Source organism: Chamaea fasciata, unplaced genomic scaffold (assembly GCF_029207755.1).
Source record: "Chamaea fasciata isolate MVZ Bird 193981 ecotype frontalis unplaced genomic scaffold, bChaFas1.0.hap1 SCAF_12, whole genome shotgun sequence".
Lineage (NCBI taxonomy): Eukaryota > Metazoa > Chordata > Aves > Passeriformes > Sylviidae > Chamaea > Chamaea fasciata.
This window is the reverse complement of record NW_027094097.1, coordinates 14,770,696-14,901,203: the sequence shown is the minus strand read 5'-3', so window position 1 is coordinate 14,901,203 and position 130,508 is coordinate 14,770,696. Positions and strand designations below refer to the sequence as shown.

Sequence of the window (130,508 nt, the reverse complement as noted above, 5' to 3'; positions counted from 1 at the left end):
TCCCTTCATCGCAAACATCCCAGGATTCTCTGAACACTGGGTGAAATAAGTGTTCATTTCTCTGCCTCACAGCTGAGCCGCCCTTGGAGTCCAGCTGTCACACAGGTTTTGTTTAGCTGGATTAGTGCAAAGAAATTTCTTTTGATAGGAAAAACAGAGGTTCCATTCCTGGTTAAGGAATCCCCCTAAAATAATTGTAGGTAATATTTCTAGAAGGTTCCCCAACTGTGCTGGTGGGTGGGCAGCCCATTTTCTTCTGGAGAAAGAAAATCTCTGCCCTGGGTTAGGAGTGAGGCCAGCTCTGCTCTTGTGACCATTTAATGGTTCTAGAAGCTGCCACCACTTCCATTTAGCCAGGGAAAGCAGCTTTGAGCTCTTTTATCAGCACAGCTGAGGTGTTTGCTGAAGAAACGGAGGATTTGCTGCCAGCAAGGGTGCCTGGATCAAGGCAGCTTTTCCAAAGACCTGGTTCAAAACATCTCCTCGCAAATGGTCCATTTGCTCCTGCTCCTGCTCATTGTTTGTCCTCCTGACAAATCATTCCTTCCCTCCTCCTTTTTGATGTGCCAAGCTCTGAGTGTTAGCACATGGAGAGCTGATTGGATAATCAAATAGTCTTCAAAGATCCTGCGGAATAACTTGGGGGCCTGAGGAGAGCTAATGCTTGTGGCCCGGCTGATAACAACACTCGGCATTTGCCAAGTGCTTTGAAGATATGGAGCGCTCTGGGAACACGCCCCAATGCCAGGCCGCTGTTTTCTCAGGAATACAAATGGAAAAACAGTTGCAGAATGAACTCCCATGGGTTAATTTGCACGAGAGTCAGGCTTGGAACAGGGCAGTTCAGTGGCTGCTGCTCCAGGGCCTCTGGAGCCTGGGATTTCCAGGTTCTCAGCAGGAAGAAATTCCCTTTTGGAAGAATTAGAACAGGATAACTCTGTTCCGTTCTTGTGAGAGCTCATGGAAAAGTCTGTGGGTTTATATCAGGTGTCAAATGCCCGTGGTGGGTTCTTGGGGCCAGGAATTGAACCTGATTCCTGTGGGTCCCTTCCAGCTCAGGAAATCCTGGTTCTAGGTCATGAGGAACTTGGCCTGGAGCACTGGAGAAGTAAATCCCTCGATAAATGATTTTATTAGCCCCCAAATATATAACTGAGTTTGAATACTCATCTGAAAACACCTGAAGTGAATACTTAATTTCAGTCCCAATCCTGTCTGCTGGGTCCTGATGTAGCAAGGCTGACCCAGGGATAATCCCAGATGTTGTAACTATCTGGTTCTTTTCCTGATTTCGTGGTCCTGGGATGAATCATGAAATGCAGTAACAAAAATGGCCTCTAATGGTGAATTAGTAAAGTAAAGAACAAACAAAAAAAAAAGGCTTTTGGGGTTACAGAAAACCTGCGATAAATGTTTTGTTGTTTATTTTTAATTAATTGCCAGAGTCTTTTCTGTCCCTTCAGGATCCCATTTCTCCTTGAAAACTGGAGGAACGTGCTTCATTAGTGCCAAGGTAATTTCTGTCTTTGCTCTCTTCCAGAGTTGGGATGTTTACCTAAAGTCAGCAGCAGATTTCTGAGCCCCCGAGCAGCCACTAGATGTCAGGTTTGGATTAGTGCTCCAAGGATTGCGCAGGTTGGGATTCTGGAATGGCTGGAAATGGTGGTGATGGAAATGAAATGTAACTGGAATTACTGTGTCCTTTCCCCCCAGAACGTCGATCTCACGTTTCCCTGGAGTTCTCTCGGAGAAAACCTTGCAGCCCACCTCGTGCCTGTGTGATCCGTGCCCAGAGGCTGCCGCAGGAGGATGAACCAGCCGTGGGCTTTGGAGCTTTGTACACCGCTCCTCGTGTGGCAGCGCTGGCTCCTCACAGGTAGAATTCCTCAGAGGGAATGTTTGCAATCAGAGCTTCCAGGCTGGAGCCTCTGAGCTCCTCTCCTCCCACCATGGCAAGAGGGAATCTGATTTTGCTGAAGGATTGGCTCCTCGGGCATTATTGTAGTATCCAAATGGATGTGAGGCAGGCGTTGCCTTTTTTGCCTGCACGACTGCCAGATGGGTGAATTATTTCATATTTTCGTCTTGCAAACAGCATTTTCAGTGACTTTGCCATCTGTAAGAATTGAGATTGGTGAATCATTTCTGTTTCAGCCAAGGCTTCTTGGCCATTTAGGCGCCTGACGGGAGGGGCCGATTCCCGCAGCGCCCCTGCAGAGGTGCAGGTGATGCAGCGCCGGGGCCTCGCCCTGCGCTTGTGAATCGGGATGGGAAAACACGGCCGGGTGGGGCTGGGGGGAACTGGGAGAGGCGGCTTTGGCCGTACCCAGGGATCCGTTCTCCTTTACAGGAACACACAGAACACAGCGCCCACGCAGGGAGGAGAAGGGCTGCGAACGCCCAGCTGAGCCGGGGCAGAGCTGGCGGGTGGCACTCGGCTCCTTCTGTCCCGTTTTGGGGCTCGGGCACAGCTGGAGGTGCCCGAGCACAGAGCGTTGTGAGGCCCAAGGCTGCGGCATCCCCCTCTACCGCTCCCCTCCTTCTCTTACTCCTCCTCTCCCGGAACGTAGCCCGGCCCACCGCCACCGGAACAAAACGCGGCCGAAGGTGGCGTGGCCGCGGCGCTGCTCCCGCCGCTCCCGTCACCATGTCTGCCAGCGGCGGCAGCTCCCCCCGCAACACGCTGAAAAAGCGGAGCCCGGCCGCCTCGGCCGCCTCGCTGGCGCAGGAGGATGAGAAGCAGGCGATGGAGAAGATGCTGGAAGGAGCGCAGGAGAACGGCTGTGCCCGCTCGCCGTCTCCCTGCGGCTCGGCGGAGGGGGTGACCCTGCAGCGGAACATCACCCTGCTGAACGGCGTGGCCATCATCGTGGGCACCATCATCGGCTCCGGCATCTTCGTCACCCCCACGGGCGTGCTGCGGGAGGCCGGCTCGCCGGGGCTGTCGCTCGTGGTCTGGGCCGTGTGCGGAGCCTTCTCCATCGTGGGCGCGCTTTGCTACGCCGAGCTCGGCACCACCATCACCAAGTCCGGCGGGGACTACGCCTACATGCTGGAGGTGTACGGCTCCCTGCCCGCCTTCCTCAAGCTCTGGATAGAGCTGCTCATCATCCGACCCTCCTCGCAGTACATCGTGGCTCTGGTGTTCGCCACTTACCTGCTGAAGCCCATCTTCCCCACCTGCCCCGTGCCCGACGAGGCTGCCAAGCTGGTGGCCTGTCTGTGTGTCCGTAAGTAGCGGCCGGTGGCTTGCAGCTGACACACGGGAGGGTTAGGCGGGATTTGGGGAAGGTTTCCTCTCTGGGAAGGTGGGGAGGCCCTGGCAGAGGGTGCTCGGAGAAGCTGTGACTGCCCCTGGATCCCTGGGAGTATCCAGGTTGGAGCATCCTGGTCTAGCGGAGCAGGGACGGGATGAGATTTAAATTCCCTTCCTACCCAAGTCATTCCATGACTCCATGACCCTCTGCAGGTCCCCGCTGTCCTGCTCCACGTGGTTCCTTACTCACCATCACCTTCCTCAAAATACCTGCACCATCTCTCCTGTGCTACGCTGGCTGCATCATGGTGGATTTCTTTTTGGCTACTGTGTATAGCCACAGCAGAAAATGTGCCCCCAGCCGTAAGAAATTGAGCACAAAATTCCCCAAACGCCAGCTGTGGGCTAGTGAACCTCTCTGATTCCCGAGCAGCCTGCAAGAAATGCAGCGTGCATTTTTCCTGGGAGCTGGAATAGGATTTCTTGTGCTCTCCCACAGGCTGTGCCCGGGCAGGGTAAAATCCCCTTGTCCCCAAGCTCTACCGGGCACGGATGGACGCTGATGTGCGGGTTCTGGTGAAGATGAGAATTATCTGTCACCAGAACCTGGTGCTGAACACGCCCCTGAGCTGCTTTCAGCACCAGATGTGAGAGGAGATATTTCCCGGCCCTGTGTGCACTGTCACCGCGCTCAAAACCTGGTTTTGTGGGGTTTCTTTTTGGCAGCAAACATTCTGTCCATGGGGCGGTGCCTTGCACAGAAGTTCAGTCCCGGTGGGATGAATTTGGGGCCGGTGATGCCGACCTGGGCACACAGATCCCCCCGATGCACTTTTTATCACCTCTCTGCTATTCTGGGGGCTGCAGTTTTGCCGCTCAAATCCTATTTTCTATTCCTCTGGTGACTGCAAAGTCACCCCATCCAAATCCCCAATCCTTTAAACCCAGGACTGTGTCCTGCCTCTTCCCTCCTCATTTCCCATTCGATCAGTTCTGCTCCACTGCAATTTAATGCCTTCATAAAGACGTTTATTGGGAGAAGATACAATTTTTGTGAGGGCTTTATAAATCATTTCTCCACTATACAAACCCACAGCCAGGTGATCTCTGTAGTTTTGCGTTTTGGGTGATGAGGAGGAAGCTGCTCGTTGGTGCTGCCTTTTCCCAGGGGATTGTTTGGGATTCCTTCCCCCCCCCCAAGGATCTCAGGCATCCCAAAGCTGCAGCACATGGTCGTTGTGGGAAGATATATAGTCTGGAAATGTCTCCTGGCCAACCTGACCCGGGCTTTGGGAGGTAAATTATAGGGCTAATTATAGGATTGATAACAGGCAGGGTGGTGGGTTGTGCTTTCATCAGGCAACACTGAAACTTCTCAGTCCCTGGCTGAAATTTTAGGAATATAAAGGTAACTAGGCAGGCACGTGGGTTTCCATCCAAGTTTCTTACAGCTCACAGGGCGTTTATGAGGGAAATTTAATCATTTAACTTAGAAAGCTGTAAAGTGGTCAGGGAATAGCCCTGCTGATGGGTGTCTTGCCTTTTGGAGATCTGATTTTCGAGCTTTGCTGCCAGTCTGCACTGTGGTTTCCTCAGGGACACACAGGAGAGGGGCGTGGGTGCGTGTGGCATTTGTGTTCTTCGCTGAAAACACAAGGAATGAGGGCACAATTTAAGGTTTTATCGCTGCCTTTAAGGCAAAGTTTTGCTGTGCAAGCACAGACTGGAGCTGGCAAAGCCTTTGAGAACGTGTTTCTAACCAAAAGTGACTTTTCATCCTCAGGATCATTCCCAAAAATGAGTCTCTGTTCCCATTTTATTGATCCAAGCCCAGTGCAGGGTTAAATAGCCCTGCCCATGTTGGGATCTGTTCATGAAACTCCTTGAAGCCAGCTCTCCTTCTCCCCTCCAAGAAAAGTCTCCAGCCTTCCTTTGGTAGCAATTAGGATTTCCCTGAGGCAGAATTTGTTCTTGAACCTTTGTCCTGAAACGCCAAGGGAAGGGTTTGGAGCTCTCCAAATCTGCATCATCCCCCATGTGTTTCTCCTTTAAAAACTCTGCTCCCCCTTGCTCTGCTGGCTCTTGGTTTGTTTATGCTTTGGGTTAAATGTGGGGTTGCCTCCTTTGCTCCAAGAGCTTTGTTCAGCAAGGCAGCTTTCGGGAACTTTGATTTCTGGAACTTTGATTTTTGGAATCAGCTTTTCATTCCCCCCCCCCCCCTCCCGCCCAGTGCCAAAACCACACCGTGACCCAGGAACAATAAATGAAGTAAATCTGCTCCAAAGGGCACAGGGAGCCACACAACAGTTGTGGGGACTCACAAACAGCTTTGTTCAAACACAAACTGCCCACAGAGAGACTTTTTATTCTTTTCAAAAGCTCTAGAGTAGAAAAAATGACCTATTTGTGCATAGACTGTAGCACATACATGAATGAGTTACCTCAAAATGGGGGAGAGAGCAGCTTGGGAAGCAGCAGAGGAATTTGGGACCTGGGGCTGGAGTGCAGTAGCCAAAACCCAGCCTTGCAGAACAGTCCCAGCTCTATTCCTTGCAAAGCTTGTATCTCCACTCAAAATGCTCTTGGCTGCACAGTTGGTGTTAAGAGGAGGAATAACTGAAGTTGTTTCCACTTTGCTGCTGTTGAACAGTTGAATAAATCGTGTGTTGTTGAGTATTTGCCACCATGAGCTTCAGAGAGTGAATTAATGCATTAAGAGAGTCTACATCATGGGGTTGAGTGAAAGGGAAAAAATGGTTGGAAGAAGGAATTTTGTTCCCGTGGAAGGTGCTGAGGAGAACACAGTGGGTGGTAAGGAGAATTTACCTGCTAATGTGCATTTTGTGCCTTGAAGATTGTGATCTACACACAGTTGGTATGCAGGGCTTCTTTCATGGCCTGTGGTGTTTGCCAAATCAAAGCTGGGGATCCACTCCAGGGAAGTGTTCCTGGAGCAGGAGGGGTCAGGCTGTTCATCCTTAGCCTGGCTCCTTTCATGTTCCCCAAAAATTTGGCTGAAGACTTTGCAGGCTGTAGGTTACTGCAGATTCAGAAACTTGAGCATCACTTTTATCTGCGAGATTGGATGGTTGATGCTTTCAAACTGATAACACAAAATCCATCCGAGTGTTTGGTACCCAAAAATTGGAAGGTCAGGAAACAGAGTTTGTGCATTTGTGTGAAAACCCAGGAATAATTTGAATTCTCTGCCTTCTGAGCTCATCTAAACCAGTTTTACCCCGTCTGTAGTGGGTGGAGGGACAGTTGTTAAGTCCTGAATTTACATATTTGATGATCCACATTACAGTGTCAATACTGGACATGGCAAAGAATTCAACCTTGGATCCTGTGCTCTGTCTCAGGTTTTCTTTCCATCCTGCTGCCACTTGTGTGATCATTTCTTCAATCCAAACTGATACATCCTGACAAAAACCACTAAAAATCACCAGTGCACCCCCTGCGGGCTCAGGGATGGGAAGTGTAAATTGATTTATTAAAGCTGCCCTGGATATTCCTCATTTCCTACTGTTAATTTGCAGATTTCCTGCTTGCACAGAGGCACCTTCCCAGGTTTGGGTTGTGGTGCAGTAAATGAGTTCCCTGTGGATCAGGGAGACCAGGAATGAAGCTGCTCCCAGCCCTGAGCTGGTTCTTGATGTTCCACAAGTGCCTGAGCTGTTCATCCCACACATCCTCACACCCTGAGTGCCACACACAGCTTCTTCTAGAATTCCCTCATTTCCTGACAACTAAAACCTGCTGCACAGTGGAAAACAGGGATTGGATTGGATAATCCTTGTGGATCCTTTCCAGCTCAGGATATTCTGCTGTTAGAATTTTGTTCTTGCTCTTCAGTGTCAGATCAGCAGGGTGACAGTTTGCTTCTGAATTCATGTCTCGCTTGTTAATTAGATATGCAAATCAGGCACTAATCACCCCAGCACAGCAATATCAAAGCCAGGGAATTTTAATCTTCCTCAACATTCATCTAAACTTCCTTCACCGCTCCTGAACTCTGCTGTTGGGTGCTCCTTCTGCAGGGGTGGAGTTCCAGGGAATGCTGATGAATTCCCCATCTGTCTCCTTTGTTGAGAGCAGCCAGAGAGGGAAAGGATGAGCAGAAGCTGAGGCAGGAGTGAGAGAATTTGTCCTGTGGAGGAGCCTGACACTCCTGAGAGGAACCTGGGAGCCAGGGCAGGAGGAGGAATCCAAGGGGGGCTGGAAGGGAATATCCAGTGTCAGCATTCCACCCGGAAATCACAGCTTCTGTGGGGAAGCAGGGATGTCTTTATTTGACATCAAGGTTTTGCTTCCAACCTGTCAAACTCAGCTCTTTTTCCAGGTGTGTGGATTTTCACCTCAGCAGCTATTAACTGGTGAAAAGCAAACACGAAACACACCCAAGGCCCGTCTGCCTGCCGTGGGTTCATTGCTGCTTTTAATTAATCAGCCACGACAAGCTGGGTGTGAAGCTTTGAAGATTTATTTTTTTTTACTCCTCCAGAAAGGTGGATTAAGGCACTAAAGCTCCATCAGCAAATTGCCCTTGGTGGAGTGGAGTGGAAGGAAGGGGTCTGTGGAATCCCTGCTGCAAGGCTGAGGTTGCTTTTTTAATCTGTGTTTAATTAGAGCAGCATTAATGAAAACAGGCTCTGACACTTGCAGGACTATCCAGAAGTCAATGAGAGCTTGGAGGGCTCTTGAAGCACACAGGGAGCAGCCAGTGCCATTCCAGCACCCCTCTCCTGGCTTTCCCAACAATTATCCCATTAAATGTTCCTGTGTTTGGATGATTTATGTTATCACCAAGATCATGCAGAGTCTTTCTCCCCCAGCATGAACAAACTGGGAAGGTTTTTGTGGAAAAGCCCTGCAGGGTGAGCCTCACTGAAAGCAGCATCACTCGTTTGGAGTATTCCGAGAGTTTCATAGTCCCAGGGTTAGATGTGGCCAATCCAAGGGATGGGAAATTCAGTTTTTCCAGCCAGGACACAGAGCTGAATTCTGTGCACATTAAATACCAGCAAGTGCTGCTCCCTATTGGGAAGATGCTTCTGTGAGGTGAACATGGAGTTAGTTTGGGATGGTTTATCTGCTGGGAATAGGAGAAATAGGGAGAAAGAGCTTTTCCATGTATTTTCTCTCTGTATTTTGTCCTCCTGTGGTAAAACTGTTGTGTCATGTCCTCTGGAAACCTTGGCAGTAAATCACAACCTTCTTCCTAAGGAGCCAAAATAGCAACTCCTGTCTCCAGGTAGGAGCCACCTCTCCTAACACTGTGGAATTCTTTGGAGTTTTCCTGTGTCAGTGTGTCCCACTGTTGTTATGGGATGTTGGCACCACAGGGATAGGGGTGCTGACCTGTTCAGGGTGTCTGGGGTTGTTTGTTGGGACATCCAGAGCTCCTGGCCTCAGGGTAGATTTGGAGATGATCCCTTTTTTAGGGATCATATTTTAGGGCAAGTTTGCCTTCTCCTTTGTTGATGCACCCATTCCATGATTGCTGTTTTGGGAAGTGGAATAAAAAGGGAATTGGGAAGCCTTGCCAGGGATGTTGATTATTATAAGTAGATTTTAATATAGACACGTTTGCTCTGGGGCCAAGAGCTTCCCAACAGCCTCGTGTGCGCCCAGGCCTTTCCCTTTCCTGGACTCATTGCCCTGGGTGTTAAATTTCTCTAGGGATTTTTTCCTTACAGAAATATCTGCAAAGTTTTTCCCCTCTGCTTTTTCCCTTCCCCACCTTGCAGGGCACAAAAGTCTTCAGTCAATACTTGTGAAGTTGAAATATCCCAAACCTTACCTGTGTCATGTTGGAATGATGCAGTTTGAAACAGTCACCACAGATTTTTGGGGGGCACTGTGGCATCCCAGCCATGGAAATATAAAATTGGTGGGGTGGTTTTGCCTTGGTGAATTGATTTTCCCATGAGTTTAATCCAGTCTAGCCAGTATAACTTGATTTTTTGATTTGTCCTGTGTGGATTAACTCTGTGTTCCAGCTTTTGGTGGGCTCAGGCAGCAATTCCCTAAAGGCCATGGAGTGTTCTGTGCCTGTTCCCTGTGCTCTGCCATCCCTGGGATTTGTCCCTTGGTCCCACAGGCTCAACTTGTCCTGTCTCTGCCCGAAACCTCCTTTCACCAGGGCTGGAAGGAGAGAAAACTGCTGTAGTGTCACCTGCACTTCTTGGGGAGGGAAAGGAGCAGCCTTTGCTGTGGGATGGAGAAGGGAAAGGAGCTGAAGCTGTTCTGGGACTAACTGTGAGGGGAAATCAGCATCACCCAGTGGCAGATGGTAAATGGGAGCATCATCTTACAGTGGCAAGGGCCAGGCACTTTGGGTACGTGAGTTACAGAGTCAGGCATGGCAGAACAGCTCACAGGCCTTGTTTTCCTGGCAGTGAGGCTGCTGCAGGGGATTGCCCTTCATTTTCCCTTTATTTTCCACAACTTCCCAACCACTGGGTCCTGTGATACCACAGACAGGAATCCTGTGGGAATTAAGAGCAAGGTAATGAGTTTAGTCCCTTAAAGGCAGCAACTTCCACACATCTATCCGTGTTCAAGAGGTGTACATGGAGTCACACTGGCAGCGCCACAGGGCAGGCCCAGGGAATGCTACAGCAGGTGAAATCAGGGACAAAAGGGACATTGTGCAATGTCCCTGTAACCCCACAAGCAGCACGAATGCAGCTGTGCCAGTACCTCAGGAATTCATTCCAGAAATTTCACCTGCAAGCTCCTGTGACCCCCCCAGCCAGTTCCTTGTGGGGCTGGAATTGGCTCTTTCCCCATCTCCCATCTCCACTCCGTTATCCTGGGAAAGCTGCAGCCCTGCATTCCCTGCCAGGAATGCTGCCAAGGCTGTTGCATCAGAAGTGGCGGGCCCAGGTGTAGCTGTGTTTGCTCTGGGCACAGCCTCAGCTCTCCCCCATCCTGCCTTTTCCCCAGGCACCCAGCAGCTGTTGTTCCATGCATTTATCCTGGATGTGTCCTAGGTGGGATTGATCCATCTGTCTGCTTGGCAGGCTTTTTTTCCCGTTGTCCTCTAGGAATTGTGTCTGAAGGAGCTTGGGAGGCGACTTCAAAGGGATACAGCTGTGAAGTGAGAATTGTGGGGGTAAAGTCCTGGGTCTGGTGTTGGCCTAATCAGTTTGTCCTTGTTCCTGTCGGGACTGGGGAATCCCCTGGCTGTGCAGGTGAGTGCCAGTGGAGCAGGTTCAGTGAGATGCCTGAAGCCAGCAGGGACTGCAGGACGGAGGAAATATTGAAGCCAGACCTGCTGGTGTGTTTAGAAACTCCAGTTTCCCTTTGTGGTTTGAGTTGCCTGGGAATGAGGCTGGGCTGGAGCAGTCCCTGGAGGGGTGGAGGGATGAGCAACACCTGGAGAGCAAAAACCAGGATCTCTCCTGCCAGAGTGATGAGTAAAAAATAACTGGAGCTAGATTAGATGTAGGGAAAACTTTTGTTATTGTGAGGGTGGGGAGGCCCTAGCACAGGTTCCTGGAGAAGCTGTGGCTGCCCCTCGATCCCTGGAAGTGTCCAAGGCCAGGCTGGAATAGACTTGGAGCAACCTGAGCGGGTGGAAGGTGCCCCTGCCCCTGGGATTGGAACGAGATGAGCTTTAATGTTCCTTCCCACCCAAACCAGTCTGGGATTCTATGAAAAGTCACTGCCTGTCCATGTGCCATCCCTTCAGCTTTCTAACACTTATTATCCCAATTATGTAAAGCTTTGGAGAGGGGCTGCTGGCTCAGCCAGGCCGTGGCACGTCAGGTCAGGCTGAAATCCTTGTTCCTCGAATGATTCCCGGGCCCAGATGGGTCACTCCAAAGCTCTGCCTGGCTGCTGTCTGCCAGGGCCTGGAGCCTTAGGAAAACACTGCAGGAATGAGGGCAGCACAGCCTGATCTCTGTATCAGTGCCCTGATTTATGGTGGAACTGTGCAGCTTTGCCCTGTTTTTCCTGGAGCCATCCAGCCGAGGTGAAGGGAGCGCTGCCAGGAGGATCCCACAGCCCCCGCCTGGCAGGGCAGCATCCGGGATCAAAGCACTCAAACTTGCTGCCCTAAGAGATCCCAGCCTCCTGAGAAGCTCAGCAGCCACTGGAATTTGTCCTGAAGTTTTATGGAAAAGCTTTCATCCTGTTTGTTGTCTGTGGGATTCTTCCTGATGGGCGAGACTGGGGGATTCTTGGCCATTCGTGTGTTGGAGGTATTGAAGTGGAGTAACTGCACTGTGCTCCTTTAGGAAAGACAAATATTATTGTAAAGTGGGAAAAGCAAAGGCAATGTGACTGGAAGGGCTCTGACTGGTGGCCACGGCAGAAACTTCCTGCCCTCTTTACTCTCTTATTCCAAAGAATATTCTCATTTTTAGGGAGTCTGTTTATCTGGCACTGATGGGGGTTTTGGGCTGAACGCGGACACTTCGACTGTGTTGGAAACTTTTGCCTTTTATTTTCACCACCACCCTCCAGGGGACTCTGTACAGAACCAGAGCAGGGAAAACAGCCCCTAAAAATCCATGTTGAAGTGGGAGCGAAGCAGTTATTGACACAGACACAGAATGCCTAAATGGGGCAGGGAATGTCACTGCCACACCTCTCAGGGCTGTCCTCACTGCAGCAGCAGCAGCGTGGTTTTAGGTGGCTGAGCTCATCCTTTAAATATCCCTCTGTAAACAAGGGCAGATTTATTTTTAGCATAATCACTGGTCAAAGGGAATCCTGGCCCTAGAGCTCACTGCCCGTGAGGATTCACTGGAGGTGCTTGCAGTGTGGCTGAGTTTTGTTGGGTGACATTCCTTGTCCCCTGTAACGTCACTTGGTTAAGTGTTTCCTCCTCGCTGCTGTCTGACCGTGTCCCTTTGCCCTGTCCCCAGCCGTGTCCCAGGGTCCCTCTGTGGGGCAGAGCTGTGGCCCCACAGGCACAGGGCTGCTCCAGGGGCTGGGAGCCCTCCAGGCCTGTCCCTGTATCTCCTGGAGGGGCCTGGCACAGGGACAGTGCTGTGGCACATCTGTCACCACCATCCCTCAGCCCTGCCCCTGGCCAGAGCCCAGCTCGTGCTGTCCTGTGACCCCAGCACGACTCTGCTTCCCCAAAACCAGCTCAGGATCATTTCAGTCTCACCCACACTCCCAAGGTGCTCCAAGGGCACCACACAACATCCATCTCCAATCCTTGTTTACTGCCGGCTGAGTGACAGCTGACTGTGGGATGGGCTGGATCATGTGCTTTCCTTCCTGGCACATCCAGCTCTCACTTCTCCACGCTTTGAGCTCTCCTGTGTTGGACTGGCAGCAGATCCTGGAGATGGGAGGGTGGGGAAGGAGCCAATGATCCTGAGAGCCATCAGATCCTGGGGCACTGGCACAGGCTGCCCCTGGATCCCTGGCAGTGCCCAAGGCCAGGCTGGACGGCGCTTGGAGGACTCAGGGACACTGGAAGGTGTCCCTGCTCGTGGCAGGGGTGGGATTGGATCTGTCACATCCTCCCAACCCCAGCCACTCTGGGATCAGACACTCTAAACTCCAGCTCACAGCCTCAGGAGAGGCACTGAGATGTTTTGGGGAGCAGCTGTTTGGCTCTGACCAGCAGCTCCTGTGAAAAGGAGCTGCAGGCTCTGGGAAAGAGCCTTTGCATCAGGGCTGGGAGAACTGGGAAAGGATCCTGCAGGGCAAAACCTCCAGCTCCATGAGGAGATTTGGGATCCGCTCCTCCCTGAGCTGCTGGTGAGGGGACAGTGAGGGGTCACTGGGCTGGAGGGAGGGCATCCAGCACATGTCACCCTCAGGGGGACATTTGCCTGTGTCCATAACAAGCAGCAGGCTCTGGGGAGGGAGCAAGGCACCAAAATAGTCACTGATTTGTGAGGGCAGCAGAGCTTGGCCGTTATTTGCTCTGCAGCAGGTGAAGCTCAGCCAGGAGCAGAGGCTTTAATCAAGGCCTGGTTCAGGCTGTGCCTGGCAGGAAAGTCACACTGGCAGGAGCAGGATACAGAGGAGAAGGGGGGAGGAATGTGGCAAAAAAAAAAAAAAAATCAGGAATTAGGCCCCAGTAGTTGCATTAAGCACAGGGCAACTTGTGGGCAGCAGGAGCTTCTCAGCAAAGATATCCTGCAGGGGAGGCAGTGCCTTGCTGGGAGATCAGAGCCTTTGGGGGGCTGTGGTTATAAAACCACCACAGATCAGTCCTGGAGGCTCAGCCTGACATCCCTGAAGGGTTTCCACACAACAGCAGTGCTAAGTTGGGTTGATGGGACGGGGACTGTGGCCAGGCACTTTGGTGCTGAGGGGTGCAGTCAGTCCTTTCCAGCCCTCAGGAGTGTTTTCCAATGGAGCAGTGCCATTCCATGTCCCAAGGACCACAGGCATGATTCAAACATGATTCAAACCACTTACTGCCAGAATGAAGGGTGGAATTGAGAAGTGTCAGGCTGCAGAGCTGTCAGGGAGTTTCTCTTCTGGGAACAGGCTCTGGTTGGTTGTTTTAGCCAAATGGAATCACAGGATGGTTTGGGTCGGGAGGGACCTTGGAGAACATCTCAATCCATCCTCTGCCATGGGCAGGGACATCTCCCACTATCCCAGGGTGCTCCAAATCCCATCCAGCCTGGCCTTGGACACTTCCAGGGATCCACAGCTTCTCTGGGCACCCAGGGCCTGCCCACCCTCCCAGGGAGGAATTCCTTCCCTATATCCCACCTAAAGATTCCTTGTGATTTTTGGTGCGTTTGGTGTGTCTCCCTGGGTGCTGACGTTGTCCCTGTGTGTCCCCTCAGTGCTGCTCACAGCTGTCAACTGCTACAGTGTCAAGGCTGCCACCCGTGTGCAGGACGCCTTTGCTGCGGCCAAGCTGCTGGCCCTGGCTCTCATCATCATCCTGGGCTTCGTGCAGCTGGCAAAAGGTGAGTCCTGTTCTTTTTTTTTCTCCTTTTGGGGCTGTGCAGATACAGCAGGATGAGAGACAAGCCCTGGAGTCCAACCCCAGGTGTTCCAGAGCTTTACAAACCTCCCAGTTCTCTGAGGTGCTTGGGGGGATGTTTCCAGCTTTGCTGAAATTTTGGTTTTTATTTGTGGGGTTTTATATTTTATATCACTGCCAGGCTTGATTCCGTGCTCCTGAAACCACTTCAAGTCTTTCCCACTTACACAGAGACTGTGGCTTCTCCCTTTGGGATTGCAGGGAGTGAAAATGCTGGTGCTGCTGTACTGGGAAATCTCTTTGTAACCCGTGGCCTTTTGCTCACAGAGAATTATCTGCATGTGCAAACCACTCTCAGTCATCTTAATCCTTCCACAAACTCCCCCTGCACAGTTCCCTTCATCCTGTTCCAGGTGTGGAGTGGCTCAGGCCAGCTCTGGGTCACCCAGGGACACAGAGCCTGTGAGGAGCAGAGAGATTGGAGCTCTCAGCTGGCACTGGCACCTGGAAAAGGAGATAAAAATGGGAAGATAAAGCAAATTTTCTGGTGGTTCTGCTGGTTTGCTTCATGCACCCATAAAATCCTCTCAGAGCAGGGACATTGGTTTGTCCCAAACCCATCTGAGTTTGTTCCAAACCTGATTAACTCACAGTTGAACCAAAGTGGTTTTTTTGTGCAAGTTTTGTGGGAATAAATGTTTCTTGGGGAACAGTCCCGTCCTTATTTGCTGAAAGGGGATAAAATCTCCAGGGAATACTGTCTGTGTGTGCTCGTGGGTCTCTAATTCCTGTCCCAGCTCTGGGAGCCAGTGCTGTCTTTGCAGAATTTCTTGCTTTGTCAGAGGTTTTATTTTCTTCCAGCTCAGTGCAGACACTCAACAGAGACATTGTTTGAGGCTTATCACAAAATACACCTCCTCCCTCTGCCCAGCTCCCCAGCCTGCTCTGCTGGACTCTTTGGTTCTCTCCCAGGAGGAAAAGGAGCAGTCAGGATAAATCTCTTTTAGCTGGTTCACATTTTACCGTGAAGATCTTTACAGCTGGGCTTTGTTTGCAGATACAATCTTCATTTGCATCTTCTGAATGTGCTGTTGTTTTGGCCTTTTTGGGGGAGGCTGAGCCACTTTCTGCCCTCCTTCCTCAGGTGGAAAGCCATGAGATTTCCCTTGACTTCTGCCTGTAACCCAGAAGGGATTTCTGCCTTGTTACAGTAACCTTCCCCTCCTGTGTCCCAGGAGTTGTTTTACTTCCTCTGAAGTTTGTTGCAGTTTCAGGTGTTTGTGGCCGTGCAGACCTTGCAGGGCAGAGAATTCCATGTGATTTATTTTCCTGCTGATCCACCTGGCAGGGAGATCAAAAGCAATTCCTGGACAGTGACACCTGTAAGCAAAGACTTACCTCCCTGCCTGAGCACCCAACACTCAAACCAGCCTGGATCAGAGTGGGATCCTTGGGATCCACAGCAGATCCTGGATCACAGTTTGTCCCAAATCACACATTCCTGCTTGTCCAGAATCCCACAGCTGGGATTCTGCCTGGGCTCCAACATGGATTTTATTAATCTCCTTAGGGAAGTTCCAAGCTCTCTGCTAAGTCCTTAAGGACATGCAAGCTCCTTTCCTGTCCCTTCCTCAGCTCCCACCTGCTGTTTGCACCTTGCTCCATTTTTCCTTTCAAACATTCCAGGTGACTCCGTGCCTTTAGCAGGGATACAGCAAGAAATTGCTTTTTTTCTTCATTTTTTTATTCAAGGAAAGCACAAAAGTTCTCGTTTGCATTGACAGTGGGAAAACACTGCCCTGTCCTCCAGCTTTGTCCCACACAGAGCCACATTTCCACACCCTGTGCCCATTCCAGTGCTGGTTTTTTTTTGGAGCAAGAGGACTCTTCCCACCAATGGTCTTGGTGACCCCATCTAAGCTGGCAGCTGTTTTGGGGTGGGATGTGCACCCAGCTGGTTTGTCTGGGGCTGCTGTCTCAGGGGGAATGGGGTTGTGTATTCTTCCCAGGGTGCTCTGGACTGTGAACTGGTTTTACTGGTTCCTGTCCCACTGCTGGTTTGTGTTCCCAGTATCCATAAACACACCAGAGGAGCGACACCACATTTTTTTGCTCAAACGTGGAAATTTCTGTGATTTTGCAGAAATCCCTCTGCATTGACCTCCAGCTTTTGGCTTTTTCTCTTTTCATCCTCTTTTTGGCTCTTTTCCTGATTTTTAAAAGAGTAGGAGTCTCTCAAGGACAAAAACTCTGTGGCAATTTTGCCCCAGAGGAAAGAACATTTCCCTGTCAGCAGCTGTTTCCCATCACTCCTTCCCTGCCCTTTCCAGAGGAGGAGGAGGATGGAAGTTGGTTTCTTCCTCAGCCTTTCAAGTGCTTGGAGGTTGACTCAGTGGAACTGAGCTGCTTGGGATGAAATTACTTTATTAATCCAAAAAAATGAAACTTTTCAAAGCCTTCATGGTGCTGGAGATGTGTGGTTTGAAAAGTCCTGGATTTGGGTGTTGGTGTGTAAAACTTTGTGGATGGCCCCCAGATTACAGCCTGGAAATAACAGAAATAAATTAATTAAACTAAAATAAATAAGTAATAACTTATTTAAATAACTTACTTATAGAATTAACTCATTAAATAATAGAAACAACTTAAAACATAGAGACAATCAGATTTTTTTTTTCATTCCAGTATTGTGGGAACTAGATTTATTTTGGTTCTCTTATTTCATCAGCTCTCTCTTAATTTGCTTTCTGTCCAACTGGGTGGGGTTTTTTTTTGCCATATTCCTCAGCTGGGGAGTGGGATATCTGGGACTGGATCATGGAGAAGGTTTGCACAGCAGGTTTGAGGGATATTTTTGCCCTGCATGTGACACAGAGATCTGTGGTTATGTCCTCTCCAGACCTTAAAACCTCTTAAAAACTGACTGAGGTGTGCAGTGGTCAAAAAATCCGGTTATTTCTTAAGGACACCCTCATGCTTTTTACAGGTGAGGAAGTTCAGGAAAGGTTTTGATGTCAAAAAACCCTAGAAAAAAACATGTCACAGACATTTTCCATCTATTTTTTCCTATGGATGAGGCCTCAGGGTTTCTGGAATGTTTCTCTGCCCTCAGGCAGCTGGAGCAGGGGTGCACCTCCAGCCCTTGCTGTGATCTCTCAGCAGCAGTTCTGCCTTAAAAACCTGGAATTGGGCCTTTGGGACTTTGAGAGATAGAATTTAACACTGATTTTATTGAATTGCTTTTATTGGATTTATTGTCCCTTTATTTATTGTCCCTTTTCTTTCTCCTGGCTGTAAAATTCCTGCTCTGTGGTGCCTCCAGGAGCTGTTTGGTGGCAGCAGCATTTTTCTCCCTGCCTCCTTTTCCTTGGGCTGTCAGGGCTGCAGAGCTGCATCTGCCAGAGCAGCACGGGGTCACTTAAGGACAGAGCAGGCAGGTTTAACTCCAGTGCAGAGCTTAGCCTGGGCAGGAGGTTTGGGTTTAATTTGGCCTTTTTATTTTTTTTTTTTTAATTTGTTTGTAGAATCATGGAATAGTTTGGGTGGCAAGGGACCTCAAGGCTCCTCCAGTCTCACCCTGCCATAGGCAGGGACACCTTCCCCTGTCTCAGGGTGCTCCAAGCCTGGGAGGAAAGGAAGAGAAAGTCACTTTTCCTTCCCTCTCTCTCAGTCACAGGATTCTTCACCAAAAATAAAAAAAAAGGCAGGGGAAAAAAAAAGAAGTGAACTCGAAACTACTCAAATAACCCCCAGGGAGAAAGCCAGAGGCCAAAGGGGTGTTTCCTAGCAAAAGTGATTTGATAAATGAGAGCAGCACCCAGATGTCTCAAGCCCACAGTGCCAGACGTTTTCTTGCACCTGTAGCACTAAAAATGGCATTTGAAGAGCCAAACTCTGCTCACTGAAGGTCTGAATCTTCTTCTGGTACTTTCAGAACCCTCCCAGCAGAGTTCAGGATTTCCAGCCACGAGATCACTTTTAAACAGCTTTTCACGAGCAGTATTGGGGTAGGGATGGCAGAGCTGGCTGGATCGTGCCCTGGGGCAGGCCCTGGGTGTCCAGGGAAGCTGTGGCTGCCCCTGGATCCCTGGAAGTGTCCCAGGCCAGCTTGGATGTGGCTTGGAGCAACCTGGGACAGTGGAAGGTGTCCCTGCCCATGGCAGGGGTGGGATGAGATGAACTTTGAGGTCCCTTCCCACCCAAACCATTCCAGGATTCCATGGTCAGTCCTGGCCACAGCCTGGGACTCGAGGCTGGAGCCCGGAGCAGGGGGATGTTCCCCACCCATCCCGCCCCTGACTCCCACCGAGGATCCTTCCCTGGCACGTGGAGCCAAATCCCTGGATAGGGAACATCCCTCCTGAGGGCACAGCAGGATTGCAGGGACAGCATTCCTGCTGCTGCCTGTCCCTCTGGCATCCCAAATGCCACCACCTGCGGTGCTTTTCCCACAGGGACCTTTGCAGGGAGGCTCCTTCCTTCCTCATCCTCCCGTTCCCGAAGCGTGGCAGCAGGAAAAGGACAGGGAAGCAGGGACAGCTGCCACACCCTGCCCTCTGAATCACAGCAGCCTCCTGCTGCAGATTATTCAGGTGCCAAACACTTCTTTTCCTGCCTCAGTCCCCTGAATTCCCGCTGTCTTTCCCAGGAAATGCCTCAGCAGCCGAGCGCATCTCCTCCTTTGGGGCTCTGGCTACGGACAGCCCGTGCCCAGGGCCCCTTCTCCCCATGGCCGCCTTCCCTCTCCTCGCTGTCGGGGCAAGTTGAAAAGATTTAATTACCCCGCGATGCTTTGTGCGGGGGAGAAGATTGCTGCGCTATTAAAACCAGACTAGACACGACTGGGGAGCAAATGAACGTTTCTGAGGGAAGGGCCCCGGCTGACCCGGCACAATTACCGCAGCCTTGGCAGCTGCAGGAGCAGCAAATGGGCTTTGTGTCACAGCTCGTTACCTTAATTTGGTTAATTGTAGAGCAGAGTGCGGGTGGAACAGGCGGCTCAAACCAGGCTGGGGCTCTCCGGGGTGCCGGGCATGGGCAGGGCAGTGCCCGGAGCCCGGGAGGAGCTGGGGATGAGCTCAGGATGCCCCAAGGCCGTGCTTGGCAGCCTCAGCTGCACATTCGGAACTCCTGATTCCATCCAAAGGCTGCGGATCCAAAAGCCCTGGGGGCTGCAATTGTCGAGGCTTGAAGGATGGAGTGTCTGGGAGGTTTTGTACGTGGTCCAGCACAGGCACTCTCCTCCCTCAGCACACCCCGCGTTGGTTGACAGGGTGGGGTTGGATCAAAGGTCCAAATTAGGATCAAACCGAAATAATTCCGGGGGTTTTTAGCAGGGCTTGTTGAGGGGTGAATGGTTTTAAACTGGAAGGGTTTAGATTAGGTTTAATTAGATACAAGGAAGAATTTCTTTTTATGCTGAGATATGGGCACTCCTCTGGATATTCAATTGTGTCCTGACATGTTGGTAAATCCGTTTTACCCTGGGGCACAGAAATGGGAAATTTAACAACTCACTGGGAGGTTTTGGGGAGCTCCAACTCTCCCAAAGGTGAGGTGTTGGCTGCCTCAGGAGAAGCAACATTTGGCCTGAGAGGGTTTTGCCTGTGACAGACAGAAGGAGGATTTTGGAAGAGCTGGTGGACAAGAAATGGAGTGGTGCTTGTGCTGCTCCCACCTGGGAGCATCCTCCTGGCTACTGAAGGTGATGATCCACGGATCAGGGTGGGAGCATGGAGAGCCTGACGCCTTTGAGAAGAGATACCCTGAGGGGTGTTTGAAATGCTGGAGAGCCTCCTGCTCTCCCAGTCCATCCATGTGCTGTTGCAGTAGCTAAGTAAGGTCACTGTGAACAAAATGTGTCTCTTATTCCCAAAACAAAAGGCCTGGAAAGGACCAGACTGGTAATTATTCAGGAAGGGCAGAAAACTGAGGTGGGGAGAGCCGAGCCCGAGGGATGCAGTGGAATGTGATCTCCTGCTCAGCCCTTTGATTCACCTGGGCTAAATTGGGATTCTGTGCAGAACCTGCAAGGCAGGAACTGAGCTTACACTCAGCCTTTTATCAGTCCCTGCATTTCCTGGCTCTCCTGTTGCACTCAGATGTGTTTTTAGAAAGGATTTTTTTTTGCTGCATTTTGCTGAGGAGGATCACAGGCTCCAGGGCATCAAATACATTCAGCACATCCCAAGGGAGATGCAGGCAAGACCTTCCTGGTGCAAGGAGCTATGAGGGGACTGCAGCCAGGGAAAGACAGAGGGATGCCGGTTCCCTGGGCAACCTGGGGAGCAGAGAGCATTTCCCATGCTGTAGTAGGGAATATCCCTCTGCCCTGGTCAGGATTCAGCGGGAGCAGGAAGGAGAAAGGAGAAGGAGCAATGCCCAGGGTGGAAAGGATCAGGATAGAGCTGGAGGGTGAGGGAGGGAGGAGGAAAGAGGAGCTGGAGCTCTCTGCCCACACAGGGCAGCTCCAGGTCACTGGCAGAGGTTTGGAGCAGCCCCATGAGTGGCAGATGCTCCAGGATGGTGCTGCCAGGAAGGATCCTTTCTTTCCCAGCACTGGGGGTATGAGTGGGAGCTGTTCCAGGGCTGGTACACTCACGTTTGTCACCCAGCCTCTGCAGCAGTGGCACAGGGGAGGGGAATTCCCAGAGTGAGGCAAGAAGTGAGGCCATCCAGAGGGAAAATTCCTGCCGTTGGAGCATCCCTGAGCTTTTCCAGCAGCACCTCCTGGGTGCCCTGTGCCGAGGGCTGAAGGGTTAAGCTGCAGGCCCTGCTGACTGCCTTGTGATGCAGTTGCTGGGGTGATTAGGAGAGCTCTGTGCCCTAAGAGGAATCACATGGGCTCCCCCAGGGCTCCCTGGGTGCAGAGGTGCCCCTCTGGATCCCACCACATTCCCTGCGCTCCGTCTGGGAGCGTGGCTCTGCCATCCCTGTCCCACAGCCAGCCCCTGCATCAAAGACAGGGAACAAAACAACTGCAGAGCATTTGAAAGCAAAATAAATAAACCTGGGGGCTGCTCGGGGAGAGCTGGGACCAGAGGCACAATCAAATCTTCTATTTCTGGCGCTTTTCTTTCAAAAGCAGATCCACAACAGGAACTTTTGATCATTAGGCCCTAAAGAAGGTGACTTGTGATATCCAAAGCCCCAGAACCTGACTTCCCTCAATCAAAGGGATTGCCACAGGCCTCTGCTTTATCAGGTGGCTGGTGGGACCGGAGGAAATCCTGGGTTTCTGGGGGTTTGGGTGGCTGGTGGAAGTGCAGGAAATCCTGGGGCTTTATCAAAGGCCAGCAGTCTTGAGTTGAGAGGACAACGTTAACAATCTCTGTTTGCAAAAGCATCTTGCAGCAGGAAGGTCCCCAGGATGTCTCTGGGACATCACCTTGGTGACAGCACGTCGCAGCGTGAGAAGGTTTGGAGGAGTCAGGCTGTGCCTGAGATGAGCTTTTGGGGTCATCATTTGGGGATGAACTCAGCTGGATTGATCCCTGGAAAACTGGAGGGAAAACGTGTCCGTGCTCAGCACAACCCAAAAAGCAGCAGGGTGATAATTAAGATGGTTTAATGCTGAGAGCAGCTCTTGCCTCCAGGTTTCTCTGCAGGCCTCGGTGGTTCAGAGGCCGTGGTGCTGAGTGGGGTTTGTGTCCTGCAGGTGATGTGGAGAGCCTGACCCCTGAGAAATCCTTCGAGGGCACCCACCTGGGCGTGGGGAACATCGTGCTGGCTCTGTACAGCGGCCTCTTTGCCTATGGAGGATGGTAAGGCACAGCCCCCTCTTCCTTCCACAGTGACCTTATTCCAGTTCCAAACTGAAGCTCCTGCTGGGCTCCTTTGTCAGTCCTGTGAGCAGTAAATTGCTGTTCAATTTGTTGTGAGAACAGGCCACTTGTAGCCATCCTCATTGTGGAATGGTTTGGGTTGGGAGGGACCTTCGAGATGATCCAATGGGCAGGGACAGCTGCCACTATCCCAGCTTGCTCCAAGCCCTGTCCAGCCTGGCCCTGGACATCAGCCATCCTAAGTTTTCCCACAGGATCAGTGCCTGTGCCCCTCCTGGAGTGCCTGTGCAGATGAGTTAAACTGGAGGGTTTCATTTATGCCATGGACTAACAAGAATTAACCCCTGTCCTTTTGAAATTACAGGAATTACTTGAATTTTGTGACAGAAGAGATGATAAATCCCTACAGGTAGGTGTGTGAGTCCTGGCATGACTTCCATGGGGGAAAAGCTGCTGTTTTGGGGAAGCCCCTTGTGTGTTTAACAGAGGAGGGAAGCCAAGGTCTTTATCCTAAAGAAGAGAAAACAAAATGAATTAATGACCTTCTACCTGGAATCAAGGAAAGGGAACAGTAATCCCTGCAGGAGCAGGACTGTTGTTTCCCCTGCTCTCCCGTGCCATGTTATCAGCACTGGGAGAAATCTGCTTCCTCCTCCTGACACCTCTGTGAGTTATGGGCCAGGAAAGAGCACTCAGGGCTTTATTGCTGCCTTGGTTCAACTCCCACTGAGCATTTGTGCTGCTGTCCATGTGTTTGTGCTGCTGTCCATGTGTTTGTCCTGTGCTCTTCCCATCCTGTTGAGCAAGAGCTGCTTCCTGCTCTGCCCGTGCCTCTCGGGGTCATTTGGGGCTTTCAGCAGAGCAGGACAGTGCTGAGAAATCCCTTCTGCTCCTGGGAAGGTGCCTGGGAGCTGCTGGGAGCTGAGGCTTGGGGGCTTGTGCAAGAGCCCATCCTGGCTGACCCTGGGAAGCACAGGGCTGGATCCACCCCTTCCCAGAGAGACAGCGAAAGGGGGGCTGCATTTTGCAATTATTTTCACGTCTGCTGGATGCAGTCATGGTATTTGACTCTGCTCCTGTGGCTTGGAGCAATTAGAGTGGCACCAAGCAGGGTTTCGTTCTGCACTTTCCCTTCACAAATGAAGTTAAACTGTTGGGAAAGGCGGATTTGTACCGACACAGGCTGTTCACAGACCCACTTTGGCTGTGCCTGACCTCCTTTTCTTTGAGCTCCCTCAGGCCAGACAGTTGAGTTTAGGTAGAGCCTAAAACTGCCCAATGCATCCCAGAGATTCCCTTCTCCCCCAGGAATCCCCCCAGCACAAGGGAGCTCCTCTGCCCAGAGAGAATCCCTGTGCTGGTGCCACTGGGTACTTTGAATTAATTGCCTTTGTGGTGATCTTGGATTCCTGCTTGCCCAGGCAGCCAGGGCCTCTCCATGCAAAAAAAAATCCCTTCTACCGTCATCCTTCCCTGTCCATCTGCAGCCTCCAGGCTGCTCAGGGAGCCACGGAAAGGCTGGAAAAGACCTTTAAAACCCTGAAACCAGCACCATGTTCACACTAACCATGGCCTCAAGTGCCACATCCACGTGGGTTTTGAGGGATGGGGACTGCCCCAGTCCTTGGGCAGCCTGTTCATTGTGGATGTGCCCTCTCCTGTGGGAGCAGTGTGTGCCTGGGACACTGGACACAGAAAAGCCAGAGAACGGAGCGGCTCAAACAAAGCAAGCGCGGGAGGGTGGCCATCCCTGGGATCAGCAGCTCCCTCCTCCGAGCTGCTCCAGGACGAAGGATGTTTTTTCTTTCCTAGAAACCTGCCCCTGGCTATCATCATCTCCCTGCCTGTCGTCACTCTGGTGTATGTGCTGACCAACTTGGCTTACTTCACCACGCTGAGCACCGAGCAGATGCTGACGTCCGAGGCCGTGGCCGTGGTAAGATCCCCGCTGCTCCAGCCTGACTCATCCCGGGGCAGGTGAAATCAGCCTTGGAATCGCTGCACTAATGCCCTGCTTTGTTCCAGGCTGCTCAGGGCTGCTTGCAGAAAGCCTGATGGTGAGCAGGAGATAAGGAGCAGCGTGATGGGAGCAGGGAGGAACAGTGTGATCCCCGGGGGATTATCCTCAGTGGCACTCAGTGCTGCTCTTCATTCCCAGCTAGGAAAGGTTGCTGCTGGCCTTGTGACTGCCCATCAGCTACCAGAGCTTGATATTTATGGGGAAAGGTCACTCAGTCAGCACTGAACTGGATTGTTCTCTCTCTCTCTGTCTTCCTTGTTTTAATTAAGAGAGGAAAATAATACTTCTGTTAGTTAAAATGCCAGTGTGGTCAGGAGCCCTGATGGCTTCAGAAGCAAGCAGACCTGGCAGACTGAGCCTGACCAGGATTATTCAGAGCTTCAGGGGGAATCTCCCAGCCCAGGATGAGCTGAGCCCCTCAGGTGACACCGGTCCATCCTTCAGGTTGGGACTGAGGTCCTGCTCCAGCCACGGCCTGTGCTGCAGGAATCCTGGAATGGTTTGGGTGGGAAGGGACCTGAAGGCTCATCCCCTCCCTCCTCCTGTCATAGGCAGGGACACTTTCCGCTCTCCCAGGTTCTCCAAGCCCTGTGCAGCCTGGCCTGGAAGAACAGAGGCTGGGAATCAATCCCGTATTGTTGGTGCAAACCCGCAGTGGAGCAGCACAGGCTGAGCCTGCGACAAAAAGCTGCAAGGCCAGGTCCCTGCTGTCCCCAGGGCTGTGTCCCAGCTCCTGACTCAGCACTTGGCAGGAGCTGCTGTCTGAGTTTCCTCACAGTTTCCGTTTGATCTTGAACTTTCCGATAGCTGGTGGATAAATGTCGTGTCCTGGCCCTGAGGGAAGGGCTGGCTGCTGCTGTGTTTCAGCAATTCCACAATCTGCTTTTTCAGGAAAGGGGAGCAGCACGTGGGAATATGGGAAACTCCGTCACAACTTCAGCACTGAGCTGTGCCATTTGTTGAGATTTCTCCAAATATTCTTTGTCGGCAGCTCTGAGGTTTTTGGGACTTTGTGAGTGTGAAATGTCTCTCGTTGTCCCCCATTTAGGATTTTGGGAACTACCACCTCGGCATCATGTCCTGGATCATCCCTGTCTTTGTGGGGCTCTCGTGCTTTGGGTCTGTCAATGGATCTCTTTTCACTTCTTCCCGGTAGGTTCCTTGCTCAATCCTGTGGCTTTTGTTTACAGGCTGTGCCCAGTTCCTGTTCCTTTGGAGTTCTCCTCCAGAGAGTGGCTGTGGACAGACACAAAGTCTGGAGGGCCTGGAGGCCGTGTGGGGAATGCAGGAAGACAAAGTCAGACTTCAAAACCAGATTAAAGGCAACCTTTCAGTGGGCTCAGTCTGCTGTTCCTCAGGCAAAGTCCTGGTGAGGTCAATAAACCAGAACCAGACACAGGCTCAGGGCTCGGGGCTGCTGAGAAAGTGGCTTTAATGAAAAGCAGAAAGTTGGGAAACTTCAGGGCTGAGAATCCCTCGGGAAGGGGAGAAAGGCTGGGCAGGGGCAAGACTGAGATGGTTCCGGCTCTGACACATCCCTGGGTTGCCTGAGGGGTCACTTAATGGCTGTCCCTGGAGAGCAGGGTATAAATCCATCCTTCCTGCATTCCCTGGCCATGTCCAGTCTCCCTGGTGAGTCAGGGACTGCTGTTCCAGTCCTGGAGTTCCAGTCCTGCCTCAGGGCTGCCAGGGCTGAGCTCAGGCTGGCCCCACTTGTTCTGTGCTGAGCACAGAGCCCTGCAGGGCTGCGACTGCACTGTGTCCCCTCTCTGTGTCCCCTCCCAGGCTGTTCTTCGTGGGATCCCGAGAGGGGCACCTGCCTTCCATCCTGTCCATGATCCACCCCCGGCTGCTCACCCCCGTCCCGTCCCTCGTGTTCACGGTGAGCCTGGGGCTGGGCTGGGGCATGGAGCAGGGCTGGCATCCCTCTGCAGTGGAGCCACAGCCGTTCCTGCATGTGCCCACGGGAGATGGACCCGTCATGTCCTCACTGTCCACTTCTGGCTTGAATTCTTCCCGTCCCTGGGAGTGTCCAAGGCCAGCCTGGACAGGGCTTGGAGGAACCTGGGACAGGGGAAGGTGTTCCTGCCCATGGCAGGAGGTTGGAACTAGAGGTCCTTTAAGCTTTGAGGTCCTTCCAACCTAAACCATTCCATGATCCTATGGAAATGGTTCCAGGCACCAATTGAAAATAGCTTAAATTAATAAAAAATAGTCCATGTGATCCCTTTCCTGGCAGGTGTTTCCCCTAAATACCTCCATTTAGTGTTGTAACGTAGGTGGTTTTGCCTGCTGCCTTTCCCTAATGGCCTTTTCCCTGGATTCAGTGTGTCATGACCCTGCTCTATGCCTTCTCCAACAACATCTTCTCAGTCATCAACTTCTTCAGCTTCTTCAACTGGCTGTGTGTGGCCCTGGCCATCATCGGGATGATGTGGCTGCGCTACAAGAAGCCGGAGCTGGAGAGACCCATCAAGGTGAGGAGGAGGTGGCCACTGCCAGGGGAGCCCTGCCCCGCACCGGGGGAGGCTCAGCTGCTGCTCCTGCATGGAGAAGGGGCTGGCATTGCAGGGAAATTCTTGTGCTGTAGCTAACGGAGGTGTCCCTGCTGCTGAATCCGTGCAGGGGCACTAAGAGCTGCCTTGGGGACAGCGCCGTGAGGGGGCTCTGGGTGACAGGGGTGTGCTGGGATCACTCTCCATGAGTACCAGACAGGCTGTGGCTCAGCGTAACTCTCTGTACTCCCCTGGAATTCCCTTAAAATAGTTCAGTGCTAAAGCAGCCGGCCCCGTGCCGAGCTCTGTCCCCGGTGTCCTTGGCCAGCTTGGCAGCCCCGTGTCCCATCTGGGGGGAGGCCAAGCTCCTGTCAGCCCCCCGAGCCTCGCCCCCAAAGGCTGTTTTTCCCTCATCCCACACTCGGGTCCCTGCCAGGCAGCAGCACCCACAGGGGAACAAATCCACGGGCCTGGACTGGTGCCTTCCCAAAGCGAATCTTTGCTGCCTGTTCCCTTTGGTTTTGGGGTTTTCTTCTCACAGCTGGGCTGCCCTGCTTGGAGTCCCCTGGGAAACAGCCCCAGCTTGTGCTGTGCCTCTGCTGGGTTTGGGGTTTGGTGCTGATGATTTGGATACGGATTTATGGAATCATGGAACTGAGGTCCAAAAAGGTGCTGAGAAAGGCTCTTGGCTGTGGGGGAACAATAATCCTGCCCCTCCTCAGGCTGGATAAGCTCCTGGAAAGCCTCCCCTGGCACATCTCCTAAGCTGTTCCTTGCTCCCTGCCCAGGTGAACATCTGCCTGCCCATCTTCTTCATCCTGGCCTGCCTGTTCCTCATCGCTGTTTCCTTCTGGATGACGCCCGTGGAATGTGGGATTGGCTTTGCCATCATCCTCAGTGGGATCCCCATTTACTACTTCGGGGTCTGGTGGCAAAACAAGCCCAAGTGGATTCTCCAAGCCATCTGTGAGTATCTCCAGGGAGGAGCAGCTTTGGCTCCCAAAAAGTTTCCCAGTGCTGTGCTGCAGCTGGCAGCGCTGGCTCTCCTCCCTCTGGAGGAGCTTCCAAAATCCTGGCTCTGCTCCATTCCTCTTTCATGGGAACAAGATTATCCTGATGATTGCCACATGTGCCAAGCGCCCAAAATGCATCCTGGTTTGCAATAATGGGAGAGTTTGGGACCAAGACCATGTTTTTAGGGGATTTTAATCCTGGCAAAGAGGTTGTTAGCAACAGAGCAGAATTCCCTGCTCCTGGAAAAATCCAGGGTCACACCTTTGCTCAGCAAAGAATCCCTTCCCTGTGGTGTAGGAAGGACTGAGCACAGCCGGCCTCAGTTTGCTTAAAACCCACAGTTAGTCCCAATCCATGGCTTAGGCAGTGCTAACATTTGGGATCCAGGCAAAGCTTTCCTTGGCATCCCCCCTGGCAGCAGAGCAGAGGGAAGGGAAGCTCCCCTGGATGTTTTTCTCTCAGGTTCATTTTTAAGGTGCTGCTCCAAGGTTTACCAGCAGCTGTCCCAGAGCCAGGGTGTGTGTGGAGGGATGGAGAGGCTGTGCTTGGCACACAGAACCTCCGCCTCAGCAGCTGAGCCCAGAAAGGCAATCCCTGCTGGCCCAGTAACTGAGCTCAGCAGCTCTCCTGCAAGGGGCTGACCCAGAAAAGCAGGCAAGGAGAAGTGCCCAGCCTTAGCTGGGTGTTTCATGAGGAAGAAAAAAAGCTTTCAGCAGCACTCGGCACTCGTTATTCTTCCTTTCCCCCGTCTCTCTGTCCCACACTCACTTTTTTTTATCCTGGGTATTAGGCTCAGTTCCTGGAAAAGCCATTTTTGCAATGCCTGGGTGGCAAATTACCATATTCATTGTTTGCCTCCACCAAAGGATTGGAAGGAGAATATTGAAAATATTCTGGGAACAGACAGTGACGATCCTGCAAATGTCCAGTGAGAAGGACAGAAAGTTAAAATGTGATTTATTGATGCCCTGCAGATAATCTGATCACCTCCAGCTGATCTGAGCCTCACTTGGCTGTGCTTTGAATTAGTTTTGCCATGCAGGAATATTTTGTGATGTCCAAGCACAGAGTGGAGCAGCAGGGGGCAGAGGAGTGTTTGGATGGGTGGGATGATAAAATTACCTCAGTTTAGCACCTTTTCCTGGGAAATCTGCCCCTGGAATGGACATTCCATGCCCATTCCTGGGTCAGTTCTGGCTGCAATTAGCACAGTTAGCAGGCAGGGAGAAGCTGTGTCCAGGAGCCCTGGAGCAGGGCAGGGTCCTGGCTGCAGGAGCAGAGCTCCTGGTGTGAGGTTTGAATTCTGGGAATGGAGATGGGAGCATCTGTGGGATGGAGATGGGAGCATCCGTGGGATGGAGCAGGGAGCATCCATGGGATATTTCAAGCCTTCATTTGGACCAGGGTGGGGAACAGAGGGCTCAGCCCTTCCCTGGTGGACCCAGGTTTCTGCTGGGGGTGATCCCTGACCTGTCCTTTGCTCTCTCCACAGTCTCTGCCACCGTGCTGTGCCAGAAGCTGATGGAAGTGGTTCCTCAGGAATCGTAGGCAGGAAGAGCAGGGACACTGAGCTCGAGGAAACGCACAAGGTTATTTTGAGATGACACAAGGATCCGACCCCTCACTCCTGAATTCCGGGCACTGGAGCTGCCTCCTGGTGCCACCACAGCCCCAAGACTCTGCTCAGCTCCCTCAGCCCCTCCAGCCCCTCCCAGCCCCACAGACCAGCCAGAAGAAGTCCTTGGTACGAGCCAGGAGGAGGAATTCCAAAGGGCAATTCCAGAGGGGTGCTGCCTGTGCCCTGTGTGTGTGTGTGAGGGCTGTGCTCGGCTCTGGGGGGCTCCTTTGCCTTGGCTCTGGGATCTGCTGGAGCCTGGTTTGAGTGTTCAGAGTGCCTGGGGGGGAACTGGGGCTGCCACAGAGCCCTGGGGGGGTCCTGAGCTGCCTTACCTGGCCCAGGTGGGGGGTGGGAGGCAGAGGTTGGCTGCTGTTGGCTCAGTGCCCCAAACTCACAGCCCCCCTGGCAGTGGGACAAGGCAGAGCAGGATCAGTGACGTGGGGGGGCCTCATCTGAGTGTCACTGTGTCACTCAGGGCCCTGCCAGCCTTTGGGTTTGGATCACCACTCTCAGATCTGAGCCAGCCCTCCAGGATGCTCTTCCCCACACTGCCCACCCCTGGGAATGAGCCCTGAGGGGGCAGTTCCTGCTGAGGAGCCCAGGAGCTGCACTCAGCACAAGGCCAAGTCCTTGGCTTGCTCATTCCATGCTTTCCTGTGCCAGCCTTTCATCCAGCATGGCATGAGCAGCTCCGTGCTCTCTCCTCATGGCCCTGCTCAGGGAGCCGTGTTTGCCCCTAAACCATCTGCAGAGAGAAGCCAAGGCTGGGGATTGCCCTGGCACATTCCCTGGGCTCTCTCCTGGCACTGCTCCCTCTGTCCTGCTGTGTTTCCTCTGGGATGTGCCACAGAAATGGGACCACCTGGCTCTGGGCTGTGGGCAAGGGCAGATGTCCTGGCTGGCTGGAGATCATGGAATGGTATGGGTGGGAAGGGACCTCAAAGTTCATCCAGTGCCACCCCTGCCATGGCAGGGACACCTTCCACTGTCCCAGGCTGCTCCAAGCCCTGTCCAACCTGGCCTTGGACACTCCAGGGATCCAGGGGCAGCCACAGCTTCTCTGAGCATGTGTGCCCACCCCTGAGTAATGAAAGTGGTTCTGCTCTGAGGAGCAGGGCCCGGCCCTGACCCTCCTTTGTGCACCAGGTCTGCCTTGGTGAGATGCCAGCACCACCCTCCTGTTCCAGGAGCGATCCCTGAGCACAGTCCATGATCTGCACGTGAAATCCTGATCTCCAGACGTGGGTGGTACCATCCCAGCCCTGAGCACACCCAGAATTCCTGTAGTTCCCAAGTAGTCAGCACTGTCCCCCTAGGGACATGTTGCTTTCTTTGGTCCCAAGTGTCACCTTTTGGAAAGCTGCCGTTCCCGAACCGTTTGCTCATTGTGCCTCTGCTCCCTGACATCTCTTGGAACTCTGATCTTTTCCTCACTGGAGCTGCTTTGCTGTCTGTGTTGCCGATCTTTGTGCTCGTGCTTTGTGCAGGTGGCTTGGTGAACTATTTCCCAATTTTTGGTGTGAACTTGGCAGTTGGGAAGCCGGGCTGCTCCGGGACCTGTGACTTCCCACTGGATTCATTCTCCTTGTAGCAGAGTTCGTTGGGATGAAGGGGCATTAAGGACACCGTGGTACTCACTTTGTCCTGGGAAGTTGTGCAGCGCTCCAGGTTGTCCTGGGGCAGGCACAGCTCCTGCCCAGCTCTGTGACCGTGTCCAGGTGCAGCCCCACACTCCCACACTGCCAGCCCCGTGTCCTGCTCCGAGGCAGGAGCAGGGGAGACAATCAGCTCTTCATTCCATGGCAGCTGGTGTGGAGATTCCTAAATCAGCTCAGTGACAGTGTGGAGATTCCCAGTCCAGCTCAGTGACAGTGTGGAGATTCCCAGTCCAGCTCTCTGGGAGCTGAGTTAATCCATGAGGATTTGCAGCTGCTTTGGGAATATCCAGAGGGCAGAACCCAGGGGTTTTGGCCAGTGCAATGAGTTGGAGCATCTTGGATCTGATGCCTGTGGAGAGGCTTTGGCATAAATCGGGTCATGAATCACAAAACCCGAACTCGAGTTTTGGCTTCTTCCAGCCGGAGGCTGAGATGGTTTTGAGCAGTGATGGGAAATGACAGCCCCTGTTCCATGGAGAGGGGACCTCAGTCTGTCACCTGCCCCTCCAGCTGCAGGTTTTTCTGGCTGTGAGGTCTCAGGGCAGCTCCTGCAGGGCCTGGGTTCAGCATGGGGGCTCCCAGTGCCAAAACCCACCAGCAGAATTCCTTGGGATGCAAAGCAAAGGCACTGGAATCTCAGCCACTGGACCCAAAATCAGCTGGCACTAAGGGCCCTCCACAGAGAGCTCAGGGCTGGGGCCACACCTCCCAAAGGTTGGCTTGGACACCTTGTCCATCAGGTGATGACCATCACAGTGTCCTCCTGGTGACCCTTTCACGCTGGTTTGAAAGAGGAGCTGTCACGTAAAAATTAATTGTTTAAGCAATTAACGGATTTTAATGAAATCCTCACCTGGCTTGCTTTGCTTCTCGTGGATTTCCGTGATTTTTCACTTGCTGCTGAAGATCTGTCTCTTATACTAACCTGAGCCTCTGGCACTGACCCCACATTCGTGGGGATCTCATCAGCATCTCCTTGGCAATAGAGGTTTAGGAAGAAACTGAACCAGGTACCAGCACAGAGCCGCAGAAGGGCTGAGTTTGGTCAGCCACAGCTCTCATCTCACATCTCAAAGTTTATCTGCCGAAAAGCTGATTTCTTTCACCCTGGAGTCATTGATTCCCCCTCAGCTGCCCTCCACCAGAGCTTGGTGACATGGCTGGAAGAGCTTGGGCTGGTTTTTCCTGGAGGTTTGGGAGATAATGAGAGAAGGGGTAAAACTGATTTTCATTTTAGAAAGAAAAGACAAAAGGTAGTTTCTCCAATCGTGGGAATGGCTGCCACAGCCTCTGCTGTCCAGCCTGGCAGCTTTTCCTTTGGCTCAGCAACGTCTGCCCTCGCCTTGGGCTGCTCTGATGGATTTGGGTGTGGAAAAGGGAGAATTCCTCCCTGGAAAGACCTCCTTGCTGCTTGTTTTCCTCAAACATGGAGTGAGGTGTGTCAGGGAGGGCAGGGAGAGTGACAGAGAGTTCCCAGAGTTTCCCCATCATTCCCAGCAATGGAGGTGGGATTTTTCCTGTTGTTTCTCTGTTGAGCTCTTTGGAGCCTGTGGTCAGTCACGGAGGGAAAGGAACCTTTCCCACGAGGACCCTGCAACCACAGTGACCTAAAGGAGGTTCCACAGGAATCTGTTCCATGGACAGCTCCCTGCAAGTACAGCTGGAGCTGTTTTGTCCATGGAATTGAGGTTGGAAAAGACCTTGAAGGTCAGGGAGCGGCGGCGGCGGCGCCGTGGCTGTGCTGCAGCCGTCCCGTGCTCCCTGAACTCAGCCCAGCTTCCAGTCCTTGCTCCTCTCCAGTTGTTGTTGAGTGCAGGCTCCCAGGCTGGCAGTTGTTTGGGGTGTTCACGGAATAGCATCCTGCAGGGATTGCTAAACACAGCAGGAGCTGCTGGCCAGGCACTTCCGTACCCGTTGGGTTCCTCTTTCTAAAGGAACCCTTCCTCCAGCTGGGAGGGGAACCAGCCCTGCTCAACCCTGCAGAAACCAGGGGGATTTATGTCATCTTGGTGGATTTTAATGACTTTTTTTTTTTTAAAGAAAACAACTTCCTGCAGAATTTGCAGTGTTTTCCATCTCAGACACCGTGTTCTGGTAAACAGGCTTTTGTTTGGAACGGCCCCCTCGGTGGCCACGGAGTTCAAAGGGACTCTGGCACAGTTGAACAAACTTTAAAGGCCCTGGAGCTGGACTGAAACTCCTGGGAAGTGGCTTTGTTGTTGTCCAAGTCCTCTCCCAGTGGGTGGCTCAGGCAAGGGAATAAACTGGGCTCCTCCAGGGGCTGCTCCGTGATGGGTCTGGGCAGGAGCAGTGGGGCTGTGACTTCCCAACCCTGGAGAGAGATTCCCAGTGGCTGAGCCCTGGAATCCCAGGGAATGTTTGCACTCAGTCTGGGAAGGTACCTGTGCCTTCAGCCGAGGCCACGGCGCCCTCGGGCTTTCATAGAAAATAAAACTTCCAAACAAATCCAGGAGGAAACTGCCAAACCAAACGTTGTCCTTGCACAAGGCTCCGGCTGCTCGGGGCTGTTCCCGTGGGATGCCAGCCTTCCCTCCACCCACTGTGCAACCTCCTGACACAGAATTGGGAAAGGCCTGCAACAAAGCAGCTCCTGGAGGTTGGGAAAGGGCAGCCCCAGGGCCAGGCGGCTCCAGGCTGGTGCTGAGCTCTGGCTGTGACCCCAGGGATTGAATCCCAGCCTTGTGCCAGCCCTGGGAGCGTCCCCAGCTCTGGGATGAGCCAGCGCCAGCCACTCTTGGCTGCCGAGCAGGGAGATCCCTGCAGGGATGGGAATCTGCTCCCTCATCCCTGCAGGGATGGGAATCTGCTCCTTTATCCCTCCAGGGATGGGAATCTGCTCCCTCATCCCTCCAGGGATGGGAATCTGCTCCTTCATTCCTGCAGGGATGGGAATCTGCTCCTTCATCCCTGCAGGGATGGGAATCTGCTCCCTCCTCCCTCCAGGGATGGGAATCTGCTCCCTCATCCCTCCAGGGATGGGAATCTGCTCCTTTATCCCTCCAGGGATGGGAAATCTGCTCCTTTATCCCTCCAGGGATGGGAAATCTGCTCCTTCATCCCTGCAGGGATGGGAATCTGCTCCTTTATCCCTGCCAGGACATCCCAGGAGTTACACCCAGGATTGTGCTGGGTTTGCCTGGGCTCGAGTTCTTCCCAGCTGGAACTGGAACTGGAGCTGGGTTGGGAATGTGTGGGGGATGCTGCTGGTGCAGCCAGAAGCTTCCAGTTTGATGATGCCATGATAGGAAACGTGCCTCGGGGTCGGTGATCCCGAAGGATCCCTTATCCAAAGGATTAGTCCATGCTCTCCCCACCCCATTCCTTGCCTGAGAAGGGGTGTTGCTTCCTCCAGCTGTGGAAGTGGTAATGAGTAAAAATAAAAAAAAAGTATTTTTTTAAACACTGAATTAATTTCTAAACTGCCTGAAAGAGACTATAGCTACACCTGAGCTCTCCCCGAGGGCTGACGCTCAGCCTGGCACAGGGATTCTCCCCATCCCAGGGTCAACGTCAGACACAGGGAAAAAAATCCTGATTTGTTCCGAGGACAGGGGGAGGCCCAAGTCCCACCAGAATCCTTGGAGAGGGAGGATTTTGAGTGGTTCCCAGACCTCTCTCCCACCCTCAGAACAAAGGGAGGGTGACCTTCGCTCTTGGTGAAGAATCTGACTTTTTGGAGACTTTGCTTTGTATTTTTGTTGTTGTTTTTTTTAAAAACACAGGAAAAAAAAAAAAGGCTCTTAACACACACAAGAAAACCTAGACCTGATTTACGATTTTGTTATATTTGGTTGCTTTAAAAAAAAAACAAAAAAAACAAAAAAACACCCCCAACCTGTTTTACTAATTTAAATATTGCTGTAGATGGCACTCTATTTATTTGAAAGGGGTAAATATCTTATAGTCTTAATTCTCTTCTCCAGTAAGCGCTGCGTATTCCCAACGTTTGTGCTCCTGGCAGCGCAGCAATTCCACTGACTGAGGGCTGGGCAGCCAGCAGCTCCTGAATCCAATGGCCTTGGACAACAAGATGTCTCCCGCAATGTTTTTTGGTTTTTGTTTTGGTTTGTAGTATTTCTCGATCCTTTTACGTCCGTGGTTTAACAAATCTGTTCAATGTTCGGGTTGTTCTATGTTTTTTGGGTTGTTTTGTTTTGTTTTTTTTTAACAAAGGAAGCTGAATTACAATACTCTTGTTGCTGGTCTTTGCCTCGAAAATTCTTCTTTTTCCGTGATTGTCCCACACACATCAGCACCTGGATTTCCAAATGTTCCTCTTGCAGCTGAATGGCAGCGTCCATGCCTCCATCTCCAGCCTCCTTTTTAAAGTTCTAGCTGATTTTCCTGAGGTTCAAACTAAGGGAATGGGAAAGTGGGAGAGCTTTGGGCAGGAAGAGGGAGCAGAGGAGGATTATCCCAATTCCCAGCGTGTGTCCATGGTTTTGTGCAGCAAAAAGAATGCCCAGCAGTAGGAAAGGACCAAGTTTTTATGGGAAAAGTGCTGCAATTCCTCTTCCCTGTCCATTCCAGCCTGGAGAAGAGGATGTTTCAGTGGGAGCAGGAGAGGACCCGGACACCCAACAAAGGAGGAAGTGTCTGCACCCCCTGGGGCTGGGGCTGCGCTCAGAACACTTTGTGCATTCCATTCAAACAGCACAGATAAAAGGACTGCAGGGACACTGTTCATGCAGGGCAAACCTGGCCTGGGGTCACACCTCCTGCTCCAGCAGCCCCTAAAGATCTCCATTGCTGCTCTCCCCTAAAGATCTCCACTGTTGGTGTCCCCTAAAGATCTCCACTGTTGGTGTCCCCTAAAGATCTCCATTGCTGGTGTCCCCTAAAGATCTCCATTACTGGTGTCCCCTAAAGATCTCCACTGTTGGTGTCCCCTAAAGATCTCCACTGTTGGTGTCCCCTAAAGATCTCCATTGCTGGTGTCCCCTAAAGATCTCCACTGTTGGTGTCCCCTAAAGATCTCCACTGTTGGTGTCCCCTAAAGATCTCCATTGCTGGTGTCCCCTAAAGATCTCCACTGTTGGTGTCCCCTAAAGATCTCCACTGTTGGTGTCCCCTAAAGATCTCCATTGTTGCTTCACCCCAGGTGACCTTTCCTTGGTGCCACTGTGCCCTCACAGGCTCGTGGAATGCTTTGGGTAGGAAATGACCTTAAAGCTCATCCTGTTCCCACTATCCCAGGGTGCTCCAAGCCCCTCCCAAGCTGCCACAGCTTCTCTGGGAAACCTCCAGAGAACGAACGTGGGTTCATCAGTGGTGGCAGAGGAAGCCTCCTGGAGGGCTTTTCCTGGGAAGGACTCCCGGGAGGGGAGCCACGTGTGGCCCCAGCACTGTCCAGACACGTCCCCAGCGTCACTGGGGCTCCTGTGGCTGCTGGGCTTTGTCCCAGGGGCTGGAGGTGATGGGAGAGGGCAGGCGTGGGAGCAAATCCCTCGTGTGCCTGACATTTTCCCACCCTCAGAGCAAAGCCAGGATTATTTTCCTCCCCACAGCCAGGAGCTCCTGTGTGGGAGGGCCGTGGAGAACACAGGGAAGGCCACCAGGGAAGGGGTGAGCCCTTGGAGCAGCAGGTGGGAATGTCCCAGGACTGGAGGGAATTGGAAAAACCATAAAAAGTGTTGTTGCTTTGAAGATTTGTGTGGAAGATGAAAGGGCCTAAATCTGTTTGGGTTGGGAAGAAGCCACTGGAGGTTGGGGTGTGACACGGGCCAGGAACAGCTTCAAGGGTGCACAGATAAATCAGAGCAAGGAGCTGACAGGGAATTGTGGCTGGAACTAATAAAGGGATCCTCGGAGGGAAATAAATTCATACAGAGAAAATGAGCTCCAGGTATGAGGGCAATTGGGGAAAAGGAGAATTGATGTTGACAAACTTCCTTCCAGCAACAAAATTGTTCCTTTAATGTTGAGGCAATGGAACTGCCCGAAGGGGCTTTTTTTAGCCATTTTTTAAAAGAGTTGCTGGTTTTAACCTGCAAAGCCATGAAATAAAGGTGTGTCTCCAGCTGGTTTTGCTGGAGATTTATTTTTATTTAATTAATTTATTTTTTAGGTAGCAGAGCTCAGCAGCACAGGATTTTTGGAAAAATGGGTGGTAGAGGTCTTTAACAAAAAGATGTCTCCAACCCCCTGATTCCAGACCTTCAAACGTAACAGGGATTTTTTTTACAGGTCCCTGTAAGGTTCTTTCCCCCCTGTATAATTCCTGGAGATGCAAATTTCCTGCCTGTCCTGGACTGCAATCCTCCCAGCTGGGAATGGGTGGCACAGGAAACATCGGGGTGGGCAGGAGGGACCTGGAAATCCATGGAAAGCACCGTTGTTCCTGGCCGTGCCTCCGTTTCCCCCGCTGAGAAAAGTCTTGCTTATCTTCCCAGAAGAGACTGAAAGCTCTGTCTCAATCAGCTGGGGCAACAAATGCTGGAAATTCCCCTGCTCTTCCTCCAAGCTGCACAAGGGGAAACATGAATCTACACTTGGATCCCTCCATGGAACTAGAGACCAGGGAAGTGAGAAATGGCAATTCCTGTTGCCTGAGCCTCTTTCCTGGTTTAATTAATGTGGCCTGGGGTGCCCATGCAGGACCCTGTCCCCAAAAACCAGTTTGCAGCCAAGGTTTGCTGGGAAGATATCCCTGTAGCCTTAGGCCTGTGCAATCCATGCCCCGGGGGAGCGGAATCCAATGATCCACGTGTGCACCTGGAGCCGTGGCAGCCAGCGAAGAGCTGGGATGGAGCTGGGAAGGCACCAGGAGTGAGGGACAGTGACACGGGATATGGGAACAGGCAGGGTGACACACGAGCTAGGGAAAATAATTCCTTTTTTTTACTTAAGAGCTCTTTCCAACATCTCCTTCTGGAAGTGATTCCCTGCCTCCCTCTGCAGCCAGGGCAGTAGCTCTGGGATGTCCAGCTGCAGGATCCCACCCCGCTCTTCCAGTTTTTCTGCAGGAGCAGGCATCACTGTGTCCCTCAGAGTGACAGGGACACACACAGGTCACAGAGCCACCGTGGTGGGTGGAGGTGGGTTTGGCCTTGGCTGCCTCATTCCTTTTATCACAGAATCATGGAATGGTTGGGATTAAAGCTCACCCAATTCCATGGGCAGCTCCCACTCCACGTGTCTGCATCGTGCCAGCACCACCAGGGACCTCTCCAGGGACTGTCCCAGCATCAGGTGACAAATCCTGCAGCCTCCAGAGCGGCCCAGAATTATCCCCAAAATGAGTGACAGCCATCAAAGGCACCGAGCCCTGTGCCAGAAGCTAATCCTCGGGACGTTGCAATACTCCAGGAGTGTGGTGTGCTCCACTTTGGAGCCGTTTCCTGGCTGCCTTTTCATCTCCCTGAGCCTGGCTCTGCCTTTCAGGGAGGTCATTTCTGCTCTGACTTGCCCGGGAGAGGCAGGGGCTGCCCCTCTCCTGCATTTGTGTAACCAGTAGGAGCTGCAGGGCGGGAGCCTCGTCCCTTGGGCTCCACACAGCTCCAGAATCACGTCTGGGCACCTCAGGAATTCGGGAGCTTTGTGGGGCAATGAGCTGCTGCTGCTGCACGTCGGATCTGGGAGCAAAAAGGCACCAGCTCAGCTAAAAGCCAAATGAAATGTCTGGAGGGGCCTTGGTGCCTGTGCCAGCAGCAGGGTGGGGGTGGAGCTGCTGGGATTTCAGCCCTGCCAGGCTCTGGGAGGTGGAGAATATTCCAAACACACCTGGGGCCTGTGAGGACCTGAAGGAGATTCCTGCTGGCAGCCAAAAGGCACCAGGGCAAAAAATTACTCTTGCTGGTCACAATTTTTCACTTGAGGAGGAACATTTGGGGATGGAGAAATCCTTTTGCCTCCTTGTTTGTATTTGTTCTCTTCGTGTACCTCTAATATTTCCTAGAAAAACCAGAAGCCTGGTATGACCTAAACCCTGGGATCCTTCTGGGGAAGATGAAGCTGAAGGTTTGGGGGTTATCCCAGCAAGGGTTGGGGAGCTGTGCTGTGGCCAAGGATGTGCCCAGGGCTCAGATTCCATAAATCCTCCATGGCCAGGCCTGGCACAGCTCCCTGCCCAGCCCCTCTGCCAGGCACTGGAATGTGGGCACTCCCAAGTCCCTGGGGTGTGGGCACAGCTGGGCACAGCTGCAGCAAGGAAAAAGCCAGCAGGGACTGAAGCTGCTGGGCACTGCCACCTTTTCCTGCATGTTTGGAGGCAGCTGGGTCTTGAAATGATATTCCTAGTGAACTGCAGGGCTGAGCAGTCTCCTGTCTGTCTGTCCGTCTGTCTGTCCACAGCCCTGCTCCTGCTAAATGGGATTTATCCCTGTGCCAGCACTGGGGTTTTGCATTAGAGGAAAAAAACCCCCATAATCCAACTGACAAAGGTGCCTGAAACAGGCTTTACAAAGAGGCACTGGCTGCCCAGGATGTAAAGAGTTTAAGCTCTCACATGACGGCTCAGGCTGGGCAATTACTGCGGGAATCAGCTCTGGACAGCCCATTCCCAGGGGAGAGCAGGATCCTGGGGAAGCAACTGCATGGAAAGGTCTGGGCTCTTGACTGGGGAGTCCTTCCACAGGTAGAGGAAATTATGGCTTCAAAATGAAAATCACAGCTGGCAGAAGAAGGTCACTTAAAGCCACAATAATCCCAGTGTCTGCCAGACCCTCCGAATAATCAAAAATTACTTTGGCTGCTCATAATTTTTTCTTGATTTGAGGATGAAAAATCCTTTTGTGCCCTTGTTTATGTCTGTTTCCTTTAGGTACCTCTAATATTTTCTAGAAAAAGCAGAAGCCTGGTATTACCTAATTAGAAATCCTGCAAACCTCAAACCATTCTCTCTTTTATCTTCCACGATTAATTAAAATTAACAGAAATTGAAGCAAAATTAGCCTTTCTCCTAGGACCCCATGGAATTTCTGAGCAGGTGCTATCACTGCTGAGCAAAGGTTAAATAGGTTTTTGTCTGTCTTATTCATGAAAGCAAATCTGAGAGAAGCTCCTGTACCCAAGGCAAACAAGATAAGCCCACAAATCCTGCAAAATATTCTCCCTGGGATTTACTTCTCGCTGTGTGGGCCAAATACCATCTGGATTTCTCTCCTGCCCTCCACACAGGGAAAATCAGCCTGAAAAAGCACTTTGACACCCTCCTCATTCTGGCCACGGGCTTGCAGCATCCTCAGGGACTGATGCAAGGTCCTGCCAAGGGCTGTTGCACCAGAGAAAACCAGCAGGAATCAGTTGGCTCTGCCCTGTTTCCCCCCAAAATTGCAGATTCTGCTTCCTTCCTTTTTTAATTTTTTTTTTTTTAATTTTTACTTTTTTATTTTGGAGGAAAGGGACCTCCAGCCGTGAGGGCAGAGGTGTCTGAGGAATGGGAAGCTGTGCTGCAGAAGAAGATTCCCTGAGGACCAGAATTTATGGCAACTCTTGGATTTCTCCAGCTGCCTGCTGTGGCCTGCTCTTCCCTGGGAAAAAGGCTCCAGCCTGGAGCCTTTGGATGCTGCAGCTCTGTTGATTCACGCAGGGGATTAGGCAGGGAAGGATGCTTTCATTTGATTTTCCTTGGCTTCATGAGATGAATTCCAGCTTTTCTGTGGAGCTGCACACGCTGCTTTGTGTGCCACAGCCTCTGAGGCGCCAGGGCTGATCCTGCAAGGATCACTGAGGGCTCGTCTGCTCCATCCTCACTCCCAAAATCCTGCTGGCATGGGGATCCATCCCCCTGATGGATATAGGGGGACACAACAAGGACAAAATGGGTCTCAGGGGTTGGCTCCGGCCAGGTGTGACAGAAACAGGGCTTGGGAAGGGATGTGGAGTTGGAGACAAAGAGGAAAATTGACCTGGATGGAAAAAGGGATTTGATGCTACCAACAGGAGAAGGAAGGTCACGAGGAGATTCCCTCCTGGCTGTGTGGTCTGGTGGTGGGCAGGAGGAAGAAATCCCTGCGCACAGAACCCCAAAGGGGTGATGGGGAGCACTGGGCCACCCCCTTTGGATTGCAGCCCCCCGGGAAGTGGAAGGCTCTGGATAGAGCTGCTCCAAGGCTGACCCAGCCTGCCCGCAGCACCTGGGTGAAGTTCCCATGTTCTCACCTGGGGCCGGTGGGATTTGTGGGGATTCAGGCAGAGCTTTGGCTGCGCCTGACTCACTGCCTCTCCCCAGTAAAGACCCAGCAGCCTGTGCAAACCCCGCTGCCCTCCGGCTGCAGGGGATAAAGGTGAGAGATTTGGGAGGAATGAGCCCAGCACCAGCCCATGCCTGCCTCCAGTTGAGCCCTTCCCCAGGCAAGTCTGTGCCTGGGCAGAGCTGCAGCCTCTCCTCACAGCTGCTCTGCACTTCAGAGCATCAGTGCTTGTGATATTTGCGTGAAACTCATGAATTCCCACTGATTAAACCTTCCTGGAGAGTCTCCAGTGGATGTCCCATGGGAGACATGGAAGGACTCGTTGCCCTGTGTGGGCTGGGCAGCTTCTTGATTTCATTTTTTCCTGAAATATCCAATTTTTTCCTTGGAGTGGCACCCCCCCCAGTGCCACAAGTGAGCAGGAGGTGCCTGTCCACGAAAGCAGAGGGCAGTGGGGCATGGCACAAGCACATTCCCTGTGTCCTCCTCTTCCACAGGCCTGTCCTGGACTTGCAGGGAAATTGCAGGGAAAAGCAATTGTATAAAATCCAGGGTTAGGATTTCAATGATCCCTCTGGATTCCCTCCAGCCCAGGATATTCTGGGACTCTTCCATGGGAGTATAACCCACCGCCCCTGCTGGCTGCAGTGGGGACAGCCTGGGAGAGAGGAATAACTCCTCATGGACACCGTGCAGCCCACCAGCCCCAGGGATTCGGCCACAACCCCAATCCCTCCCAGGCCGCTTGTTCCCAAAATGTGCCAGTTTACCCTGTGGGAAGAGTGAAGCTGTGCCAGGTGCCAGGAGCCACCATGGAAACCCCGTTTGCTCTCCCAGCAATGCCAGGCAGAGCTGCCCGACAGGGAGATGAGCAAATATTGGTTTTCCAAAGGGATGTGATTCCCACCCGCCTCCTCAGCGGGATGGATGGGGTGTGGTGGGTCAGGCTGGTGCTTCACGTGGTCATCACGAATCTCCTGTTTCCCCTGCAGGCAGCACAGAAAACCCCAGCTGTGACCTGACACCTGGGGCTGTTCCTGTGCGACTCTGTCTTTTCTAAGAACAGAAATGACACCTCGGGTCCGGAAACCAAGGCGGTTGTTTTCAGAGAGAACAGGACGGAAACACTTAACTGAGGCTGCACGTTCAAATCAGACCTTTTCTTCAAGAACTGAGTCAGTGATAGGGAGATATGGGACAATCACCTGTTGCATCACGTCTGTAAAAACACCCTGGGACTGTTCAGGAGTGGATGTGATGTCATCTTTCGAAATTTAAATTGCTGGAGTTTGAATCCATCCAGGGAGGCACGCAGGAGCAGTGTTGGGAGGAGGTGAGGGGCTCTGTAGAAGACACTCCATGTTCTGCTGGAAGGAAAAGTTTTATTTACAGTTCACCGTCCCTAAATTGCCACCCGTCCCTAGAGGTTCTGCTGAGACTTTGGGGGTTCACAGGGAAGAGTGATAAAGAGGAAATTCAATATAATTTTAGCCACGGGGAAGAGCTCTCCCATGTTTCCTGCACTGACCCCACCACGGCAGCTCCTCCTCCTGCCTTTGGAGAACATTCCTGCTCGGGAGAGTGGTTAACACACCCACTTGTACCTTTTTAAGCCTCTGAGAATGAACAAATATTTTCTTTCCTTTTGCAAAACCACAAGGAATCTTGCCAGGGTCGTCGTTTCCTGGGGGTAAATGCTGAGCAAGATAAGAGATGTACGGAGTTATCTCTGCTGAGGGGCTCAGGGAACCAGACTGAACCGGAGCAGAACTCACCAAATCCTCCCCAGTGCCTTGACAGCAGCAAGCAGGGCAGGAAATCCATCATCTGATCGCCAAGGCTGTCACAGCAGCACCAGGAAAAGCAATGCCAAGCACTTGTGGAAAAACCGACTCACCTCTCAGGCCAGGGTCAGCGGGTTGTTGTGGAGATAAGCCAGGATTAATGCCATCAACAGCACTGTTGTCAGGGCTGAGGGAGCTAAAAATCAAACACCGAGAGCCAGGACCTGTCCTTTACCTCCTCAGGTGAGAGCTGGGCACAGCGGGACAGGAGGAATGATCCACATCCTCTCTTTCCACAGAGCAGGTTGATTCCCTCCAACCCTCTTTGACAGGGGCTTAGACACAGCTCTGAAAATTCCACACTCAGTCTCTCCTCATGTCTCACTGTGCTGGAGCTCGGTGATTTCTCTGTGATGTTTAAATTAAACCTTTTTGTGGTAATCTATAAGAAATCCTCCTCACCCTCCGTGCCATGAGATCGCTCCCCCTGAACACAGGTGAGCCACAGAGCCCAGGTTCCTAAGGCCCCCTCAGGGAGTGACGGAGGAAAATTGGTGCTGCAGAACACCTGAATGAGGGCAATTTCTCCTGGACTGCAACAAAATCCGGCGGGACACTGAACCCTGCCCTGCCCAGCCCGGCTGTTCTCACTGCTGATTCCATCTGCCCCCGGCACTTCCTTCCCCATCAAAGGGAAACATCTCTAAAATGTTCTCAGCCCTGTGGGGAAGGGTTTGTGCTGGGAACTGAGTGTCGGCTGTGAGATAGCTGGACGTCAATGCAGCACTTCAGGTTATTTTTAAGTGAATTTGTATCTGCTTTCTGAGGGCAAACAGTGCTGAGAACTGTTGCCAGTCCTCTGCAGCACCCATGGCAGGCTCTGCCCTCTGGTGTATCCCAGAAAACAACCCTGGGCTCTCTGGAGCTTCTGTATCCCAAAAAACAACCCTGGGCTCTCTGGAGATGATACTGTATCCCAAAAAACAACCCTGGGCTCTCTGGTGTATCCCAAAAATCAACCCTGTGCTCTCTGGAGATACTGTATCCCAAAAAACAACCCTGTGCTCTCTGGAGATACTGTATCCCAAAAATCAACCCTGTGCTCTCTGGAGATACTGTATCCCAAAAAACAACCCTGGGCTGTTCAGGCACCTCATGGCAGAGGAGGTGTCCCTGAGTGTGCTTGGACACGTTCTCAGCAAAAACATGGGATTAATAGTGGAAACACTTTCTCCACCACTGAATTCCTGAGGATGTCCTGAAGCTGGAGAAACTGAACTACAAAGGATTTCTCCATCTGAACATGCATTGCTCACTGGAGAACACCTCCCTGACAGCTTCCTGGAGCCGGGATATCCCCATCCCTGAATCCAGGGCCGTGCCTGGAGCCGGGATATCCTCATCCCTGAATCCAGGGCCGTGCCTGGAGCCGGGATATCCTCATCCCTGAATCCAGGGCCGTGCCTGGAGCTGGGATATCCCCATCCCTGAATCCAGGACTGTGCCTGGAGCCGGAATATCCCCATCCCTGAATCCAGGACTGTGCCTGGAGCCGGGATATCCCCATCCCTGAATCCAGGACTGTGCCTGGAGCCGGGATATCCCCATCCCTGAATCCAGGACTGTGCCTGGAGCCAGGATATCCCCATCCCTGAATCCTGGGCCGTGCCTGGAGCCGGGATATCCTCATCCCTGAATCCAGGACTGTGCCTGGAGCCAGGATATCCCCATCCCTGAATCCAGGGCCGTGCCTGGAGCCGGGATATCCCCATCCCTGAATCCAGGGCTGTGCCTGGAGCTGGGATATCCCCATCCCTGAATCCAGGGCTGTGCCTGGAGCCGGGATATCCGCATCCCTGAATGCCGAGCCCTGCTCGGAGCTGATGCAAGGCCGGGGTGGGTGTTGCAGCAGCAGCAGCAGCAGCAGCAGCGGGGCTGCACTGGCGCTGACACCTCGCGGGGCTCCGCAGCCACTGCAGCCTGACTCCACTCCAGCCCGGGTTGCATCAGACTCCGAATTTGAATATTGGGGTGGAAAAAGGCTCCTTTGGAAAGGGCAGGGCATTTCAAGGTATGTTTGGCTGCTTTGCTCTCTGAGCAATATGATCTCACTGGCCAGGGCTCGCTTGTCACGTCTCACCCCTGTTTTTCTGGGGTTTCCTTTTACTCACTTCATTTCTCTCAGGTTCACCCAATTATTTCTTTAGAAATCTCAAAGTGGGTTCAGAAGTTCAGGATTGAGCCCCAAATGATGCCCCTGGACCTACAAAACCCAGACCCCAGGTGAGCCAGAGACCTGTGTAATGACACCGGCACTCAAGTGCTTCTGGGTCAGCTTGGGACATAAGTGAGTGGAAAAACATCAAAACTTGTTCATCAGCAAATCGAGAACAGAGCAAAACAAGGCTGGGGACAGGTAAGGAAAAGCAGTTTCAGCCGGTATCAGCTGGATCCATCCCTGATATTGTAAGCCCTGCTTGCCCAGGGAAGATTAAGCATCTCTAAAGAAGCTTAGGTAGCCTAATTAATGGTCCACCAGCCTAATTAATGAAGCGCCGGGACAGACACAAAGACAGTGTAAGATTTCTGCTTTCTCATCGCCGGTGTGGTGCTGGCACACGACAGGAGCAGATTGATGGGGGTCAGTGCTCCAGAAACGGTGCCCAGGAGCTGGACAGAGCCCTTGGGAGCAGCTGCCGGAGCGTTTCGATCAGGAGCAGCTCCGGTCCTGGGCTGGTAAATCCCGTCACAGCTCAGTGACACCACGGGCACACCCGAAACACCCCCAGCGGGGCTGCTCTGATGAAACAACGGCACCAAAGGCTGCAATCCCCGGTGTCTGATACAGGACGAGCAAAGGAGGGCAGTGGCACATGCAGAGAAATTTGCCTGCTCCACGAGGAAGTTCGGCTGGGATAGCACGGAAAGAGCCATTCCTCCAAGAGCCCCGACCTCCTGTGCTTACTCTCATGTGTAAGGGATTGAGTCACCAGAGCCTTTCCCGGAGGGGAATTTCAGGATTTGGGTGCTTTGGAAGGTGGGGATGAGCCAGTGAACAGTGGGAGCAGAACCCTCTCATGGAGCAGCTGCTCCTGGTGAACAGCTGAAGGAATTCCACAGTCTCCCTGCTCTGGCATGGAGGGTGCTCCATGCAGGATCCCAGCACAGTCAGCGTTCCCTCAGCACCCTCAGAGACAGGGTCTGCTTTACACAAATCAGAAAATCTGTATTTCCCCCAATCCACAACCACTTAAAACCAGAGGTCAGAGACGGGGAGTCTCAGGCTCCTTTGCTCTGACATTCCTATTTATTTGCTCCAGTTTTCCTCCCAAAAAGTGCAGAAACCCCATGGAAATCCTACTGGAATGGCAAAAGCTAGGACTTCCACAGCTTCACGGGGAATTTCTGGCCTCAAGCCTGACGCCCTGCTGATGGATTTAGATGGATGTCCCTTGGGATGTGTATCTGGAAAAAGCCACGCTTTGTACTTCCCCCAAGGGAAACCTGTGCTTTCCTTGGCTTCCTCTGTTCCCGAGATATTAAAGCACCGATTTCCAAACAGAAAATCCAGGAAGCCAATTCAATGGTTGGGAGATTTTATCAGCTCCCGATTATAAATGAGCCTTGAATGGAGCAGCAGCCACCTGCCAGCTCCCGATCCAGCTCCGGCTTCTCCTGGCATAAGCGGGGAATGAGGGGCCTCTGCTGGACTGTCAGCACAGCCAGGAGAAAAAACAACAATTCCCAACTTTTTTTTTTTCAAAGTGAGCCTTGGTTATGGACATAGCTTTGTCCCTCAGCTAGATTTACCTTTGGAGATGACCGACTCTGTCACCAGAGCCTGCAGGGCACATTTTTTGGGTGGATTTCTCCATTTTATCTGTCTGGAGGAGGACAACTGCAGCCTGAGCCTAGAGACCAAAGGATATTTCGACTCATTTCGTGAAGTTTTCCTGCATGAAGCTGCTTCCAGCGACAGGAGGAGAGGAAATGACCTCAGGATTTGTCAGGGGAGGTTTAGATTTGGTATTGGGGACTTTTTTTATGGAAAAGGTTGTCAAGCCCCGGGCAATTGTGGAGTCCTTACACCTGGAATTGTGTAAAAACCATGCAGATGTGGCACTTGGGGACATGGTCAGTAGTGAATGTGGTGCTGCTTTAATGCTCTTAAAGGCCTGCTCCAACCTTAACGATTCCATGATTTTCTGGCTTTTTCACTACACAGCAGTTAAAGAAAATCATTTTTCCTGGCCATCCTGGCATGTCCCAGGGCATTCCCAGGTGTCAGTGCTGGGAGTTTGTGTTCCCTGGCAGTGCTCCCAATTCCTGTAGTGCATCCACCAGCATCATTTGACTCCCCATCCCTGGAAGTGTCCAAAGCCAGGCTGGACAGGGCTTGGAGAAACCTGGGATTGTGGAAGGTGTTGCTGGCCATGGCAGGGGGTGGGATAGGAGGGCTTTTAAGATCTCTTCCAACAAAACCATCCCATGATCCTATAAAACACTCCCCACCAGCAACCCTCTCTGTTCGCAGGGCTTATCTTTATCCTCCTCTTTCCACACAGAGGCAGAACTCTCCAACACCAGCAATTCCAACCACTGCAATGCCTTTTTGGTTGATTTAGTTCCTGTGCTGTCAGCATGTCCTCCCGCTTAATCTGTGGCATTAATTCCTTCCTTGCTACTGGCTTCAGAAAGCATTAACAAGGGAAAAATAAATCAAGTGTTAGAGCACAAAGAAGACTTGTGGGAAAAAGCTTTTGAGCCCTTTCTGAGGCTTTCATGCCTGTTATTCTTTACTTTGCTGATACAGCTGGATTTACCATCCTGTTGAACGAGCATATTCCAGACTATAAAAAAAAAATAACAAAGTCGAACCACGTGGGCTTTGTATAGGTCAGAGCTGGAGAGGGGCTGCCAGAGACAACAGCACAGGACGACTTCAGAGCACCAAATGTGCAAACACAGCCAAAGTGCAGCTCATGCTCCTCCAAACAAAGCAGGGACCAAACCTGAGACACAACAGAAATGAGGGGGGACAGCTGGGTGTGGGAGCTCTGTGTGTGTGTGTGCGTGCCCCAGCTCGGAGCCACAGCTGTCTGCCAGCTGTGTGCAGGTGTTGGTGAGGCTGTGGGAACGTGGAGTGGCCCTTCCCATCCTGGGTGATGGGAAAAGAGCTCACCTAAGTCAGTGTTGGAGATTTTCATTGATGTTTTAGGGCATGTTGGTGCTCTCAGGTCTTCAGTGTCATCTTTAGCCTCATCCTTCTGAGGAAGACTCATCCCTAAAGTCACCAGTGTGGATACAGCAACTCCTCAATAATGAGCCGGGCTGAATTCCCTGAGGAATTCCTGCCCCGTTTCACACTCCTGTTGTATTTTGTATTTTCAAAGTGCAGCTCAGAGCTTTGGTTGACCCCACCCCCATCCTCCTTTCCCACATCCCCCGTGAGAAGCCAGACTGGGGAGTTCAAGAGATCAGAGAACTCACACCAGCACTGTCCTGCCCCACGTGGGAGCCAGCTCCAAATAACCCCACACATCCCAAACTGCACCAGAAACATGGAAAATAAAGGGGTGAGAAAGCAATCTGAGCTCGGAGAATCTCTGAACTTATGGAAATAACCACAAATGATGAAGCATCCAAAAGGGATGAGTGGAGCTGGGTGTGCAGGAGGTGAAAAACATCTCGCTCCCTCAGCAGGTGAAGACTTGGAGGGTTAATTTCTTAAAAAGGCAGCTTTTTCATTTCAAAGCCTTCCTAAAAAGTGCTGGAAGATGTGGACCCAGAGGAATTGTTGACCTGTAGACACCAGGAGGGGATGTGTTTTCACACACTGATGTCTTTTTGAGGTTGAAGCCCAAGGAGCAGCGGGGAAACTTCCGAGCCCGTTTGCAGCGCCAGGGAACTCGGCAGAGCTCCCACATCTGGGAATTGCAATTGTCCCGTTCCCAGTGCCCCCAAAGTCTCTGTTCCCCTTCCTGCACATAAACACGGACACGCTGCAGCTTGAGCTGGAACCACAATGTTTTCAGAACAAACGGAAAAACAAAGTACTGCTCGTGGTGTGCTTTGTCTGCAACCTCAGAATAACTTTTCCCAGCTCTTCCCTCCGTGCTCCAGGGATGTGTTTTCCCCTGATCCCGGGTTCAAGAGTAGGTGGATGTTCACAGCAAAGGATCCATCCTGCAAGTCCATGGCACGTGCTGGATGTTTGGGATAGCTCGGTGGGCGTTGAACTGCACCTTAGTGGAGATCCTCGCGGGTTTGGGGTGGTGAAAACCCCCTGGTTCCAGGAAATGAGGGGTTTTGTGGGAACCCAGTGAAAAATATCACGATTTCATTCCTTCTGCTCCGCAAGAAATAATCACAGTGGCAATTTTGTTGCGCACTGGGATGAATTTGCAGCTGAAAGATGCATTTCAACCCCTATTTACACCCTTAGGTGTTCAAAGCAGGTGTTTTCCAGGAATTTTTCCCTGGGCTCAGCGTCTGTGTGAAATACCACGTAAATCATCATTATTCCTTCTCCACCACTGAGGGAAAAAGCAGCTGCCTGGCATTGCCTGACAGCGCCTGTACTTCTTTTGGCTCTCCAACAACTGAGGATTTGGAGAGCGGCCTGGATAAACCCCATTCCCAAAGGTCTGAAGCTGGAAATGAGAACACTTGCACAGCGCCCCAACCCCTGGGGAATTCTGCCCGTGGTTTAATTTTATTTTATTTCCTCACAGGGCCTCCCCCCAGGCCTGGCTCATGTCTCAGGTGACGCAATTATAGAATCCCAGGATCACTGAGGCTGGAAAAGAGCTCCCGGATCATCGAATCCAACTTGTGTCTGATCCCCACTTTGACACCAGCCCAGAACACCGAGTGCCATGTCCAGGCCTTCCTTGGACACATCCAGGGATGGGGACTCCAAACTTCCCTGAGCCAGCTCCTTCCGTTGCTTAACCACCCTTTCTGTGAAGAGATTCCTCCTCATCACAGAATCATGGAATATTTAGGGTTGGAAGGGACCTCTGGAAATCATCCAGCCCAAGGCAGGGCCACCCGGACCAGGTGACCCAGGAACGCGTCCAGGAGGGTTGGGAATGGCTCTGGAGAGGGAGACTCCACAACCTCCCCGGGCAGCTGTGCCAGGGCTCTGCCACCCTCACGCTGAGGTGAAACTTGTGGTTTATTTCACGGCCATTGCGGTCTGTCCCGCCGCCGGGCCCCGCTGAGCAGGGCCTGACCCTCCCCCGAGGGGGGGCCATTTTGTGTGAGGGGAGGGGGCCATTTTGTGGGCTCCCCGTTCTCCTCGGGGCGGGCATCAAGCCCAACGTGTCCGAGCCGTGCCGGGGCGGCGCCGGCCGGAGTGCGGGGCTGCATTAACCCCCCGGCCCGGCCCCGCGGGGCTCCTGACGCCGCCTGGGAGCGGCCGCGCCTCCCGCAGCTCCCGCAGCGCTCGCTCCGCGGGGGCGGCCGCCCTCGGTCCTCCGGGCCGGCAGGGGGCGCGGCCGCCCGGCAACGGGAGCGGCCCCGGCCCGGCGCCTTCCGGCGTGTCCGGTCCCGGCGTGGTCCCGCCGCGATCCCGGTGTTGTCCCGCCGTGATCCCGGTGTTATCCCGCTGGGATCCCGGTGTTATCCCGCTGTGATCCCCGTGTTGTCCCGCTGTGATCCCGGTGTTATCCCGCCGGGATCCCCGTGTTATCCCGCTGGAATCCCGCTGTGATCCCGGGATATCCCTCTGTGATCTCGGGGTATCCCGGCCCCGTCCCGCTGCGATCCCGCTGGAATCCCGGGCCGTCCCGTCCCCGCCGCCATGGGGAAGAAGGGGAAGCGCGACAAGAAGGGGAAAGGCGCCGAGAAGACCTTGGCGAAGATGGAGAAGAAGGTGTCCCGCAGGGCCAAGAAGGAGGAGGTGACGGCCGTGAGGGAGCTCTGCGGGCAGGTCGAGGGCAGGGTTGGCATCAGTGCGGATCAGGGAACCGCAGGATAGAATGAGTTGGAAGGGACCCCCATGGATCATCCAGTCCAGCTCCCTGAGAATATGCCACAGCAATCCCACCGTGTGCCTGAGGGCCTTGTCCAAACCTCCTTGGACTTCAGGGATGCCCCTGGATCCCTGGGAGTGTTCCAGGCCAGGTTGGACGGGGCTTGGAGCAAGGTGGGATAGTGGAAGGTGTCCCTGTCCATGGCAGGGGTGACACTGGATGAGATTTAAAGTCCCTCATTCTCTGATTCTAGGCAGAATCTTGCTTAAATCCCCTCCCATCCCTTGTGTCTGCCAACAGGTGTAAAAGGAGGACAGGAAAACACAGTTGAAGGCTCCTTCTTGCTTTCCATCCCCTTCATCCTTTTCTTCTGGGCTTAAAAGCAAATGAGAGTCTTTGTTTCTTGCACTCCTAGAGGGGCTGCTCGTGTTTAAACCTCAAAACACTGAATTTTCCCTGATGAAAACGTGGTGTTCATGGCCTCATTCAAAGCTTCAAGGCGTGGAAGGTGCCCCTGTGGATGTCTCCTGGCTGCAGGGAGAGCTGAGGCTCTCCATGCTGCAGAGGCAAAATTCCCAGAGTTTGGAAATTTCTGCTGGGACCACACCTTGGGAAAAGCGGCCTGAAGGGAGGAGATGAGCAGTGGGTTGTAGGAGAGACTCAGAACCTCCCTCTTGCTGCAATCCTGCAGCATCCTTGGTCTGTCGGCAGTTTTGGGGGGAGCACATTCTGGGTTTAACTGAGTGAAGTTGAAAGGGAATAAAGATGCACGAGGTTTCTCTGGATATAAAAGAGCTTGCAGTTGTATTTGAGCAAAAAAAGAAGGGAGATTGTGGGAGTGAGTGCAGGTTTCATGTGTGCTCCTGTACACGTCAAGCTGTTCATGTCTGACTCTTTTTGGTTTTTTTTTTTTGCAGGAGGATCTTGAAGCCCTGATAGCAGAATTCCAGAGTCTGGATGCTAAAAAGACCCAAGTAATTGAGTCATCCTGCCCACCCCCCTCACCCAGGTGAGAGCTTGTGTGAGGCTTTGGGGGGTGCTTTTAATGGCATTTATTTATGTAAAGTTACTTCCCAGGAGTGGAAGGTATAGCTGATGTCTGGAGTTATGAAACACCTGGAATACTGAATTCATGGTTAAAAAGAGACCAAAAGCCTTTTTTTTTGGGCATCAAAATCCACTTTTTAACCACCCCATCAGCACAAGGGAGGCAAAGCAGGGATAGATTTCAGGGCTTTGAGGGAAAAATAAAAGGAAGTTTTGGATTTGGACTAGAGGGCTGAAGGGAATTCAGAGGGAAAAGGATGTGTCATGAGGTAAAAACCACTTTGTTGAGTGGGGTTCACAAACTTGGGCTATTCAGGAGAGCAGTGACCAGCAGCAAGTGCAGAGTAATGACACAGATAAATGGAGAGGAGACAGCCCAGAGTTCTGTGCCCTCATAAAAGTCATTTTTGTTCCTGCCACCCCAGCATTAAAATTCAGGAGCTCACGTCAAAAGGGGGAGTTAAATCACAGGGTAACGTGTGCTCCTGAAATAGGAGAGGCTCTCAGACAGTGCCCAATTCATCTTGCTGGAAGTTCTGGAAGAAATTAATATCTTTGGAGGAGTTTTTAGCCCTGGGGTGAACATCACAGCAGGGTAATTTGACAGATGATGGAGGGACCTTCGTGGCTGCAGGGCAGAGGTGCTGGTGCCTGAATTAAAGGCTCCAAGGTTCAGGGGTTTTCACATCTTTTTTTTTCTCTTTCAGGCTAAACTGCTCCCTCTGTGCTCACCCCGAGAGAGACGAGCTGATCCTTTTTGGAGGTGAATATTTCAATGGCCAAAAAGTAATGTATACTTCATTTTCTTCTTTATCTCCCCGCCTTCCCTCCTTTTTCCTGTAATTTGCACAGGGTCTCATTTGAAGGGAAATTCGAGGCAGAGTCATAAAATATGTATTTGTCCCTGAATGGGAGCAAAATAGCCTTTTAATTCTGCCCTGGCTCTGTCTCATGGCTGAGCAGTTGGCAGGAAGGAGACACGCTGGAGCCCATTAAGGAGTCAGAGTGATTGTCTCAGCATCAATATTTCAGGGCTTCATAATTTCTCCAGACTTAATTGTAGCCCCTCATTTGGGATAACTAGTGAAGAATCTCTTCCACTCCTCAAAACAAGATATTTCTGCACCTTTGCTGTTGGCTGCCTCGGAGATGGGAGCAGCAGCAAATTATTGCACTCAGGAATACTCTTCTTCCCTGGATTTCTGCAGGTTGCAGGTGGTTGTTGTGCTCCTGGAGACAAAAACTCCAGCCTGGCAGTGATGTTTGGCCACCTCAGAGTTACCCAGTGTGATGAACTGAACTAATTCTGCATTTTTTTTTTTTTTTTTTTGCCACCTGGAGCTGTTCTTTGCTCTGGAGTTGAGCAGCTTTAACCTGAACCTCTGTTAAAGGATTTAAAACCTCTTTTTAAATCCCCACATCTCAAGCTGCCACCAAAGGGTTTGGGAAAGAACATTCCAGCCCAGTGGAAGAGTTGCTGCCTTCCCAGTGCAGTGCAGGAGCTCGTTGTCCTCCTTCCCTGCCTGCTGAGGAGGTTGTGTTTGCAATCCTCACCCCAAAAGCTGCTGTTTCCCTCCCACAGACCTACCTGTACAATGAGCTGTACATTTACCACATCAGGAAGAACAGCTGGGCCAAACTGGACATCCCCAACCCACCCCCCAGGCGTTGTGCTCACCAGGTAAAGCTCTGGCTGCCACAGCAGCACCTGGGTTTGTTCTAAAAGATGATCTGGGAGGAGGGTTTGAATTTTTTTCACCTCCTGAGAGTTTTCTTGCTTCTCTTTGTTCTCCTCATGACTGGTTGCCAGTGGTGTCACTTCAGTTTTTTTCTGCTTGGACCTGTCCAAGGTGCTCTGGTGTTCTCTGGCAGTGCTCAGTGTGGAATGAAGGTTTGGGGATGAAAATGTGTCTGTTGGTTTGGCAGAACTCAAGCAGAGCCGGGGCGGGGGGGAGATTTCTTCTTCAGAAATGGATTCTCTTTGCTGCACTGTGCAAGGACCAGCTCAAATCCATTATCCCAGGGGCCCCTGAATTTCCAAACTAGGATTTCAAAGAATTGTTCCCTTCGTGGCCACAGCCCTACACCCATGAACATCCCAGACACTGCCACTGCTGCCAGCAGGGAGCACTTGGGCTCTTCTCCCCCTCTCTGCAAATCCAGGTCACTGCCTGCTCGTGAGGGGGAAGCATTTGGGTTTGTTTACCTCATGTGAACACCTGCACAGCAGAACCTGGACCAAAGACTTGTATTTTTTGCAGGTCTTTGGCCCTCACCAGCTGATAGATTTTCTTCCCTGCGGCAGCCAGTGGGTGACTGGTGCCTTCCCCAAGCTGCCCTACAGGATGTGAATGTCCTTTTCCTACCCATCCCAAAGCTCCCTGGTAAGATCCAACATCCCAAATTAGGTTCCTATCCCTTTGCTACTAAGTGCCAGGCTTGCTCCAAGCTGTGTATCCTTGAATTGAAAGGTTCTGACTTGATTTTTGGGCTACTTCGTGTTGTTTAAAGTAGAACTTGGTTTCAGAGGCCACATGCCAGTAGCCAGCAGGTGGCTGTCGAGCAGCTCAATCCAAAGGGAGCAGCTCAGGGGCTGCAGCTGGATTACAACAACAATCAACTGAGCAGTCCTGCTTCAGCAGTGTTTTCTGCCTGATAATTAATTCTGGTTTCACAGGAGGCAGTTCAGCCTCACGAGCTGACTGCTTTGTCTTACCTTGTGGCTTTATATTTAATGCAAAGCTCAGAGCTAAACACAAGTGTGTCTGTGGGTGCCAGCTGCGTGTTTTCAGTTTCGTTTGTCATGCCTTGTCTCTGGCACACAGTCCGCTGTTGGAGTTGAGGTGAGAGGAGCCATGGGCAGGTGTTGGCCCTTGTTCAAGGAAAAGCTTTGGTTTTGTCATGGATTTCAAGCCAGCTCTTGGAAGGGTCACCCACAAGTATGAGCAGGCAGTTGCATGAACCTTCCCTTGAAGCTTTTAAGCACTGGATGCCCGTGGAATTCAGGCACACATCCCCTTTGTTTAGGTGACTTCATGTTCCCACAAATCCTGCCTGAAAACACACCCTGGATTTTCTTATTGAATCATTTCATGTTTGGGCTGGTTTATGGCAGGGCATGGTCCTGTGTGGGGCTAAAAATCTTTTTTTCTTTGCTGGGAGAGACAGGCAGGGAGTGAAATCTTGTGAGGAGAGAGATCATTATCCCAGTGTTGAGCTGGGATGGGTACCCTGGACAAGACACAAATTGAAATTTGCACAGCCCCAGCATTTCTTGGGATTCTTGGGGTTCCTTCCTTCTTCCTTGGTCCTAACACAGATAATTTTAGGGTAGTGGAGTCTTGCTCTTTTTCCTGCTTTTAATTGGCATCATGCCTGCCAGAGGTGTTTTGGTGCTGTTCTGTGCAAAAAAAATATAAAACTCCTCTTTTCTATGGCACAATCAAAGCAGTAACAGCCTCTCATCCAAATGCTGCACATTTCCTTCTCTATTTGAGCTTTATTTTGTTGTTTGTTTGGTTTTGGAGGTTTTTTGTTTGTTTGTTTTTGTGGGTTTTGTTGTTGTTTTCTTTCTTTCATTTGTTTGGTTTTGAACAGAGAGAGTTGAACAATTTTTGTTACATTTATCCCAAGACGTTTCCTAGGACACTCTGAACTTCCCACAGGAGGTGGGAAGAGCCCAGCTCCTTGGCCCAGCTCTGGGGAAGGTGTGCTAAACCACGAGCACCTTCTAATCCAAATCCTTCTTCCTTCAGCCCCAGAGGGCTGCTGCTGTTCCCTGGGGTTTGGAGCCTTGTGCGTGAGCAGGGGAGTTGTGTGCCTGGTTTGGAATCCTGCTCTGATCCAGCTCTTCCTTGTCCTGCAGGCAGCCGTGGTGCCCACGGCTGGGGGGCAGCTCTGGATCTTCGGGGGGGAGTTTGCCTCTCCCAACGGGGAGCAGTTCTACCACTACAGAGATCTGTGGGTCCTGCATTTGGCCACCAAGACCTGGGAGCAGATCAAGTAAGTGCTGGGCCCTCGTGTCTTGGACCACATTTTTGCCATGAAATTTGGATCTCAGTGATCCCTGGGATCCTGGTGTTCAGTTTGGTGTTGGCCTCATGAGGAGCTGTGCCAGGGTGGTCCAAGTTTGATTCCTGGTCCTGTGCTGTGATTTCCCAGCTCTCCCTTAATGCAGTGGTGCTCAAAGGGGTGGAGAAGGCACCTCCAGGAAGAAGTGGGAATGAGAGATGTGTTCCAGGTCTGTTTATTTCCTAGCTGATTTTTGGGGTGTAGGTGTGTCTTGGTGTTGCTTAACTGAAGGGAAAAGGTATCATGAGCGGCTCTCTGTTTCCAGATGTCCAGAAATGGTGCTCTGTTTTCCTGGGCTCCTCCAGTGGGGGCTCTACAAGACCAGTGGCAGGATGTCCCAGTTTTAACACCACTGGAGCAGCCGCTTTGTATCTACCCAACTTCACCCCTGGTAACTGACATTTGCTGCCCTGAGGTTCCTTGGGATAAACAAGCCAATAATTCAGGCCTGTCAAAGGAAACGGGTGCCAAAAGTTTTTGACAGGAGAGAAGGTGGAAATATTTTCAGTGGATCTGGCCCAAAGTCCTCTGTTGATGTTTCTGTAACCTTTGGCTCCTTGTTTTTGGCTGCTCACGTTTGCATTTGTGTAAGAGGAGAATTCTGGTGACACCCAGAGATTGGCTTTGAGTTTGGGATTGGCTTCCTCTTGGACTTTGGGGTTGTCTTGTACTCAGGACACAGCTTTGGGTGGGACAAGTGGGAATTTGGAGTCTTCTCCATTTGAGCTTCCTGCCGTATTTGGGTGGCCCCCTGTCCTTCAGCCTTGCTGGAATTTTGGGGACATCCATGCCCTGGTCCCAGTGTTGCAGTCAGACAAAGCACATCCCCTTCCTATCCTTGGGCTGCTCCTGGAGCTGCATTAATGAGGCAAAGGGAGGGAATGGCTTTATTTTATTTTTTTATTTTATTGCTGACCTGGGTGAGCACAAAATTCCTGGTTCTGCTGCCTCTTTGGTTTTCCATACAGCATCTTGATCAGGAGGCTGCTTGGAAAGGGGGAGAGGAAAGGGCTGAGGTGATTGTTGTGTTCTACACACACAAAAAAAAGGGATTTTTTCCTGCTTCTTTTAAAGCTCTGAGCATGACACCTGCTGCACTTCACTTCCTTCAGCATTTCCCATTTTTTGGGGTGGTGGTGGGGAGCCATCCCTGGTACCAAGAGCCTTCACACAGACCAAGGAATAATTCCATGTATCCAATGTGCTGCCAGTGTCACCTGAATAGATGCCAGGTGACAGGCATGGGGTACAGACTGCTGTGGGGTTTAGAAAACGTCATTTCAGTGCAAATAATAAAGCAATAAAATTAATTATTCATGAAGAAATGTCTGGGCAAGGGAAGCAAAGTTTCTGTTTCTGTTCCCACGGGAAGGATCACGAGTGCCCCGTTCCAGGTGGGTTTGATGCTGGGATCTAAACATGAGGTTCTAGGAAGTCTGGTTATTCCATCCCCACAGTTCAGATGTCCTTCCTGCCCTCCAAACCATCCTGCTGCCATGAGAGGGCTCGATTCTGAAACACTTGGGAAGAGAAAACCTTGACTAACTGTGAAAACTTCCCTGTGCTGGGGAAGTGCAGCTCCATGTTCTCCTAGCACGGAGCACAGTGGTGCCAGGCTGCCTGACAGAGTTAAAAGTGGCTAAATTTAGCAAGATTTAGCTGTGTTTCCTTGCATTTTGCATGCACAAAGATGATCCAAACACAGCAAATCCCAGCCCCGTTAGAAGCCGTGCCAGCAGCTGACTTTGACTTAGTGCAGCCACCTTATCTCGTGTGTGATGCGCGAGGTTTCCTCAGTCCATGAACTGTTTGTTACCCTGCCTTGGAGCAGCAATATTTTAACCTAATTGCCTCATTCCTTCCTAGAGAGAACATTCCCAACTCAGCTCTCTGTGGCCCAATGCACTCCCTTGGGGAAAGACAGGGAGCATCCTCGGGGCTCGTGCTTGGGAATTGCCACATCCCTTCTTTGGAACTTCCTGCACTGAAATTCTGGGATGCTGGTGACTCCCTGTATCTACCTGGTGCTATAGATTTCCCAGTTTGACCAGTGTCTGTTTAAAAGGAGCAGTCCCTGCAGTGGAGGGTGGCCCAGCACAGGGTTGGGTCTGATGGATGCCTCTCCTTGCTCACCGGAAAAATCAGGTCCTGCCACACCAGGTAGAAGGTGCTTAAAGAAAAGGGTGTTTTGGTGGAAATCAGGTAGATTGTCAGCCCAGAAATGAGTTTGTTCTTTGGTAGCTCAGGATCCAGGTGTACAGCTGCGGATTGACTTTGCAGAGGGCTGGAATTGAGGATTTGGGGCCCTGTGCCTGTTGTGTTTTCCCTTCTCTGCTTCCACCTGAGTGTCCAGACACGAGGGGATGGGATCTGTGTGTGCCACTGACCCTAGCACTCGGACATTCCCAGGGAAAGGTGGAAAACAGCACAAATCCTGAGTTCAGCTTCCTCTGCAGGATAAAAACACTCTGTCCTCACGTGCCCTTGTGATGGGATGTTCTCTTCATATCCCCACTTTTATTATTACTGAACATTCCCAAGCTTCACCTGAGCATCCTCTGGATGAAGAGGCAATTCCTGCAGCCACTGGGACAAGTAATTCATGATTCTGGGGGCTGAACTCAGCTCTGGTTTGTTACTACAAGTCCCCGAGTAACTCCACAGGCAAAAGAAAATTCTTTATGGAGCAGCTCAGATCAGCCTCGTGCTGTACATGTGTAGAGCCAGTCCTTAGCCAGACTTTTTCATCTATTTTTAAAAAAAAAAAAGTCTGGAGAATTTACAGCTCCCTCCCACATGTCTGCTTTCTGGTGTCAACCCCATGAAAGAGAGCATTAATCACAAAGTCTGGGCAGCCATTTCCAAAATGTTCCTTTGGGACCAGGGGCACTGAAACAGGTGAAAGGGAAGAGTTTGCATTTGGGAAACAAGTAGCAGGAAGGTTCTCCTGGAGTGGGAATGAGGTTCTGCATCACTGACTGTGCCATTTGTGCCTTGGAGTTTAATCTTCATCGGTGGGAGCTTGATTAAAACACATCAATGAATAAACTTTTATTGATTTTGAACTCAGAGGAAACCTGTTTGAGGAACGAGGCACGAGATACTCTCTGAGAACAGGATTTTAGTGCTCATGTTGGGTTTTAATTCATCCTCTCCTTAAAAAAAATAAATAAAAAGATGATTTAAAAAGTGCCATCTTTCGGAGTAATGACACCAGAGCTTTATTACAGCAAGAGAAAATACTGATTTCAGGTCTTGATGAAATTAATACCAGAGGTGCTGTTCGGCAGGGTGATACTTAAAGATCCAGTAAATGCTTGGAAAAGCCTCCTCTCTGCTAGAATAAAGAGTCCAAGCAATCAATATTAATTCAGTCTTCCCCCAACGCTGCTGTTCTGGTGGAGTTTCTCATTATCACCGGGGTGAGGCTGTCATTTTCCATGGTGAATAAGGGGCCTCGTTTTCCTTCTCCACAGAAATCCATCACCACACTCCCAGCTCCCTGCTGCCACTCTTGAGCGTGGCTTCAGGTTTTGCTGCTGGTTTCAACTTTATTCATTTAGGCCCTGATTGTGCAGTCACTTCCACACCTCAAGGCTGCCTGTTGGAGGAGTCTTGCTGGGCTCAGCTGGGAGCTTTGGGAGACTCCTCGGTGATGGAAAATGGGATAGATTCATCCATGGGGGCAGAGAGCACACACAGCAAACCCTCTTTGGCTTTGTTGGAAGTCGTTGGAGTTGGTTTTGTGGTGCTGTGGATGAACATGAAGAAGGAAGGTGAATCCATGGTGGAGTGGTGTCCAGCTGCCCAGCTCCTCAGGAGTCTCTTGGATGGGACAGATGGAGGGCGTGTTGTTTGTTCCTGGAAATGGAAGCAGCACATTTAGCTGAAAGGTCAGGAGAGCTTGGAAGAGCAGAACAGGAATGTGAGGCCGCTTTTGAGTGTGTAGGATCGTGGAGTGAGTCACAGAGCCATGGAATGGTTTGGGTTGGAAGGGATCCTAAATGCCATCCCATTCCTCCCCCTCCATGGACAGGGACACCTTCCACCATCCCAGGGTGCTCCAAGCCCCATCCAGCCTGGCCTTGGACACTTCCAGGGATCCAGGGGCAGCCACAGCTGCTCTGTGCCAGGAAGAATTCCTTCCCCACACCCCATCTATGCCTGCCCTCCTTCAGTAGGATAAAGATGATAATGATGACTTGTTTTGCTGCATGCAGTGCCTTTGTTCTTGAGGAAATCTGGGTGTTCCGTGAAATGTTTTCACTGGTTTGGTGTCACAGCCCAGCTGCAGGTGGATGAGGGAAGGTGTTGTGGTTTCCTGAGACGCTGAGGGAGCGGGGATGGCAGAGCCAGGCTTCGTCTCTTGGTGCTTGGAGAAAACATCTCTGTTTGGAGTGACTTCCCTGCAATTGTCAAGTGCTGTTCATTAAACCCTCCTGAAGAATCAGCTCCTGAGTCATCACTGAGAAGACTTTGGGTGCTCTTAGGGTGGTTTATCTCTAGGAATGAAACTGCCCAAGAATTCCAGGAAGAGAGAAAAGCAGACAGGGATTGAGGCAACCACGTTCCCAATGGTTCCCATTCCCAGGGGAGGCTGAGCTCGGCCAGCTCAGCTGCCTGTGACTTCAATAAAGATGGCCTGATGCACTGCCAGGACAGGGGATTTTGCTGATAAACGGAATTTCTTGGTGTTTCAGGGCACCAGGAGGGCCCTCAGGACGAAGTGGACATCGGATGGTCGCGTGCAGAAGGCAGCTGATCATCTTTGGAGGTTTCCATGAGAGTGCGAGGTGGGTTGCTGGGCTGGCTGGGAGTTTGAGTCCTTAAAAAAGGCAACAAAGTTTCACCAGTAACAGAAATCTGGGTGTTAATGGGAGGGTTATCCACAGCAGGACTGGGACTGAACTGGATTTTTGTGTTAGAAAGACAAGGGATCTTGATTTCAGGTGTGGGAGCAATCATTGCAGCGCTGAAGCAGCTGCCCATCCTTGTAGCCAAAGCTCAGTCCAGCGCTTTTGGCCTCTGGATCTTGTCAGATCCTTGTCTTGTAGAATCACCTTTTCCACTGGGAGCTGTGGGTGGAGCTCTGAGGTGCTGTTTTCTCCCGTCCTGGGTGTCCCCATCACAAACTGCTGTGCCCACGTGCTCTCTGCAGAGATTTCATCTACTACAACGATGTCTATGCCTTCAACCTGGACTCCTTCACCTGGAGCAAGCTGGCTCCTGCTGGGATGGGGCCTGCACCAAGATCTGGCTGTCAAATGACTCCCACCCCTGAGGGCAACATCATCATCTATGGAGGCTACTCCAAACAGGTAGGGGACACTTTGGGCTAAGTCAGGTGTTGTCTTCAGGCTGGGAACCAGCACAGGCATCTTCTAATTCTGCCTTTTTTATTTTTTTTTTTCATGCACTTCTGCTGATTGAGGGGCTAATCTTGGTTCAGATGATTTCTCTGTTTTCCCTGCTATTCTAATCCAGCAGAAGGAATTGATATCACTGAGGGAGGAATAAGCAGCTGGGAGAAATGACATTTTTTTGGCAACTCAAAGCATTCTCAGGTATTCCTTTGTGCTTCAGCACTTGCAGGTTAAAAGCAGCAGTTGCCAGGAGACTTTTATTTTGTGCCATCCGTGGCAGAGGTGAGGGAGCAAACTCAATAAGCCAAAAAAGACTTTTGACAAGAACCAGGCTCCTCCAGCTCTGCTCCTTGCTCCGTTAATCCTGGGAATTTAGACCAGGGAGCACATTCCTCATTGAGCAGGTATCCCTGTGGCCATGCTGGGCAACAGGAAGGAAATGTTTCATTGAGCAGAAGGCTCCTGCAAAAGCTTTTCATGTTGGGAATGCAGGCAGAGGCCCCAGCTCCTGCTGCTCCCGTGGAAAGGCAGCAGGGGAGGAGGACGCCTTGTTCTTCTGCGGGGAATAAATGAACAAAGGAGGGAAGCAGGGAGAGGGGAGAGAAGGGAGTTGCTCTCTCTGTATATTTAGAAGCATTTGTGCCTCCTCAGGGCCTGAGCTTCGGGCTCTGCCTCATCAGATGTGCCTTGGATTCAACGACACAGAGCCTTTTGCACCTGAAAGGGCTTTGTTCCCTTCTCTGTCCTGTGTCCTCGCTCCTGAGGGTGGGGAGGAAGCAGCCTGCATGCTCTGCGAGGTGTGGAGCTCTCCTGGAAGCAGCGGGCTCCAGGTGCCCCACGGAAATAGAAAAGTCACACGTGTTTGCAGTTGGTTCTGTTCCCCTGCTGCCCTGGGCTGGTGTGAGCTGATAGAAATGGAGGAGAAGGGATAGGGGGAATGCAGAGCTGCCCTCAGCCTTTGGGCAAGGGTGAGAGCTGGGGGGAATTCTCTGCAGCTTGGAAAACAGCTTTTCCATTAGAACAGACACTCCATTAAAGCAAAGCAGGCATTCCATTAAAACAAGACATCTTTAACAGATGTTAAAAATCTCCTTCCTCATGTGGAGAGCTCTGTGTGCTTCTCTCTGATGGGCCGTTCCTGCCAGGCTCTGCTTTTGCAGCACAAACTGACCAAAGCTCTGGGCAGAATTTTTCTCCGCAGCCTTCAGCGTGCTCCTGAAAATTAAATTCAGCAGGATATGGCCCCTCTAGGAGAGACCCAATTCTGTTAATGTGTGGCTATTTAATTCTCATTGTGTCTTCACTTAGAGCTGATTGTGGAGCTGAGTGTCTGGGTTTGCTTTGAAGTGTAGAGAATGTGTTTGCCTGGGATACTCTTGGGAGAAGGTAGACATGGAGAAAACAATACTTAATTGGAGTTGGGCAGCTACAGGAGAGGACTTACTCCTTGTCTCCAGTTGCAGGGGCACATTCTACAGTCAGGGGTGCTGTGAAGGCATTTTGGGGAATCTGAAGACGTTTTTACATCTGAAACCAGGCAACTCTCCAAGCAAAGCACCATTCATCAAATGCAGAGTGTTCTTAGGAGAGGCAGGGCTAAGTCACACATGTGATGGGAAATTTTGAAGGGAAGAGGGGAGAAAAATCATAACAGCCCTTCTTTTGGAATAGGGACATAATTTGGCTGTCACATTGCAGGAGGAGGGTGGTGGCATGGCAGGGCTGCTGTCCTGTGATGGGCAGGGAGCTGGGAAGGCAGAAACACAGTTTTGGTGCCTGCTTTGAGTTCCTGAACTTGCAGAAGTGATGTGGAGAGTCTCTTCTCAATAACGCATCAGTCCTGGGCTGAATTCCCCTCATGGGGCCTGGATTAAAAAGTCTCTTTCCTGACTGGGGAAATAGAAGCAGAATAAACGAAGTGTCTTGTGTGAGGTGCTCCAGGACTTGCCTGCAGAACCTTGGTCCCCAGATGTGGCTTTGCTGTGCCAGCCCCTGGATTTTCCTGAGCAAACCAGGCAGCAAATGGTGAAAAAGGAGCTTTCCAACCCTGGGTGTGACTGCCTGGAGATGCTGGTGCCTGATATTTTAACAAGCAGGATTCTCAGCCACAAGGGTGTCTCTGTTCCTGTTTCCTCAGCAGCCTGGGGATGATAAAGACAATTTCTGTGATCTCCTGTGGAAGGGGATGTTGTGGGTCTAGAACAGCCCTCAGAGTGCCCAGAGGAGCTCAGAGCTGCTCTGCTGCTGATCCTAAAGATGTCCTCAGCCCTCTCCTGTGCTGGGGATGGGGCTTGCTGCAGCGAGCTGCATTTTGGGCTGTGTGAAGCACCGAGGCCTCTCCATTGCTAGGCAACAGAGGGGCTGGAGCTGCTGCTGCTCCACCTTGCAGGTGCAGCCTCCAGGCCAGGGGAGGGCTGGAGCTGCACGTGGGCAGGCCTTTGGGATGCCAGAGATTGCTAGGGTGTGGGGAGCTTGTTGTTGTTTTGGGCTTTTTTGTTTTTTTTTTTTAGTGGCAGTCGTCACAAAGCTGAAGTGGGTTCTGCTGGGAGATGCGGAGTTGCAAGGTCTGCTGGGACTGGTTCCCTCTTTAGCTCTGCCTGCTGAACACTTCTGCTCTGTTCATCTCGTGTCAGACAGTTTTAGCACACGGCAAATCCCGATTCTCAAGCTCTCTGTGCCTCAGTTTCTCTGCAGTCTGTGAGCAGAGTTGGGATTTTCACCTGGTACCTGGGAAGCTCTTGGAACTCCCCACTGTGCCTGCATGTGCAAACCGCAGGCTGTCCACAGGGGATATCCCAGCCAGGTTTGTGCTGGAAAACAAACACCTGGAACTTTAAAGCACAAAGGACAGGGGGGCAGCAGGAACCTCTTGTGAGTGGTGGATTGATTTGCTCAAGGCTGACGTGTCCTGGCTGGGAGGGGATGGATCTCTCCAGCAGCTGGAAGTGTCTGTGACAACAAAAAGTGACTCCCACTCCACCTCATCGGGGGTTTCTGAGCCCGGGGAGCTTTGTCATGTGTGTTTACTGCAGGGAGCTTTTCAGGAGAAAGAAATGTGGTTTTTCCACACAGCTTGGGTGGTTGTGGAGCCAGCTGCTCCCTGTGTTTGTTCTACCTCTCACACAGTGCTGAGCTCCTCACACTTCACCTGGGGGCAGTTGTGCAGGGCCTGGAACACACTTCCCTCTCTTCTCCCTAAGAACTGCACACCATTCCCAGGAATTGGATACCAGGCCCTGCAGCAACAACAAAACCTGCCAGGTACAGGTGTGCAGCAGGACTCTCACCCTGAGAGACCCAGTTGGTTTTAATCCCTTGTGACAATTTATTTCTCTTCTCTGGGTACCAAAATTCCTGCATCCTGTAGTCTCCATCCAGCTGCTCTTCCTGAGGGCTGCACCCTGGGATCCACTGTGACATCCTGGGAGCAGAGTTCCTCCTCCAGCAGCGCCGTGGCCCCAGGAGGAAGGGAATGACAAGCTGTGCGTGAAGGCTGGGTGGATAATGACATTATTAACACACCTCCTACACTGGTGTGGCACAGAGCTGCCTTGGAACGCTGCTGTTGCCATGAGCGCTGGAATCCAGGCCTTCCAGGGAGAGGAGCCGGGAAATCACACTCAAAGTCAGGCGTTTAATTGCTTCTGCTGAGCTTTAATTGCTTCTGCTGAGCTTTCACCTTGTCCTTGGCTGCTGTCTTGCTGTTGCCTTTTGTAGGGACGGGAGTGGGGTTTCTGCTGGTGTTTGGGAGGATGAACTTCTGCTCAGGGCTGTGTGGGAGCCCAAATGGCAAAGCTGCCAGCTGCAGGGGGACAGAGCTGTCACCTCTGCTTGTCCTGTGCTGGCTCAGGTGGGTGACAGGCTGGGCTGGTCACTGGGGTGGGCCTTTGCTCATGGCACATCAGAGCTTCTGCTCAACATCCAGAGCAGAATCCCAGAGGATTGCAAGCCCTGGGAAGTTGTCATGTCCCACTTAGGGGAGCGGGAATCTGCTCCTTTTATAGGACTTAAATCAGCCCCTTGACTACACCTGGTTCTGTCTGGGGCAGAGTGGAAGGCAGGAACTTGGCTCCTCCATTTCCTCAGTGCTGCCCACCCTTCCTTCCTCTGCAAACCAGTTGGCTTTAATCCCCTGTGACAATTTATTTTGCTGTGGGTACTGAAATTCCTGCATCCCCTAGTCTCCATACAGCCACAAATGGCCAGAAATCCGTGCTGCAGCCTGGAGAGCCCTTCCTGCTGCCACAGGCAGGAATTCTGGCGCATCCCAGGGACTATCCCCGCTTTGAATCCCGTGGTTTGGAGCTGCCTGATGCTCCTCTTCTTGCCCATCCCAGTGTTTGCATTTTCAGTTGTGATTTGGCCACTGAAGCGGTTTCCCTGAGCGTCCCTGTGTTTCCTTTCCCTGCAGAGGATCAAGAAAGATGTGGACAAAGGCACCCTGCACACAGATATGTTCCTGCTGAAGGCTGAAGGGGCAGGCAAGGAGGAAGGTGAGCACTGCAGGCCTGGGAATGCAAATCCTCTCCCTTCCTTGCAATTCCTTGGAACAGCACACCAAAGAACCTGGAATCAATTTCCCCTCTCAGTGATAACCTCTGTGCCCCAGTGTTGGCTCAGGAAGAAATCCAGGAAAGAAGATTTTAGTGATTTTTTTTTTTTTTTTTTCAGTTTCTACGTGGGAGGGAATTAAAACAACATTTCCAAATTCCTGTTTCTGGGACATTTTGATCAGTGCTTTCCTGTTCCACAACAGAAAAGCTTTGGGACTGCAGAGTTCTCCTGTAGTGGGTTATTCTTGGTACCTGCTAAAGCTGCTCCACCCTCCCTCCTCAGCTGGAGAAGGGAGAGAAAATCCAATGGGAGACTCCTGGATTGAGATAAGGACAGGGAGAGATCCCTCAGCTCCTTCCCTGCTCCAGGCTGGGCCCACTCCATGGGGTACAATTCCTCTGGAACAGATTGATCCATTGTGGGTCATTAGTTATCTTGGGTTGGAATAGGAATTCCATCACTTTCCTGAGGAGATGTTCTCCTTCACTCAGGCAACGGGACAATTTTCTCATAGCTGAACTTGGAGAATGTTAAAATTGTGATTGATTTCTCCGAAGCTGACTGTCTGGGATGGGATTTGGGGATGAGGGTTGGTCCCCAGCACTGTCTGGATTCCAGGTCCTGTTTGCATTTTTCCTATTTACAGTTTTATCTGGTTGGAATTGCAGTTCCTTCAGAAGCACAGGCTGCTTCTCCCAGCCTGCATTTCAGGGATTTGCTCTGAAGTCAGAGTAGGAGGGATTGGAGAAAAGCAGAGGGATAGAGCCCCAGTCTTGTCCTGCTGCTGAGCCCTCTGTTAAAGCCTGCTTGGGTCTTTTTGGGGATGATCCGTGTTTATTTTGGGGGGTGAGGCAGCGGTGCAGGGTGGCAGGAGAGGTGGAGGGAGCTGATGGAATGTAGGAGGGCTCCATGAGGGACATTTTTTGGTGCTTGAAGGCTGCATCTGATTCTGATCAGGCCTTGTCTGAACTCCACCCTCCACTAAAGGCGCAGACACTTCCAAGAACCTCCTTACTCCGTACCGCTCTGACAATACCCTGAAGATAACCACGAGAACATCCAAAACAGGGCTGGAATTCCCTGCTGGAATTCTCGGGAGGCATTGGCACGCACAAAGCAAGCAGGATTGTCCTGTGCTGAGCTCACGTTTGTTCTCTCCCTTGCAGACAGATGGAGCTGGAGTCGGCTCAGCCCCTCTGGAGTGAAACCCCCTCCCAGGTCCGGCTTCTCCGTGGCCGCCGCTCCCAACAACCGCTGCCTCCTGTTTGGGGGGGTGCACGATGAGGAGGAGGAGGAAAGCCTCGAAGGGGACTTCTTCAATGACATTTATTTCTATGATGTGGCCAAGAACCGCTGGTTCCCTGCACAGCTCAAGGTCTGGAGTTAAACACGATCGTTTCAATGTCGGGCACTGCCTTCGGGCCTGGTTTGGCCCCTTGGAGTTTTTCACAGGTTGTTTGGGTGGGGAGAGACCCTAAATTTCTCTGATTCCACCCCTGCCATGGGCAGGGACACCTTCCATGAGCCCAGTTTGCTCCACGCTGGCCTTGGACACTTCCAGGGATGGAGCAAGGATTTGTCTCTCTTTTTGAAGTAATCTGGTAGCTCAGGGTGCACCCTGAGCAGTCCCTCTCCTCCAGGAATCGGGCTGCCCCTTTGTTGTGGAATGCAAAGTGAAGCAAAGCAGCTTGAAAACTTATTTCTGGTGTTTTGCTGAAGGCCATCTCCAGGCCAGATAAGTCTGACATGAGGGGAGTTCACTCAGAGCTGCTGTGAAAAGATTTTGGGGTCAAAACCCTCCCTCTTTCCCCCAGTGCTGATGAGCTACCAGAAGAGATGAAATACTGACCTTGGCTCCAAGAGCTTCAGAGCTCAGCTCAGCTCTTTGATTGCATTTGAACCACTCTCACAGGCCAAGGGAGGTGCAAACCTGGTTCAGCTTCTCCTTCCCCCTGCCCCTTCCTGGCTTTGTTCTCCAAATGGAGAAGTCAATCCCATAATAACAGGCAAACAGCCACTCAGCTGGTTGCTTCAGCCTTCCCAAAGTGATTGTTTTGCAGCCCTTTCATAGAGTTCTTCCAAGACCTGGAGTGCTGCCTGGAAATGGGCTGTAATTTAGCACCCAGCAATTGTGATTTCAGGAAATGGTGGGTTACTTTTCCCTTGTCACAGAACAGTGGCCTCTCTGTGTTGGTGGCACCTGGGAGCAGGAGAGCTGCTCCTCTCTTAACAGATAAAGCAATCCCACAGCCTGGATTCTCCAGGATCTTCACTGTTCCTTGTTTTAGGTTGGGGAAAATTGCTGTAGGAGGAATTGCACTGATCACTTGAGACTTTAAATTGTGCTGAAGAATAAGAATTGTTCCTTCCCACCAGCGGCGTCCGTGCTGTTTGTATGGACGGCTGTACTCAACAGCAGGCAATTGCCACCAAAAGCTCCTTCAATTGCTCTTCTCAGGGCCCAAAATCAGAGAGGAGGAAGCGCAGACGTGGCAGACAGGCTGAGGCAGAGGCTGCAGGAGAGGAGCAGCTGCTGCCACCACCTCCCCAGGGCCCCCTGGAGATGGTCAAGGAGGTGGTGGCAGAGGACGGCACCGTCATGACCATCAAGCAGGTGATCCCTGGAGCTGCAGAAGGCAAGGACAGCTCTGGCTCAGAGGAGGAGGATGAGGATGAGGAGGAAGGTGGAACCCTGGGCCAGGCTGTGGAGCCCTGCCCACGCTCCAGTGCCATGGTGGCAGTGAAGCACGGGGTCCTCTACATGTACGGGGGCATGTTTGAGGTGGGCGACCGCCAGGTGACCCTCAGTGACCTGCACAGCATCGACCTGCACAGGATGGACCAGTGGAAGGTGCTGCAGGAGAATGATCCAAGTAAGCTCTGCTGCCGGGAGCTCTCAGGGGAGCAGCTCTGGGGGGAAAAACAACTGATTTCCCTGGATGGGAGAAAGCTTGGGGGTGTGTGATGATGCAGTGTCTTACCTGTGTGGCCTAGAGCTTGGGGGTCACTGTAGGGTCAGCTCTGCCCTGTGACTTGGAAATCTGAGAGCTGTAAACAGAGTTGTGGCGTGAGCCGTGCTGGGAATCCTGCTGTGCCAGGCTTGTCCCCTCCTCCAAGGGACAGGGATGTTCCTGCCTGTCCCCACTGTCCCAGGGCAGTGGAGGGCCTGGGTCCTGCAGAGCACGTGGGCGATACCTGAGGTTATCTCTTTGTACCTTAATTCTCTCTTTGTGCCTCTCTCCTCTTCCCTTCCTCATCCAAGAAACCCAGGAATGGCTGGAGGAGTCAGAGTCAGATGAAGAGGAGGAGGAGGATGATGTGGAAGGTGCAGAGGGAGGGGAGGAAGAAGAGGAGAGCTCTGAAGAGGAGAGTGAAGATGAGGAAGGTAACTCTTAGTCACTGCTGTCTCCATATTAATCTAAAGCTGGGCTCAGTGCAGTGCCTGGTTCTCTCCCTGGCACCCAGGAGAGTTTTCCAGCAGAAGCAGCTTTCCTAACACATTGCTCTTGGGATAAAAGGGAAACTTTCCTGGTTGCTGGTAGATTTTCAGGCTGTTCCTGCCCCTGGTGGCCCTGGTGAGCTGTGTGTGACCTGTGTGTGTCCCTCTCTCCGCCCAGGGGAGCAGCAGCACCCAGCAGTGCAGCCTGGGGAGGCCCAGGCCCAGTACCTGGCCAGGACAGAGCGGTACTGGCTCGGGCTGGCCCGCAGCCACATGGGCCCCGAGGCCAAGGACAAGAAGGTGCTCAAGGTGGCTCATGCCATGGCCAAGACTTTCCATGAAGATCCCACCCACGTGTCCTGAGGCTGCTGCAGGAGTGGAGGAACGTGCTGGGAGCAGTGGTCAGCCCTGCTGAGCTCAGCCCAGTGTCCGTCCTGACCTCTCCCATCCTGGATGGATGCTCTGGATGTGCTGGTACTCCTGGGAATGCTGTGGGAGGGTCCTGAGGAACAGGATTGCTGTCCAAGCCCTTGTTCTGCTGAGCTTGGGCTGTACAACACTGACTTTGTTCTTCCTGAGTTGTTTGGGCTCTGTCCAGACAAACTGTGCACGTGACAATGGTTCACTGGTCCCAAATTCCTGACTGGGCCAGGACATGTCTCCAGGGGTTCCTACAATAAACTGACTTGGTTACATCATCTTGTTTTGCTCAGTAAATCCCGTCCCAGCTTTTGTTCTGGTTTTCCTCCTGGTGTGGAAGAGGGATTGCAGTTCCTGCTGTGGGACCTGCAGGCAGCGTAAAGTGCACCAGCAGCTCTGAGGCGCCTGGAAAAACCCGGGGCTCCTTTCCTGCCTTACCTGTGAGATGGCACTCACAGAAACCTTGTCCTTTTCTATGTGGAATCTCCCAGTTCAGTTTTTTCCCCTTGTTGGCCCAGTTGTCCTGCAGGTGACCTCTTCATGAGCAGTGCAATGTCCACCTGCAGGCCAGGAAGGAGTGAGCTGATCCAAGGGTTTGGGTTTCAGCCCCTCTCCTTCCCAGCAGAGCAGCGCTGTGTCCTTGGGGACAACAGATGGGGATCCAAGTGTGAGCTGCAGCAACCAAGTGATGCCTGGAGGTGCCAGCAGGGCTGGCTGTCCTTGTGCAGGGAATTCCAGGTGCCCTGGGTATTGCTGTGGCAGGGCCATCCCCGGGGATGCAGCTCTCCCCAGAGCAGGCCTGGGATCTGCTGGGCTAATTAGGACAGAAGGGAGATTAAATAGAGTTGACAGGGGAGCTTGAATTGGTGAGATGAAAACGTGTCTGACAGGGAGGATCCTTCCCCAGGAAATAACAGGTGAGAGGTGAAAACATTTATTGATAACCTGGGAGAGGAGAAAAGGAAGCATTTATTGATGATCTGGGAGAGGTGAAAACAAAGCATTTCATGTTGATCCAGGAAGGAATCCATCAAAAACAAAGCATTCCTTGTTAATCCAGGAAGGAATCCCTCGAAAACAAAGCATTCCTTGTTAATCCAGGAAGGAATCCCTCGTGCTTGCTCAGTCACTCACTCTGTTGTCCTCTCACTTGGGTAAGTTCACATCTTCCCGTGCAAAGTTTTAGGGGACTTGCCACTCCCTGGGAGGGTGGGCAGGCCCTGGCACAGGTGCCCAGAGCAGCTGCCCCTGGATCCCTGGAAGTGTCCAAGGCCAGGCTGGACAGGGCTTGGAGCAGCGTAGGACAGTGGAAGGTGTCCATGGCAGGGGTGGGATGGGATGAGCTTGAAGATCCCTTCCAACCCAAGCCATTCCATGATCCCACCATTGCTACAGTCCTTGAGGAGCTGTGCAAGGAGCTGAGCTGTTCCCTAAACCAGGAAAAGCTGCCACTGTCAGGATTCTGTTCCACCCTCACCCCCAGCTCAGGAGATCCCATCCCATCCCATCCCTGCCCCTTCCTGCCTTAACACAGCCCTCTGGAGCCACCCTCTGTGCGTGACAGCTTCCAAAAATCCCTGCTTTCCATCCTCCCTCCACTCGCCAAAGCTGCCGTGTGTAATTAGTCCTTAAGTCTCAATTAAGCCCTTCACCGTGGATCCCCACCCTGTTTCTCCCGTGGCTCCTCCCCTTGCGATGCAGTCTGGATGTTTTCCTGGCAGGGATGCTGCCACAGCTCGGGATCTCTGCGAGCTGCGGCTCTGGAGAGTGCTGGAATCTGGGTCTTGGGTCCAACAGCCCAGACACCAGATGGGCTGGGGAGCAGCTGACGTGCCACAGGGACTTTGTCTTCCTCCCTTCTCTCTTTTCCCGAGGATGCAGTGCTGGACCAGCCCCTCTCACACTAAGTGGGATCCAAATCTTCCCAAATTCCCCCTTCCCAATGGCTCTGCTGTGCCAGCCCCTCCTCGTGCTGTCACAACAGCAACATTCCAGCGCAGCCTAAAAAATGATCCAAACCTTCAACTGACCGAGTGCAGCAGCCAGCCTGGACATAAAGCAGCAGGGCTGGATAATTCCCATGGATTTATGGCCCACCTTGATGGGCATTTTAATGGGCCTCAGGTAGATCTGCAGGAGCCAGGTTCATAAGACAGGGAAATACACTGATTTAACTCTCTCTCTGGGCTACTTCTCAGGAATATTTCTGGCCTTGGGCAGATGTGGAAAGCCCAGGACTGAGACAAATGGCTCAACTCCCCGGGATTAAGAAAGGAATCATTATTTTGGATCATGTGGGTTGGGAGCCAATTAATATTAGTCTGTGGCTGTCTTTCCTACTGAGCAAAAACTCAGCTCGACTGAATGGAACAGAGAGCTGCAAAATCCAAGTTGGATTTGTGCTGGTCCAGGGGTAAGGGCAGGAATAATTAGGCAGGCACCAGTGGGAAAAATCCAGTCAGGAAACCACCAGTGTTTTTATTTGATGGATAACAAGAGGCATTTTGGTGCTGTTTTACAGATATCTAAATATCTGTGTGTGCAGGGCTCTGTTTAACCTGCTCCTGACAGGACCTTTGTGTCCTGCATTCAAATGCACCAAAAAAAAAAAGAAAAAAAGAAAAAAAAAAAAGAAAAAAAAAAAAAAAAGTCCTCAAGAGTCTTTCCAAAGAGGAAAAGCAGAATTCCAAACCCCAGGGGTGAATTCCCAAGGCTGCAATCCCAATTTGTCGGGGTTTTTTTTGGTTCATTTCAAGTGTGCAGCAAGCGTTGAAGAGGGGGAGAAAAAAAAATAAATATGATGACTAAGGACCCAAAAGGAAAATCCAAAACAACACAAAAAAAGGAAGAGGTGGGAAGATGATGGACAGTTACTGTGGAAAATGGAATTTCAAAATTATCCTTTCCCCTGTCCACCCATAGCCCTGTGCCTGGAAAGGGAAAGGAAGGAGAAGAGGAAGCAAAAACTGCGACAGGAGGGAATCAGACCATGTAAGGAAAAGAACTGAATTTAACTGGCACATGCTCTAATCCTTAGTTTATTTCTGGTTAAAAATATAGCAATCCAGTGCAGTGTAATAAGAAATCTGCTGAAAAGGTAGCAGAGAAACAGCTAAAACAGAAGCAAAGCAAAGCTTGAGTCCACGAGTCCGGGCTGGATCCAACAACTCTGGACGTGAATGTCGAGGAGGGGCTCTTCCCTCCTTCCCCACCCCCCAAAATCTCCTGGGAGGGTCTCACCCCCACCCCGGGGTGCTGCCACCCTCCTGCAGCTGCAGGGAGGGGGGACTGTGGCTGGGATTTGGTGCCTGGCCCTGCCGAATGCCAAAGGAGCCGTGGGAGCTGGTGGTGGTGGTGGAGGGAATGGGAGATCTGGGCAAGCCGCTTGCAGGGACTGGAGCTGAGAGCACGTCGGTGTGTGTGACGGGGACCAGGACAGCTCAGAACAGGGACACGGCATCTTTAATGAGTATGCAGATTATCCGGGGGGGGGGGGGGACAGGGAGGGGACAAAAATCAAGGCAGGCATAGTACAAAGATGGTAGAAACGAACAAATTAAGTGACATAAAGAAAAAAAAAGAAAAAAAAAAAAGAAAAAAAAAGAAAGAAAGAAAGAAAATACATCCTTAGAGGCTGCCATTGCCAATGGTGTTTGGTTTGATTTTCTTTTTTTTCTTTTTTTTTTCTTCTTTTTTTCTTTTTTTTTCTTTTTTTTTTTTTTCTTTTTTTTTAATACAGGGACATGTTGGAAGCTGGAATATACATCCTGCATTACAAAGTGCAAAATACTACATGCTCAGAGCCCAAGCATGATGTCTGAAACAGTCCACAGCAAGATGTAAGAGACAAACCCACCACCCTCTCCCTCCTCTCTGGGACATGCTCCAGGTGCTCCTCCCCAGGTGCCTTTTGAGAAACAGTCGGATTTTTGCTTGGTTTTGTTTTAATTGTCCCATCCTCAGTGGATTGGAATCGAGCCCTCTGTCCCCTGTCCCTCCCCGCCCTGCATCCCTGTGCCCGTTTTTTGGGATGGGCTGGATGCTCCTCACCAGCACAGCACCACCAGCCACTCCATCCGTGCTGCTGGAGGTGCCTCCAAGGGGTTTTTTTTGGGGGGTGTGGGGGGGAATTTTTAGCCAGGAGAAATTGGCTGTCAATTCAAAGTAGCTCTGGGTGGTTTTCCAGCCTTGCCATGGGTGAGGAGCAGCCTGGGGAGGAGGAGTGAAGGCAGGGTTGTGCTGGGGCTGCTGCTCACACCTCGTGTTCCCTATTTCCCCCCTGCCCCGAGGAATTCTGCAAAAAGCCAATTTTTGGTTTTAAAACCAAGGATCAGAATGGGGCCCGTCCTCCCGTTTTCCCGTGCAGACAGGGTTCATTCCTTCCCTGTGCTCCTTCTCTCCTCCTTCTCACAGCAGCATTCCTCCATTTCCAAAGGGTGAAAAGCCTCATTTCACTCTTCTCTCCCGTTTGTCATTAAAGCTGTTGTGGATTTCCCTGGGAAACTCAGCCCAGAGCATCCCAGAACCCATCCCCACTCCACCCAAACTCTCCCCATGGTCCCCTCATCTCATCATCTCCATTTTGGGGTTCATTGCTGTTGTTACAAAGACAATTTTTTTTTTGGGGGGGGGGGGAGGGTGCTGAGGGGGAGGGAAACGAGGTTGTTTTTTTTTTCTTTTGTTGGGATTCCTTCTCATCCTTCCCAGTGTTTGGGGGGGCAGAGTGTTGATAGCATTTTGCCATGCCACACAGCATAGTGTTATACAAGCAAAGAATTTTGGCTAAAATCCAAAAAACATTACCCAGGAAAAAAGGCAAACTGTGAGTGAGACTCGATCGTTTGTTGTTCTTCTGTGAAAAGACTTTGAAATTGTCAGAGGACAGTTCGAGTTATGATTTTTTTTTCCCTTTGTTTGTTTTTTTTTTGTTGTTGTTGTTGTTTGGTTCTGGTTTGTTTTGTTTTGTTGGTTTTTTTGTTGGTTTTTTTCCCCCATTCATACATGTAACTGTTATTTTTGCAAACAAGACAGTCTTGAATTAGATGAAAAAGTTAATAAACAAAATGGCGACTCCAATATTTAGTAAGATCACCATGACTACCAGGATGGGAGCTGAACCCTGCAAGAGAAAGAGAAGGACAGGAGTTAGATGGAGCCTTGGAATTCTGCAGGGAGCTCTGGGGAGTCCACACAGCTCTGGGGATGAGCAGATCCCAATTTACACTTCCCAAAGTGCCCAGGAAGCCTTGCAGGGTTTTTTTAAGCTGCCAAACAAAAGCTTGGTTGCACCCCCTGATGGATCATGGATCATCCCATGTCCCTTAAAAACATAATTTAAATTGATTGTTTATCACGTGGTCAATGAAAAGGAAAAAAAACAAAACCCAAAAGATCAGATCACATGGGATCTTAGAGTGGTTTGGGGATGATTTGAAGTGTCCACAGGACATTTCCCAATAAACACAGTTGTTTTCCAGGTACCCTGGACATCAGCACACGGGGGTCCATGGTCAGGCAACATTTTGGGAATGCTCTGATAACCTTTCCTGAATTTATATGGACCAGGTGAAACTCCTGGGAACTACCTGGAAGTGTTTAAGGCCAGGCTGGATGGGGCTTGGAGCAACCTGGGATAGAGGGAGGTGTCCCTGCCATGGCAGGGGTGGTGGGATGGGATGAGCTTTGAGGTCCCTTCCCACCCCAAACCATTCCAGCATTCTGTGATTTTACCTGGCCAGCACTGCAGGACCCCCAGTGCAGCAGTGCCCACACCCACCCCAGCTGGGCTTAACATCCCAGGAATGGCTCCATCCCTCTGGGAGCATCCACTGCACCCCCTGGAGCACATCTGGGACAATCCACAGGGAACGGACAGGGCGCTGCAGCCAACCCTCCAACACATCCTTCTGCAGGACACTGGTCAGGAGAACATCCCTGGCCCCTCATCCCTGGCACCTCAGCCATCCCTGTCCCCTCATCCCTGCCACCTCAGCCATCCCTGTCCCCTCATCCCTGCCACCTTCATCCATCCCTGTCCCCTCATCCCTGCCACCTTCATCCATCCCTGTCCCCTCATCCCTGGCACGTCCCTCCCCTGTGTCCCGGTGTGAGCGTGGCTGGCACCAGGGCGAGCAATGCTGGCAGCGGGTGGGTGGCTGCTATTTCTCGGGAGTCTTTGGGATCCTCAGCTATTCCTGCTGCATCCAAGCCCTGGGATGGTCCAAACGCTTTTCCCCAGGCTCCCGTCCCCCCTCCTAGCCCTCCCCACGTCGCCGGGATGGAGCGAAACAGGGCTTGGGAGCTTTCCCTGGGCTGCTCTGCGGAGCTGCTGGAAAAGAAACGGGGAAAAGCAGCTCGCGGCTGGCCGGGGATCGTTCCTTTTCCGAGCAGCCTGATTCAGCTCGCGTTCGGGAGTGGGTGGGAAGCGAGGATGCTGGAGCCTGCTGGAAAGGCGTATTTGTAGCTTAGCAACGGGGTCAAAGGCAGCCAAGCCAAGGCAGGGATTGCGGAGAGCAGCCAGGTACCCGTCCAGGGCTGGCTGCTGCCGGCAAACCTCCCCTCCTGCGCCGTGAAAAACCTTCCAAAAGGCAGCGACCACCCCCTGCCCGCCGCCCTTTCCCTTCCCCAGCCCGGCCGTGCCAAGGCCGGCCTCGCTGGCGCTGGGAGGGATTAGCTGCATTTCAGAAGATTATTGGGTTTTAGGCTTTTTGAGCTGCGGGTAATACAATGACAGATTGCGGGCGATTATCAGTGTCATTGTTTGCCTTGGCACGGAACGCGCTGCTGCCCCCGGCCCCGCGGCCAGGGAGGGCTCAGCCACCATTCCAATTCCTCCACGGAGGAATTCCCTGCCAAAACAGCACAGCCAGCGCTGCCCCTGCTCTGCTCACGCTGCTGCTCCCTCCAGTTCCCTGTTCCCACATTTTGGGATGCACCTGAGGTCCAGCCTTTTGGTGGGATGTGTCCAGGGAGGGAGCACGGCCTTCACTGGTCACTTCTCCCAGAAAAAAAGCAACAGGACAAGAGGAATCAGCCCTGAGCTGTACCAGGGAGGTTCAGGTTGGATATTTGGGAATAATTCCTCACCCAGGGCAGGGGTGGGGTTCCCATCCCTGGGGCTGTGTGGATGTGGCACGTGGGGACATGGAGCAGAGGTGGCTTGGCAGTGCTGGGGGAATGCTTGGACTCAATTCCAGAGCGTTTTCCAGCCCAAATGATCCCGTGGTTCTGTGATTTCCACACAGGGCATCAAAGCTGTGCCCTCAGCTGGAAAAACGGGGGGATCCAGCAGTCTGGATCCCTGTGCACAGAAGTTCAGGAGCACTCTGGGCCTGCTTCCATCCTGCACCCCCTGAGCAGGGCAGGGCCGGTAGAAAATCCTCCCTTTGGCACTGCAGGGATCTCCCACATCTCCCAGCCACAGCACCCTGGGAACAGGATCACCAGGGAGGGGTGGGAGCTCTTGGAACCAAACAGCTCGAAGGCAGCTGACACCTCCCAAATTCTGCCTCCTTTTTAACCCCCTCCTCCCCGTGCTGCTCCAGCCAGGGCTGGGCAGGTGGGAATGGCGGGAATGACAGCTGCTGCTGGATCAGCAGCTTTGCCCCTCCAAAGCTTCTGGTTTAGCTCCAATTACAGATCCTGCTGCACTCCTCGATGCTTTTGTCTGCCTGATTTCTGCCTTGTGAGGTCTCAGAGTTTGCCCTTCTCCCCTCCCGTGGGAGATGTGACAGCCCTGAGCATCATTCCTGCTCTGTGCCTGGGCAGGAGATGGATCAGTGCTGGGGCTGAGCTTTGGCAGAGAGGCTTTGCTGGGCCCAGCCTGGCTGCAGGGCACTGAACTCCCTTCTGCTGCAGCAGTGGTTTCAAAGCAGTGGCTTTTAAACCCTTATCACTGTGTTCCAGCCTCCAACAGGAGCCTGTGGAAAGAGGAGACACAGCCCCCTCGTTCGCAGCTTTGCCTGTTGCTGTCATAGTTTGGTGGGGCCTTATCTCATCCTTGGCCTCCTGTGGAATCAAGGAGATCCACGGGAGGCCAAAGATGAGATAAGGAGATGAGAGGATCCCAAATTGGAATGAGAGGATCCTTAAGGTCCCTTCCAACCCCAGTTCCTTGGGGATCCTTAAGGATCCTCTCATTCCAACCCCCTGACCCAGGCAGGCGTCTCCTGGAGACTTCTTTTAATTTTTTTTTTACAATAAGATCCCTGGAGTCCTTCACAGGAAAAGGAAAACATCTGCCAAGGATGGGAATCTGCACCAATATCAGCTGGGCAAAAGGATCCTTCTCTAGTAACAAGTTGGATCCCCGAGGATTTTAAAGCTTTGCTTCCAAGCTTGAAGAACAGAAACTTAGACCTTAAACCCATGGAAACCACTAAACTAGGAATAAACCACGGTTATGGCACAGGAGTAATAACAGTAATTGGAGCTGTAGAGTAATTCCTGCCCCTCTGCCTTGTTTGTTTTGATCCTGGAACTGTTGTGTAGCAACTCCGGAGTTTTCCTGGGAATACGACGGACAGCTGGTTTACAAATGCAATTGTGGCATAATTAATTTAAGCATTAGCAATCCATTATTATCTGTTATCACAGGGTACAAGCTCTGCCTCTCTGCCATGGAAACCAGAGTGCAGGTTACCTAGGAATCCCTCCGGGATCTATTAAGTGTAATTACTAAGGACTTGGATCAGCAAAAAAACCCAAAAAAACCCCCAAAAAAACAACAAAAAAAAATAGATATGCACCATTTTCCAGCCTCAGCACTGCAGAAAGGGCTGCAAACTTAGCAGCTCGGTGACATTTGTGCTGAATTGTCGCATCATTGCCAGGAACTGGCTCGGTGAAATGGTTAAGGAGCATTTAGCAAAGGAAACATCAGGGAGTCCCTTGGCTTTCTCCAGCGGATTGCAGCAGCTCCCGTGGCTCCAGGAAGGGGGCCCAGGAGATGCTGAAAGTGCTCCTGTGAGTGAAAGTGAGTTGGGTGGGATGGAAAAACCTGCTTTTGAGGGGGGAAAAGGATACAAAAAACGAGAGGTCACCCTCTTAGAGATCCTTTAGCCTCTTAAAAAACTGGCTTGTCACTCCTGCTTCAATCCTCACCTTCCAGGTGCTGGGACTCTGTGTGTTTGTTTAGGGATGTTTGGAGCTCTAATTTTAAGATTTTTATTTTGAAACCAGCAGTCAAATTTTGGTTCCAACGCAGTCCAAAGCTGGCGTTTGGCCCCAAGTTTTCCAAGCTAAGAGGTGGAGTTGGGCTCAACCCCCACGTCCAGATGAGAGGAGCAGAGCCAGGAAGGTGCTCCCAGGTACATCAAAGGCCCTGGAGATGAAAAGGCTTTGAAAAGGACCCTGTCGAGTCCAACATCCCATTTCTCTCTGAAGATTATTTACCTCAGGTTGTCTGAACACGACAGGGATTAGAGGAGGAACAGTTTGTGATGATTATTTGTCTTAAGAAGAGACAAACCCTTGCAGCAATGCTCAGCCCTGCCTCATTCCAGGGCTCCTCTTCCTTATTCCCATGAAATGATGGCTCCTGCTTGTCTGGACACGCAGCTGCCAGCTGGGACTGGGGGGGAGTCTGATTGGTGGAGATGAGAGGAATGAGGAAAACCCAGGGATGGTTGTGTTGGGAGACCTGGCGATGGCTCCAGGTGAGGAAAATAATAAACGGGAAAACCCGAAGCTGGAGGGGATAAATCGGGGGGGTTTAATCCCAGGGAGGTTAATTCTGAACGAGTCCCCAGATCCCTTTCCCAGCAGCCTCATCCCAAAGCAGCCAAATGGGAACATCTCCATGCACGGAGAGAAGCTCCGCATCCCGAACAGAGCGGAGAAAACACCCAGGTTTGATTTTGAACTCATTTTACCACCTTTAGGGCTAAAGATCGTAAACATAAAAAAAAAAAAAAAAAGGAAGAGAATTTCATCTCCACCTGGAGACGAATCCCTTCAGGAATAACCCGACAGCGCTGGCAAAGGGAGAATCCAGCGGGGAGGTGCCGGCTCCGTTCCCCGTTCCCCGGGCCCCCTGGCCTCATCCCCGGCTCCGGCAGCTCGGCACATCCCTGCTCCGCCCGCACATTGGCTGCCAGCTCCTGCCTTTCCCCAGCGACAGCGAAACCTGCCTGGAATATCTTGCTGGCAAATCCCCGCTGCCGGAGGAGGGAGGGAGGGAAGGAGAGGCTGCGCTGCCGGGATCCCTCCCCGCCGGGGACAGGGGGGGATCTCGGAGATCCCTCAGCCCGGAGATGCCTTTACAGACGCCTTTAAAGCCTCTCCTGCCGCTCTTTCCCCGGGAATTTTTTTTTACGTTTGGGCCGGGATTTGCATTCCGGCGCCGTGCGGGGACATGCCGGCGGTGGCCGGGCTGGTTTGAGGCGCTGCCCGTGGGGATGCGATGGGACAGAAGCGACCCTCGATCCTCCTCGCAGCCCCAGGGTGCCCTCAGCGAGACCACGGCGCGTCCCTGGAAGGCTCCCCGAGCGTGTTGGTGATCGCTAAATCAGGACAGGAGGATGGATCGGGCTCCGGTGGTGCCTGAGCCCCGGCTCTTCCCGCTGAGCTGCTCCTAAAGTGCCCAAAGCGCTTCTCCTCCAGCACCTGCAGGAGAGGAGATGTGTTCCCTTCCTTTTCTCCCCAGCCCCGCCGTGGGCTGTGGGTTGTGCCCGTGGATAAAAGGCTTCTTTCCCTTTCCAGTCTCTCAACAATTCCTTTTTTCCTCTCCCGTTTTAGTTCCCCTCAAAGGCTCCGGGAAGCTGTGAAGCATCCAGGCACAGGCTTTGTGCCTCGTGGGCCTTTAAGGCCGGGAAGGAAGTGGTGACGTTCCTATAAATCCCTTAATCCCACGACACCGGTACCGCTCCCGGCTCCAGTTCTCCTCTGCCCCAACGCTGACAGTGGCTGGGAGTTTGTCCTGTGGCTGCTGGGGTCAGCGCCCACGGAGACATCGGGTGGCCTTAAATGTCGTTTTTAAAGCATTTGTGTGGCTCAGTGACCCCGAAACCCCCAAATCCGCCGAGAGGCAGCACCAAGCAGTGCTGAATTTCACCGACGTTACTGAGCCGTGGCCTCAAGGAATGACCTTTATGAGAGGAGTTTTCAATTCCTGATGTGCAGCCCCAACCAAAGGGGAGGGTGGTTCTGGGAGCTTCTTTTACAGGACTAGGGAAAAGTGACAGAGGGGAACAAAGTTACTGCAGCTCCTACAGCAACCTACAACTCCTCTGTGGAGTCTGCATCCCTGCCTGTGCACACTTTGGAAAAGCTTGGATTGGTTTGGGTTTTTTTTTACCCCGTGGCTCCCAGCTTGTTTTTTCAGGCAGGAATCAAGAGCGGTGATTTTTTTTTTTTTGGAGCGTGTTCCAGCCCTACCAGAGGTGTGCTGCCCACAGAGCCAAGCCCTGGGGCTCGTGGATGGCTTGTGCAGAGCTGGTTTAGGGCAGATTATTTTTAAAACGAGCTAAGCTGTGAGGGTGACCTCGCTCCTGCTCAGGGAGACCTCAGGTAGGGCAAAAAATAGGCGTGCTCAGCTCCCAGCATCCTTGCTGCTCCTTGGCAGCACCTTTCTGAGGGAGCCCAGGTGGAGGGAGGTGGGAGCTGCCCTCTGAGCCCCTCCTTTTGAGGGAGCAGCTTTTTGGGATGCAGGGAAGGGGCAGTGAGCAGGCTGGAGCGCTGTGGGCTCTCACACTCCTGCCCACAGCTGTCTTGCCCTGGAGCTTACACCCTGCCAGGCCACAGGGAAAGGGGATTTCAAGCCAGAGTGGGAAATCGGGCTTTTTTGGGGATTGGGGAGCCTTGATTTGCTGTGGGGGGATGCGGAGCTCCAGCAGGATGCAGGCGTGGGGGGTTTGCAGGGTGGGGCGTGTGAATGTCCTGTGCTGCTGAGCACAGGAAGATGGATGTGGGGTCAGTGGGATAAATCCTTCCCCCTTAACCTTCCCCTCCTCTTCCTCAGGGATTCACCACACTCCCTGAGGTCTGAAACTCTTCTGATGGCAGGTGCAGGTGAGGTCACAGATTTGGGCAGGAGGTTGGAGCACAAATCCCTGCACCTCCCAGTCCTCCCGTTCACCTTCCCCTGCTCCTGCCCAGCCACCCCCTCCCTGCCAGGCCACTGGAACAAAACCCTGCTAGCACCGTGCAATTCCTGCTAGAACAAATTGTTGCTGGCATTGTGGGTTATTTAAATCCACATATTATCTCTTCCTCTGTATTACATTAGCTTCCTCCCAAACCTTCGCCATCTGTTCCACCCTCGGTTATGAATGTGAGAAAACTGAACATGCTGCTCCGCAGCTCCAGCACTTCCAAAGTAGGATGTGCATCCTAATGGCTTTTCCGTGCACTTCTCCAGGCGGGCTGGGCCCTTCCTCAGTGCCCAGGGCTCCCTGGGAATGGTCAGGGCTGTGTTGGTGGAACTTTGCCTCCGGCCATGAGGAGGGAGCTTTGCTGTGACAGCTCCGAGGTGGGAGCACACCTGATGGGCTGGGTGGGGAGACAGCCCGGGGCTGCTCGTGACAGAGATCTCCCCAAAATCTCGTGGCTCTCAGCGAGGAGAAACTGTGATTTCATCCCTCCTGTGGGCCCTGTGTCCCCAGGTCGTGTTGTCAAAGGTGCTGGAACATCTGCGTGTACCACGGCCTTCCCAGGGTTGGTGTCTGTGCAATTACTGCTGCTGCTCTTCCCCTCTGGGAGCCTGTCAGGCTCCTCATGCTGCCTGTCATGTCTCCTGTGCTTCCCAGGCAGGCAAGGACAGCCTGCACGGCTCTGCTGGGCCAGGGCTGCAGGATGTGTCCTGTGGAACCCCCGTGCTCAGCTCCCCCTCGGTGCTGGGTGGGAACTGCCGAGCCTGAGCCCGTGGACAGGGAGGGAGAGAGCTCCAGGGCTGCTGGGGGGATTTATCAGCGGGGAGACTGGGGCAGATCTATCCTTCCTGCTCCCCAGGCTGCTCTGGGGGGATTTATCAGCAGGGAGGCTGGGGCAGATCCATCCTTCCTGCACCCCAGGCTGTTCCCTCCTCTCTCTCCAGCCCAGCCCTGCTGGCAGGTGCTGGAGGAGCAGAGCTGCTGCAGCCTTGGCAAATGTCACCACACCTCGATGCCTCTTGCCCGAATTTTCAGCCTGACTGACAAATTCATTTCAGTTTCGTGACCAGGCACCATCCTGGGCTCCCCTGGCAGGGAGATTCAGCTCCTTTCTTGCTGAAATGTCACCTCCTGAGCGTGATAGGTTTTCCTTTTCCCCTAGGTAGGTCTGGGGCATCCTCGTGGGACACCTGCAGCCCTGCCCTGTGGTTGGCACTGACCAGGGACAGTTTGGGGCAGTGGTGGCTTCCCCAGTGCTCCCAGCAGACCCCACCACTTCTCCTGCCAGTGCCAAACCAACGGGGACAACAAGTGAGGAAGCTTCTAATGGGAAATCCAGGAATCCTCAAAAAAACAAGGCTGCAAAAAAACCCCCCAAACCCGCCCAGCTCAGCTTTTCCCGAGGAGGTTCAGCTCTGTCCAGGTCCTGTCTGAGCTGGCGATGTCCAACCTTAGACCCCTCCAGGCAATTCATTGCAGCCCTCACCTCATTAGTGATGGTTAATGGCTCACCCTTCTTGACTTCAAACCCATTAATTCTGGTCGTGGAGAACAGATCATTCCCTTCCGCTTTGCAGCAGCTTTTGAGATCGCTCTGTCTTCTCTCCTGAGCACCTCCAGCCCTTCCCAGCAGGCACTTCATGCCCAAAGCATCCTCGTCTCCCCCAAAATAAGGAGCCAATGTCTCACAAGGGGTTGTCCTGGACCAGCAGGAAGCTCTGTGGCCATAACCATAACCCAAGGAAGCATCACCAAAGCCTTGCCTGCTCCTGCAGCTTTCCCACCAAATTCCCAGCAGAAATGGATTTTTATTGCTGGGCTGCAAAACTCCAGCTTGCTGCTCACATCCTCCAGGGAAAAATCCTGCTGCTCCCACCACGGCATGCAGGGAACACCGCACACCAAGGTCCAGCAGGGTGGGAGGAGGGAGGAGAGCGGATTCGAGGTACAAACCGATGAGAATTCACATTTCCCAAATTTCCCTCCCATCCTGCTCGGCCCCCACAAGAGCCCCAGGCTTCCCAGCCGGAACCCCACAACGATTCCCCTCACTCACCGTACTGGATTTGAGCGCATCCCCACTGTCCTCTTCAGATTCTAGTGCAACAGGTAAAGATTTCTGTGGCGGGGAGAAGGTTAAGTCCCACCTCAGTAGCCGAGGTTCAGCTTTGTCCCCGAATCTCAGGTTTTCCAGTTTCTGCACCGTGGGCTCGGCAGAGGAAGCTGGCCTGAAATTCTCTTTGTTCTGGGACTTAGACCTCAGTCTCTGAACCCCGAAGCCCCGCTCTTCCCCGCGGTGCTCGTCAGCCCCGCTCCTGCAGCCTCCCCCTTTGCTGTAGTGTCTTTTTTGGGTGTGAATCTCTTGCATATAAGAATCCATCCTCATGAGGGGCTTCATCTCCATCTCGTAATTGCTCATCTTCTCCTCGTCCAGCTCAAGCAGCTTGGAGCTCCCTGAGCTGTGGTTGTGGGACCTGTGGTGGGAAGTCCATGAAACCGTGGCTGGGGAATCTGTCCACCTCTCTCTCGGCTTGTGGTTGGAGGCCGAATGTTTGTGTCCCCCGCTCCGACCTCGGTAATCTTCGGGGCCGGCGGTGGAGCCCAGCTGCCCGCTGCGCATCGTCCCGCTCCTCCCGGCGCGGCTCCCGCCCACCTTCTCTTCGCTCCAGCTGTTGGGGCGCAGGTAGTCCCCGCCGCGCCCCTCCAGCAACATCTGGATCTCGCCGCCCCTCTCTTCGTCCACCGAGACCTGCCTGGAGAAGTGGGCGCTCTTGTTCCTGCAGGAGGGGCCGAGGGGCGGCGTGGAGCAGGGGCTGGCGGGGAAGCTCTGCAGCGGGCTGTCGTCGGGGGTCAGGTCGGACGGGGTGGTCCCTTTGCGGTACAGCTCGGGGCTCTCTTGCTGCAGGGGGGTGCCGGTGGACAGGACCTCGATGTCGTCGCTCGAGTTCTGCCGCTTCGGCCGCTGGCATTCCAGCCCTTCGGGGGCGGGCGCGGAGAGGAAGAGGAGGGAAGAGAGGAAAGGCAACGGGATTATTTCTGGTTTATGGATGTTTCCTCCTCCGCCGACCCCGCGCGGGTTTCTCGCGGCCCGGGACAGGGAGCAGAGGGTTGGGTGGTGGGGTTGGGACAGCGGCGTCACAGCTGCTGGCAGCGCCGGTGTGACACCAAACCTGCCCTGAGCCCTGGCCAGCACAGGAATGGTTTTCCAACCCCAGAGGTGTGGAGAAGCCAGCAACCGTGCAGAGCTGCTGGGAGGAGGTCCTGAGGGGTTTTTGGGATCCATCTGACCACACTTTTCCTATCACTTCCCAGTCTGGAAGCACGGGAAGGGAAATCCGTGACCTGGCTGGTGGCACACCCTGTGCTCAGTGTTTGTGTGTGCTGGGTGACACTGACATCCCCCTGGGTGACACTGGGACCACCCTGGGTGACACTGGGACCACCCTGGGTGACAGTGGGACAACCCTGGGTGTTCTGGGTGACACTGGGATCACCCCGGGTGTCACTGGGACCACTCTCACCTCCCTCCTGGATGGGAACCTCCTCAGTTTTCACCTGCCAGGTGCAGGAAGGGAACAGCCACACCTGGGCAGGTGTGCAATAAAACCCCCACGAACTTTATATCCCAGAGCTTTCCTGCCCTGCACAGCCCAGCAGGACGTGGAGATTTCCCTGCTCAGCCCCAGCATGGGATGGAAGGACAGGGCTGGCTGTGGACCCCTTCAGGTCCACCTGAAGGCCAGCACCCTCCTCACCCTCCTCACCCCTCTGGGGGCTCCTCATTCCTTCAACTCAGAGACTTCCCAGGCTGGGGATGGGCACTTCAGGAAGGGCTGAATGTCTTCTGCTGCTGGAGGAGCACGCAGCAAAAACCTCCAACGTGTTCACCACTGATGAAACACCGAACGATTTCAAGCGAGCTAATAGTGGTTAATTCTCCTTTTCCCCTCTGCAGTCGTTCCCAGCTGAAGCCATGCTAAATTAGGGGAATAATTTGATAAATATATTAAGTGCCTAATGCCCCTGAAATGCATCTAATTGCGATTGCTATGGCAAGACAAGAAACGAGCCTTGAGAAGGGAGAGCTCGATTTTCATGGCACATTTCAAAAAGAAACACTCGGGAGCGCCTGCTCGGGTTTCTCCTCTTCTGCTGAGTGATTTTCTCTCCTGAATCTTTTTTGCGGAGCTGCTGGGATGTGCCCTCACCCTTCACACACAGGGAATGCTGGAATCCCCACTGAAGCACTGGCAGGGAGGGAAGTAGACAAAACTGCTCAGAAATCCACCCAAGCAATTTATGGGAAATGGTCTCCTAATGACTTGAGTTTTTGGGACAATGCTCACGTAGTCCAGTTCATTTTCCCCGTTTGTATGTGGGAGACTGAATCTCCAGGGTTTTATCCTGGGCCCCCGAGCAGTCCTGGTTCGGGTGGGAAATTGCTGAGAAGGAGAAAGGTGGAGCTCACCCCTCTGTTTTCCTGCAGAATATCTGTCTCTGGGATAAAAGACAAAATGTTGGGGGGCTGTTTTCCACTCATGCCTGTCCCAGCCACCTTCCAAGATCCTAAATGGGAAGCTGAGGCACGGAGGGAATAAATGATTTCATGTGAGAAAGGTGGAAAGCCGCCTGTGGGCTCACCCAAGGTTTGGCGTGTCCCTGGTTTTGGGGCTTTATTTCCCCCAGCTCAGGGATTTTGCTGGAGTTCCAAGGATTTGCAAGTTTCCCACCAGCTCCAAAGCCTCCAGAGCTGATCTCCAGCCCCACAACCAGCCCCAGCCTGGCTGCACCCACTGCTGCTGCTCCCAGAGCCCCAGAGAGGGGAAAATCCCAGCGCGGCCGCTCCCCCACAGCCACACCAGGGGAGATATTATTGAAGCCCCTCATCCCAAATCCTCCCCAGCCACCTTTCCCTGGGTTTATTCCCTCAGGGCTGGGGCTCTGGGAGGAGCAGGACTGGAGGAGCCGAGGGGATGCTGAGGCCCAGCTGCCCCCAGCCCCGCAGGGATGGAGGCGTCTCCTTGCGCAGGAACTCCGCGGAGGCGCCGGGGGCCGGCTCTCGGCACCCGAGGATGTGCAACAATTATCCCCAGCAGCTAAAATTAGCCCCGGGAGCACGTGGTGTTCCTGGAAGAACGGCTGGGAGAGCGCGAAGGAGGATGCGGAGCACCAAATCTGGATTTTCCAGCAGCATGGAGGCAGCCCCAGCCCGGCCTCCCGGGCTTCAAAGGCCAACCTGTGCCGCCCTGAGGAGCCACTTTTGGGATTTGGGAGCGGAGCCAAGCTCCGGCCTGTGGCTCTGCTGTGCTGCTGTCACCGCGGGGGGGCGGGGGGGGACACTCAGCTCTCCAGCACCACCCAACCCATGGGCTGATCCTGCTGTGACCAGGAATTGGGATGAGCAACCACCACGGGCACCTGGAGACCCCCGTGGCGATGCAGGATAGGAATCTGGGATGTTCTTGTTTTCCCTGGTAAAAATTCTTTACCTTCCAGGAGCTGCAGCTGCCCAGGGATGCCCAGGGCTGGTGCCGAGGTGGGCACGGACCCCCCCGTGGAGTCCCACAGCACCCACAAAGCCCACCCAGCACCCCCGGCACTCGCTGTGCCGGGTGGGTGGTACCCACACCCACCACCCTGCCAGGAACACATCCAGCACCCAGGATCCCCGGGAAAGGGAGCACAGCCAGCACCCAGGGGGTGGGTGGCACTCAGCGCCCACCGCAGCACCCGTGGGTGGCACTGGGGACCTGCAGCACCCGGGATCCTGGATGAGGAGGGCACATCCAGCACCCAGGATCCTGTGAAAGAGAGGCACATCCAGCACCCACAATTCTGAAACGGATCACACCCAGGATCCTGTATAAGGGGGACACCCAGCACCCAGGATCCTGTATAAGGGGGACACCCAGCACCCAGGATCCTGTATAAGGGCGGGACACCCAGCACCCAGGATCCTGTGTAAGGGGGGACACCCAGCACCCAGGATCCTGTGTAAGGGGGACACCCAGCACCCAGGATCCTGTATAAGGGGGACACCCAGCACCCAGGATCCTGTTTTAGGGGGACACCCAGCACCCAGGATCCTGTGTAAGGGGGACACCCAGCACCCAGGATCCTGTATAAGGGGGACACCCAGCACCCAGGATCCTGTGCCAGGTGGGCACGCAGAGCCCCTGCAATGCCGGGGGCTGTGGGGGCAGCTCCCCCATCCCCATCCAGCCTCACCCCAGGGCTGTTCCCGGGGCTGTTCCCGGGGCTGTTCCCGGCCTGACCCGCGGGGTCCAGGTGTGACACAGCCTCTCACACCCGTTCTCTGCCCGGGAGGCTCCGGGCACATCTGGGATGCAGTGTTTGATTTTTAATGTGCTCTAAGTGGAGCCGCCCTCCCCTCCCTTCCCCTCTCGCGGCTGGCACGGAGCTCTGAGCACACAAACCCCGGCACGAGGGAAAGCGCCACGGCCCCGGCCGGGAGGTGGTAAAAAATGTATCGCCTAAAAATATCTTTCCAAGAGGTGATTTAAACCAGCGAAGTCTCCTGGCGGGAGGAAATGGAGAGGAGGAACATCTCAGGGCTGGAGAAGCCCCTGGGAGAACACAGCCCTGCGAGAGAGCTCAGATCTGCTGTGCCTAAACCGGGCCTGGGCAGGAGGAGGGAGGGGATGGGATGGGATCCATGGGATGGGATGGGATGGGATGGGATTGATGGGATGGGATGGGATGGGATGGGATGGGATGGGATGGGATGGGATGGGATGGGATGGGATGGGAATGGGATGGGATGGGATGGGATGGGATGGGATGGGATGGGATGGGATGGGATGGGATGGGATGGGATGGGATGGGATGGGATGGGATGGGAGGGAATGAGAGGGGTTTGGAACAAGGCTGAGCCTCCTCCAGCAGGCGGGAGATGCCGGGGGGATGCAGGGGGTGCTCGGCCATCCCGGAATGCTCCTGGCTGGGGCCGTGCCCTGCTCAGGCTGCAGCAGCCCCAAAGCCCGTGGTGCTGAGCCACGGGATGCCCTCGGCTGCCCCATCTCGGCGAGGTGAGCACCGGGCCGGGCTGCTGCAGCGGCAGAGCCCACGGCCCCTTGTCCCCGAGCTCGGGAGCAGCCCTGAGTCACCGGCAGCAGCCCCTGGAGCAATTACAGCCGCTGAGTAATCCTCGCTTAGAGCCGGGAGAAAGAATAATGACAGCCCTGAGGGGGCCTCGGTGCTGGGAAACTTCTCAGTAAACCCAGCCGCACATTAATTATGATGTTAATTATTGCTGGGGGGGGCTTGGAGCTTCCCGCTCCCACTCGGCTGCAGACCCCGGCCCGAGCCTGGCTTGGCTTCGGCTCCGTCCTCCCCGAGGACAAAACAACAAAAAACCGTGAAAATGAGGGGAGGGGAGGGGAGGGGAGGGGAGGGGAGGGGAGGGGAGGGGAGGGGAGGGGAGGGGAGGGGAGGGAAAGGAAGGGAAAGGAAGGGAAAGGAAGGGAAAGGAAGGGAAAGGAAGGGAAAGGAAGGGAAAGGAAGGGAAAGGAAGGGAAAGGAAGGGAAAGGAAGGGAAAGGAAGGGAAAGGAAGGGAAAGGAAAGGAAAGGAAAGGAAAGGAAAGGAAAGGAAAGGAAAGGAAAGGAAAGGAAAGGAAAGGAAAGGAAAGGAAAGGAAAGGAAAGGAAAGGAAAGGAAAGGAAAGGAAAGGAAAGGAAAGGAAAGGAAAGGAAAGGAAAGGAAAGGAAAGGAAAGGAAAGGAAAGGAAAGGAAAGGAAAGGAAAGGTTTGCCACCAGGCCAAGCCCAAATGTGGATTTTCCCAGTGACTGATTTGCATGGCTGAGGGAAGGGTCAGGTCCCGCTGGGTCCAAAGTTTCCAAAGAAAACAGAACCTGCACAAACCACGGGTGTAAAGTCAGTGCTGACCTCTGGGATCATCTGTGTTTGCACCCAGAGCCCTTGCCGGGCTCCTTCAGTTCAACCATCAAGGGCTACCAACAAAAAAATTGGGGGAAAAGAAGAAATACCAGGAAAAAATCACGGAACGAGGTGGAATTGTTGGATATTGACAGCCCTGCCCTAAATCTCCCCAAACCTGATATTCCCTGGAGCTTTCCCACTCCGAGTGGGATGGGGAGCTGCGGGCACAGGCTGAGCCTCCAGCCAGGGGAGTTGCGGGGGGATTTTGGGGATTTCTGGGGGGATTTGGGGGATTTTTGCGGGGGGTTTTGGGGTGTGTGCAGGGCTCTGAGGGGCGGGTGCGGGACTGACCGTTCTCCCTGTGCTGGAAGGAAGGCGAGAACTCTTTGGCAGTGATCCTGGCGATCCTCGCTTCCTCCTGAGCTTTCTGCGCCGCCGTCACGGCCGCCTCCGCCTTGGCCCTGGAGTGAGAGGTCCTGCAAGGCAACAGCACACAGCGGGACCCCGTTAGGCAGCTCCTGCCGCCGAGGAAAACCCCAAATTCCCTCCCCACCGATCCCTCCTGAAGCCTTTTTTTTTGGGCCGGGAGGGAGGAGCTGCCGGCAGAGCTTGGGGCTGGCTGGGGAATGGGGGATTTTCCGACACCTCCCCGAGCTGCTCCTCAGCCTGGGGATGGCCCAGGGAATTGGGAAGCAGGATTTGTTCCCTCCATCCCATTTCCCACCCCATCCCAGCAGCCTCTCCGTGCGTCTCCCACCAGCCTCCAGGGTTGAATTTAAAAGCTGGTTTGGTTGTTTTTTTGGTGGGTTTTTTTTTTTTGGTTGTCGTTGTTTTTGTTTTTTTTTAACCAAACCCATTTGCTTTGGGGGTGAAAAAAGAAAAAAAACACAAACCCAAAAAACCAAAAAACCAAAAAAGGAGAACATTTCCACGCCCACCCCCACGTTTTGCGTAAAATGCTGGATGTAAATAAATACCGGGAGCAGAGGGGGAAGCGGGGGGGTCGGCTCTGCAGCCGCCTCCTCCATCCCTTCACACATTTTGATCAGGGCCCTTTTTCCCCCTCTGGATCAACAACTGTCCCCTGGAGCCGCCGATGCTTCCCCCAGAAAAGGCTTTTTTTTGGATGGCATTTCATGCCATCACTCAGGATTTACAGCTTCTCTCCGAGCACCCTCCGGAGGTTGCTTTGCCCCTTTTCCCTTTTTTCCCCCCTTATATCCCAGCTATCCAGGCACTTTTCAAAAATTCCTGCTCCCACCCCGGTGCAGGCAGGGTTATAAATAACTCCACTGATTTCTTTTCCCTCCAAAATCAGGCCCTCCATCTCCTTTAATCATTTTTTCTTTTTTTTTTGCTGCCTCTCTCTGAATTCCCTCTAATTTCTCGACATCTGCGTGGAGAGGGAGTGCCATCTCTGACAAGCTCCTAAAAATGGAAAACAGGGCCAGGGATGTGCCGGCTTTGCTTGGAGGCGTCTCTGGGGCTGGGGAGCAGGGTGTGAGTGTGGCTGTGCTGGCACCTGTGCTCCCCTCCTGACACTCCTCAAGTCTCTCTGCTCTAATAAATGCTTTATTCCCCGCTCTGGAGTAGCTCTGGGAGCAAATCCGAGCTGTTTTCCAGAGTTTTTGGAGGTGGTGGAGGGGCTGTGCAGGTCCTGAGGGTTCTCTGTGATTGATCTTTATAAAAGATATTATTAATTAATTAACATATATTATTATATCGGCAGTATTATAAGTATTATAAAGAATACTTTATTTCTATACAACAATATATATTTATAAAATAAATAATAATTTAAGATAGATTATTATATAGAAAGTGTAATGAGTATTATAAAGTATATTAGCATAATAAAGAATATTATATTAAATATATATAAGGAATATTAATTAATTAATTAATTAGTATCATTATCTATAATTACATATAAATTCTTATAAGTATTAAAAAGATTATTATATTTTATTTATAAAAATATTTATTAATTATGTTAATAACAAATAATTATATGAAATATTTTAAGTATTATAAAGATTATTATATTTTGTTTATATAAATAATATTAATTAATTACTTTTAAATGATAAATTATATAAAGTATTATAGGTATTATAACGTATTTTTAATCCTTATAAATTTATTCCTCACTGCCTCACTGCAGCACTTCCCCGGGTCCCTGCTGGCCCCAGCCCAGGATTAACGAGGTCTGTGAGCTCCTGACCCGGGCACAGCGGCCAGGATCACATTCCTCTGATCCCGGCCCAGGATCACATTCCTCTGATCCCAGCAGCTGGAATCACACTGCTCCCAGCCCAGGATGACCCTGTGCTCCCAGCCCAGGATCACTCTGTGCTCCCAGCCCGGGATCACTCTGTGCTCCCAGCCCAGGATCACTCTGTGCTGCCGGCCCAGGATCACTCTGTGCTCCCAGCCCAGGATCACTCTGTGCTCCCAGCCCAGGATCACTCTGTGCTCCCAGCCCAGGATGACACTGCTCCCAGCCCAGGATCACTCTGTGCTCCCAGCCCAGGATCACTCTGTGCTCCCGGCCCAGGATCACTCTGTGCTCCCAGCCCAGGATCACACTCTGCTCCCAACCCAGGATCACTCTGTGCTCCCAGCCCAGGATCACTCTGTGCTCCCTGCCCAGGATCACTCTGTGCTCCCAGCCCAGGATCACTCTGCTCCCAGCCCAGGATCACACTCTGCTCCCAACCCAGGATCACTCTGTGCTCCCTGCCCAGGATCACTCTGTGCTCCCTGCCCAGGATCACTCTGTGCTCCCAGCCCAGGATCACTCTGTGCTCCCAGCCCAGGATCACTCTGTGCTCCCAGCCCAGGATCACTCTGCTCCCAGCCCAGGATCACTCTGTGCTCCCTGCCCAGGATCACTCTGCTCCCAGCCCAGGATCACTCTGTGCTCCCTGCCCAGGATCACTCTGCTCCCAGCCCAGGATCACTCTGTGCTCCCAACCCAGGATCACTCTGTGCTCCCTGCCCAGGATCACTCTGTGCTCCCTGCCCAGGATCACTCTGTGCTCCCAGCCCAGGATCACTCTGCTCCCAGCCCAGGATGACACTGCTCCCAGCCCAGGATCACTCTGTGCTCCCAGCCCAGGATCACTCTGTGCTCCCAGCTCAGGATCACTCTGTGCTCCCGGCCCAGGATCACTCTGTGCTCCCAGCCCAGGATCACTCTGTGCTCCCAGCCCAGGATCACTCTGTGCTCCCTGCCCAGGATCACTCTGTGCTCCCAGCCCAGGATCACACTCTGCTCCCAGCCCAGGATGACACTGCTCCCAGCCCAGGATCACTCTGTGCTCCCAGCTCAGGATCACTCTGTGCTCCCGGCCCAGGATCACTCTGTGCTCCCAGCCCAGGATCACTCTGTGCTCCCGGCCCAGGATCACTCTGTGCTCCCAGCCCAGGATCACACTCTGCTCCCAGCCCAGGATCACACTCTGCTCCCAACCCAGGATCACTCTGTGCTCCCTGCCCAGGATCACTCTGTGCTCCCTGCCCAGGATCACTCTGTGCTCCCAGCCCAGGATCACTCTGTGCTCCCAGCCCAGGATCACTCTGTGCTCCCAGCCCAGGATCACTCTGCTCCCAGCCCAGGATCACTCTGTGCTCCCTGCCCAGGATCACTCTGCTCCCAGCCCAGGATCACTCTGTGCTCCCTGCCCAGGATCACTCTGCTCCCAGCCCAGGATCACTCTGTGCTCCCAACCCAGGATCACTCTGTGCTCCCTGCCCAGGATCACTCTGTGCTCCCTGCCCAGGATCACTCTGTGCTCCCAACCCAGGATCACTCTGTGCTCCCTGCCCAGGATCACTCTGTGCTCCCTGCCCAGGATCACTCTGTGCTCCCAGCCCAGGATCACTCTGTGCTCCCAGCCCAGGATCACTCTGTGCTCCCAGCCCAGGATCACTCTGCTCCCAGCCCAGGATCACTCTGTGCTCCCTGCCCAGGATCACTCTGCTCCCAGCCCAGGATCACTCTGTGCTCCCTGCCCAGGATCACTCTGCTCCCAGCCCAGGATCACTCTGTGCTCCCAACCCAGGATCACTCTGTGCTCCCTGCCCAGGATCACTCTGTGCTCCCTGCCCAGGATCACTCTGTGCTCCCAACCCAGGATCACTCTGTGCTCCCTGCCCAGGATCACTCTGTGCTCCCTGCCCAGGATCACTCTGTGCTCCCAGCCCAGGATCACTCTGCTCCCAGCCCAGGATGACACTGCTCCCTGCCCAGGATCACTCTGTGCTCCCAGCCCAGGATCACTCTGCTCCCAGCCCAGGATCACACTCTGCTCCCAACCCAGGATCACTCTGTGCTCCCTGCCCAGGATCACTCTGTGCTCCCTGCCCAGGATCACTCTGTGCTCCCAGCCCAGGATCACTCTGTGCTCCCAGCCCAGGATCACTCTGTGCTCCCAGCCCAGGATCACTCTGCTCCCAGCCCAGGATCACTCTGTGCTCCCTGCCCAGGATCACTCTGCTCCCAGCCCAGGATCACTCTGTGCTCCCAGCTCAGGATCACTCTGTGCTCCCGGCCCAGGATCACTCTGTGCTCCCAGCCCAGGATCACTCTGTGCTCCCAGCCCAGGATCACTCTGTGCTCCCTGCCCAGGATCACTCTGTGCTCCCAGCCCAGGATCACTCTGTGCTCCCGGCCCAGGATCACTCTGTGCTCCCAGCCCAGGATCACACTCTGCTCCCAGCCCAGGATCACACTCTGCTCCCAACCCAGGATCACTCTGTGCTCCCTGCCCAGGATCACTCTGTGCTCCCTGCCCAGGATCACTCTGTGCTCCCAGCCCAGGATCACTCTGTGCTCCCAGCCCAGGATCACTCTGTGCTCCCAGCCCAGGATCACTCTGTGCTCCCAGCCCAGGATCACTCTGTGCTCCCTGCCCAGGATCACTCTGTGCTCCCAACCCAGGATCACTCTGTGCTCCCGGCCCAGGATCACTCTGTGCTCCCAGCCCAGGATCACACTCTGCTCCCAGCCCAGGATCACACTCTGCTCCCAACCCAGGATCACTCTGTGCTCCCTGCCCAGGATCACTCTGTGCTCCCTGCCCAGGATCACTCTGTGCTCCCAGCCCAGGATCACTCTGTGCTCCCAGCCCAGGATCACTCTGTGCTCCCAGCCCAGGATCACTCTGCTCCCAGCCCAGGATCACTCTGTGCTCCCTGCCCAGGATCACTCTGCTCCCAGCCCAGGATCACTCTGTGCTCCCTGCCCAGGATCACTCTGCTCCCAGCCCAGGATCACTCTGTGCTCCCAACCCAGGATCACTCTGTGCTCCCTGCCCAGGATCACTCTGTGCTCCCTGCCCAGGATCACTCTGTGCTCCCAACCCAGGATCACTCTGTGCTCCCTGCCCAGGATCACTCTGTGCTCCCTGCCCAGGATCACTCTGTGCTCCCAGCCCAGGATCACTCTGCTCCCAGCCCAGGATGACACTGCTCCCTGCCCAGGATCACTCTGTGCTCCCAGCCCAGGATCACTCTGCTCCCAGCCCAGGATCACACTCTGCTCCCAACCCAGGATCACTCTGTGCTCCCTGCCCAGGATCACTCTGTGCTCCCTGCCCAGGATCACTCTGTGCTCCCAGCCCAGGATCACTCTGTGCTCCCAGCCCAGGATCACTCTGTGCTCCCAGCCCAGGATCACTCTGCTCCCAGCCCAGGATCACTCTGTGCTCCCTGCCCAGGATCACTCTGCTCCCAGCCCAGGATCACTCTGTGCTCCCAGCTCAGGATCACTCTGTGCTCCCGGCCCAGGATCACTCTGTGCTCCCAGCCCAGGATCACTCTGTGCTCCCAGCCCAGGATCACTCTGTGCTCCCTGCCCAGGATCACTCTGTGCTCCCAGCCCAGGATCACTCTGCTCCCAGCCCAGGATGACACTGCTCCCAGCCCAGGATCACTCTGTGCTCCCAGCCCAGGATCACTCTGTGCTCCCAGCTCAGGATCACTCTGTGCTCCCGGCCCAGGATCACTCTGTGCTCCCAGCCCAGGATCACTCTGTGCTCCCGGCCCAGGATCACTCTGTGCTCCCAGCCCAGGATCACACTCTGCTCCCAACCCAGGATCACTCTGTGCTCCCAGCCCAGGATCACTCTGTGCTCCCAGCCCAGGATCACTCTGCTCCCAGCCCAGGATCACTCTGTGCTCCCAACCCAGGATCACTCTGTGCTCCCAGCCCAGGATCACTCTGTGCTCCCTGCCCAGGATCACTCTGTGCTCCCAGCCCAGGATCACTCTGCTCCCAGCCCAGGATCACACTCTGCTCCCAACCCAGGATCACTCTGTGCTCCCTGCCCAGGATCACTCTGTGCTCCCTGCCCAGGATCACTCTGTGCTCCCAGCCCAGGATCACTCTGTGCTCCCAGCCCAGGATCACTCTGTGCTCCCTGCCCAGGATCACTCTGTGCTCCCAACCCAGGATCACTCTGTGCTCCCTGCCCAGGATCACTCTGTGCTCCCAGCCCAGGATCACTCTGTGCTCCCTGCCCAGGATCACTCTGTGCTCCCAGCCCAGGATCACTCTGTGCTCCCAGCTCAGGATCACTCTGTGCTCCCTGCCCAGGATCACTCTGTGCTCCCAGCCCAGGATCACTCTGCTCCCAGCCCAGGATCACTCTGTGCTCCCAGCCCAGGATCACTCTGTGCTCCCGGCCCAGGATCACTCTGTGCTCCCAGCCCAGGATCACTCTGTGCTCCCAGCCCAGGATCACTCTGCTCCCAGCCCAGGATGACACTGCTCCCAGCCCAGGATCACTCTGAGCTCCCAGCCCAGAATCACTCTGTGCTCCCAGCCCAGGATCACACTCTGCTCCCAACCCAGGATCACTCTGTGCTCCCAGCCCAGGATCACTCTGTGCTCCCAGCCCAGGATCACTCTGTGCTCCCAGCCCAGGATCACTCTGTGCTGCCGGCCCAGGATCACTCTGTGCTCCCAGCCCAGGATCACTCTGTGCTCCCAGCTCAGGATCACTCTGTGCTCCCGGCCCAGGATCACTCTGTGCTCCCAGCCCAGGATCACTCTGTGCTCCCAGCCCAGGATCACTCTGTGCTCCCAGCCCAGGATCACTCTGTGCTCCCAGCCCAGGATCACTCTGTGCTCCCAGCTCAGGATCACTCTGTGCTCCCGGCCCAGGATCACTCTGTGCTCCCAGCCCAGGATCACTCTGTGCTCCCAGCCCAGGATCACTCTGTGCTCCCGGCCCAGGATCACTCTGTGCTCCCAGCCCAGGATCACTCTGTGCTCCCAGCCCAGGATCACTCTGCTCCCAGCCCAGGATCACTCTGTGCTCCCAGCCCAGGATCACTCTGTGCTCCCAGCCCAGGATCACTCTGCTCCCAGCCCAGGATCACTCTGTGCTCCCTGCCCAGGATCACTCTGTGCTCCCAGCCCAGGATCACTCTGTGCTCCCAGCCCAGGATCACTCTGTGCTCCCAGCCCAGGATCACTCTGTGCTCCCTGCCCAGGATCACTCTGTGCTCCCAGCCCAGGATCACTCTGCTCCCAGCCCAGGATCACTCTGTGCTCCCAGCCCAGGATCACTCTGTGCTTCCAGCCAGGATCACTCTGTGCTCCCGGCCCAGGATCACTCTGTGCTCCCAGCCCAGGATCACTCTGCTCCCAGCCCAGGATCACACTCTGCTCCCAGCCCAGGATCACTCTGTGCTCCCAGCCCAGGATCACTCTCTGTTCCTAGCTCAGGATCACACGCTGTTCCCAGAACCCGGGATCACCCTCTGCTCCACGCACTTCTCCCTGGAGGGGTGGCTGGAGGAGCTCATCCCTCTCTGCCTGCCAGGGAAGGAGGCTGACCAGCAGCCTGGGCCATCCCTGGGGACTGGGGCACACGGGGGAGGTGACAGAGGGGGAGGTGACACCGGAGGAGCCCACACGGAGCCAGCACCCCGAGTTCTGGGATGGCCCCAACTCTGCTCCTCTCTGCAGCACGCAGCACCCCCTTGGTGGAATCACGAGGTCCTTGAGGGCAGAAAAGAGCTCCAGGATCACCAAATCCAAGCTGTGAGTTATCCCCACCTTGTCCCCAGCCTGGAGCACTGAGTGCCACCTCCAGGAATTCCTGGGGCACCTCCAGGCACGGGCACTCCAAACCTCCCTGGGCAGTTCCAATACCTGAGCACCCTTGCCAGGAAGAAATTCCTCCTGATATCCAACCTAAATGGAATTAAATCCCCATCCCTGGATGCATTTCCACCCCTGGAAAACTCACTCCCGAGACTTCTGGATCTGCTCATCCCCACGGACTCCCAGGATTGTCCCAGGAAGAGCAGGGAATTAAAAAACCCGAAAACTCTGAGGCTTTGGCTCAGAAAAATCCATCACATCAGTGAAGCCACCTCTGTTCCAAAATACACTCGGGGGGTGATGGAAGGCACTGGATTCCCTGGAGCAGCTGGGACACGCTGGATTCCCCCGGAGCTCACGGAATGGCGCCGATTAATTGTTTGTAAAGCTCCCCGGGAGGAGTGAAAAGCAGAATTATGGAGATCCATACGTTGCGTAATAAAATCCATAAGTATTCCCAAATAAATGCCAGTAATCCAGTTAGTGCTCTCATGACTTTGTCACATCCTAAATTTACCAGCTGTCTCCTTTCTCCACGCCTGCTGCTCGTGGCGTGCGCTAAATCTTAATTCCCACTTAATTGCCTGGAGTTTATTTCCCCGGGAAAGTGTTTTTTTGTTTTCTGTTTTTTTTTCTCCCTGACACATGGACAGGGCCTGATCTCATCACTCTGCTCCTCTTTCCCTAAGTGCTGCCATCAATTTATTTTTTTTTCCGGGATGGAGACGCCAAGCTGGAAGACCACGGTGAAAATAAGGCTGGGGGGCCTTCCCAAAAACCAGAATTACGGGATGGTTTGGGTCGGAAGGGACCTTAAAGATCATCCTGTTCCTGTGGGCTCATGATGGGATGGAGGGAAGAGTGATGCAAGAGGAGCTGTTTAATTCCTCCCACCTCTGAGCATCCCCAGCCTCCTCCTCCAGCTGGGATGAATCCAGGAACCCGGGATGGTGGAAGGTGTCCCTGCCCGTGGCAGGGATGGCCTTTAAGGTCCTTCCAACCAAACCATTCCACGATTCCAGGATTTTAATGCGCTTCCCTATCCAAGCTGAGCTGGGGGAGGGCGTTTAGGCAAAGACTGGGATTGGGAAGAGCCAGAGGGGGGGAGGCTGGGATGGTTTGTGGCTTTTGAGCCCCTGTTTCGGGTCTCAGGGCAGAGAGCCCCAGCTGGGATATTTTATTTATTAATTTTTTGCCAAGCTGACTCACTCTGCTCAGAGGATGAGCGGGCAAATGGTCAAACTGGCAAGGGGAGCTGGCAGGAGGCAGGGAAAAAAAATCCCAACCAACCGGCTTCCCAGGAATCCTTGCAGATCTCCTGTGATTTGGCCAGAGCTGAGAGGGGAAGGGATAATACCTGGGCCTGCTTCCTAATGCCAAGTTTATCAGCTCCAGCTAATCTATAAGGAGCTGGAATCAACTGATCTGCAAGGAAGAACTTGGCTTTTTAGGAATTCCATCAGCAGCTCCGGGCTGGCTTGGAGTGAGCAAGGAGTGGATCCAAGGGTTCTGCTACAAACCCAGGGCTGGGGGCTGGTTTAGCCAAAAGAAGGGGTGAACTCCCAGCAAAATCCTCGGGGATTCAGGGAGGAAGGAAGCGAAATTCAAACCAGGTGAGGCTTGAGAGATGTTTTGGTTCCAGGAATGCTTTGGCAGGAGAACAAGTGGGACAAAGTGCTTTAAAATTAGGCTGGAAATTAGAGCAAGTTTACAGAAGGTTCCCGAGCTGTAAATGTGACACCTGGAATTGCCTGGCTGGCACCTGGAGCCACGAGAAACCTGGATCACTGGTGAGTCCTTCTCCATCCATTGTCTGAATCCATCCAGGTGAGGGATTTTCTGCCCTTGTTCCCATTTTTCCAGTGTTTTTATAGGGAAAATACATCCCAATAAAAACCAGGCAGCAGACACCGAGCAAACTCACGCAGGTGAGCTCTGTGCTGAGCACAGGGAGAAATCCACATTATTGAGAATTGGGAATTTTAATTTCCAATTATCCCAGTCGGGATTGGGATTACTGGATATTAAAAAGCGTCCTCTGGGTAAGATTTCTGGGAAAGAAAGTCTGTTTCCCGAAATTCTGAGGGAAGCATGAAATTCCTGCTTTACTGCCGGGATCCTGTGCAAGGATGGGGATGCTCAGCACCCCTCCTTCCCACATCCGGAGCTCTCCCCTTATCCCAACCCCAACAGGAGCACCACGAGGCTGCAAAAAGTCCCAAAGCCTTTCCACCCCATAAAAAGAGGATTACCCCATAGTCCCCATTTTCATGGAAAACCTGGAAATTGGCACCTTTACCACTTCACTGGGAGTGGTGAGGATGGAGTTAAGCTGGCAGTGAGCTCATCCCTAACGAACAGCCTCAAGTTTTCCTAAGGGGCCAGGTTGGCTCCATCTGATCCACTTTGTCTCCGGGTCAATACTTCATCAGGCAGCTTTGGGGCTGGGTTGTTGTTTTGTTTTTTTCCTCTTTAAATGCATCTTTATCTTCCTATAGGAGGGAATGTTTTTATCTCCCTCCATTACAGAGCTTCATGTATTTTTCAAACGGCAAAAAATTCAATTAAAACACACCGCCGGCTGCAAGGAAATACTTCAGGAAAAATTCAGAGAGAGCATTTACGGGGCGGTTAAGAGTCGCTCATCCTGGGGTCAGGAAAGCCTTGGGATGCACCTTGTCCTGGGAAGGGATGGCTGGATGAAGGAAGAAAAAGGAGATTTTCAGTGCGGAAAACCCAGGCTGGCCCGAGGCTGGGGAGGGATGGCTGGATGAGGAAAAAAAAGCAGATTTCCAGTCCAGCCTCCGCAGCGGGAATCCCTCGGCGGTGCGGAATCCACGGGAGTTGTTTTCCCGTCCCTCTGGCACGGCGGGCAGCAGGAGCCAGCCCTGGCTGCACCCACCAAGGAGCACAAAGCTGCGGTGATCGGTGATCACCAGCCCTGGAGAGGGAGGTGATGATGATGATGATGACGATGATGGTGCACCGCTCTCCCAAGGATATGGGATGGGGCGGGAGAGGCGATCCCAGCTCCCAGATCCCAAAGCCAGCGTGGGATCGATGGCTGCAACAACCCCGGGAGGCTCTGCCTCGCTCCGGGCAGCCGGGAGGGGAGGCTCGGCTGGCCTTCGCGCTCTCCTAGATGGGACAAATTGGGACTGAATTATTAATAACCACTGCAGACTGTCTGCTTTCCACCTCTGCGGGAGCCTCTCTGATTTAGGGCACAGCTGCAGTGCCCGTCCAGCTTCCCTCTCCCATTCCAGGGGCACGGCATCCCGCATGCCGCCCTCTCCAGAGGCTCGGGATGAGCGGAGCCCGGAGCCAGGCTCTGTCTAGACGCGGCCCCGAGGGAACGGGGAGATGGCGGCAATTAACAACCTGTTTGTTATTTTCCTTTATCCGGCGTTTATTGCCCCGATAAAAGCCGCTCCTAATTCCAGCTTGGCTCTTCCCACAGCTCTCCCGGCTTCGCTGTTATTGCGCCAGGCTGGCCGCGAGTGATTTGTGCAGGCAGCAACACCGCGCTGGTCCTCAGGGGGTGGAATATTAGACACACCAATTAGCTGTCTGTGGATAAATTCCCATTTACCTGCTCGGCGCAGGCTTTTTCCCCTCCCCCCCCAGCCCGCTCCCTCCGTCTGCTTTTCCCCCTCTGTTTCCCCCCTCTCCCCCCCCGGCCCCGCATCGCTGGAATTCTTAATTAAAGGGGAAAAAAAAAAAAAAAGCTGCTTAATGTGACCTCTGACATGACGTAATGCAGCCCCGAACAGTCTGCTCGGGCTCTTTGCAGCCAGACACGGAGCAGGTGCTGTGCATAGCAAAGAGAGAGCCAGACTCGCCAGCTCCAGATGGAGATTTTTGGGATGGATCGCCCCTGCCCGGCCTCTGAGGAGGAGCAGGAAAAGCTCCCAGCAGCGAGAGGGAAGGTTGGGAAAGGGCCGGGATGGCACGGGAAGGACGGAATGGTGATGGCACGCTCCGAAAAAATGCCCCTGGAACTCACATTTCAGTCAATTAAGGAAAAATAAACCCTCAAACTCTTTAATCCTGAGGGGAAAAAAAAAAAAAAAAAAAAGAAATAATAATCCCCTCGATGTGTTTGTTGCTGCCCAAGAAAGCAAATTACAGAGAAGAAGGGAAAATGTTGTGGTCAAAAGGCCAAATCTGAGCTTTCTTGTAGTTTTACAGCGGGAAATGTCACATTAGGGAGAGAAATCATTCCCAAGGCAGCTGGGAGAGCTCATGGACAGCCGGGTCATGGAATGCTCCAGGTCTCCCAAATTCATGGAGAGTTTGGAGCTGGCTGGAGCCAGTTCCTGTTTAGCTCATTGCACCTGTGCCAGAGCCTTCCCTACCTTTATATTTTTGGAGTTACAAATAGGGAGTGAATTCACTGAGGAGTCTTTTGCCTTTTTACACTGAAATTCCATTTTTTAATCTGAGCAAGGGGGGAAATAAAGTATCCCAGGCTGCGTCCTGTGCCTTGCCTTGGAGTGGCCAAAAGGAGTTTTGCTGGAGAACTGAATTCACACCATGGAAAGGCGCAAAGTCTCGGTGACTCGGGGGACAGGGATGGGCCATGTCCCCAAAATTCTGGGAGGAACAGCTCAAACCACTGGGTCATTCCCAGGGGAGAAAGATGAGAGCATCAAATGCCAGGATCGTCTCCAGCTCACCTTATTCCCCCCACCCCAAAAAGGATTTCTTTATTTTATCCCTGGTTTCCCTAAACAAAAAATGCCCAGAAAATCCATCTCCATTGACTTTTAAAGGCTGGGCCAGGTGGAGCTGGTACACCTGGCACCAGGATGCTCCCAGCTTCTCCCTGGCCAAGGAACACACGGAATAAGCAGAGCCAGGCAGATCCCTGCGTCCCCCTCCCAGTGACTTCCCTTCCTTTTAACTTTGTGCCCCGCAGCAAGGACGGAGCTGATGGGCTTTGCAGGGAGATGATGCCCTGGGTGTTATTTACAGCTGGCCAGAAAAATCAACATCTGGAGAGGGAGCCTCATCCCTGGCCATCTGTCACTTGGAACAGAGCTCTGCAGGAGGCAGGTGAGTGAAAACACCGGGATTTGCCTTGGGAAGGGGTGGCTTTGAGGCCGCTGTCCCACCTGAGCTTTGGCCTCCCTCCAGAACAGTCACTTTGCCCTCAAAATGGGCAGGGCTGGGACAGGGAGTCGCTCCCAGGCACAGCCAAGCTCCAAGAAATTCCCTCTCCCAAATCAGACGTGGAGGAAAGAGCAAACTGCAGCTCCAGGGATGGATTTTCCCCTTTTTCTCTAAACAGGGGGAGGCAGGAGACGACTGCAGAGCTGCTCTGAGTGTCGTTACCTTCTGGAAAGGGCTGAAAAATCTGTGGGAAGCCACTCGGAGCAGGATTTGGGAAGAGCTGACTCAGGGAAGGGAAAGGAGTGAGCAGGGGGGATGTTCCTGCTCTCCAGCCATGGTGCTTTGGGGGCTTTCCATGAGTTTTGCTGGATAATTGTCACATTCATCATGGGAAATGCACACAGCGGGAATGGGAAGGGCTCCACCCCCCTCTCCATCCCATCCCAAAGGCACAGCAAATGTTCCTCTAACCCCCGGCAGAAGCAGCACATTCCAAACCTGCCACTTCCAGGCGGGAGGCAAAACGGGTTGGAAGAGATCCCTACCCACCCTTGGAAAAACAAAACCAAACCAATAAATAAAAGATACAAAAATCCAAGGAAAAGCAAACAAATGGACAAGGTGGCAGGATGGATGGGTGGAGGGATGGATGGATGGATGGATGGATGGATGGATGGATGGATGGATGGATGGATGGATGGAGGGATGGATGGATGGATGGATGGAGGGATGGATGGAAGGATGGAGGGATGATGGATGGATGGATGGATGGAGGGATGATGGATGGATGGTGGGATGGATGGATGGATGGATGGATGGATGGATGGATGGAGGGATGGATGGATGGATGGAGCTGTCAGAAAACACCTGGCTCCAGGTGGACATTGGGCACTTCCTCCTGCCCCAGGCTGAGGGACAGAAGGTGGAGGATCCAATAGACCACCAGCATCCCATCCATCCCCAGGATGCTCCCAGATCTTCCCATTCCTCCTGTGGCTGGGCTGATGCCCCCACAGGCTGGAGAAGGAGTGGAAATTTCAAAACCAAAGGTGCCAACTGCAGCACAGTGGGAGAAGCTCAACCAGGCAAAGGGAGCCTCGGGAGCCTCTGCTCTGCCTCCAGGGAATCCCTCAAATCCCTCTGAGGAGCAATCAGCACACCCTGTTCCCTTGGGAATCATTAGTGGCTTTTTAATTATTTTTCTTTTTTGTACAGCCAAGGGAAAAGGGCTCAGAAGGAAAGACTTCGGGGAGTTCAGGCAAAAAACTCCAGGTGAGGGGGGTGCTGACAGAAAAGCAAAGCTGCTGAATTTCAGTTATAATTTGGACGCCTAAAAAGAAGGACTTAACCCAAATTCCAGAGCAAACCACACCGGAACCACAAGGAAAAGTCTTTTTTTTTTCCTTTCCTGACCCTTCACCCCTTTCAGGTTTTGGCCGAAACTCTTTGGCAACTTCTCAAGTTTTGGTCACCTCAAGCAAAACAGACTTCTGGCAACTGAACTTTCCAGGCAATCTTTTTCTTCCCCTGGTGCTGGAGACACAAAAGTCTGAAAGAGGCAGGGAAATGTTGTCCCTCCCTTTCCCCTGGTGCTGCAGAGGGAAGATCCAAGAACTTCCTCTGTTTTAACCCAACAGCAAAACCCACCCTGGCTTCTGAGCAAACGGCACCAAAACCTCGCCCAAAATCGAGCAAATTCTCATTGAACTGAACTTAAAAATCCCAGCCCAGCCTGGCCTTGGGCCGAGGCAAGGAGCTGGAATGGCCTCGGGAGCACCGTCCGATGCTCTCCAGCTGCTGGAGGAGAGAGGGTTGATGTTCAGCCTCACCCTCCTGGACTCCTCCACCACCTCCAGCCCTGTGGGGCAGGGGGAGGTCACTTTCCAGGTGATGTGACAGGGTCTGAGGGATGGAAAGCTGTGTTTTGATCACCAGGATTCTTAGGAAGGGCAAACATCTGTGTTTTGCCCCGTGGAGCTGGGAGGAGGCTGAGGGGACGGTGCTGTGCAGGGCCAGGAGCTGGACTCCACGGTCCTCGTGGGTGCTTTCAGCTCAGGATGTTCTGGAATTCTGGCATTCCTGCTGCCTTCAGCCTCACCAGGACGGACCCGGTGATTATTGGGAAGTTTTTCCCTGCTCTCAGGGACATCGAGTTGGACACAGCCCCGTGTGGGGATCATCTCCATCCCCCACTAGCATGACCAGTCCCACCAGCAACCTCCAGGAACGATGAGAAAATGCAAACCGTGAGTGTTTTGTGCAATTTCTCGTCATTTTAAGCCCTGCCTGAGGCACACATCACTCACTCACCCAGCCCTGGTGGGTTCAGGCGGGAGGGAGAGGAGCTGGAGGTGCCTCCAGGGCTCTGTCACCCCTTTGTGGGGCAAGTGGTGGTTCCAGCCCTGATGACTGTGGGGAGAAAAACAACAAATCCTCCCCGTTGCCACAGCAACGAGCATCTCCTGCCTGCCTCAACCTTCAGAGCCCGCCCAGGACGAGCCACCTCCCTCATCCCAGCTGCCTGCACGGGTTTGGAGCCCCGAAATCAGCTGCACCTCCCAAAAAATCCACTTTTCCTGAGGCTTCTCAAGCCACCCCTGAGCTGCTGGGTCCCTGCTCATCCCATGGGATGTCCTGGCTGGGATGTGCCCCTGGGGACCTGCGGGGTCCCCAAAACCCTGGTGTGCCCCAGGCCAGCAGACAGCTCTGGGTGTGCAGGTCTGAGTTCCCCCCGAGGCCAAACCCGTGAAAATTTCCACTCGAGCAGCCAACGGCACAAGAGGGGAAGGGCCGGGGAGGCCGGCCCTGCCAGGAGAGAATCCGGGCTTTTAATTCTTTCTGCTTCACCTGCGTGCTCCGGGGACGAGAGACGGAGCGGGCAGGGACACAGGCGGGAGCGGGGCGGGGCTGGGCCCCATCCCCGCTCCTCTCGCCGGGCACCTGGAGGGCTCCCGGCCCTGCTCTCCCCTCGGGAAAGGGCTCCATCCTTGGGAAAGGGCTCCATCTCTGCCTCCCATCTCTGCCACTGCCGCCCTGGAGGGTTCATCGCCAGCTCTGAAAGGTTGGGAAGATCCGCCACCTTGCCACAGCTCCCTGAATGCCCCCAAGGGATCTCCTGATGCTGGGTGGGGACCAGCTGCCCTCCAGCTTGGAGCCCGCAGACCTGCGTGTTCTCCGGAAGGGAATGTGATCCCGAGGGACTGCTCGTTGTGGAGCCACCACTTTGTGTCACTGCCCCAGCCTGGGGCCGCGCTGGGAAATCCAACAGCCCCCCCCAAAACCACCCCATGACCCCAGAGGGTGACACACAGGGACGGGATGGGGAGGATTCGGGATGTGGAAGTGAGCTGCAGCAAAGGGAAGCAGCCCACCACGGAAAAGCGGGGGGGTTGGAGGTGGGCTAAAATTGAAAAGTGGGTCCCACTGTGTGCCGGGCTGGGCACCGGACACGGCCACCGTGGGATTTTAGGGTGCTCAGCACCCTGAAGAATTGGGACTTTCTTAGTCACAACTTTAAAGGGATAATCGCTGGGATCCATGGGTTAAATCCCCCCGGGATTTCCAGGGGGGGAATTTGCTTAGCAGGGTCTATGGGCAAATCCTTTAATTTCCTGGATTAGGAAGTCAGGGCAGTTTGTCATTCGTCCTGTGGGGAGGAGATGACAGAAACCTCATTGCTTTACTGGGGCTTTTCAAACCAACTGCAAGAGCCTGGAATACCTCAGCCTGTGCTCCCTGTGCTCCCCCCAGCATCCCAAACTCGGGGGGGAAGGAAAACCAGCAAGGAGAATACCCCATCATTTGGCTGAGATCTGTGTTTTCCTGGGGGATCTGCCGGGGCTCCGCGGGCTGGGATGGTCCCGGGAGGGGTTGGATTAAAATCCAGGAGGATGATCCACGCTGCGATGGGCTGCGGTGCCACGGCAGGGAGGAGGAGGAGGAGGAGAAAGAGGAGCAGGCAGCTTCCCCTTTCCCCCGCGATGCCCTCGCCTCCTGCCCGGCGCTCCGGGGCCGCCCCTTCCCATGGATTCAGCAGTGAATCACCTCCCGTCCTGCCCGCCTCGCTGCCAGCCGGTGCCATCCCTCCCTGGCCCCTCCATCTGCTGTCCCCGCACAGGTGACCGCTGCTGGCACCGCTCCCCCATCCCGGCCCTGCCCCGGGTATTTCCTCCTGCACCCCAAACCTCCTCTCCTCCATCCCAAATCCCCTCTCCTGCATCCCAAATCCCCTCTCCTGCACCCCAAATCTCCTCTCCTGCATCCCAAATCCCCTCTCCTGCACCCTAAAACCCCTCTCTGCACCCCAAATCCCCTCTCCTGCATCCCAAATCCCCTCTCCTGCACCCCAAATCTCCTCTCCTGCACCCCAAATCCCCTCTCCTGCACCCTAAAACCCCTCTCTGCATCCCAAATCCCCTCTCCTACATCCCAAAACCCCTCTCCTGCACCCCAAATCTCCTCTCCTGCATCCCAAACCCCCTCTCCTGCTCCATTCCCTGGCCAAATCATCCCTCCTCCCAGCTGGGCATTGCCGCAGGCCTGTCACGACACAAAGCAGGAGGATTTGGGAGATTTTTCCTGGTGAGGATAAGAAGCAGGACAGAGCCAGCTGGGACCAGGGGGAATCCAAGGGGTTGGGAATCTCTGCTCCACCTGAGCCGTTTCAGCAGAGCCCAGCAAAGTTGGGAATGCTTTTAGGAATGTTTGTCACACACCCGGGCCATGGATCCGGGATGTTTTGGCTCATATTGAGCTCACTGGAGAGGGAAAGGGGTGGGAACGGCCAAGCTGGGATCAGCGGTGGTTGGGTGAGGGATGGGAGGGCAATGAAAACCAAAACCCCACTGAGCTGCTCTGCCAGGAGATCCAAAGGACCCTGCCGAGGTTTCCCCAGCTGGATTACCCGGCAGAGCTTCATTCCTACAAAAGGCATTCCATTGTTCTGCCTGTCCCTGTCTGTGGTGGGGTGGCTGCTGGGGACACACCGAGCCCTGTGCAAGCCCCCAGGCTGCTCCTGACTTTTGACGCGGCCACAAAAGGGCTTAAATTAAGGCTGCAAATCCTGTCTGAGCAGGAGGTGATCAAATGTGCACGGCAGGAGCACGGGAACAGCCACGGTGCCCACATCACACCCGGCAGGAGCCGTGGGGAGGGAGGGAGGGAGGGATCGAACACTCTGGGACAGATGAGCCTGGAGTGGCCTGCACTGGAGGTGGGAATGTGCCTGATGTGTCCTTGCCATCCCAGCTGACAGGGACACACACCAGCAGCAGGAATAACAGCTGATCCTAATCTTATCCCCTGACCCCTGTCAGCACGGGCAGGAGCAGGGAGGGAGGTGGCAGGGAAGTAGCAGGGAAGGAAGGAAGGAATGCTCAGTTCCATCAGCAGCAGAGCCTGCGGGAGGCCGCCAGCCCAGGCCTTGCTCCTCTTGGACTGCACAGGGAAGGTTTGGGGGAACAAGGAAAAGGTGCTGTGAGAAAATCATGTCCTAGCCCAGCTGCTCTCAGCCTTGGAGTCACATCCATCCATCCATCCCTCCATCCATCCATCCATCCATCCATCCATCCATCCATCCATCCCTCCATCCATCCCTCCATCCATCCCTCCATCCATCCCCTCTGTGTTTCCCTCGCTGACTCTTTGTATCCCTCAAGGAAAGGATGGAGAGAGGGAAGGGATGGAGGGAGCACGTTCACCCCACACAAGACCTGCCGGGTTCCAGGTGACGCCCTCAGTGACCCCATCGGTGCTCAGAGGGACATCAGAGTTACCAGAGGGACAACTGGCCTTGGATCCACCTTGTTCTGAACATCACCCCAAGGCATGGACAACCCAAGGCTGCCCTGAGCTCCACTTTGCACTAACCTGCAGATCCCCACCACGAGTTCCTTTCCTCCAGCAGCACCCCTACCACAACAAAAACTCTTCTCCCACCACTCCTGGGCTGAGGTGACTCCTGCAGCTCCAGCTGGCTGCCAGGGCCTCAGCAGGGAGCAGCAGCGCTTCTCCAAGGGGCCAGAGGCAGAGGAATCCTGCCTGGACTCCAAGCTGCCCAGAGAGGGGCTGGTGGGATCCCCTGCCCCACCTGGGCATCAGCTCAGCCCCATCCCTGCAGCCAGTCCAGCTCTGCCCCGTCCTGGCGTTGTTTGTCCCTGCTGTCCTGACACAAGGAAGGGACGCAAAACCATTTTGGGGTTCTTAACCCCCACCCCTCCTCCTCCTTCTCCTTTTCCATGGGCAGCAGGAGCCCCTCGGGCAGCACAAGGCGGGATTAGGGTCAGCAGCCAACCCCGCCAGGAACCCAAAACGCAGCAGCAACCCGAAATCAAAGGCAGCCCCGACAATGGCAGAGCGGCAGGCTCAGGCCTGGCGGAGCATTAAGCAGCAGCAGCATTACCGGGGAGCGCCGGTGGGGACATTACCGGGGCCGGGGAGCGCCGGTGGGGACATTACCGGGGCCGGGGAGCGCCGGTGGGGACATTACCGGGGCCGGGGACTGCCGGTGGGGACATTACCGCCACTCGCAGAGCACGGCTGCAGCAGTTTTGCTTTTCTGTTTTTTTTTTTTTTTTTTTCTTTCTTCCTTTTTTTTTTTTTTTTTTCTTTTTTCTCAGGAAAATACCTCTTTGGCTCTAAGAACCTCCTGCACTTTGCTGCTCAGCTCTCGGGGGCTTTTCCTGCCTGCCCGACGTCAGCTGGGGCCGATGATTCTCCCTGGCTGCAGCATCCAGAGGGAGCATCCAAACACTCCCCTTCTCCCCTCCTCACTGCCAGCTTGTCTTTATTTGCTTTTTTTCCCCTATTTTCCTGCAGTTTCCCTTTCTGAAGTGGAATGACACCGTGCTAATTTGCTGCCCAGCTCCCCCTGAGACTGTGGAGCTTTAATTATATTTTTCTCCTGGTTGGTGCAAGGCTCGGCTATAATTATGCCAGGAAGAGCATTACTTAGGACTGACCTGGGAGCAGCATTCCCTCTGGGAGCCTGGCTGCTCCCAGGAATTCTTATTTAAGGTGCTGGGCAGCAGATCCCCCGTGCAGCTTGTGCCGGAGAGAAGTGTTTGCCGCGTGCCACCCATCCCTGGGACTCATCCCTGGCACCAGTGATGGTCCCTCCTCCCACAACCAGCCCGGCCACTAGTTACAAACCCTTGAACTGTGGAAGCAGGAGGAAACCCTGGAGACATGCAGGGTCTGTCTGCTTTGCTTTAGAACCACCATCACCCATCCTGGAGGGCTGGAGCCAGCCCTGATCTGCCCCGACATTCCCTGGGCGTCCAATCCTCCCCAGCACGTGGCTGTGCCAAAACCCAGGGGCTGGGATGAGTCCCCGGCCCACCTTTGTTGCCTGGATGTTTTATTTTAGTGGATGATGACGCACTAATTTGCCCGAGGTATCAATTAGCACTAATGAGGTGGGACTTGGGGTGTCCAGTGCATCCTTCCTCCTTCCAGGGTGGCAGCAGAAACAGTTCTGACTCTTGGCTGATCTGAGAGGGAATGGAGATCTCCCAGAGCACTCCCAGAACACCCTGAACATTCCTTTTAAACAGGCCAGAGAAGACCTCCCTCCTTGTCTCCCTCTGAAAACTGGCCATGGAATCATGGAAAGATTTGGGTTGGAAGGGGACCTGAGAGTTCATCCAGCTCTGTGAGCAGGGACACCTTCCCTGCCCCAGGGTGCTCCAAACTTTCTCCTGACCTTGAACACTTCCAGGGATGGACCAGCTGGAACTCCAACAGGAGTTCCTCAGCCCTCATTCACATCCTTTTTTCCCCCTTCACTTCACCTGAACAATTCCACCGAATCAGAGGGAATTATACACTCTCCCACTTCAATTACAGCAAAGAGAAATTAGGAGAATCTCCTCTCGACCCTAAAAGAAATCCCTTAAACGCGCAGATATCACTGTGCTCTACTCAGACTCCGGGAACTTTAGGGAAGCAATTTCCTCGTCTCCAGCACACAGTGTTTTTAGCCTACTTTCCTCGGGAAATGGGGCTCACTCCTGTGATTGTGCTGTTTATATATCTATATGCCATCACTCCCACACTAATAACTTTTGAACGTGTTGGCCAATTCCAACCAAATCTGACAGAGCGGCAGAGTTTTCAAAAATACTGAATTCTTACAAATTTAATGAAAGCCGTGGGTGGGCACATATTTTATTTTATTTTTTTTATTTTTTTTTCCCCCACCAAGGGAAAGGCGGCAGAGTGAACTCGGTATGATCAGACAGAGAAGAATATACATGCACACACATGCACAGCCGCGCCAGGTGCTGGGGAAATCAGAGTTTATGTTGGCATTAGAGGGGGGAAATTCCACCCCTGAGCCCCAAAACCTCGGGAATGAGCCCCAGGATTCTCCCCCAGTTGTGTTTTGTGGCATTTGGGATGATGCAGTTCGGTGTGGGCACTGCAAGGGGAGGGCTCCTTCATTAGGAAGCTTTAAAATTAATCGGACTAAGATTAATAAGAGAGCTTTTCTAGCTGGATCTCAGCATGTAAAACCTCGCTGTGCTCTGGTTCTGCAGGCTCAGGGACTCTGCCAAAACCCTCGCGAGGGGGGAGAGCTCGAGCTGAGGGATTGGAGGTTTCAGACAAAGCGGTTTAAGGTAAAAGAGCAGAGATTTACATGGGATATTGGGGAGGAATCCTTCCCTGGACCCACCTAATCCCATCCATCTCCAGCTCCCCACCCTCCCTCCTGCTCTCCTGGATCTCCCAGCCAGGGCAGGGCAGGGATTCACACCTGGCATTCCTGACTTGATTTGTTCCCCTTCTCTCCCATAATTAGAGGTGGAATATCACATGTCAAGAGCTCTTGAAGCATCTCTCCCAATCCCACCCTCATGGTGTCCCAGAATCATCACCACTTGGGACAGAGGGTGCCCAGGTCCTCAGACCCAGCATCTCACAGCACACTAAGAGCCCCACATTTCCAGGATTCCAGAGGCATTCCCATCCATCCCCAGATCACAGGGAAAGATCTGGCCTTCCCACTCCCCTGCAGCCTGCTTCCTACCTGGCATTCTAGTGGGATTTTAATTTTTTTTTTTTCCAGCCATCAGCTCGAAAACATCATCAAGCCCAAATGTGCTCCCAAAGCAGGCCCGGGAGGCTCATTCATATTGCAGATAAGCCCTTGGCAGACGTGCTGATAAAGATTTCAAGTGTGACTCTGCATACAAATATCCCAGACCCAACAATTAATCCGGCACAGGAGGCTCAGGAGGTACCTGGGTTTTTCCCCTAACCCCAGCCCTTTTTCCCAGCCTGCCTGCTAAATATAGCTCCTGCTCAGAAAACAGAAAGGAATGACATGCTCTAATAAACCACCCCAAAATGTGATACAAAAAGCCCTGAATTCTCCAGAGGAGCTTTTCCTCCTCGCCTCACCGCTGGTCCTGGAGCTCCCTGCAAGGCACAGAGCTCCAGGTGCCTTTTGGGAGCCAGCTACAGGGTGCTTGAGCTGGCCCTGCTTTGGGCTGGGACCTTATTTCAATTTAAATTAAACAGAGAACTTCAATGGCACGTTTCCCCCTTCCCTCCTGCCGGTTTTCAGCCGGGTCAGATCCCAGCTCTGGATCTCTGGGCAGCTCCATGAGGGCTGCACAGGGAGAAGGGGCATTGCTGGGCACCCAGATCTGTTTTCCAACAGAGCCTCAGCCAGGGCAAACCCTGGGAACCCATTCCCTTTTGGGAATGAAAATAGCTGGGAATTTATATAGCACAGGCCAGCCCTGGGATGGTTCCTCTTGGAGTCAGGCAGAGGATATGGGCAAACAGCATCCCAGGAGCTCTTCTGCTCATCCAAGAGGAGAGGCAAAAATGGGATGAATAACCCAGTACCCCCTAAGTGACAGTTCTCAGCCTGTGACAGCCACCAAGGTGCCACCAGCCCCTGCCCAGCCTGCCCTGCTCTGGTGACCCGGTGTCACCCTGGGACACCCTGCATGGCCTCTCTTGGGGAGGTTGTGCATCCCCATCCCACTGGGAATTACCAGAGGGACAACTGGCCTTGGATCCACCTTGTTCTGAACATCACCCCAAGGCTTGGGCAACCCAAGGCTGCCCTGAGCTCCACTTTGCACCAACCTGCAGATCCCCACCACGAGTTCCTTTCCTCCAGCAGCGCCCCTACCACAACGAAAACTCTTCTCCCACCACTCCTGGGCTGAGGTGACTCCTGCAGCTCCAGCTGGCTGCCAGGGCCTCAGCAGGGAGCAGCAGCGCTTCTCCAAGGGGTCAGAGGCAGAGAAATCCTGCCTGGACTCCAAGCTGCCCAGAGAGGGGCTGGTGGGATCCCCTGCCCCACCTGGGCATCAGCTCAGCCCCATCCCTGCAGCCAGTCCAGCTCTGCCCCGTCCTGGCGTTGTTTGTCCCTGCTGTCCTGACACAAGGAAGGGACACAAAACCATTTTGGGGCTCTTAACCCCCACCCCTCCTTCTCCTCCTCCTCCTCCTTCTCCATGGGCAGCAGGAGCCTCTCGGGCAGCACAAGGCGGGACTAGGGTCAGCTAATTAGGATTAGGGACAGCTGGGTTTGGATCCACCTTGTTCTGAACAGCACCCCAAGGCTTGGGCAAGCCCAAAGCTCCGCGTAGCACCAACCTCCAGATCCCCACCATGAGTTCCTTTCCTCCAGCAGCGCCCCTACCACAACAAAACCCCTTCTCCCATTTCTCCCAAGCCCCCAGGGCGGGATCCCAGCTCAGACACACCGGGACGGGCAGAAACCCTTCCCTTACCTGGACGCCGCGATCTCGGCTTTCTGCTTGGCGATGGTGGCCGCCCTCTCGGCCGCCTCCACGGCCCGATCCACCTTCTCCCGGATCTTGCTGGCGCGCAGCGGGATCAGGTTCTTCCTCTTGCCGCTGACCAGGATGTTCTGCTTGTACTTGCCCTCCTCCTTGGTGCCGTCGGGGAAGGTCATGCAGCCGTAGCCGTGGCGCTTGTTGTTGGCCCACTCGCCCTCGTACTTGAGCCCGTCCGAGCGCTGGCTCACGCCCGAGCCCGAGCGCTTGTCGTTCTTCCACTCGCCCACGTAGATCTCGGTGGTGGTGGCGTCGATGTCGTCCTCGATGACCGAGAGCTCGGCCTCGCCCTCGCCCAGGCTGATGGTGGAGTTGATGTCGCTGGCCGTGGAGCTGACCGTGCTCATGCCGGCCTCGCTCCGGAAGGAGCTCTGCTTGCTCCGCTGGCTGGCCAAGGAGCTCTTGGACTCGGACTTGCGGAGCTTGAGCCCGCTCAGCAGCGAGCGCCGGAAGATTCCCTTCTTCTTGCTCTTGAGGATCTCGGCGTCGCTGTGGGCCATGAGGACAAAGCCGCCGCGGGACACGGCCGGGCTGCCGGCCACGGCGGGCGAGGCGTCGGGGTGCAGCGCCGTGCCGTTGGTGTGCTCGCTGCGCAGGGAGTTGATGGACGTCCTCAGGGGTGACCTGATGACCGCAGCCATGCCGTAGGGAACGCTCTGCCGGACGCCGTAACCCTGGCGCATCCCTCCGACCCACTGGCCCTGGTATGTCCCTGAGGAGAGGAGACAGAAAAGCAAACGGAGGGTGGGTGATGGCATCGAACTCCTCTGGGAGCCTTGGTAAAAAGGTAGTGCTGACAGAATTAAGGATGTCTAATTAGAAGAATTAGGAATTAAGGGTGTCTGTCGCTGGAGGACACGAAGTAAAAAACACGCGCGTGCTCAGTCGCCAAAGCAAAAAAAAAAGAGACGTTTACTTCTCAACCTCGATTTATATAAATTCTAGACAATGACCAGGGGTTAGAGAATGAGGTTGCCGCCTCTCTAACCACACTGGTCAAACTAAAAATCCATCAGTTGTCTCTCCTCCAGAGAAGAATAATAAACAAAAAAACCCCCCAGCTTCTAAAATATCACTTCCGTTTATGTAACAATCTGTAAGAAACTCTACTACAAAAATGGCAAACATCAAAAAACTGAAAAAAATCAAAGTAACAGATGTCTAATTAGAAGAATTAAGAATTAAGGGTGTCTAATTCTTTGGGTTCAAAAGACGCCTTGGGAAGGTGAGGAACCCACCAGCCCCATCAAAGATCCCACGTGGATGACCCTGCGAGCGTACCTTGAACGGCTCTGTCAATTCCTTCTGGAATTGGCCAAGCACCCACTGGCATACCAAGCGGACAGGTGGAAAATGGCTTTTCTGGGCTTGTACCGGACGAACAAACGGTGTCTAAACCTGATGGATTAGCTAAAGCCACCCAGACATTTGTTTGAGGTTGTCTAATTCGCAAATTTGCGCTACTAAAAGCAAGCAAGTTACTAAAAGCAAGCAAGCAAAAAAGCATAAGCACAACATTCGACTGAACCCCGGATTTCCCTTAAACTATCCTCAATAAACAGTTAACAAAAGAATTCTACGCTACTGATCCCTAAACATTGGTCTTTGGTTGATTGGTTGGTTGATTCCACAGCCTTTCACAGCTGTGGAATCCCAGTCCCATCTCCAGGGCGAGGATTGCAACATCAGGTTGTGGAGGGAAAATCGGTTGGATTGCAGGCTTGCACTCCAGCTGCAGCACGGGAGTGTCAGAAACCAGCCAAGGCATCAAGGGACTGCCCCTTGGATCAACCCCTGATGTGAAAGGGAAGGGAGCAGGGGCGTGGAATGGGGGAATGGTTATCCAGGAGCACGCTCCGATCCCATCCACGCTGCTGGCAGCGATGGCATCTCGCAGTGGATGGATAATGTATAACAATACATTTATTTATACACACAGTGCCTTCATCCGGTGCGCTGGGGAAGGAAGCAGCTCCATGGAAATAAAGTCCTCGCGGGGAGAGATCCATTTGGATATTCCCCTTGGAATTGTGCCCCCGTTGGAGCTCCTACATTTGCGTGGGCACTTCCTGGAGTTTCTTAAGTGGTTGTTGGTGGCACGGAGCAGGCACAGGGCTGGGAATGGGGGGACAAGGAATACACCCAGCCTGGGGGGCACAGCTGGACCTCAGCACCCTCCCTGTGCACCGAAATGCGGGGTGGGTGGTAATCTGCTCGGGGTTCCTAATCCCATCCCATGCCCTCCTGGAGCTCGGAGGCTGGCACAATTCCAGGCCTTATCCCAGCCGGTTGAACTGCAGGGCTTGTTTTTATTCTTAGGTCGGCTTAATCTTCTCCCGACCAGCTCGAGATGCAGTGATCCACTGCTCTCCTAAGCCCTCCTGGGGCAGACTGAGGAGCCTGAGGATGGCTCCTCATCAGGCCCTGGAGCTGCTGGAATGCTGGGAGAGATCCCAGCCCTGGGATGTGAAGAGCTGGGATGGGCACAGGCAGCACCTGGCAGCAGTGGGACCTCCCTTTGTGCCAGCCCCGCTCCCGCACGCCCAGGGAGTCTTAAAATGGACCTGCTGAAATAGTGAACCCTGCATGAATCGGGCCAGGCCTATCCCAGGACTCCCCAAGGAATTCCCCTGCCCGGTCCCGGGGCTCAGCAGTGCCTCTGGAGAAGGGATTTGGGCTGGAGCAGCTCATGCTGAGCACAGGAACTGCTTCCTGGGAGTGTGAAACCAGCACCTGGCCACATTTTGGGGTGGATTTTGGAGTGCTTCAGTTGTCTTTTAGCTGCCAGTGCTTTGCACAAATCCCCCAGGATTTGGGCATCCTTCCCTGTGCTCCAATGGCATTACATTATTGGGGTGGCAGCTTGTGCACCCCAAAAACACCCGCAGGCCCAAGCCGGGAACCCCACAGAGCCTGCCCTGGAGAAGGGACCTGGAGAGGCAGGGGCAGGCAGGATTTACTGAGGGTTTATAGGATTAGCACCGGGATTAGGGCAGGCAGCGGCAGGGCAGGGCGAGGAGGTGGTGACAGGGAGAAGGATGGGGGTCAACCTGCAAGGTGCAGCTCGGGGGACACAGCAGACATGTCCTGAGGAGAGGGTTTGAGCTCCCTTGTCCCCTGTGGTGTCCCCAAAACCGGGGAACAACCAGTGCTGTGCACCCACAGCTGTCCCCATGCCTGGGGTGCTGGCTGTGGCAGGGGACAGCCTGCCAAGGTGTCTCTGCATTCCCTGGGGACCTGGCAGCACCTCTCTTCCCTTTCTGCCTCCATCCCAGAGTATCTCAGCAGGACAACGGAGCAGCTGGGGGAGAGATTCCTCCCACCCAGCACCCCAAATTCCCCCGCCAGGCAGCCCTCAGGGTGGCTCGGGATGTCCTCACACCGTGTTCCTGCTTCCCTAGAGAGGGATTCAGGGAAAGATGCCAGTGGGGACAAGGGCACAGGGAGAACAGGTCCTGCAGGAGATCCACCAGATCCCAACCCTGCCCAAGTCCCCGTCTCCCTTCTTCCCTTGGCTGAATCCCTCGACTGGAGCCCCGACCCCGCAAAGGTCTCTCAGCCTCATCTCCTGTCAAATGTGCAGCTGAGAAAACTCCCTGGGTAAAGCTGGAGCAGCGTGAGGGATCAGAGCCCCGCGCTGAGGACCTGAGGGACCGGCAGGGAGCGGAACAAAGCGCCGCGGGCTGGAGCGTGCCAGCGAATTGGTCACATTGCCAGCGTGTCCCCAGCCAGGCTGAGGTGCCCAGGATGCTGCCATCCCTGCCTGGCCTTCCAGCCTGCTCCTGGAATGGCACAGCTGCCAGGAGCGGCCTCGGCATCTCCTGGGCAAGGTGGATTTTCCAGCCACTCCACTCCATCCCGCTTGTCCCCTCCCAACCCCCAGCTCTGCTTTCATGGCAGGAGGCAGCAGCAGGGATTATCCCCAGGGATTGCCTCAGAGGCCGCGCTGGTGTCCCCGACGGCCACCAAGACATCGTGGCCACCAGCAGATCAAAGAGCTTCCCGTCAGGGAGCTCCGTCCTCCCTCAGCCAGCAGCGCTCCTTCCTTCCCCTGACTTCACCATGCTCTAAACCCCTCGATATCCCGGGATTTGGCCATGGATAGCAGGAGGCTCCGGAGCCATCTGATCCGCATTGCAAAGCGCCGCCACCTCCTCCCCGAGCCCGGCTCGGCTTAACCTCTGCCCCAACATTTGCAGATATGTGCACAAAGCTTGATCTCACAAGGAGCCCGGAGACTCCTTCTCCCTGCAGAGGAAACAGGGTTTCAGAGGATTTCACGATATTTCACGGGCCAGCCATGGACCAGCTGCAGGATGGGGCTGGGAGGGGTGGAATGAGCACTTCTGGTGGGACAGGATGATCTGCTGAGGTGCTGAGTGGAGAATTCTGAGGATTTTGGTTCTGAGCATCTCACAGGGTCAGGATGCAGGAGGGGAACGTGCCTCCCTTGGGATGGGAAGCAGGGAGCAATCCAAGGCCGTCCTGGCCATGAACCCATGATATTGCCCAAGCCAGAGAAGAGCCAAAGCCACCGTGATGGAGGAGAATCCCTGGGGAGGAAAATGTCCCAACCTCTTCCCTCAGCCATGTAGGACACTCCTGTGGATGCCTCCAAGATGCCACTGATCCCTCTCCCACTCCTGGGTGGCCCTTCTGCACGGGGTAAAAAGGACAAGGAGAGAGAAGAAAGTCTTGGACGTGGAAAGTCAAGACAAAGGTGATGCCACCAAGGGTGAGGAAGTGGCCACGTCCATGCCAAGCAGAGCCAAGGAGAGGCCACAACCTGAGGCTAGGAGAAAACAACTGGAGCCATCCCAAAAGAAGGACTGGAGAGAATATTCCTATTTCAGGAATTCCTATTGAAGTGTAAGAAAGGAAGTGGGCTCATGGGAAAGACAGGGATTGATGGAAACAGAGAGAGAAGAAAAGGGTCAGTGGTGTTGGGCACATTCACTGGTGTTCCTGATCCTGAATTTGGGGTGGGGTTTTTTTTGTGTCACTCCCCTTGGAGCAGGGCTGGCTTGTTTCCAGAGCTCCTGCAGGAATTGCCATTGCCTTGAGGAGCATGCAGAGCCCCATCCTCGGCTGGAGGCAACGGGGCTGAGAGCAGAGAGAGGGAAGTCCCTGCTCTGGGGAGCATCATTCCTGATTCTCCAGCAGTGACAGGGAGCAGCGCTTCCTCAGCATTTGGCTAAAATCCATCCTGGGAAAAGAGCTGAGAGTCTGCAGGGCAGCTCCTGGTGGCCCCATAACGCCAAAAGCCCCCAAATCAGGGCTGGCCCGGGCTTGAACCTTGCAGGACCCTGCACCTCCACACTCCCTGCAGGAAACAGGGATAAGACAGCAGCATTCCAGCAGTTCAGCTGGCTCTGGGAACCCTCATGAAGCTCCTGTTTGCAAAGCTCTCCATGAGGATTGGAGGGATTGCAGGAAGAGCGGCATCTTTCTGTGCATTTCCGTCCTTTCACCAAAGAGATTTTGGGGATTTTGCTGTGGAGGGGAGGAAGGATCTCCAGCTCATCCCTCTGGGATCCAGGCACTGTGGGGATCCAGGACTGCTCCCTCTCAACTGACAAGGTCTTCTCCATGGTTTAGAAGGGGCAATCAAGTCATGGCTTGCTGTCCCAAACTAAGGAATTTCCTGGAGCTGGAGTCCTGTCCTGCTCATGGAGAGAAGGTGAAAGCCCACAGTGAAGCCCAGGGAAAATCTGGCTTTATAACCAATAAACATCCCAAGCAGCTCCCTCAGGACCAGCTGGAGTTTGAACACCACAGGAGGGAGCCCAAAGGGAGGAGGTTGGTCAGGTACCTGGGGCTTCCTCTGGCTTAAGGTGGGATCATGCTCATGGATATAAACGTGGTCCATGACGTTGGAAGGAGATAAAAAGAAGGATGTTTTGGGGTTGGAATGACTGTGTTTTCTTTCCCCCCTCTGCCCATACCCAAGATTTGGCATTTTGTAGTTGCTGAGCCCTCTGGCCCCACTCCAGGAACACCATTAAGGAGAAGCTTTACAGCTGCTCCCAGGCTTTTCCCAAACCCACACGGCCAGTTCCGTGTCCTGCAGGATGAATCCTTTGGCAACCACACGGATAAAGCCCATGGGAGGTTTGCACAGACCTGCCCTCTTCCAGCTCCTCCTATGGAGACATCCAAGCAGGAATTTGGGATGCTGTGAAGCACTTTGAGGGCACCGGACACATGTGTGCCGTTATCATAACCCGACCTCAGAAAAAGACAAATGTTTGGAAAAAATTCCTTCTCCATCCCTATCACCGAGCTAAAAACTCAACCACACCCACCAGGCTGGATCAATATTCCCGGGTTAGATAAGATAATCACCAACAGGGACGCAGCTTCCCAGGTTTGCCTGGAAAATGGGAGCAGCAGGCTCCAAGGGGCAGGAGCTCTGTCCCATCCTTGAGGCACAGCCAGACCCTGGCCCAGTGGCTGCGCTGGGCACCAGCAGCATTCCCAAGCTCCCAGCTCTCCTTCCCCACTCAGCAGAATCCCAGGAAGGAGGGGGAAGTGGTCCGAAGTGCCCCCTCCACTTTTCCAAGCCAAAGTAATTAGGTTTTACAAACTGCTGATTTATCTGGCGAAGGATCCTTCCTGGTGTGCTCAGCCCCCCTCTTATCTCTGGCCTCTGCAGCATATTAATTAAAGATGTCCAATGGCAATAATTAGGCCGGGCTCTTGAATTCCGACCGGAGGAGGGAGTTTTACAGATATCCTCTTCCAGCTGCTCGATATCACAGACTCCAGGAGGATTCACACACTAATCGTCTCAGGAACGCCCATGCCAAAGGGAAGAAGTCTGGGAGAAAAGAGAGGGCTGGAGGGTGCTCATCCAGCCTCAGAGATTGGGGCAGGGGGTGTGACAGTGGGGATGTCCTTCCTGGCTGAATCACCGGGAAAAATGTGACCCCAAATGTTCTGCCTGACTCCGTGGGGCCTCCTGAGCACAGGATCACAGAATCCCAGAGTGGTTTGGGTGGGAAGGGACCTTAAAGTCCATGTTGTTCCCACTGCCAGCCATGGGCAGGGACACCTTCCACTATTCCAGAGTGCTCCAAATCCCATCCAACCTGGCCTTGGACACTGCCAGGGATCCAGGAGCAGCCACAGCAAATCTGGGCACCTGTGCCAGGGCCTCAGCACCCTCACAGCCAGGAATTCCTTCCCAATATCCCACCCATCCCTGCCCTCTGGCAGTGGGAAGCCATTCCCTGTGTCCTGTCCCTCCATCCCTCATCCCCAGTCCCTCTCCAGCTCTCCTGGAGCCCCTTTAGGCCCTGAAAGGGGCTCGGAGGTTGCCCTGGATCCTTCTCTTCTCCTGTGAACACCCCCAGCTCTCCCAGCCTGGCTCCAGAGCAGAGGGGCTCCAGCCCTGGGAGCAGCTCCGTGGCCTCCTCTGGAATTGCTCCGGCAGCTCCACATCCTGCTCCCATTGGGAAGCCCCAGAGCTGGAAGAGCACTGCAGGTGGGGTTTCAGAGGGGGAGAATCCCCTCCCTCAACCCCCTGGTCACTGCATGGACGCGGGGACACATTTTCTGCCAGGACAGCCCTCCTGCACCGTCCCTCCTGGCAGCTGGGTGACTTCCCTGTGCCCAGCTGCTGCTGCCACCCCACAAACCCTAAATCCCACCCGGGCATGGCCTGGCTGGCTGGGAGATGCCACCTGCACTGCCCACCCCGGAATGTGGGAATCAGCGGCGCAGCCTGCGCCCAACACCACACGGACACGGAACCCACAGCAAATGATCCGCCCCTCCAGCCCTGCCAAGGCTTTCCATCCCCAAGCCACGCTGAAAACACAGTCAGATGCCTCGGCTGTGGCTGCTAATTTGCCAAAAATATGCTCTGGTAACTGCTTACACAGGGGGAAGGAATAAAGTATGGATTTTTTGAGTATGCAAATCTAATCTGCAGGCACGGACACGTGATGGGTGTTAGTCATAGTGCTAATGCTGGGTGCATCCAGACATGGTGGGCACAGCCAGGGCTGGGCAGCCGGGGAGGCACTGAGGGGAAGGGGGAGAGCATGAGGAGGGTGAGAGCTGTCAGGGGCTGCCGCGGACAGAATTAAATCTGGTTTGGGGGCGGGGGGAGGGTGTCAATAAATAATAAAGAATTACAGCTCGTGTCGGCACGGTCAGCTTGTACTTCTAAAAAGCAGGGAGCCTCCATCTAAAGGAGACAAGCAGGGGAGGTGCTGGGTTGGGATGAGGTCTGGAAGGGGTAGGGATGGGAGCAGGGGTGGGTTTGGAACTGCCAGAACCTCTGCAGGAGCAGGCTGCAGGGAGGAGATGGATTTCTACAGCCTCACGCCTCAGCCAGGGAATCTGCCTCCTCCTCCTCCTCTTCCTCCTCCTCCTCCTCCTCCTCTGGATGCAAATAACAACAAAAGTATTTCTGGCTGAAATGCCACGGAGCAGGGATTGCTGAGCCATTCTCCTTGGGGAAAAATCACAGGTGGCAGGAATGTTCCTCTATGAGCCCCATCCCAGACATGGGGACACATTTATGTCCTCATTGCCTGTCCCAAGGATACTCTGCAAGCTGCAGGGTGAAGGCTCCTCCCTCACTGAGAAACATTAAATACATATATATTGCATGGGAATTAATGTTTTCCAAGGCATTTCAGCTGTTTGCTTCAAGGGGAAAATCTGTTCTTCAGGAAAAACTAAGCCTGTCCTGAGCATCCCCTCCCTCTTCTCATTCCTTCTGCATCTCCTCCTTCCCCAAACCTGTTGGGAAGTGCCTTTTCCAGGCAGAATTCAAGGAAAAGTTTTAAAAAAGCACAATAAAGACAATCAAATCTTGGCTTCACTGACTCTGATGGTGCCTCTCAGGCCAGTTGTGATTCCTCTCAAAGCTCCAGGTCCTGCAGTCAAGGGAAACACAACTTTTAAAAGGAAAGAGCCAAAGGAAAGAAGACATTTCTTGTTGTCTGTCCTGGGAGTGGGAAGGGCTGGGTTCGTCAGGCACAGAGAAAGTCAAGGAATCATCATCACCCCCTGGTGAAATGGGGCCACAGTTTTCCCAGGGCAGCTGAATCCCTGTGGATTCGGCCTCCGGCTGGGGTCAAAAGCAGGATGAGGTTTTATCCCCAGGGATGCAAACCACTTTAGGATATTGCTCAGCACCTTTATTAAGGCCAACGTGCTCCTCTCACAAAGCAGAGCGGAATTGGGCTAATGCCGATTCCCTTAATCCCCTCCACGCGCTAATCCTGCCACAAACTCCGGGATCTCTCCCATTCCTCAGCAGAGATCCAGGAGCAGGGGCTGACTCCCAGCCTCTCCCAAACCGTGTGGGGTTTTGGGGGCCGCATCCCCCTCCCCGAGGCGTGGGAGGTGCTCACATGGGTGGGATGAGGCTGAGCTCCCCATGGATCAGGGGTAGGAGGCTGCAGCAGGATGGGAGGAGGCAAGAGCAGGGCTTGTTTATTCCCTGTGAAATAAATCACGGAATCACAGAGTTGGAAGGGACCTTAAAGCTCATCTCATTCCATCCCTGCCATGGGCAGGGACACCTTCCACCATCCCAGATTGCTCCAGCTCCCTTCAGCCTGGCCTTGGCCACTTCCAGACTTTTTTCATTCCAGGGAAACACCTTGCAGACCCCGAGTGACACCCTGAGCTGGAAATAATACCTTTGTAGTGATCATCTTCTTGTGGAAATCAGCAAAACGAGGGGCCTTGCTCTGGCTGTTCACTCATTCATGAAAATTCATGATGCTCTGCTGTGTGCTGAGAGTGAGTGGAACCTCTTCAGGGAATAATGTTGGGAAAGCAGTGGCTGTTCTTAGGGAATGCTCATGCATCCATTGCAATTTTTTAAGGATTTTTTGATGCAAAGGCCAGAGTCTGTCTTAGAAGAGCCAATATCATGCCCCAAAATATAAACATCTGCCTTTCAAGTTCTGTTTTTCGCAAGCTCCCCACTGCTTTTGTTAAAAACACTTTAATTGTTAGCTAAATAGCTGAATCCTGGAACAAATGACCATCAAGACTCTCCTGTAACTACTGCAAACTCCTGCAAAAAAAAAAATAAATCCTTTCTTGCTCAGCAGTTCAACCAATGCCAAAACCAGACCCAAAGAGACAAAAACCCTCACAAGGCAGATGCCAAAGCCCAGTGTTCTCCCCTAAAAGACCATCCCCAAGCTCACCCTGCCCAGCTCCTCCATCTCCAAGTCCTGCCTACATTAATACAGCTCATTCATCTACGTCAGCGTTACCTGACTCAAAGCATTCAAAATTCATCAGGTTCATTTTAAAATCGAGGCATTTTTAAACAGAAGGCATTTTTAGCTCTTGTCTGCTGCTTTCCCAAGCCTGGAAGAATGACTTTTCTGCAATAGCCTGGGTGGAAACCTTGCTTTCCAAACCGAAGCTGAAAAATCTTGCAAAATCACATGATTCCACAAGCTGGAGCTTCTAAAGGAGAAAAAAAAAAAAAAAAACCCCAAAAAAACACAACAAAAAAACCGTTCGGCTCCAGGAGCAGATGTCACCCAACCACGAGGAGCCCCATGGGATATCAAATCACATGCAAATGTCCTGAGATTTGCATTCAAAGCCATGAGAAAGCCACCCCAGTGAAATGACATTAACGCTGTGCTTCAGGGCTGAAGTCACCCTCTGCGGTGGGTCAGGGAGAGGGGCTTGATGGGCTCCCCAAGGCTGGGGTCCTGCACAATTCCCTGGAGAATCACAGCCTGGACAAAAGGCCTGGGAACACGGAGTGAGGGGCTGAGGCCTGTCTGCCAATTTCTGTCTCATGTTCTTTTCTCCGAGGTCAAAAATCCTTCTTCCTCTGTCCTGAGCTGTACCTGAAACTAAGCAGCATGTTCCAGTGAGAGAAGTAATTACCATGAGTTCATAGCATCCATTTTTAATGAGGCTGGTCAGAACCTTCATTTAGTATTTTGATTCATTTTTCTGCGCTCGGCAGCTCCTGACGTCTCTGGGCTTTGCTCTCCTGGAACCACTGCAAGCAGCTTCCAGACCCAATCCAGACAGTGAGATGCTCCATCACCTAAATCTTGCCTTTTTTGAAATGAATTCTGAGGTCCCGAGGGATTGTTAGGAGCGGCTCTGGCTGTGTCTGGGTGCTGCAGGAACGGGAGGAGCGAGGATCAGGGCGCTCTTGTATTTGCTTGTTTCCGCCCACTGTTTAAAGTGCATCAACAATTCCTTCCCGGCAGCAAAACAAGGGAAGAGCTGGTACTTTTAAGGTAATTCTGACATCCGTGCTATGAATAGATCCTGATGGAAATTTGCCCTGGCTCGTTCGGTTCCCTGTGCAGGAGCTCGGGGGAAGGCCGGGGTGGGGACAGGCCCCGGGCCGCTGCCATGGTGGCACCTGGGGATGACTCGGGTTGGAAGGAACCTTAAAGATGTCTCGTTCCAACCCTCCTGGCTGCTGGTGGTTCATCCCAAACCAGGGCTCCGCTCAGGCGAGGGGATGCAGCCCCATCCCCAGCCACGCAGCATTCCCGCTCCATGCCCCCGGAGCAGCCCTTTCTGCTGGATTTTGGGAAACATTCCACGCTTCTTCCCCTCCTCAACCACTCCCAAGCCATTTGGTCGGTAGCTCCTGGCGCACCTGCTAAGAGAGGTGTCACCAGTGCCACTGCAGGGGTGGGAAAGTGGGACATGGAGCAGGACAGGCTGGCACAGCCCCACCCCGGCAGCTCCCAGCGCTCTGCTTCCCTCTCCCCATGGCAGGAATATCTCCCAGCCCGGGCCAAGAAAACCCACTTGCCTACTCAGCCAGTGCTAACAATGCAAACACTAATTATATTTCCCTCACCTATCAAAGGATGATTCATTTTAGGTGAGTGGGCACGGAGATTACACAAGATGAACACCACCATGCCACCGCCCGGCCCTTTCGGGGTAGCCCTCCCCGAGAAACGAGGATTTAGGGACATTCATGGGACGTTCAGGATGGGGAGAGGATGAGCCTGGCTCACAGCAGACACCTCCAGCCTGTCCCATTCCCCCAGGGATGCTGGGCAGTGGGCTGGGCCCATCCCAGGGCCCCTGTCCGCTTTAGGATCCCAGTTGTTCAGCTGGGAAGAGGTGGGAGGAGGAGGAAAACAGCATTGCTAGGGATGGAAAGGGCCAAAACAGATCTGGGGCTTCCTTCAGCCACCCCATCTCCTCCACCCCCACAGCCATGGTTTCAGCATCCCAACCCAAACCCAGCACAGAGGATTCCCATGGGAAGGCTGGAGCTCCAACTCCAGCTGTCCCTGGGGTCAAATCACTGAGCATCCCCAAAGCATCCGAGGCAGGAAGCAGCTGTGATGTCTCCTGATCTCCAGACTTGATCAGAAGAAGGTCTCCAGCCCTGTGTCCCAGGTCCCCCCAGCTCCAGTGCCAGCAGCCTCACATCGGTGCAGATCCGGGGGGATGCAGCCCCTTTCTCCTGGAGCAGGGGAGCAATTCCTGCTCCCACTCCGGAGCCGGGGGGAATCACACAAGTGCTTCAACTCCCAAGCAATCCTTGGGAGCCTGGTTTATGTAATATCAGGGCGCTCTGGAGGTGGGGCAGGGTTTTTTGGTTGTTTGGCAGGAAGATGAGGATGTATCAGCAGCGCTGGGGATGTCTGAGGGGGCGAGGCCACGGGGACAACAGGACAGCGCAGAGGCCGCGTGGCAGCCGCGCCAGGGACGCTCGGCGACGCGTGGGCTCCTGGGAGAGCGGCACGGCTCCCTCGGCTGATCTGGGCTCTGCCTTGATGGACACGGATCTCCCGGGGCTGGGGGAGCAGGATTTGCTCTCCCAGGGGGGTCAGGGAGCGCGTGGGAAGCTGGTCGGCGTGGGGGGACAGGCGTGGGGCGCGCGGCGTGTGCGGCGTGGGAGGTGCGAGCTCGGCAAGCCGCGCGTGGGGGGCAGCGCTGCCTGCGCCGGGAGCCCCCCCAGGCCACCCTGTGCCACCCAAGAGCCACACCAACATCGCTGCCAGCGCCGCGCTGGGGCACTGAGAGGTGCGCCCTTCCCCGCTGTGGTGCCAGGGAACGGGAAAACCGGAGAGAATCCGGGCATTCTGGGGCTCCCCCAGCCTCGCTGCGCGTTTAGGGCCCCATCCCCGAGCCCGGGGCTGGGGAGCTAAAAAAAAAAAAGAAAATGATGTGCAAGGGATGAATATTTATCTGTGGGTGGCAAGTGACAGATGCTGGGGCGAGGATTCTTGGATACTTCAGTTTGCTGGAGGTAATAACTGGAATAGATTAATGAGAAACATCCTTCCCCTCTACAGTTGCCTCCCCGGTGCCACCGCTCCCGCACGCAGCGGCCTCTGGGTCCCAAACACACAAAGTTCAGCGAGGCTTGGTGTGCAAAAGGCTGGAGGTGCCCAGCTTTGGTGGCTTCCACCCAGAATGGAGCCTGACAGCTGGGGAAGGGACGTGGCCTCCGCCTGCTGGGAGCTGAGTTGGTGGAAGTGGCCTTGGAGGTGGTTCTGGCCCAGCTGAGGTGGGGGAAGCTGGTGTGGAGGAGCAGCCACAGTTCCCAGCACTCTGCATTTCCCCGGCACGGCATTCCTTCCTCCTGGGAAGGTTGGCAGAGCCCCGGAGGGACCATTTTGCCAAAGACCCTGCCCTTTCCCAGCACTGCTCCTCTTCCCTCCTCCCAAAATCGCAAACACGCGACATCGCTTTCGGGTCCCCGAGCACCAGGGGAGCCGGGCTGGCCTGACAAGATGGAAGGAAAAGCTCTCCGCTTCTGGTAGCTTCTCAGAAAACGCTGAAACTGCTGCTAAGCCACCCCAGCGTGGGGATGCTGCCCAGGTTTCCCTAAAAAACGCTGCGCTGCAGAGGATGGGGAGTGTGCCGGGGCGGGGGCACGTGCGTGGCCGGGGACAGGGCCAGCCCTGCAACACCCAGCCCTCAGAGACCTGTAGTTAGTCCAGACTTGTGTCTGTCCTCCCTCAAACCTCCCAGGCAGGGGCTGGGTGCCAGGAGGAGCCAGCACCCACGTTGGGAGCAAGCAGAAACCCCCCCCCACAGCCCCTCCTGACCACCTTGGACGTGGGAGACGGCGATGATTTCCCTGCCCAAGCTTTATTCTCGGCTGAAGGACTGCTGGGATTTATCCATGGCTTCCAAACACACACCCAGCACACCCCAGCTGAGCCCCCAGCATCCTTTCAGACAGCTGAAACAAAAGGTTGCAGCTCTCCTTTTTTTTCCTCTGGGAGAAAAACCACCGGCACGAAATTATCATTAAAAAAATCTCGAGGTGGTTCCACCTCTCCCTGCCAGAGCACCAAAAAAAAAAAAAAAGAAGCAGCTGCAGGTGAGGTTTAACCTCCCCTCCCTGTGTGACCACAAAGGAGCAAACTGGGTTTTCCACAGCAAGGTCTTGCAGCACCTTTTGGGGAAGGCTGCGATGGAGCTCCCCGACGCTGCAATCTCCTCACCGGGGCCCTATGGAAAACCGTAACGTCCTAAAAATAACCCGGGAGGCTGCTCGAGGAGGCCACGATTCCCAGGAAAACAAGGGGCCAGCGGAGCCCAGTGCCCCTGGCTGCCGGCAGGTAGGCCTGCCTCGGATTATGGTGGCAATTCCGACTGTGGAAGTAGCCACAGCCCAGGAGAGAGGGTGATACAGCCACTTACAGCACGGCACCAGCTGTTTCTCCCAGTTCAGCCCTAAAGCTCGTTAGCCCAGCAATTTTTTTTTTTTGGGGGGGGTGGGTTTGATCGCTCCAATTGGGTTTTCTTGTTTTCCCTCTAATCCCAGTTTCCCCTCAGCATCTCGTTAAGCCGTGTTGACGGCAGAGAAGAGCTCTGGTGATCCCTCTGAGCCCCTACGCTAAGCATTAAGCCGTAAACTAGGAATGTAAGACTCTTGTCTGAATTAAAGTCTTTTCCCTGGCATCGCTGAGCGTGGGGCTGCCTTTGGAGGGGCTGGAGGAGGTGCAGAGCCCCCTGCCCCTGGCTGGGAGCTGCCCCATCCTCCCCAGATCCCGCCCCACACACACACTCGACTCCATCCTGCCCCGCGTTGTTCCCATGCAAATCCTACAGGTTCCAGTGGTGCAGTCAGAACTGCCAATCCCATGTGCAACTTGGGTTGTGTCCCCAAGGCCTGGCCCACCCCACGCTCCGAGCCCTCTGGGCCAGAGCTGGGCGTCCCCCCAGCCAGCACAGCCCCTTCCACATGCCAAAAACCTGCTGGAGGAGAGGAAGGAGGGAGGACCCAGCGCCCAGAGACCCCATGGAACATATGGGGCTACCTGTGGCAAAGAGCTGGGCTGGTGCCACGCTGGGCTGGTCCCTTCCCTCCTGCAGGGTGGGAGCATCCCTCGATCCAAGGCTGCAGGTTGCAAACTCCCAGACTCCAACCCAAACCCCGTTGGGAGGTCCTCCCCACCACCCTCCAGCCCACCGGCCCCAGCCAGGAAGGGATCAATGCATCACCTACCTCCATCCGAGTAGGTCTCTGTCCCGTAGCCATCCTGTAATCCATTGCTCCAGGTGCCTTCGTACTTGGCCCCGTTTCCAGTGCATTCCCGGACCCCGTACCGTCCCTTAAATCCATGGGTCCACTCTCCTTTGTACACCCACTTCCCTTTGCTCTCCATGCCAATGCCATGGCGCTTGCCCTGCGCCCAGGTGCCCTGGTAAGTGTTGCCACTGGGCCAAGTGTAGACCCCCAGCACCTCAAAGCCGTGACTCCAGGAGCCCGAATATTCACCTTGACCCTTCGGGCCGGTACAGATTCCATGGCCATGAGCCTTTCCGTCCTCCCAGCCTCCACAGTACGACCCTCCATCGTCAAAATTAAACCTTCCCCCACTGGACATGCATGTAATTCGGTTTGCAAATCTCCCAAAAGGTGAAAAAAAAAAAAAAAAAGAAAAAGAAAAGAATAGGAAGAAATGCAGGAAATAAAATGCAAAGGATGACTTGGGGAAAAAGAAATAAATAAAAATAAAAATAATTAAATCAAATCGAACTCAATCGAAATCATGCGCCAGATCCAGGGAGCTGCTTAAGCCAGTTTCTTGTGATTATTCATTCTCTGGGAGTATGTTGAGGATCAGTTCTCTCTTCCCCTGCTGTGGAAACAGGATCATTAAAAAAAAAAAAAAAATAGCAGCAAGAACAGCAGCAGCTATTGGGTTTTGGTGCAAACGACTCCACCTAAAAACCATCCAAGGCAGGGAACGGGGGTGGGGGAAAAGGAGGAAAGAAAAAAAAAAAAAAAAAAAAAAAAAAAAAAAAAAAAAAAGAGGCCAAATGCCAAGAGAAGGGAAGAGGAAAAAAAAAAAAAAAAAAAAAAAAAAAAAAAAAAAAAAAAAGCGAGCGCTGGGCAGCCCCGGGGGGAGGAGGATGCTCAGAGCCCCCGCGGAGCCCCCCGCCGCCGGCCGGGCTGGCTGGGGCGCAGGGCCGGGGGCAGCGGCGGGCGCGGCGGCATCGCGGGGCTCGGCAGCAGCAGCGGCAGCAGCAGCAATGCGGTGCCTCCTCCGCCGCCCTCCCGCACGGCTCCCGGCCGCTCCCGCACCGCGCACGCCCCGCGCCCCGCGCCCCCTCCTCCCGCCGCCTCCCCCGCGCCGCTCCCCGCCGCAAACCTCAGTGCCGGGGGAACGCGCTGGCCGCGCCCGGCCCAGCCCGCATCCCGGCCGGAGGATGCTCACGGCGAGCCCCGGCTGCCGGCCCCGGGGGCTGCGGGGCTGCTCGGGGCGGGAGGCCTGGGCGAACCCCGCCGCTTCCCCCCCCACCCTCCCCTTCCTGGCCGGGCTCCCTGCGGGGATAAATCCCGCTTGTTAATGAGCAGGATCCTGGGCTTTCTGCTCTGCCTCAGCTCCCGGCGCCGGGCTCAGGGTGGATTTAAAGAGACAGGAACTGCGTCGC

The 130,508-nt window shown here is 53.6% G+C and overlaps 3 protein-coding genes across 4 annotated transcripts; 2 read left to right on the top strand and 1 right to left on the bottom strand.

The window, feature by feature from the left end:
• The first annotated feature begins 1,233 nt into the window (after nucleotides 1-1,233).
• SLC7A5 (solute carrier family 7 member 5) lies at nucleotides 1,234-34,994 on the top strand. Its single transcript, XM_066194743.1, has 12 exons — nucleotides 1,234-1,513; nucleotides 1,714-1,876; nucleotides 2,351-3,230; nucleotides 14,038-14,163; nucleotides 21,838-21,943; nucleotides 22,329-22,373; nucleotides 23,777-23,900; nucleotides 25,033-25,136; nucleotides 25,770-25,866; nucleotides 26,312-26,461; nucleotides 27,268-27,445; nucleotides 28,986-34,994. Exons 3-12 carry the CDS (start codon nucleotides 2,648-2,650, stop codon nucleotides 29,039-29,041), a joined length of 1,569 nt encoding a protein of 522 aa, XP_066050840.1. The 5' UTR covers nucleotides 1,234-1,513; nucleotides 1,714-1,876; nucleotides 2,351-2,647; the 3' UTR covers nucleotides 29,042-34,994.
• A 15,265-nt stretch (nucleotides 34,995-50,259) lies between these two features.
• Nucleotides 50,260-69,858, top strand: KLHDC4 (kelch domain containing 4). 2 transcript variants are annotated; one of them, XM_066194741.1, is made up of 12 exons: nucleotides 50,260-50,613; nucleotides 51,604-51,695; nucleotides 52,441-52,519; nucleotides 53,316-53,414; nucleotides 55,599-55,735; nucleotides 60,505-60,597; nucleotides 60,963-61,122; nucleotides 65,579-65,660; nucleotides 66,888-67,096; nucleotides 68,180-68,594; nucleotides 68,984-69,106; nucleotides 69,339-69,858. In XM_066194741.1, exons 1-12 carry the CDS (start codon nucleotides 50,515-50,517, stop codon nucleotides 69,521-69,523), a joined length of 1,773 nt encoding a protein of 590 aa, XP_066050838.1. In that variant the 5' UTR covers nucleotides 50,260-50,514; the 3' UTR covers nucleotides 69,524-69,858. The 2 variants fall into 2 exon arrangements, with proteins under 2 accessions (XP_066050838.1, XP_066050839.1); XM_066194742.1 differs by lacking the exons at nucleotides 50,260-50,613; nucleotides 51,604-51,695; nucleotides 52,441-52,519; nucleotides 53,316-53,414 and adding an exon at nucleotides 54,001-54,117.
• Nucleotides 69,859-73,025: 3,167 nt separating this feature from the next.
• JPH3 (junctophilin 3) lies at nucleotides 73,026-129,786 on the bottom strand. The gene is made up of 5 exons (XM_066194740.1): nucleotides 129,076-129,786; nucleotides 113,559-114,336; nucleotides 89,922-90,046; nucleotides 83,726-84,645; nucleotides 73,026-74,699 (listed from the first exon to the last, which is right to left on the bottom strand). Exons 1-5 carry the CDS (start codon nucleotides 129,455-129,457, stop codon nucleotides 74,619-74,621), a joined length of 2,286 nt encoding a protein of 761 aa, XP_066050837.1. The 5' UTR covers nucleotides 129,458-129,786; the 3' UTR covers nucleotides 73,026-74,618.
• Nucleotides 129,787-130,508: the final 722 nt, after the last annotated feature.

Bases quoted from the DNA above. Each gene is read 5' to 3' on its own strand.
- SLC7A5 (XM_066194743.1), top strand. From the start codon at position 2,648: ATGTCTGCCAGCGGCGGCAGCTCCCCCCGCAACACGCTGAAAAAGCGG. The intron at 14,164-21,837 runs GTGAGTCCTGTT...TGTGTCCTGCAG, and splicing joins CTTCGTGCAGCTGGCAAAAG to GTGATGTGGAGAGCCTGACC. The intron at 27,446-28,985 runs GTGAGTATCTCC...CTCTCTCCACAG, and splicing joins GTGGATTCTCCAAGCCATCT to TCTCTGCCACCGTGCTGTGC.
- JPH3 (XM_066194740.1), bottom strand. From the start codon at position 129,457: ATGTCCAGTGGGGGAAGGTTTAATTTTGACGATGGAGGGTCGTACTGT. The intron at 90,047-113,558 runs GTAAGGGAAGGG...GTTGCCTTGCAG, and splicing joins GCCGAGATCGCGGCGTCCAG to GACCTCTCACTCCAGGGCCA. The intron at 84,646-89,921 runs GTCAGTCCCGCA...CCGCCCCCGAAG, and splicing joins CTTCCAGCACAGGGAGAACG to GGCTGGAATGCCAGCGGCCG.
- KLHDC4 (XM_066194741.1), top strand. From the start codon at position 50,515: ATGGGGAAGAAGGGGAAGCGCGACAAGAAGGGGAAAGGCGCCGAGAAG. The intron at 51,696-52,440 runs GTGAGAGCTTGT...TTTCTCTTTCAG, and splicing joins TGCCCACCCCCCTCACCCAG to GCTAAACTGCTCCCTCTGTG. The intron at 55,736-60,504 runs GTAAGTGCTGGG...TTGGTGTTTCAG, and splicing joins AAGACCTGGGAGCAGATCAA to GGCACCAGGAGGGCCCTCAG.